The sequence below is a fragment of the Lagenorhynchus albirostris genome, chromosome 6, assembly GCF_949774975.1.
Source record: "Lagenorhynchus albirostris chromosome 6, mLagAlb1.1, whole genome shotgun sequence".
Classification (NCBI taxonomy): Eukaryota; Metazoa; Chordata; class Mammalia; order Artiodactyla; family Delphinidae; genus Lagenorhynchus; species Lagenorhynchus albirostris.
The window spans coordinates 14,806,242-14,950,420 of NC_083100.1; the positions used below are offsets into that span (position 1 = coordinate 14,806,242).

A 144,179-nucleotide genomic window follows, 5' to 3' on the forward strand; every position below is an offset into this window, starting at 1 on the left:
TGTAAAACATTGATGAAAGAAATTAAAGTGCACACAAATATATCGAAAGATACCTCATGGATGGAAGAATTAATATGCTAAAATATCCATATTACCCAAAGAAATCTACAGATTCAGTGCAATCCTATCAAAATTTCACTGGCATTTTTTTGCACAGAAATAGAAAAAGCAATGCTAAAAATTTATATGGAACCACAAGAGACCCCGAATAGCCAAAGCAATATTGAGCAAGAAGAACAGAGCCAGAGGCATCAAACTTCTGACTTCAAAATATATTACAGGGCTTCCCTGGTGGCGCAGTGGTTGAGAGTCCGCCTGCCGATGCAGGGGACGCGGGTTCGTGCCCCGGTCTGGGAAGATCCCACATGCCGTGGAGCGGCTGGGCCCGTGAGCCATGGCTGCTGAGCCTGCGCGCCCGGAGCCTGTGCTCCGCAACGGGAGAGGCCACAGCAGTGAGAGGCCCGCGTACCACAAAAAAAAAAAAAAAAAAAAAAAGTAAAAAATATATTACAAAGATTCAATAATCAAAACAGCATGACATTGGCATAAAACAGATGTAAAGACCAATGAAAGAGAATAGAAAGCTCAGAAATAACCCCATGCATATATAGTCAACTGATCTTTGAAAAGAATGCCAAGAATACATAATGTGGAAATGTTAGTTTCTTCAATAAATGATGTTGGGAAAACTGGATATTCATGCACAAAAGAATGAAATTGGACTGTTATCTCACAGTATACATAACAATCAACTCAAAATGAATTAAATACTGAAACATAAGACTTGAACCTGTAAAACTACTAAAAAAAAGGGGGGGGAAAGCTTCTGGACATTGGTTTTGACAATGATTTCTTGGATATGAGACTAAAATCCCAGGTAACTAAACCAAAAATAGACTTCTACACAGTTAAGGGTAAAAAAAACCTTCTACATAGTAAAAGAAACAAATTAAATGAAAAGGCAATTTATAGCATGGGGAGAAATATTTGCAAACCTTACATGTAATAAAGGGTTAATATTCAAAATATATAAGGAACTCCTACAATTCAATAGCCGGAAAAAAAAATAACCCAATTTTAAAATGGACAAAGAAACTGAATAGACATTTCTCTGAAGAAGGCATGCAAATGGCCAGCAGGTATATGAAAAGGTGCTAAAAACGTCATTAATCGTCAAGGAAATCCAAATCAAAACCGTGTGGTATCACCTCACACCTGTTAGAATGGATTTATCAAAACCCAAAGGATAAATATTGGTCAGGATGTGAAGAAAAGGGAACCCTTGTTCAGTGTTGGTAGGAATGTAAATTGGTGAAGCCATTATAGAGAACAGGAGGTTTTCTTGGAGGTTCCTCAAGAAACTAAAAATAGAACTACCATATGATCCACAAATCCTACTTCTGGGTATAAATCCACAGGAATTGAAATCAGGATCTTGAGGAGACATTTGCATTTCAATGTTCATTGCAGCATTATTTGCAATAGCCAAGACTTAAAAACATTTAGCATGGAAACAACCCAAGTGTCCATTGACTGATGAATGGATAATGAAATGTGGTATACACACACAATCGAATAGTATAAGAGAAATAAGAGAGGACGATTTTATGGAGTTTGTATGACCAGCAAGCATATCACTGAACTTGAAATACTCACTTGTTGACCCCCTTTTTTTTTTTTTGCAGTACGCGGGCCTCTCACTGTTGTGTCCTCTCCTGTTGTGGAGCACAGGGTCCGGACGCACAGGCTCAGCGGCCATGGCTCACGGGCCCAGCCGCTCCACGGCATGTGGGATCTTCCTGGACCGGGGCACGAACCCATGTGCCCTGCATCGGCAGGCGGACTCTCAACCACTGTGCCACCAGGGAAGCCCCTTGTTGACCCCTTTTAATTGTGTATGAAGCTTGAAGAACATGTCCAAAACTGGAAGCTTGAGCACCTGGGCACATGTTGATGGGCAAGAGTTTAAGACAGTAGTTGGCTGGCTGCATATTAAAATCATCTTGGACCTCATTGTTGGAAATTCTGAACGAATTGCTTGGTATGGGGTGAGACACAGTAGTTTTTTTAGACGCTCCCAGGTGATTTGGTATAAAACTGGTCTAAGGATGCTGTTCTCCTTTTGCTTCATCTCCCCCAGGAAGACTTGTGCTATGGGGACATGGTGAGAATTTCTTATTAATAAGGTCTTCTGCCACTTACCTGCGTTCACTGGGTTTCCAGTGTTAATGTTTTTATTTCTTAGCTCTATCAAGAGTTTCTGTATTAATTTAAAAGGGAAGTAAAGCCATAAAACAAATAGCATTAAGTTACCTCTACATTTTTTTAGTACATTTTGGTGTGTAGATTTATTTTGCTTTGGTTTTTCTTTCATTGTTTCTCCTACATTTTATCATCTGTCTTCATTTTAATGCCCCAAGTTTCTTGATTTGAAACTCCTAATTTTTATTATTTATTCATTTCATAGTACTTTTAATGTTTGTTGTGTCTTGTTTTAAATTATTTTACAACCTTCTGGTTTCTTATAATCTAGTTTTTTATTTTCTTTTCATAACTCAAAAGTTGATACTTTCATTATGTGTCTTGGGCCCCTTAATTTTTAATAGCTCTGGTTTTAGCTTCCTACGTCCTTTTCCATTTAAGTTTCATTTTATTCTCAGCCATTTTAAGTGTCAATCTTTATTTTTTCTTACTTTTATTTTTCTTACTTTTCCACCCAAGGAAGGATAGAAAATATCTTCATGGTGGTTATCCCTTCATTTCCCCTTTAAAGATTTCCCACCTGGTCCAATGTTGGCTCTACAAAATATCTTACTCCTCATTTCTCAGGATACTCATGACAAGCCAGTTATTCAGGACAACTGTGATTCTACCCATTTGATGTGTCAAAAAATACTGGAACAGTGCTTTCCTTGACATCTTATATTTACCAGTCTTTTCACAGAGTACTAAATTTTGGAACCAATGGTCTTAACATATGGAACTATTGAACTTAGGAGAAGGCATGCCACCCAAAAGGAGGTGGAAGAGGCTGCAGTTTGATTACATGACAGTAAGAAACCCAAGGCAAAACTTCTCCTGGCTTTCATGAAGATTCCCTGCTGGTACATTTCCCCAAGAGAACAACAGTATCAGCTTCCTAGTATCAGGTTCCTACTCTCTGTTATACATTCACTGGCCTTTACTATATATCTAATTTGGTTATTGTTTTTTTCCTTTATAAAATTATAGGAGAAGTTTTCTGGTTTGTGAGTCTTCTCATTTCCATCCTCCAGTACTGATGTGGTGGGAATGCTTGTCAGAGCTGACATAATTGCCAGCAGGTTGTGGTTTTAGATGGATCCATCTGGACTTTTGCAAAGTGATTCTCATTGTTCCATTTCCTCCTTAGTGGAGATTCCATGACTGATGAGACTGCTGGAGTCCAGGGAGAAGGGAATGATCATCCTGGCCTTTGGCCCTGGGTCTTTTCCTCCTTTGGAAAACATCTCAAGACTTTGGGGAGTGGCTGAGATGGGCTTCTCTTATTTGTTGTCCATCTTCCCACGGTGGAGAAATAGTATTGGGGGAAACATTAAAGTCTTTAAATGTAGACTTAGTCATTCTTCAGGCTTTGGGTCATTATAGCCTGTGTTGTGGAAACCTTATTGCTAACAATACATTGCTTTAGTTCAAGAGGTATGTTACAATCAAGACCACACAACCCAGCAGCCAAAAATAATTTTAAAGTAGCTGAAATCATTTGTTCACACTTAATATAAACCACAAAGGAACACAAAACACATGTTTAACAGCAACACTCTTACTTTCTCCCCTTTTTCATACATATCACATCCCACATCTGCTTGGACCAACTCTCTCTCATGGTTTCAACTTCCTTGCTACCTAATGAGCGTTACCTCCTTGTTACTTAATGAATGAAGATGTTCATTTCTCCCCTCTCCCCCAGCTCCTCATCCCCTTGCTTTTATTATGAGGAAAGGCATAGCCTCCATTTTAAGGAGGTGGTAGCACTAGTCTAGCAATTATGACTCTTCTTGAAAAGTTGAAAGAGGCACAGGAGAGAAAAATTATGAACACTCAACAATGAGTTGTTTTTATCTTGTCACAACACTTTTAATTGGGGAGAGCTTGTTTGTTCTATATTGGCAAATACACGAGTCTGTTTTTTCTTTCCCCTTTGGTGACATTTTCTCCTCAACCGCACAATACAAGGGATGAGATTTCCCACCCTGTCTCATAAAGTGACTCTTTCTCGGTTCCTTCCTCTTGAGGTCCTCACCTGCCCCCTTTCATTTTACAAGGGCAGTCTGTGAGAACTCTCTTCACCTGGCTGACTAACCAAAGAGCCTTGCCCTGTGAAGGTGACTTGATCTAGAACCTACTCCATTTTGAGAAGCTGGTAACTGTGCCATGTGCTAAGATTAATTTGGCCACTCAACTGACAAGGATGGGTGTAGCTTATGCTATGATACAGTGGAATGTATGCTATATTAACTAGAATGTACTAAATCATGAGAAGGCCATGATTGTAATATTTCTGGTCTGATAGATTCTCTGGTGCATCCTTCCCAAGGACCAAGATCTCTCCCCAAATGTGGTTAATTGAACCCTAAATGTACGACGGCTTTTCTTATTTGAGGAAGAGTAAGGGAAGCAAGATATTTCAAATGGAATATCTTGCTGGGTTATCCCAACCACTGAGGTTATTGGAAATGTATTTTTGTCATTTTAATTTTCAGATAAGAATATGGAGGACTAGAGAGACAGAATAACTTGTCAAAGGTTACAAGTTACAGGTAGCAGAGGAGATATTAAAACCTCAGCAGTCTGACTCAGAGGCAACATTCTTACCAACAACCTACACTGAACAGGGTAACAATTCTGATCTCTCAGTCCAAGAGGTTGCCTCCAAGCTCCTAAGCTAGAATCCATTCCATTCCTTCTAACCCTGATTTCTTTCTTAAATTGGATACTATTTTCCTCAATACTCCATATGCACATTCTGTCTCCTTAGGTATACAGTAATATTTCAGGGACATTTTATTCTCCAGGTTGGACTTAATTTCAGTTCTTTCGAGGTAATCAATGAAGTAGAAGTTTCAGGGCAACAAGAGACCTAGAGACCAAGTGGTCTGTTGTCTCTTTATTCTCTATTTAAAACAGCATTACATGACATTTAGTTACCACCTTATAGACTTTAGGACTTGGCTTTCTTTTGAAAAAGTTTTTTCTTACCTGAGAAGAGATGGGACACCACTTCACATCCCAACTTCTAGAGGAGGAACACAAGATTTTGCCCTTAGCTGGGTATTTCATTCCACAGTGGGACATATTCTGGCCCCTTTAATAACCCCAATTCCAGCAGAAATGATTGGCAGTAATGAGACCAAATCACAATTCCATTAGCTCTTTTGAGAAGGGTTCTTTCAGCAGATCCCTCTCTGGTTACTTAGTACCAACATTTTAAAAGCAAGCTGGCATGATTTTTGGATAAAAATTACTCAAAGGAGCTTAAAGTACTGACATTTCATTCATTGAAATAAGAACTCACAGTTCTTGGTGTGAATAAATTGAGAATAGTACCTAACTATAACAATTTGTCTTTTCCATCTCTCTCTCTTTTTTTTTTTTTCTTGAAAGGGAAACTGTAAAAATCATTAAGTATAGGGCAAGTGGCAAGGGGTCTTCATGCCTGTGACTAGAAATTTGATGAGTCCTCTTGGGAAAGTATCATGGTGAAACTACCTCTAGAACCCTGAAACTTAAGATCTTGGCAGATGTTTTGAGGACTAACTTGAAGTACCTACACAATGGATATTTGATTTTCCAGGGAAAATTCCTCCAACAAAGTTATTCAAAGTGCGATCCAATAAACACCCATCTTAGGATCACCTGAAGGTCTGGTTTCAAACATAGATCCTTGGACCCCTGCCCACATCTCTTGAAACACAATCTCTGGGAGTGGATCTTAAGAATCTACTTTTTTAGCAAAAGTTCCTTAGGTGATTCTTCAGCACATTAAAATTTGAGAAACCTTTTCTTTTTTTTTTTTTTTGGAGGGATAGTGGTGTCAACTTAATGGAAAATCCCTCACTGTATGTACTACTAAGGAAAATGTGGTAATGAATGGAAGTGTGTCCAGGGGAAAATCTGGAAGGAACTGTGCTTATTTCTCTAAGCTTCAGCCTAATGTCATAGTCCATGGTTAAGGTAGATATTTTGGCTTAGTTAGAAAGTGATTATTTTCTCTAGACCTTAATTCTTAGTTTAATAGTTGGCAATTGTTAGTATTGATGGTGAGAAGGAGCTGAGAGGAATGAGATACCAAAGTCAGGTTTTTAACTCTACTGATAGATTTCCTGTCTGAGGAAAGTTTTAAACTTGGTACAGTAAGAAAAGATTTCCCCTCTTAGCCATGGATTTTTGTAACATAAAATCATTTTTGTGCATTCCATGTTTGGGCAAATGTGGAGGTCACCTAGTTGATAAGAACTATTGAACAGCTAACATGAAATCTTGGCCAGGTGAAAAACCCTTGCGAATCAAAACTCCAAAGTCCGAATGGGAAATTACCAAATTTAAATCTTATTGTAAACTCACTATTGGGTACTCAAACTCCATTAAGAAAAAATATTGTGGGAGAGCATGTCTTGACTATCAGAACGAGTAATGAGACAAATTCTGAGAGGTGTTTACCCATTTGTGATTCTGGAGAGTGGAGTTTAAGGTTACTTAATGAGAAATCTCTCAAGAATATTATAATAATGCAGAGGTTCCCAAACTTTCTCAGTCCAGCATGCCCTCCGTGTCTCAGTAATTCTTTCATAGTGTTCCTGGGTCCAAAGTAGTACATAACACTTCTGTTTATAAAGTAGTTAGGTCCAGACGACTTGATAATAGCTATCCAACAGCATTTGACAGATGTTGCGGTGTTTCTCTTGAAAATGTAAAAAATCCCTCAGCGTCCCTGTCTATTTGATGCAGCACCTCGGGACCCCCACCTCTGACAGATCTAAGAACCACAAAAATAGTGTTTACAGCATTTATTGTTCTTTTCCTGCCTTTGTGAATAACAGGTGAATATGATCAATTACAGACATTTAACTGATGAGAGTTTATAGGAACTTCTCCTTAAACCCACCCAAAGTAACAAGGTGCATCACACCACTGAACAGTACAGAGTATAAGTGATGACTTCTGGTCCTTCTTCTATCCTACTGACTTAAAATATTTTTAAGTACTATACTCTCATCCCTTTCTCCCTCATCTCAGGAAATTCAACATGTTCAAAACTCTCTTGCTTTTTCTTCTGTATTCCTAATCTTGGTGAATGACACCACCATGCACCTTTGAAGCTGGAAACCCTGTGCTCACCTATGCTTTCCCTTCCCCAACATGTTCTACACTGGTGGACAAGTCTTGTTGATTCATCTTCCTTTAAAATGCTTATATCCATTCTCTCATTTTCACCCTTAGTTTATCACTGTATAAGTTTCCAGTTTTGGTGTCTTCCTGCAGCCAATTTTATCTCTCTACGATATCCTTTTTATAAAAATTGCTAGAATGAAGCTTTCTAAAGACACAAATCCGATTATATCACTCATTCTCTTACTTAAAGCCCTTCAGTAACTCCTTGAATCTATCTCTCTACTGGTTGAGTCTAATTCCCTCAGCATTAGCCATGCCTTCATCTTAGGCCTCATTTCTAAGAAATCTGTGCACTGCCCTTCCTCTCATCACCTCTACTTGTGCAGTGACCCCATTTGAACTCTGCTACCAATTATGCTAATCCACTAACAACTACTGTTAGAGACCAGGCCAAGTAAGCCTCTTGTGTTGCTCATTTTGTCTCTTGGCAAGGTCTTCTTTCCTCCATGTGCTTCCCATTTTGCCACTTATGATTCTTTCTTTTAAATACACATATTTAGTATAAATATTTCTGTAAGTCACTCCTTGTCATCTTGGGAACAAAATTGATTATAAGTAATAAGCATACAAGCTCTAACTTATTACTAATGCTTCCCAGGTACTATGCCAAGAGAAATGGACAGCTGATAGTAGCCATGAATATTGACTAGAAAAAGTAATGCTTCTGAGTTATAAATCAATCAATAGGAAATTCCCATCCTGGGAATTAGGAGGTAGAAGAACAGCTTCACACTGATGCTTCACCCCTGGACCACAGGAGCCTCACTCAGGGTATGTAATCAGATTACGTCTGTTTATCTGTTGAGCCATCCAAGAGGGTAAAATTTTCAATGCAATAAGCATTTACTGAGCACCCGTGCTTTGGCAGGTACTCTGCTAAGCGCTGGCAACACCCATCTAAGATGCTTCTCCTGCCTTGAGCAAAGTCACACGCAGTGGGAAAGAAGATGTGTTCCGGTCAAACCAGCCTCAGCACGGTAGTTGGCAAGGATAGTCAGTACAAAGAGTAAAGTCCTTGAGAAATGGAAAGGTAGCTCAAGACAGTTCAAAAGCACTTTATTGCCCATGAAGAAAACATTCGGCATTTCCTTTGGAAAGCTAAACTTGTTAGTACATTTAAAAATGAATAGCTGGAGAAAGAACATCCATTTGTAGTTCTGTTTTTATAAGCAAATCTCAAATGCAGGTTAACAAAGATTGTAACTTCCTTAACTCAGTTATCTATGCCTTTGGGAGAACTTTCTTTTCAAACCACAAAATCACACATATTCTGGGCCCCAGAGCGTCTAGGAAGAAATTATGTAAAACACAGCCTTGAAAACATACTGCAAAATCACACCAGAGGTCAGAGATCCACAACATCTAGCCTAGCTTCCAATGTTTAACTTGCACCACCCACTTTGGTCTAAACACCGATTGTTATAACAGTAATTCAGAGCATTGTTTCATTAGGATTAGATTTAGAGAGTCAGTGTGATTCAACAATAGGAGGAAGAATTTCATGTACTTTTTTCCTTATCCTTCTATAATCTCTGATAATTCATAATGTGTGACCCATTCCTGGGGCACTGAGCTCTCTCCTCTTGAGGTTCCCCCCCTTTCAGACACCAGTGTGAGTTTTTCATTTTCTTCTATTTAAGGTGAAACCCTGCAGAAAATGAGAGTCACAGGTTTCTAGCCTGAGATACATGAAAACAGAGAAGAGTAGGAGTCACACTGGGAAGAGTTAAAGGACAGATTATCACCAATGGGTGATGGGGGAAAACCAAAGGTCAGCATCTCCTGCCTCATGAGAGGGACTGTGTGTGAGGGTCTCATTTTCATCTGCATTAAAATTCTGACTTCTCCACAGTAAGACTTCTTTCAGGCTTTGAATGAGTGAGAGTTTATATTCTCATAAATAACTGAAGTAGAAAGAAAGAGATATTGATTCTAGCTTCATATCATGAAGTAGAAAAAAACATCAATAAGAGTATCAGGTACATGATCTCTAAAATATTCATTGTTAACAGACCAAAGGGAAGAAGCTGGGATAACCATAGCAACACTGAAACATACAAGCCATAAATTCTGCAAAACAGATAAACCAGCAGCAGCTGATTACAGTGGAGAGCAAAAAAAATGATTCTAAATTATGCTTTTAGCATGAGATTCTGGGGTCAATTATTTTCTCAGCTAAATAACGAGGCTGCAATTAGGAATTAAGAACTCAGTTTAATGAGTTCATCATCTCTGTGTTCTTCCAGATTGGAGAATAAAGGGAAACAAATATTATGGAAAGATTAGAATGAAGAGGAAATTGTAAATATTAAGTTACTTCCATGTGAATCAACTTTCCGTTTTCTATGCTGAAGAAGGTCTTGCTTACTTCTCTGTGCCTTTTGTAATCTTTTACTCTCTTTTGTTGGCAGATATTCTACCTCTCCCATGAAACTTTCCCCAATTCACCAGCCCACCTGAGGTCTCCTCTCTCTAAACACGCATAGTACGCACAGTCCATTCTACCCATGAAACATTAATTATACTATACTTTGGATTGGAGAGGTCTGCAAAGAAATGGAATGAGGGCAACTGATTTCTGGGAGTAAAAGGATTCAGAGGAAATTTCAACCCTCCCACCCCTGATTCTCAGTCGGGCCTACATTCTTCTCCCCACTGCTTTTTCCCCAAGAAAACTATCTTTCCAAATCATTCAGACACTTTCCAACATCTTATATTCTTGGTGAAATTCTGCATCCTGTTTGAAATTAGAAAGTGTCATAGTCTCTTATGCATGATAAGCATAGAGTCATTACATAGAGATGTAATTTCTGACCTTTGCTTGGTCAGGACTATGCATCTAAGATGTTTGTCCTGTGTATTAATGCTAGGTTTTGGGGAGAAAGACATGTCTACTGAATAGGATCATTGGCACCAAGGTGTTGGTGGCAAGTTTGATTGGCTAGAAAACAGATTTTCACTTCTCAGGAGGACTTGAGGTCCCAGATTATATCAACAAAGCCAAAACCAATGTTTCCTTTTCCCTTATGGCAATGGCCTCTGTTGCTTTTTATGGGCTATACATCATTATATAATGGGCAAGGGGAGTTATTGAATTGGAAGGGGAATATGAAGACAGTTATGATAGAGAGAAAATCTTATATGAAAATTCTGAAGTTTATAAATCTTGGAGACTTTGTATACTTCATTACCTTAATCTTGTAACTAGAAGATTACCACTACTGGGTACAGAGCTGGGAATGATGACTCCTGTGGTTAACAGCATTTTTCAGCAACTTATAAATGTTCTTATGTATGATACACCTTCCTATTGTGATCATAAGCTTTAAGGATAGGGATACTATCTCTGTTATTTTAATAAGGTCTTATCTTTAGCAGAGTTCAGGAAATATGGTTAGATGGCCAACAGATGACTGAAGGTGATAAAGAATGGGATGATAACTTCTTAACAACAACAAAATTTTAATCTGATCTTCAAGTTCTCACCTTAAGTTTTTTTATATTCTACAGTACAATTTTGAGAATGTTTAAATTTTGATGTGGACCCATATATAGGAAATGGCCATTGTAGTAGAAAAATCTTCTCCATTGTGGCTCTGGCTTTATCACAGGGAATAGAAGGATCCTTACATGAAGTGAAACTATTAAAATAGAATGATCAACTGGAAAGATAAATATTTAAAGAAGACCTTATCTAAATCATACAATTTCGAAGTTTAAATGCACAGAGTAACTTCATCAGATCTCAGAGGAACAGAATTTGATGATATACTTTCAATAAGTTAGAAAAAAATAGTTTCAGAAAAATATATAGAGAAATATTACTTTGCAGAGTGGATAAATGGAAAGGAGGGTTTGATATTGGTGAAATGCTTCATAAAATTTCTCATTTAATTGCACAACAATCCTAAGAGTGCAGAAATTATTTTTTCCTCTTAGGAATGAGACAACAGAGATTCACAGAGATTAAAAGACTTGTTCAAGCTGGTAGTGAAGAACAATCTTGAACCCTGATTTAGTGATCGCAAGTCTAATTTGTTTTGTGACATGCATGGCTACCAAAAACTCATTATCTCAAAAGATGGTTCACCCTTACAACATAATTGTGTGCAAAGAGGTTTTGGAAAATTTTCTGAAAGATAATTCCAAAATGGATTCTTAAGGAAATTTAGGAATATAGTGTTAATATACACTCTTATGATGTCACAGAGGAAAGCCATAAATTCCCATAAAGCATATGCCTTGGTGCTACTGAGAAAGACTGAGTAGCGTGGTACCACTTGCCCAACACAGGATGACATTTCTAAGGTTCTTAGAAAGGATCTTAAGAATGAGCCTCAGAACTTTTTCTAGATGACGTCAGAAATCACTTCAATATCACCTGAGACAAGTTCCAAGCATAAGTCTAATTATCAGAACAAAGGGCAGGGAGGTGGCAGAGTGAGGAAGGACTTGGAAAGGAAAAAGGCATAAAATTGGAGGGATTCTCTCTGCTAGATGTTCATCGTGTTCGCTCTTCAGGCAACACGGGTGTTATTACTTCTTAATATCTATACTAGGCTCCTAGATTCTGCATTTTTGCTACCATTTCTGTTGTATATTCTAGAGACTCCTGAGGCCATGCAATTTGGAATCATATTATTTCCTATATTTATAGTTTATCTTTAGTGTTTCCTTTATGAAAACTTCTAGTCTTTGTCTTCCAAAACCTTCATTTTTGTTATATTTGGAAAATCCTGACGGATGGCATTATAAAACCTAATGAATATAGTCAATAGATGTTCTATTATTTACTTAAAACTCACAATATTGCACTGGGGTTTCCCTTCCTGTTCAGAGCTAAACCCCACCACCAGCTGCTGCTCAGAGAATGCTCTAGTCAGAAATAGCCTCAGGTTTACTTAGCTTTGAGCCTGGAGGAGGCCCAAGGGCTCCTGCATCAGCCCCAAAATGGAGTCCCACAGGATCCCAAGAGAATAATGCCTCCTAGCCGTGAGCCACTTGGGGTCAGGAAATGCCGTAGCTCATTTAGCGCTATTTTCTGTTAATTTTTTTTTTTATTATAGAAGTAATGCATATTCATGAGAACATTTTGGAAATAGTAAAGATGAAAATAGGAATAAAATTAAAACCATGCATAACCTCACCACCTAGGGATAATTACTGAGAGTTTGTTGATGGATGTTTATATTTTTAGTGCGTATAATATGTAGGTTTTTTTTTCAGAATTGAAATTCACCTCACCTATCATTCAATAGTATTCTTCTGTAAAATGAATTTTAGTGGTATGTAATATTGCACTATACAGGAAACACAAATAGTTCATGTAGCAAAACTACCTTGTGTAAGGCATTGGGCTGGAATGGCAGGATGCCATTTTAACCCCATGACTTTCCCTACAAGGATTTTCCAGATACGAGAAAAAAAGTATCGTGTTTGAGATGACAGTTCAAAAGCCTCCGCCTGGTTATATAGAGTATATGGAAGAAAGATATTGAATGATTACTTGCCAAGCCAGTTTTTACTTTCACTCCTATGCCCTCACCCCTACCTCTCAGCCCACAAAAGCAAAATACTCTTTTAGACCAGAGAAGGATGGGAAGCGTTAGATGCTGGTGAGAGTGGAAAAGGGGCTCTGCCCCCTGCCCCCATCTCACAGCCTGTAGTTAGCCTCAAGCAAGGGAGACAACCGAATCTAGAAAAGTTTGTGAATCTGAGAATTGAGGAGTCTGTGCTCCTCTCTCAGTCTAGAATTTAGAAGTGGCAACCCTAGCGGATGGAATTCCCAGAGCCACTTTGGCTACAGAAAGGCCAGAGGTAGGTATCCTCAGCCTCAGAAACGTAAAGAGACACAGTCAAATCTTCCCTGCGTCCTGAGAAGGGGGTGAAAGACCATTATTTCACAATTTCCGTGTCCTTTTTGATTGTTTTGTTTCCTAATATTATGATCCAAAATCTGGCATGAGGCAAAGGATGACCAGATATCTTTTTAATATCATAGCAAAACATTGAATATCACTTGCTTACGGATTGTTTAATTCTCTAAGGAATTATACCTATGTCTGACTTACTATTTGCTATTGGTTAGGGCTCAGACTCTGTGAAGGTATATGTTAACTTGTAGATGCCTGTCAAATCTTACATTAAAAGCTTAATTCACATATATTTTCTCTTTTGTACTAAAGTTACTGAAAGTAGGCTTTTACCAGATTGCTACCTCAATCATATCTTACAGGTTCTGCTGTGATGGTGCTTTTATTTTTATTGTCGGCAATTGTTCTAAGCAAGTGTCTAGGCTGGGTTTCTCCAATTGCCATGCAGACCCTGGAGTGCTCACTGGTTTACCCAGAAGGTTCTGGGGATGATATCTGCTTCTCTTGCTGCCTCCCATTTTCTTCCAGTTTCAATCTTTCCTTCTCTTCCAGCTTGCCCACTGAAATAACTGTTTCTTCTCTGCAGAATGTCTCAGAAATATTAGCTTATTTACAGAGGAAGCTAAGACTGGCATGAATTCATTAACCATTACTAGGCTCAGGTTACCTGTTCTTATCATATCTCCTATCCTCAGGGAATCTGGATTCTTTCATTAGAATTCTACAGAACCAAGATTCCTTGGGCACATATTTAAAAATAATGATCAAAAGACAGACCAAAGAGAAGGCAATTTATCACCCATCATGTGAGAGCAATCAGTGTTTTGACAAATGGCCATGTGACCAGTGCCTCTGGAATATAAGTAATTCACAAAGCAACCCACAACACTATCCTCGTGTGTAATATTATCTCCAGTGGCAACTTGAAAAGGATATTTCTCTGTGCAACGTTGAGCTGTAGAGTCAGACAGATCTGACTGCAAATTCTGGCCTCACTACTTACTATTTGCTTTTCAAAGGTTCGAATGAAAAGTACATAGCTCAGTATATGGCCCTTTCAGGTGCTAAATAAATAGAAAGTATGATTGTCTTTATTCTAACACTAACCTGTTGGTGGCCTGCATACATAAAATATACCACGGAGAAAGCTAAATTCTGTAGCATAAATGTCCTTTTGAAATGGTCATGTGACTCAAAACTATTTTATAAAAAATGAAAGAAAATTTACTAGTATGTTCTTTCTTCCATTAAATGAAAAATCACATTGAATCAGACTTCAACTCCCTCCCCTTCCAAATTATAATAGAAGATAAGGTGCCTTTCATCTAAACTAGAAAGAACATTGGAAAAATGGATATCCAAGTTGATGGGGCAACATTTCTTTTATCTTGTTCTAAACAGCAGTAGTTATTAGGACCACAAAGTAGCTGCTCATTAGACAGAAAAGAGGATCCTGATCTGAACTGTCACCAAGAACTTGGCTCAAAAATGGGTGCTGAGAAACGTGCCCATGTGGCTGCTTGCAGTTGAGCATAGATCGGCATGATGCTGTGAGAGCGTCTAAGGAACTTTATAACCTTTTCAGATGTCCTGAGAGACTGTTATCTCTATTCACACAAAAAGTTCCAGGGTGGAATCATCATACTTGAGTCAAGAAAGATATCCTAGTCCAGTTTTCTCATTTCATAGATGAAAGAAATAAAAAGTTAAGAAAATTGCCCAAGGTCACATAATTAACTCCAAAATGTCTCCATGATTACCCCCATCAATGTTTGGCAATTCACCTTTAGAGTCTTTCCTTTAGTCCTTATTAAAATGCAGGTATGCCCAGGAGACATGATATCTGCAATTTGCATAACTGAAGAGTGAGTATTCAATGAAACTTCCAGGAAAGAGAATAGGTTGTGTGGAATGAGCCACAGACCATTTGTGGCAAAGGGACATGCAAAACTGGAGAGAATAGTGATGGGGAAAAGAAACAGACAGACAACTGAATGTGGGCAGAAGCACAATCAAGGAAGAAGCCAGAAACCCCATATCTTCTTTGTAAGTTCTCCGGGATGACTGTGAAGATTGATACTGATTTTTCTAAGAACTTCCTAACATTTTTGTATGTCATCTAAAAGTCTGACTGATTTCCTTTTTTCTTAACGCTGGCTAAAGAAAATGCAGAAGCATATCTTTGCTTTTTCTAAAACAGGGTAAAACATAAAATGCACCGTGGTTCAAAAGTGCTGGTATTGCCTGAGCTCAAATTCCACCTATTAGGTATTGTGGTTGCTTTGAAACATGTCTGAAACTTGTTTGATATGTCTCCCATTAAGAGGCAAGGTTTATGCCCCCATCTTGGTCAATCTCTGCTGCCTTCAGTGACTCCTTTGTGAAAAATAGACTGTGGTGGCAATGGCTGTGTGTCACTTCTGCAGCTGGGTCAGAAAATGTTGTTCAGCCTCCATTTGATTCTTTCCAGACACTTGCTTTAAGTGATATCAGCCACTATATAAGAAATCCCTCTTCACCAAGACTAAATACTGAGGAGATCATGTGCAGGTGCCCCAGCTTCCAGCCTACAGCAAGCATCAGTTGCCTGCCACGTGAGTGCACCACTTTGGATGCCCAGCTTAGTGAAGCCTTCAGATGACCACAATGCCAGCTGATATGTAACTCCAACCCCAAGTGAGAACTGCTAAGCTGCATCCTTCCTGCATTCCTGACATACAAAATCATAAACAGAAAAAAACAGTTGTTTACACTACTATGTTTTGTGGTTATTTGTTACATAACAGTAGTAACTGAAACAGATATGTTTCCTTGGGTTGTGTACATTAATGTTCCTAAGTCTCTCTGTCCTTATGAACATAAGAAGGATGATCACTGATCTAGAATATTCCATCCATGTTTTCATCTGCTCCTCTCTTAGACCACCTTTTTTCATTAAAAATAAATTCTCTACATACCACACCTTCCATTCACAATAAAGCAAATGAGGAAATGAAAAAAATCATCAACAGATTGATATAACCAAATTTACTTTGACATTATAATCAAAAGGAAAAACAATTTTCAAAAGAAAGAACCCCGGAAAGACTCTTTAGAATTCCATGACATTTCATGTGATGGTTGGATGTTCTCTAGGTTATGAGGTGAAAACTCTATTGTGGGTACAGATCCCAGGTGATGCTGATGTGCTGGTTCCTGAACCATACATTGAGTGGAAAGGCTAAAACAGCACTGTGCAATTGATTTTCTGCAAAAATAGTAGGAATATTCTTTATCTGCACTGTTCAGTTCAGTAGCCACTGGCCACACTTGGCTATGAGTCCTTAAAATGTGGCCAGGGCAACTGAGGGACTAATCAGTTAATTAAAATTAAAATTTAAATAGCCATATGTGGCAAGTAGCTACTATATTGGTAGCACAATTCTAGAACTTGATTGCTAATCAAGTTCACTGCTTGGTACCTAAAGTGATAAGGAACTTTCTGCCTGACTCAGCTCACTCCACTCACAGCATTATAATTTTAACCCAACTGGTAGTAAATCTGATCTGTAACTACAGAGAACAGGCACAGTAGGCAGAATAATCACTCCTCACCCCTGCAAAATAGCCACTTTCTAAATCCCAAGATGTATCAATATGTTATATTATGCAGCGAAGGGAAATTAAGGTTGAAAATGGAATTAAAATTCCTAATCAGCAGATAAAAAGACTATCCTGGATTATATATGCTGTGCCAATATAATCACAAGGGCCGTTAAAGAGGAGAAAAGAGGAAGAGGATGGTCAGAGGATGGCAGCAGGGACAGAGAAATGCTACATTTCTGACTTTGAAAATGGAGAAAAGGGGACATGAGCCAAGGAATGTGAGCAGCCTTTAGAAACCAGAAAAAAACAAGGAGCATCCAGCTCCTTGGGAAGCGTTAGATGCTGGTGAGAGTGGAAAAGGGGCTCTGCCCCCTGCCCCCAGCATCCAGCGGGAATGCAGCCTGGCTGACACTTTGATTTTAACCCATTAATACCCACGTCAGACTTCTAACGTCCAGCACTGTAAGATAATAAATTTGTATTGTTCTAAGCTGCTAAGTTGTAGGTGATATGTTAGGGCAGCAATGGAAAATGAAGTACATAGTAAATGTGGCCTCTTATCCAGAGGGAAATCTGGACAGCATTATTCTGTTTCCCTGATCGTTTTCTTCTCACTTTAAACCTCCCTGCGTTCTCCAACAACTGCTCAAATGTTATGGATCCATCTCCCCAAACCATTCTGATCGGTGTCCTTTGGACAGAAATCTGCTTGGCTGACATGGCACTTACAGCATGTCACCCAGCATGGGACACAAAGGTCCATCTGTAGGGACTATACACACTACCTGGACCTTATTTCTATCTATAAAGGCTAAGAATCTCTTAGCTTTGGGGGGAGACATGTTATTGAATAAACAGAGCTTTCAGTTAACCAACTCCCTCACCCTCACACACTCTTATTTCACATGTAAAACAATACCTGCCCCAATTCTCTAGTAATATTTTGTCCATCATCTAGTGTGTAAAATGATTATGGGATTTGGATTCCAAGGTATCTGCTCTTTCAACTTTTTGTTTTCTACAAATTTGACTTTTGTCCTATTCATATCCTCATCCAGGTAATTAACAAAGCCCTGGAAGAGGGCAGGCATGAGGACAGGGCTCTGTGACACAACCTTCAGACTCCCTCTGGCTTCATTTACTCATTCCTCGAAATAGAATGAGTACCCGCAGTTGGGTGACCAGTTGTCCCGACTTGCTTGAGGTGGAGGAGTTTTCTGGGATTAGGGACTTTCAGTGTTAAAACTGGGACAATCTTGGGCAAACAGGAGTCCTTGGCCACCTTACATTTCAGTGTGCCTCATTTTGTGTTGGGCACTAGAAAAGGAACCCAAAATAAAGTGCAGTCTCTGCTGTCAAGAATCTCACAAGCTAGAATCCAGTTTTCCCCAAACTTTCTTGAGATTTCCTATTATGTTCTACTTTTCCCTGACAGCCAAGAAGACTGATTTAGTTTTACTCTCTGTAGTTTATGTTAAGAAAAAATAGATATGTTCAGGTTTTTCCTTTTCAAAGTATACCCACTTACCACTTGGGAATTATATTCAGCTCCTAGTTGCAGTAACAAGAAACTTCAAAATAGTGAAAAGTTATCTTTTTCTCATGTAACTAGAAATCTGGAAGAGGCTGCTTAGGGCTCTTATAATAGTTCCATGATGGAATCAGGGGTCCAGACTCTTTCTCTCTTTCAACCCAGCCATCTTTGCTTGTGTTTTTCTTCTCATGGTTATAAAGGGGGTGATCCATGTTTCTGTTTTAGGTAGGAAGACAGAATAGAGCAAGGGACAATTAGAGCATGCCAGCCAAAGAGAGGCTCCTATTAAGGACTTTTTTTTTCTCAATGCCCCACCCAACAAATTTCACTTGCATCTCATTGAGCAGAATTTAGTTGTTTAATGGATTTTACCTGCAAAAAGCCTGGGAGATACCTTTTTTTTTTAGCTGGACACATTGCTATCATCACCACCACCTCTCAATAATTAATTATATCATTGAGAAAGAAGGGGGAATTAGATATTGGGTATTCAGCTATCCAAAGCAGACTGTCTCTCTTAAAACTGTGACCCTGTTCCTCCTCATGAAATCTCTCCTGTCAAATGCCTTTTTGAAATCTATTTTTACAATGTCAATGAGATACTGCTAATCTACTATTGTAATTATAATTCTATCATCAAGATCTGTAGCCAACTCCCAGCTAAACTAATGGAATTGCATGAATTTATAAATGACCAGAAATGGGATGGCTATCACTTAATATTTACAATCTAGAAACTAAAGTAACCAAATTATTTTTCACAGCTCATTTATTTTTTTTACATTCAGAGTTATATTATTTAAGGAAAACTACAGCTATTAAACCAAAGTTATTATTAAGCATGTAAATATTTTAAATTACATATTTAAAGGGAATATAAAGACATTTTATTAGTCTGTTTTGAGTAATGTGTATCATACCATTAAAACAGAAATACTGTTTAAGACACTGCATTTCTTTGAGGTTAAGCTAGCACCATTCCCTTCAAATGTACCCAATAAAACAGGGATATTACCTGACCTTTCTGTGAAAGCTGAGTAATTACTTGGTTATAAAGCATCAAGTAGATTAGCTAAAAGATGCAGTCATGGGCTTGTGCCATTTCAACATTTAACTAAAGATTTTTAAGTAGAGCTGTTTTAACTAAAAAGGTACTTGGTATGTGGAACCCATTGTTAAAATACACTTGTCATGCTTCAGTTGGAATAAAAGTGAAGTTGAGGAAGAGAACAATGAAGTATGGTTCCTGGACCTCTTGTTCCCACAGGTAAACGAACCCCTTATAATCTATACCTAATTTAAGTAATGCATTCAGGTAACGCATTACTGACGCTATCGGTACTAGTGATTATAACCATCTTTCATTTTGATGTGCCACGCATTGTGAGAGGAATGTTAATCCATTATCTCTAACCCACATGGCACATGTATGGCAGAGACATAATCTCCATTTTACAGTTAAGGAAACTAAAATCAGAAAAGTCATGTAACTTGCCCAATGCCATGATTCAAACTTATGTGCATGAGTCTCCAAAGCATAGCCTGTCTTTCCAGGACAGTTTTCTGCCTTATTCACTGGTCCTGTGAGAGGCCTTCAGCGAACAGATTGTCTGAGTATTTGTTGTTTCTCTTTTAGAGGCTTAAAAAAGCACCAGACTTAGAAAAGGAAAAGCCAGTTGAGAATCTTGACTCGATTTGCCTCTTACCAGCTGTGGGCCTGGATTTGTCTTTTCAGTTCTCTGAGCCTCAATGTCCTCAACTGCAAAGTGGTATTATAATATCTAGAAATATCAATAGTAGTATCTACCATATAAAGTTGTTGATAGAATTAAAGAAGATAACATGTTTAAGATAGGGAAAATAGTAGTTACTCAATAAATATTGTTTGAATCACATACTTATCACTGCAGGGGAAAAAGAGAGGTAAAGAGATAGAACCAAAACTTACAGAGTTTATAATTAAATGACTTACATTTATGTAACTTATTAGGAAAGTCAGCACAGTTGGAGGTTAATTTATTTGACTAACTTCTTAACTGTCTTTATGATATCAGTAAGGTCTAAAGGAATGGGATTTTGGAGAAATGAGTTTTATTAGGACAGTGTGGTATAATAGAAAAATCATAACCTTTAGAATTAGTGGGTGGGGGAACCAGGATTTGAACTTAGGATATGAACTTCAGTATGAAGTTCATAGGGTGGTGGGGCACCTGGTGGCAATATAGAAATGGTGACCTGGGATTTAAGGAGAATGTAGTTCTGAAAGACAGTGTAAAGAAATACCAACTTTATAATATTGTTTAGAGGAGACAGACTTAATGGATTAAGGGGCCAATCAAAGCTTGGGATCTCCAGAAGCAGGCATTTAGATGGAGTTTTGGATGCAAGCTATTTATTAGGGATCAACACCAGTGAAAGGAAAAGAGAATAAGCAGAAATGAGCAGAGGATGAAATTAAACTGGGTTCAACTGGGTTCAAAATATTGGCAAATCCAACAAGTATGGCTTGTCAGATTGCCCCACGTGGAGCAGAAATGGCCAGGCCTTTCTACAACCCACAATGTAGAAGCATCCCTAGGAAAATTATATCTCATTTGAGGTGCTTATTTACAGACCCTAAAAAGTTAATCTGCCTGCTATTACAGCAAATCCTTCCTTGGAGTGGGACCTGGGTGGCATAGCTCAGTTTCAACCTCAAGACCATATTTAGTTCTGGACTTATGAGACCAGGAGGCCAAGAGCACTAATTTGGGATCATGAGATTAGATATGAGTTTTAGATGCTTCTCCATCATTCTACAATCTCTGACCTTGAATGTGTCACTTGAAGATGTAATCCTTAACAGTTTCCCTGTCTATAGGGATTTGGCCTCCATGATCTCTGAATTTCATTTAGTCCCTAATATTCTGCAGTTCTATGGTTTTATTCATTTGTTTATTCAACATGCATTTACTGAAGGCTACTATACTGTGCCAGCCACTTCTGGGCATACCAGTGAAGACCATTGACAAAGCTCTGTGCCCTGGTTGAGTGGATACCCTAATGGTTTTAAAGTTCCCTTCATTATGAGAGAAAGCAATGAGGTAGGAACCAAAATTCTTTAGTTAAATCACTATAACATTCCATAATACTGCTTCAAAGCAGAGGAATTTTGTACTGCAGGTGCCAGGGAAAATATATTATATTCTAAAAGTAATTTAACAACTTATTTACTGGGTCATATCGTAGCTTCCACACGCTGTTCAATCAGTAAGATATTCTTTCCACCTTTTTTCTATGAGAGCTAATAAAATTATTGACAATCTTTCCTTGCTGGCAAGGGCCAGGAAGAAAATTAAGGTCCAGAGGGAAGAAAATAAAATACATTTTCAGAAATTTGGACTGAAAACATGTCAATGCTCTTCTCAGTGATTCATCCAGAAAGTTATTAAAACCACAATCATAACACAATATATGGCAACAAGTGAAGAATATTTCACTTTATCTCATGTGTGCCTCAATATTACATTTTTCATTTCTGCTGTTGTGATGGGGGGGGGGTAGAAAACATTCCATGAACCCGTCATTTAACTACTGCATATTCCTTTTAAATTAGACCAACAATCCTATTTGTGCTAGCTAGTTGATTAAAAAGTTAGGTAAAGCCAAGATTATTTTTTGAGGGAAGGGGGGTCTTGATTTACTAGGATTTAATCACTCAACTTAAATGAATGTTAAATTAACAAATGGGTTTTTGACAGCATGATTGTAATGTGTGATTCAACAATAATAAACTCCTTTTTTCAAAAAAAAGATAAAAGCTCATGACCTCAAGTTATGAACCAGATTTAGGAAAATCATTCTAGCATATTTCAACATCTTATTGAGTTTTTGTTTTCCTAGTTGGAGCAGAGGAGACAGCATGAACTCTGCCCAAAGTTGCTGCTGCTTCCTTGGTTCATGTCCCAGTGAAACTCATCTCATCCTCTGGGCCCTGAAGAACTTGATTCTGGCCCAGAAATGTGTCCTTCTCTGGCAGAAGCTCAGCTAGATCTGAGGCTGACTGGGTTTCCAGTCCTGTCCGTGATTAGTGGAATGCATCAAGATCACACATATGGAGGAATCCAATTCTAGAAATGGCAGACTGGGTAATCCACACTGGCTTTCCTGCTGAGAATAACTAGCAAAGTTGAACAACAAAAATCCACTTGAAGGTATTAAACAGCTACTAAAACAGTGAAGAACTACAGAGCCAAGAGCCCAGAGAAGAAGAAAACCCAGAGAGGTGAGCCAGGCAGGAGGCAGCTTGTGCCTAGAAATGTGTGTGAGTCCCTGGGAGACTGAGATGTGGATAAGAGCATCAGGAAGAATCACACAGGGCAGGTGGATCAGAAGTGAATTTCAGGTTCCACATAGGAGTGGAGGCCTGAGAGAAACACCCAGAATTATGGTTGGGACCAAAAAGGGCTATCACCCAAGACAGAACCATAAATAGAAGTCCATAGTCCATAGAGAGTAAAGACCAGCATGGAATGTGTTCCATCTCTGATTGCATGAGGTAATGTGAGAGACTGCCAATGCCTTTCTTCTCCTTCCAGAAACAAACTCATACTACAGAAGACACAGTGCAGGCTTCTATTTATATGAAGTCCCAAACAGGCACCACTCATTTATGGTATAGGAAGTCAGCACAATTGCCTTGGAGGATGAGCAAGGCTGGTGATTGGAAGAGGAATTGAGGCACTTCTGGGGAGCTGATTAGTTTCTATTTCTTAATTTGGATGGTGTTTACATGAGACTAAGAATTTTCTGATAGTTCTCCAAGCTTCCAGATCTCACTGACAATGAGTCTATCCAGTCGAGTAGATGAAGTTCCCTGCAAACTACTCCTACTTAGACTAGCTTTGTGCAGTTTCCACCTTGCTGTCCTGTGAAGATGAGCAGTCTATCTGCCTTGCCCATGAGCTTAGAGCTTCTCAGACTTCCCCTGACACCAAGAGGCGCTATTCCTTTCTCTGTTAGGCAGAGTACAAACCAACTCCCCAAAGCTGTTCCTGTGCCCGTCTCCCAGCTAGGGCTGCTATATTTAGCAACTAAAATTCTAAGATGCACAATTAAATTTCAGATAAACAACTAATAATGCCTTTAGTATAATGTGCGCCAAATTTACATAGGGGACATATCTATGCCCCCCCCCCAAAAATTATTTATCTTAAATTTAACTGGGCATCCTGTATTTTCTCTGATGACCCTACTCCCAGCCCATTTCCTTTGCTCTTTGGATAGAGGGAGGTGAGGCTAAGAGGGAGGAACAATAAAGCATCTGCTAAAGGAAGCACACACCACTTTAACTGTTTTTTTTCTCTTTCTGCTATATTGAATTAAACATTAGTTTTAACGAACATGCAAGAAAATGTGAATACGATTTTAAGATTCAAAACCAGTGACATGTGTTTCCATTAGCATTATGATCCAACATAGCAGAAATTCTCTAACTCCAAAAGTAGAGAGGGCTGCTTATATTTTTCTCCTTTTTTCAAAGACGGGCAAGATCCCCTTGTGGTCTGGCCTGAGTTGTCAAATATAGTAACCACTAGCCACTTGTGGCTATTTAAATTTAAATTAATTAAAGTTCAACTAAATTAAAAAGTCCTTAGTCTCACCAGCTACATTTCAAGCACTCAGTAGCCACATGTGTCTACTGCTACCCTGTTAGACAGTGTTAATTAGAAAACATTTCTATTAATGCAGGACATCCTATTGGACAGCACTGCTCTAGATTATCTATCTTATTAACATCTGATTATGGAGACAGAAGTGACAAGTGGGGTGTCAAGCACTGTGTTTTTGAGGCTGCCAAGGGAAGAGGTCTTCCCATTGAGCAGCACCTAGCTTCACCTGGCATCTTTTCTTGGGGCTTTCTTTTATTGTCTGCAGTGGCAAAACTGTGTCTAGATTTTACACATATTAGAAGCATTTTTCACTGAGGTTTCCTTGGGAACTCACACATATATTACCAAATTACAGTTCTTGGTCTGAGACTTCTGGAGAGGTGGAAAGGTCTCCGGGGTGGGAATCAAGAGGTGAGGGTTCTAGTAGCTTCTCTGCCATTGTCCATCCTGAAACCTGGATCAAGGCACTTCCCTCTCTGGGTTTCATATTTCCTTCCATAAAGGCACATTTTGTTCTCATTAAAATAAAACTCAAAACTGAAACTTGAAAAAACTAATATTATCATCTCCAGAGTGAAATTCAATCTAAGTGATTTTTTTCATTGTGTGATTACCTCTGAAAACACCGAGTCTCTCCCAGTGTGAATTTCCCAAAAGTAAAGCAATATTCACTCCTCGGAAGAGTAATGGCCTCAGAATTCAAAAACTGGGCCTGATACTTCCAGATTTGGATTTTGGTTTATTATTTCAGTCTGGCCTGAGTGTCCTGGAAAAGAGCCTGGAATTGAAATGTGAAGGCATTGATTTAAACCTGACTGTGAAATATTAAATACAATTACTTAACCACTTTAGACTTCAGTTTCCTCTTTAGTAAAACAGAGGTAATAACAGCAGTATCATATATTTATTAAGATGATTAAATTAGGTAACATGGTGAGAATGCTAATGGGAATAAAGCTGTAGAAAATATTAATAAATAGAATATGTTATTGATAATGATTTTTCCTCTTTTTTGTGCAACAGAAAAAAAGATAAAATAGTATTGATTCCATTAATTTCAACTCAGCTATAAGTGCTGCCCAATATCAAGTATTATTTACTATCTAATTAGGAAAACACTTTTATATTTTTAAAATATTGTACTTAATATTGACCAGAAAGGTACACAGTATCTCTTTGTTTATCCACTAATGTACTCTGTTGATGAATATTTGTCACCTTCTAAAAATTTCTCAGATAAATATTTCAGTTATCAATTGCAAAATAAACTATCCACAAACTTAGCAGCTTAAAACAACAACTTATTATTATTTATCACCATTATATATGTTAGTTATCTCAACTGGGAGGTTCCCACTTTGGGTATCTCATTGTGTTGCAGTCAGCTGTGGTTATAGTCAGCTGAAAGTTCAACTGGGTTGAAATGTTATTTAAAAAGACCAGAACCTGATAGTAGTTAAAGAAGTAAAAACAGATTTTTTATTAAGAAACTATTGCAATGGGGAAAAGAAACCTTGGTAGAGAATTAGATTCAATTCCGAACACTACAAGAACAAGTGTGGATTTGTAGTAAATTGTGGGACCTGGGTGAGGGGAAATTACTAGGATGTTACTGGAAAATTACTAAGAGAGGACATCAAGAATAGAAGGAATTCTTGCTAAACTGACCAAACAGGATTCTTTCTGAGGGCAGACCAGAGCGATCAGATATCAAGAGTACAGAATGAGGAATTTGATTAGATATCAAGAGTGATCAGATATCAAGGCAGGGGGAGGAGGATTCTCTCCAAACTGACTTTGCAGTATTCTTGCTAATACTGGGTTATGCAGGTCTGGCAAGGATGAGGCCAAGGCTGAAGGCTGACCTGGAAGAGGACTCTGAAGAGCTTGACTAATGTTTGGTTAAGGAGAGTCTTTGCCAATGTCCCAGATGGGTCACTTGAATGACTGTCAGTTTGTGATGATTGTAGGCTGGGAGTCCAACAGGGGCAGTTAAATCACCAAAAGTGGCTTCTCCAGGTGGCTTGAGCTTCTCACAGCATGCTGTCTGGGTTCTAAGAGAGAGTGTCCAAAGATCAATCATTCCAAGAGACTTGGGCAGAAGCTGCAAGTCTTCTTATGACCTGGCCTCAGAAGTCTTAGAAAGTCATATCCAACGCATGTTACTGGTCAACAAGTCACTAGGATCAGCCTAGATTCAAGAGGAAGGAAATTATCCTCTTCACCTCTTGAAGTGAGGAACAGAGGGAAAGAACTAATGCCAGTCATCTTTGGAGACTATCACGATATCCACACTTCAGCTTGTACACTGTCCAGTGACTTCTACACCCTAGTGTCTGAAACTTCAGAAACAGAAGGCAGAGGAAACTCAAACAGTTCACCTATATCCATACAACTTAACAGGAAGTATTCTAAAAATCATGTTTCTTTTGGTAAATGGGTATGGATGTTCCAATGAGAGCTAAACAAAGTTGAAAATATGATAAAGCTGCTCACTACATCAGAAACATACCTCCCACATCTCTGACCAGAGTTTGAAATATATCTAGTTAGTTCAGAGAAACACCCAAATACATGTCAAAGACATCTCCTTCCTTGCCGCTACATAGAATTAAGCATCAGATGCTTTTATAATTTTAAATGTATGTATCCCTTAGTAACATTGCCAGATAAAATGCACTATGTCCACTTAAATTTGAATTTCAAATAAATAACAAATATTGTTTTAGAATAAGTATATTCCAGTTATTGCATGGAACATGCTTATTTATGCTAAAAATAATTTACTGTTTTTATGAAATTCAAATTTAACTGGGCATCCTGTACTTGTATTTGCTAAATCTGCAACACTATCCCCAAATAATATTATGTTTTTTTCAGACATTTTCCTCAAGTATATCAAGTGAAGAATAACTTTTACATTTAGTTTCAAAATTACAGTATTTTACTTTAATCCTTCCCTGCATCTAGGTAATCTATACCTAACTAAAAATAATCAAGGGCAAATTGATTATGAGCTTTCTGTAGGAATGAGGCCAGGCAGATAGATATCAAGGATACACGGAACGCTTTCTTAAAGACATTGAGATAAATGTTATTTAACGTTTCCCAGTAACTTTAGCATCATGACACATTTGCAGAATTAGTAAAGACTTTTTTCCCCTTGGCAACCATAAATTCCACCTTGTTACAATTAATGTTATTTTCTTCTCTTTTGGGTAGAGATGAAAACAGCTGGTCACCACATGAAAATACTTCATCTATTTAAAGGCAAATGTTATCTCTGAGCTTTCTCTTTTTCGGGCCAAATTTTGTCTGCTCATTTATCTTCTTTGGTTCTAGTTCCAACCCTTTTATCATTTCTGTTTTTCTCTTCTGGCACCCGGTAAATTTTCCACATTTTTAAAACTATACAGATTGAAATGAGATTTTATAATTTAAAAAGACCTTAGTAATAAATATAACCATACATATTGATTTGTTTATATAATTCTGATCTTTAAATATACTATTTTAAATGCATAAATTATACTTAAAATGCATTGACCAAATATAGCTAAAAGCCAATAGATAAACTAAAGTGGAATTCTATAAAAGTCAAATAATACCAAAGAAGTCAGTAAAAGAGAAACAGGGGAACAAAAGACAGAAGTAATGACTGAAAATAAATAATAAGCCACCTAAAATAATAAGATAAAAGAAGGTCTAAATCCAACCATAGCAATAATTACATAAATATTAATATACTAATACTCCAATTAAAAGGTAGAGACACTCAGAATGAATCATAAAGCAAGACTCAACTAGATGATGTCTATAAGAGATACTCTTTAATATAAAGATACCGGTAGGTTGAATAAATGGATGGAAAGTCTATATATAGTCTATACTCTACATGCTATACAGCATGAAAACAGAAAGTATAAGAAGGCTGGAGGGGCTATTTTAATATCGGAAAAAAGACTTCAAGACAAATACATAAGCTATAAAGAGGAATATTTCATAATGATAAAAGGGTAAATTCTTCTCAAGACCTAAAAAATTTAAATGTGTTAGCACTTAAAAACACACTTCCTATATATGAATCAAAAATTGACAAATTAAAGAGATAAGTAGACAATTCTGTGATGATAGTAGGAGACTTCAACACCAATTGTTCAACAATTTATAGGATTAGTAGACCAAAAAAATCCTGTAAAAATAGAGGATCTAAACAACACTGTCAACAATCTTGACCTTATTGATATTTACAGAACACTACACTCAACCATAGAAGAATACACATCCTTTGTACTTTCACCAATGTAGACCATATGCTGGGTCATAAAATCAGTCTCAATAAATTTAAAAGGATTGAAATCATCTGGAGATTATCCTCTGACAACATGATTAAGTTAACATGCATAGACATTGTCTTTCAGAAATTTTGGTTATCATTCACATTTTCCCACTTTTATTAACACAGTTTACATTTTCCTCTGGGTACAACCATCCTGCTTATTTGGGCATTTCTTCAATGAACCCAGGCTCATTAATACTTTCAGGTATCTTCCTATGGGACACTCCCTTCTATTTGAATGTTCTTTATAAATTAAAGAATACAACTTGCTTGATAGTGCACAGTCAATATGCATGAACTGGCGTAAAAGAAACCAACAGTCTCTTAAATTGCAGCTCCAATGTCCTGTCTCGGACCACATCAAACTCTGCAGCATTTGGTACATGGAAGCATCATTTTCTTGGACACTCTTACCCTTGACCATGGCTTTCATAACACAGTGTTACCTATGGTCTCTAACCAACCTTCCCTCTCTACCTCATGGATCCCCACCCCCTGATTCTCTCCTTGGAACTCTTCTCCCTGTGTATTTCCCCAAAAGGATCTCATCATCCCTGTACCTTACACCCTATTTATGCAGATCAATTTCATTTTTACATTTAGTTCCAATCTTCTTCTTGAGCTTCAAGTTCATAATCCCCATGTGGCTGTGTTGTGCATATACACCCTACACTATAATTCCATATGTGGAAGAAATAATTATATTTCTTGATTTCTCTTCGTTAAGTTGCCTGAAGCTTACTCTGAGTACCCAGGCCTGTGGGAAATCAATCTCAGTCGTTATTGCCATTTCTTGCTCCATGAAGATAAGGCACAGTCCCAAATCATCTGGAAGCCTTTCCAGTCATCTCTCGTAAGGCTTTTGAATGCCATTTGAATGTGAGATGCCTTTTGAATGCCCTCTGTCTCAGATCAGAGGTTTCATCAAGTAGAGCTGCATTACTGTTTACAGACTACATACACTTGGGGCGGAATAATATTTAGTAAATCTAGATACCCCACCCCCAGTCTAGGTCCTACTTCCTCAGGCAAATCTTGTCCTCCACCCCAAAGTGCTGACAGATAGCAGCTCTAGATCTCCAACTCTCTGCACAATCCATAAACCTTCAACTTCTTCCAAGTGTGAGGAACAAAATCATTTATCTTCTTTTCCTGACCTCGAAAACACTTAATCCCTCTATTTGTTCTTTCTCTGGGACAGTCAGCATTACCTCTTCAATAAACTTGGGCTTTGTACAATAAAGAACGTGTAACAGTTTTTGAGCAGTATTTGATTTCTGCTGGACAAAAAAAAATTTCTGGGGCAAGGAAATGCTGAAGTTTGCCTGTTTGCTAGAACAAGAAAGTGAGGAAAATACACGGTGGGCACTTATAGATTAAGATCTCAATAAATTATAGAGTGCTTTCTTGATGACTTCTCCTACCATAAGCATTTATAGACAATTCACTTTGTGCCAGATATCTAATTTATTCATCACACCCCTCTTCTGTAACATAGACATACTTCTATCCTTTTACATCATCATTTTTTTCAGCTAACATTTATTGTGCATCTCCTGTGTGTTAAAAATTTTATAAGAAGTAACTAATTTCATGCCTGCAACAACCTTATGTCAGAATTGCTATTATTATCCTTATTTTGAGATGGAGACACTTAAGTTTAGAAAGACTAAGCCACATACACAAGCAGTAAGTAGCAGAGTTAGGATTTTAAATTCAAGATGATTAACACCAGCAACATCTCTCTTAACTCTTAACCACCATGCAATATTGCCCTTCTCCTTCATATGTTACATATATTTTATTTATTTTTTTTAAAACTGTTACATATATTTTAATGTATGTCCAGAATTGACCTGAAAACAATTCTTTTTCCTGTTTCCCTGTTTCTGTTATTGATACCACTAATTCTAGGTTCTTGGAGTTCCCACTCTGAAATTATGTTTGACTTCTCTTGCTCCATCCAGATTCAGTCTTAGAAGTGCTACCTGAACCATATCTCTTCAATTTTTCCTCTTCTCCATTTTTTTCAGATTCTTATGATATTTTTATTCAACTGTTCTAATATCTTCCAAATGCTTTCTGGGTTTCTCATCTCTCCTTTCTCTAGTTCATCCTACATACTGTGCAAAGGAATCCTCACTAAGACACACATCCGGTTACTACCCCATTGTCAACTAAACTTGTTCTACGTGTTTTGTTCTAGATATCAAGTCCCTGCAGTACTTCTGAGCCTGCTTTTCCATTCTGATCTCTTGCATTATCCTCTACCCACTTATTTCATGTCACGGTGAATGTTGGCTATTAACAATTTGCTGAGTAGAATCTTCAGCCCCTCTTCATTCTTTGCTTGTGTACCTGTTATTTTCTCTCTTGGAAATACCCAAATATCCACTCTCTCTCCAAGGATCATATTAAATCCCCGTAATCTACTTCAGAAAAAAGTTTTTGGAAAAGATTGCTGGTGCTCGCCTATGTCCAGTGCTCCTTTCTTTCCTGGACACACAGAAACACCATATTCACCAGGCTTTTGCAGTTAAACAGCCACACGACTAGTTCCAGCCAGCGAAATGTAGGTGGAAATAAGATCCCACATGCTGTGCGGTGCTGCCAAAAAAATGTTTTTAAATAACAATGGAATAAAATAAATTTTTTAAAAAATCAAGGCAGATGTAATGAATCATAATTCTCTTTTAAAAGTCTGACTAAGAGGACTTCCCTGGCGGTCTGTGGTTAAGATTCTGGGCTTTCACTGCCGAGGGCCCAGGTTCGATGCCTGGTCGGGGAACTAAGATCCCACAAGCCATGTGGCCATAAGTAAACACAACTTTCTAAATTCCCCTTTTCCAAGTATAATTTTCTCTCCTTTAAATCCAGAAATTTAAAGTTTTCTCACGGCAAGTCTTATGCCATGTATGATAGTTATTTGTTTAGTTATCTAATCCTCTATATGAATAAGTAAGTCCCTATTGGTCAAAAGGCTGTCTCTTAATCACTTTTTATTGAATTCCTACTATTTGAGAGGCACTAAGCTATGGTGTCAGTGATTCAGTGTCCATTATATGAATAATAGTACACACTTAATGAATGCTTCTTAAATTGAAAATAATATGATATTTGGAATAAGAGAAAGAGGATCCATAATTCATTCAGGTAAAGTCATAATCTCAGCAAATTAGAAGAAACATTGCCTATTTCTCCTTAAGGCTGTTATTTATATTCAACAAAACCAAATTACAGAAGTATCACAATTTTAGATATAAAAATATTTGACACTATAGATTTTGCATACTATCAAACTCCTGGAACTCTACAATGTCAAAATCTTTCTTTTACTCTCTAGAATTTAACTCATAATCCTCAGTATAATTATCATCTCAGGTGGCATGTACATAATTAGATAGCAAAGGCAGAATTAGACAATGAACAAGAGATAATAAAAGGAACAAAATCACCCTCTAGTTTGATTGAGATCTCTATGCGAGCAAAATGTGTATGTGATATTCTCTTAAATGGCTTGAGTGAGATTGATTTCACTCATTTCTGCCTTTTCACAGAGTTAGGTGTATTGGGTATGGTTCAGGGCAGAATCTAATAGAATTTGTGACATGCCAATTCAATCACCTACTGCTGTAGTTGTAAACATTCATCCATTTTGAATTGCCCAGAATTTATTTAGCTGTTAATAAGAGATCAATAAACCAATAAATATTTATTGAGCACTTGCTATGTCAAATCTGTACAGGAACATTGGCTCCGGGCAATTAAAAGGAATTGGTGAATTACTAGTCCTTGAAGAAAAGGCCATAAAGTATTGAAATAACCTGATAGACAATTTTCGAGGGGAAAAGAAAATTCTGTTGAGAGATGAGAACACAGTGTCCATAGAAGTTCATTGAGATATATCTTCTGTTAAGAAAAAAACTCTTCACACTGAAGTGTCAAGATGATCTGTTACCCCAGGAATGAATCAGAAATTAAGGCAAAGACCATAAATAATTAAATATAATGTATGTCTATAAGGCTCTTTAAAAAAAAAAAGAAGTAGAAGTAGAGTGTTTGATTCAGGTCATTGAGAATCAGGAGGCAGGTTGTTTCCACCTGCTGACTCACTGAGGGACACTGGGCAACTCAATTTGCCGATTCTGGGCGTATTATGTTCTCTGTTGAAAGGCATGGAAACAAACTCTGGAGTCTCTTAAGAAAAACAATAAATTTAGTGGAAGGATACTGACTACCTCTAGAATCAAGAAAAATATTGAGCCAACAGGGTTTAAGAGGAAGAGGACTTGGGGGTAACTGCCAGGGTCACAGGAGCAGGAACTCAGGGGCAGTGTCTCTAGAACTCTGACGTGAAAGGGCTTAGTCACAACCAGCTTCCATCCTCCTATCACCCTGGAATGAAGACCCTTTTCAGCCTCACTTGGGTCTAGGTTTGAGCTGGTAAGGTACCCATTTGGCATTCCTCTGGATATTCTGGTTACCAAAGAAGGACAAAAGGGGAATAATATTGGGCTCCCTAAAACCACACTGAGCCCCAATTTTCTCATCTCCTTTAAAGCAATGAGTCTAGACTAGAAGAGCTCTTGGATCCCTTAAAACTTTCATATTATTTGATTTCTTTCATTAAAGACAAAAAGTCCCATACACCTAAGATCTATTTTAGGAGGTACATTAATCAATGGCAATTGAAAGAAATACCCAGATTTGAAAGAACCAAAAAGACACATACTACCCATCGTAATTTGTTTGTCAATAATTAGTTGTGTGATCATGGGTAAACCCCTTAAGAATTTCAGTGTTCAACTAAAGTACAAGTATCCTAAATAGATTGATATGAAGCCCATTACTCATCTAAGATTCTACATCAAATCGATATAGCCTTAACCATAAACACCTGACTTCCTATAGGGTAGTCTAGAATAAACATTTTGCATCCTAAGTTATTTTCTGTTTTGATCCCAGATTTTAAGCACTTCTACTTAAACTACTGGTAAAAACTCTCTAACATTAGACCACTTTTTCTAATAAAATGAGGGATTAATTGCTTCTGCAGGCAAGGGCTATAATCCACACAAGCAGAGGTTTTAAATTCAAATGGTTTTTATGAGAACACAGCTCTAGATAGACCATGCAGCCTTAAGTATGTGACAGCTAAAAATAGCAGTAAGTGCACAAGGGCAGAGGTTTGATGTTTGGAGGTAAAACATCAGAATGTATTTTGAACTGAATAATGCCATCTGTTCTACATCAAACAACCATAAAAGACAACATTTTGATGTTTTTATGCTGTGTTCACTCACCTTTCCTCTTCAGACCATCTCAATTACAATGTTCCTTCCAGAAGCAGGGATTGTTCCTCCCCTCAATTCTGCCAGGCCTATTTTAGGCTCTGTCTTTCAGTGTGAAATTATCTGGCTGCTTGTGTACCCAAGGATCATCTACTGGGTTTGAAATTAGCCTTCAGAATAGTGCTTTATACTTTTATTTTTTTTAAGATAATAGATGATGTTCATTTTTGTGATTGCAAAGCACATACTCATAGGAAATTTGGAAAGTAAGGAAAAACAGATCATCTCCAGGATTAAATACTATTTATAAAGGTATTCCCTTCTACTAGTGGATGTGTATGTGTGTGTGGTGTGTAACATTTAAAAGTTGAATCATACAGAAAGTAGTCTTTATGTTTTTAATGGCTGTATGGTACTCCTCCCTAGGGATTATTTACTAGTTTTCAAACTGTTTTGGAAGACTCTTCTCAACAGTAAAAAATTGATAAAAACAAGCATTATTCCTAAAACATGAGCTGAATACATATTGAAATTAATAAAGCAGCTTATTAAAATCTTTCCATACTCCTCAGTTTTTCAATCTCCACCTAAAAAGACTCAATGTCTTTTCTGCTGATAAAATCTATGCTGAAGATTAGCCAACTCTTACTGTAAAAACCAAAGAAAAGGAAAACATAAGTATTTCTTATAATTTATTTAGTCAACTGCCACTGGATGATAAGTTAACATTTTAAATGGGTTTTATACAATGATCTGGTTAGAACTACAAATGCTGGTATATCTACCATTACACATCAAGCTTAAACTACTTACAGATGCTTATATAAGAGACAAAAAGGAAAAGGAAAAATAATTTCTGATCCTGAGAATTAGGAGAAGGGCACAAACACACACACGCAACACACGCACACACACACATTAGCAACAGAATTAACTCAACAAGACCTTCAAGGAATGAAGATCAATATGTGAGTATTTCTGCCCAGAGGTATATACTAAAGCCATGAGTGATATTTGTATTAACTGACTAATTATTAATCTTTTACTATAGACGTCTTTAAAGTCTTCACCTCCTCCTCCTACTTCTGAAAAGGGTTATCGGTTCCTTTATTTCGCTACAAGGATAAATGAGAGATTTGGGCAGAGTTTTGAAGAAGTGGTTGGAAAACGGGATTTTGGTGAGGTTTTACTTTGGATTGTGTGCCGTAATTTTCTTCTACCTTTGCTTCCCACCTAAACCAGATCTTTAGTAAAGATCTACATTATAACTAAAAGCTTTTGGATTCCGGTAGTTTTTCTTAGGGATGCACTGATGTACTGAATTGACCCTGATGCAAGAGTAAGTGCTCTCTGCCTACAATACTTTTTTGAAATTTGGATGGTTAAGAATTTCCAGTAAATGTGTAATTCTGTCCCTGAGGAATGGTGCAGTAAAGTATAAACAGACAACAGAAGTAAAAATCACAGAATGTGCAGTTAGAAAATTGAAGAGCCAATGTCTTTGGGTACATCACTTAAACTCTTTGCTTCAGATTTACTATCTGTAAAATGGGGGAAATAATCTTTGAAACTTATTTACCCTGATTTTTTTGTGAGTACTCAATGGGAGAATATTTTTAATTGCTTTGTAGACTAGTGAGTGAGTGCCTCATAGTGTAAATGTTTATAACTGTTTATAATGAAGACTATCTGTTATTAGTATTTCCCAGTTGGGATCCCTTTGCTTCTCTGATAGTCTATCACTAATATCTCTTTTAAAGTCTGCTGCTCATAAATTGGACCAGAGATGTCTTGAATAAATATCCTCTGTTGGCAACCCTGTTTCTCCTCATTCACACTCTGTCCATCTCCACCCTACTCCACGCCCAGCGCCCAGGGAGATTGACCCAATTGGACTGTATCAATGGGTTCACTGTCTTCTCTTCAACTCCTCTGCTTTCTGGAGGCACCGGCAGAAGACCAGAGGGTGGAAGGAGAATGAGGGGACAGTATTCATTCCCTGCTTTCCTCTGGCTGGTTATTGTGGGCTGACTGTGTCTCTTCTTCAGAGAACAGGTCCTGTCTGGGGGCCTCTCCATACAGCTGCTCTTCCCAGGGTCCGGTCACTGCTTCTTCCATTTGCCCCTTCAGACCTAGTGGTGTTTGCTGCTCCTCACTTTTACCAGCCCTGAGGCACTTCACTGTCCCTTGTTTCCTTAAATCTTGTCCATGCCTTTGTAAATAGTCCCTTTATTAAATCTCTTCAAATTACTCCATTTAAATGTGCCATCTGTGTTTCTTCCCAAACCCCAATTGGTACAGGTCTCACCACCAAATATATTTATATCTTCACCTGTTTTTCTCCCTTAATCTTTTATCACCAATTCCTCCAACCAGAGTCTATATTGTTTTCCAGCCAGCGTTCCGGTTTTAGTTTCCAAAAAAGACAATTTTATTTTGTAATGGGGAAGTTTATGCTTTTCTTCTGTATTACACAGAAGTATACAAGTGAAAAGCTATAAAGGTAGAGCCTCAAATATGAAACATTACACAAATGCAAGTGATTGAAAGTTTCCCCCAAAACATACAACCATATCCCTCCTATTACTTTACCATATCCACTCTCACTAGTACAAGCACACACACACACACACACACACACACACACACACACATGCACCTGATTCAAAGTAGGTGACAGGCCCGGAACAGTGGCCTCACTAAGTTGCAACCTTGGTTTTTAAGGAGTAGATATGTCTGCTGCCTACCCAACTCTTCCAAATGCTCAAGAAACAAGGAGAAGAACCCTGCCAACCTAGTATGCAAATACACAGTCAGGAGTATGCAGAGAGGAGCGCACAAGATAGGAAGAAAGTGGTGGATACCACTTCTTTGTGGCTATACATGGAACACCTCCCAGAAATTTCCAGAAATAGTTAGACAGAATGATTTTGGTTTTTTAGGGTTCTGGATTGTCTACAAAAGTAGAAGAGCATTAACACTATAAAAATATCACCTTTCCAAAGAACTGGGAAAACAAAAGTTATGTAAGTTTGAGATGGCAGAGGAAAAATAATGAGAACAAAAGAAGCATATCCTGATCCCTCAATACCAATGAACCTTCAGAAAGGAAGTGGGGAAAACTGCTCTGTGATAGTTACTGAAATGGTAAGGACCCTCTCCAGAGTATGATATGGTAGGAGAGAAGGGCACATGTTTTCTCCAAAGCTCGCTAATGAATCATGTTTAGGTTTAGGATACCCTGGTCAGCCTCTCTGGCTGATTTAATGATGAGTCTATTGCTATTTAATGTTTTCATTACATTTTCAAGGAGTACAAAAGTTCATCCTTTTTAAAAGGCCAAGGGTGCACAGAACGCCTACAACACAATTACGAAAAGGACAAAATGGGAATATTTTCAAAGCCATAGAGAGAAAATAAGTTAACAAAGATTTCAAATTGTTCTCCTAAAACTCCAGGACATAATTTTCTCAGTTAACAGATGAATAGAAGACTGATCACCATCAATCTCTCTTCTACCTGGTAAATGGGGAGAAAAAACTGAAACGATGTTCCAACTACCAAAACAGGAAAAAGCCCCAACCAATAAACAGACATCATATAAAATGTCAGGGTGATTGAGAATGAGAACAGGCATCCGCTTCCATACTCAGAATTTAAAGCCAGTTACTAAACTCATCATAACGTTCTCAAAATACTTGAGTTTCTTCAGCCCATGTGCATCCCACGTTGCTTCACTCTATCTACTTGGATACTCTATATTGTGTATTGTACTCTGATGAGAGTTGAATCACCTGTCACTACTTACTGTTGACTTCAGCCAAACATCCTCACCTCTAAGCCCATCTCAACACATCCCTAAATAGAAAGTCTCGGTACCATAAATTCCACCTTCAAGCACTGATACCTTGGGCTAAGGACTGGACCTTCAGGAGTTCTCAATTCAATTGCCCAGTGAAGCCCAGGGCAGCATTTTTTTTTTTTGTGGTACGCAGGCCTCTCACTGTTGTGGCCTCTCCCATTGCGGAGCACAGGCTCTGGACGTGCAGGCTCAGCGGCCATGGCTCACGGGCCCAGCCGCTCCACGGCATGTGGGATCTTCCCGGACCGGGGCACGAACCCGCGTCCCCTGCATCGGCAGGCGGACTCTCAACCCCTGCGCAGGGCAGCATTTTGTTCTACAAAATCGTTGATATAAGTTAATGAAAGAACTGGAGCTCCACGACTTTCTTTCTCTCCAAGCCCTCATCTCTACTGTCTTACCTACTCAGAGCTCCTAGGGCTTACAGCTTGAAAATCACTTCTCTAAGCCACTAAAGTATTGATTTCTCACATTGTCCAAAGACATGAAGCTAAAATACAACAGATAAATGCATTAGGAATTAGAGATAGAGAAATAGGGAGAAATATCCAGAAGAAAATAAAACTCATGTTTTTGCTTTCCTAATACACGCCAGGTATCATGTTACTCACTTTATATACATAATCTCATTTATTCTTACCCTCATCAGGCAGGGATTTTTATCTTCATTTTCCAGGTAAAGGAAACAAACTCAGGAGATTTGGGTAAATAACCCAAAAGGCTACGGCTGGTAACTAAACACAAGAAATTGAGCCCAGGTCTATATCCCAAAGACTCTGTTTTTTCCATAGAGCCCTCCAGTTTCCCAAAGACTTTGCTATTACCTCTGGAGATTTAAAAAAATAAATAAATAAAATACTAGTTTCAGGTCAGAGAATATTCTTATCGATTCATTAAAATAGTTAACTAAAAGCAAAAATTTTTAGTTTAAATTTGTATAAGACTTTATAAAAACAGTTCATTTTGGTTTATAATTAGTTCTTTCAAAAAATAATACTTTAATTTAGAACTCAATGTGTTGGTTGTAGTTTAAGAAACAGGGTGCCAGGTCAAGAGTCAGATCTGGATCCTGGATCTCAGTCTATCATGTGCAGGTTGTATGATATCAGATAAGTAACTAGCTTCCCTAAACCTTAGTTTGGTATATGAAAAATGAGGAGTTGGACCACACTAGAAGAATTTCTTGAAGCTGATTGACCCTGATTCATGGCTGTATGAGAAGTGGGAGCCACAGCACTGCTTCAGAAATCCAGTAAATGACTTTGAAAAAATCCAATGCTTGTTTAGGATAACATCAGAAAGGCCAATGCAATGGTGTATGGACAAGAATTAATTTATCTTGCTAGCCTTTTAAATGTATCTAGTAGAATATAAATCCCATATTAATTTGATGTATAGCATCATCTGTTTTTAAATACATGAAAAAGTTTTTCATTAAAAGGTAGAAATATGGTATGGTCCCTTTATAGCTTTGACTCCTACTCCCATTCTACTTCCCATAAAGAATCGTATCCCAAATAAATATATTTTGTGCTTAGAAATATTTTATTGATCATTATATAAATTTCCTCTGTAATAACAATATGTATATAAGTGAAATTTATTTTTTCCAAAGGTTCTTTCTAAGGTTCTGTGTGTTAAATTTTTTTCTTCTGGATTGAAGTGTCATTACAACTACTAGAAATACACAATTAACCAAAACAACATGATCACATCATAAAATCTGATATTTTTTAAACATAAATTTTTACTCAAAATGCATTTACATGAATGATACATATATATGAGGTTTTTTCCTAATTAGCTCATGTATCTGTGAATGAGAATTGCTTAATTATAGAATAAATTGTAGCCCAGCATCAATATTATTTCTATTTTTCATTTTTAGGAATGCAAGCCCTGAGAAATATTGTTCTCAAAAATATGTAGCTGAGAATGGAAGTTTCATTAGAACAATTTCATCCAACTCTTTAAACCCCATTATAGTTCCATGCTAAAAATCACACAGTGATATCTCATCAAAAATTGCTTTTATGTTCAATTAACTCAGATCCCTCCTTCAAGTTTGTTGAAATAGTTTAAAAATTGGGAACAATCTTACTTACAAAATTATTTGTTATCCATCTTTGGAGTAATTTCTCAGTTTACCACAGAAGGTTTACTAAGCTCTGTAAAATGACTATTAAATGTACTCATGACTAGGAGTGATACCCAAATATTAGCTTATAGTAAGATATGTAGTCAACCAGTCAATTGGACTAGATGCAGGCCTCAGTGCTAGAGCAGGGCCTTACAGACACCTAATTGTGTAGGGTATTAACCTTACGGTTGCTGGATCATGAAGAAATCTTACAGGTCTCAGGTCCCAGGGGAGGGCTGGGGTAGGTCCACTCTAGGATTCAGAGAGGTAAATATTTATCAACCAATTTGAAAGTATGTCAATATTTTAACAAAAGAATGATTCCTGTTATGCTTTCCTTCAAGAACTGTTTATTACAATTTCATAATTGTTTATTACTCAAACAACTGTTTATTACTCAGAAAGGGTGGAGAAAATTGAAATGTTACATTTCACCTTTGCCAGTACAATTTTTTTTTGCAAGATATACCAACTGATTTTAATGTTACAAAATGTTACTTAGTACAGTTTCAGATCCACATTGCAACTTAGCTTTTTTTAAAATTAATTTTTATTGGAGTATAGTTGATTTACAGTGTTGTGTTAGTTTCTGCTGTACAGAAAAGTGAATCAGTTATACATGTACATATATTCACAATTTTTTGGACTCTTTTCCCATATAGGTCATTACAGAGTATTGAGTAGAGTTACCTGTGCTGTACAATAGGTAGTAGGTTCTTATTAGTTATCTATTTTATATAGTGTGTATATTTTTTATAAAACACTTTTGTCTTATTCTGTTTTCGATATTTTCACCATAACTTTGGAGCTGCTGATTTAGCTCAATCACTTTATAGACAATATCCACATCTAATCTTATTGAAAAAGCCAGTCCTAATTTTCAGCAAAACCAGACTAACTTTTCGGCAGGAAAAGTCTAACCTTCTCTTTTCGATTTAAATGACTGCATTGAGATGCCTTCCCATGATGGTCATCTCATTTCCTGACACTAATTTTAACACTAATGGATAAAACATGGCACTTGGCCATGTTGAAATAAGGCACAGTCCCCTTCAGTGCTTTTCACCAATCATCTTTATCTTTGCTTCACTCTAAAGGGAACCCCTCCCCAGAGGGACACATTCTGTAGCAATAGCCAAGGGATGGGAGAAGAGAGGTTATTAGAAGGAAATATCATCATTCCTGCCTTCTCTTTCTTAAGTGTATGTGAATTCTGGCTATGTCCACATGAGTCAAGTTATCCCATATCTAACTCCATGCTTTACACTTAAAAGAATCATGTATAAGATAAGGAAAAACACAGAGCTGGACTTCAGGATTTCAAATTGTCCATTTGTTTTTGGTCTGGAGGTTTGTACATCCAAAAGTACAATGTAATAGTCGAAAACATGCTAGATGAATGGGAGGTATGCTTTTCTTTTGCTAAGTGGCAGGAAGGAGACTGTGAAAAGGGAAGGTAAGAAAGGAGAAACAACCAGATGTTTTGACCACCACAAGCTTGTTCTATTATAGGATACAAGTTAGGGATCTGGAAATTCCTTATTCATTCTTAGGTAACTCTTATGAAGTTTCAGTGTACCTCTTGAGGTACGTGGTCTCCAGTCTGAAGGCTACTAGACTAGATGGTCTTTAGAATTTTCCTTTTGGGGGTCATGTTTTAGACAAGATCTTAATCATTTTCTCTAAGGTAATCATAACCGAAAATTTGAAGCAAAAATCCCATCAAGGACTATGTTGGCCAAAATAGGCTATCCTGCACATAGACACTTGGGCTGCTGCTGTGAACTGCTTTCAGTGGTGGAAACAAGTTTTCCCGTGGGTGATTCCCACTCTCCCTCAGGAACAAATTTGTCAGGTGCTGGTAAAAGGAACCATAGCCTCTGGAATACAACAGAACAAAGCTCTATGGCAACTACAGTAATAAGATGGGCGTTCTGATATTCTGGAACAGACACAAAAACAAGTAGAGGATGCCGTGAGGTTACAAGGCTGTGTACTTAGCCCAGTAGGAGATGTCAGAGAAAGAGACTGTGCTAAGTCTTGAAGGATGAATAAAAGAATTACCCAGGTGACAGAGATGGGGGTGGCTGGAGATAGAAGTGTGTGGGGTGGGGTGGGGGGGAGTAGGTAATAGTATGCAACAATATGCAAATAATCCACATGATATGCTAGATAAGGCCAGGATAGGTCTATTTTATTCCTGGCCTCTCAAATTCAATAAACCTCGATGGAGTCACTAAGGTCCTGGGTCAAAAATCTGAGCCTTGCTTCATCAAAATCATTTCATTTCATGGAATCTAAGAAGCAATTGACTTCAGACATGTTAAGACATGATGAAAAAAAGGAGAAACCATGTATGATTTGGCAGTTCACGTGGGGATGGTTGACTAAGTTCTGGCTGTCTGATTTATAACAACCCATCACATGACTGAGAAATAAATCAGATGGGAAATACGGAGACTGTTCTAGGAATGGCATGTTCATGTCCATGTCCCAGAAGGATCCTCCTTGCTATCTCTCTTGATAAGTAAATGCCTGGGAAACCCTATCAGGCATCTCAAGATTGCTAAGTGATTGAAAATCAGAGCAAAGGAATTCAGTTGATCTTGATCATAGTTTGCATCTTCAACAATGGATAATACAAAGTTTGATGGGTTAGTTTTACTTCACTCCTGGAGACCTCATTCGAACAGCTGGGATGTCTATATCTGACTGATTCATGGTTTTTGATAAATATTAGACACGTATATGTCTTTGGAAAAATGGATGCATTTTTGAACAGGCATATCCATAATTTTCATAAATCGTGTTAGTAAGTTTTTTTCAAAAGCTTGCTAGATGACAACGTAAAATGGTGACGTCACTATGGAAAGGAGTTTGACAGTTCCTCAGTAAGTTAAACAATAATTTGCCTTATGACCCAGAAATTCCACTCCTGGGTCTATACCCAAAAGAATTGAAAACAGGTGTTCAGACAAAAACTTGAGCACAAGTATATATAGCAGCACTATTCACAATAACCAAAGGTGACAACAACCCATATGTCCATCAACTGATTAATGGGTAAACAAAATGTGGTGTACTCATACGATGGAATATTATTCAGTCATGGAGAGGAATAAAGTGCTAGTACAGGCTACAAAATGGATGAACCTTGAGAATGTTACACTAACTGAAAGAAGCTAGGCACAAAAGGTCACATGTTGTATGATTCCATTTACTTGAAATATCCAGACAAGTCCAAAGAGACATAATGCAGGTTGGAGGTTAACAGTGCCTGGGGCAGAGAAGAATGGGAAGTGACTGCTTAATGGACATGGATTTCCTTCGGAGTGATGAAATATTCTGAAACTCAATAGCAGTGATGGTTGCTCAACATTATGAATGTACTAAATGTCACTGAATTTTACACTTTAACCTGGTTAAAATAGTAGATTTTATATTATGTGGAGTTTACCACAATTTTTAAAAATCACACATAAAAAAAACACTTGCTAGATATCTCAATCCTTCTTTCTCCCACTCAGGAACAAATTACCAAACTCTATGTTACTTTTAAAATGCCATTTGTGTTTAAGAGCAGCATTACTTCTTATTTAACAAGGAACAAAACAAAAAGACCTGAATTACCCACGTTTAACCTCTACAGGAGGGACTTCCCTGGCGGTCCAGTGATTAGGACTACGTGCTTCCAGTGCAGAAGGTACAGGTGCCATCCCTGGTCGGGGAACTAAGATCCCACATGCCACGTGGCACAGCCAAAAAACACACACACACATACACACAAGTCTATAGGAAATAACAGAATATCATAAGCTGGATGGATCTATAAATGCCCATTACCAGGGGTTGACAGAATTGGGCTTTCTCCCTCTCAAGGGGATGATGACGTTAGCGAAACTCTTCTGTTAAAAGCAGGATACATAAAGAAGATGTGGCACATATATACAATGGAATATTACTCAGCCATAAAAAGAAACGAAATTGAGCTATTTGTAATGAGGTGAATAGACCTAGAGTCTGTCATACAGAGTGAAGTAAGTCAGAAAGAAAAAGACAAATACCGTATGCTAACACATATATATGGAATTTAAGAAAAAAAAAATGTCATGAAGAACCTAGGGGTAAGGCAGGAATAAAGACACAGTCCTACTGGAGAATGGACTTGAGGATATGGGGAGGGGGAAGGGTGAGCTGTGACAGGCCAAGAGAGAGTCATGGACATATACACACTAACTAACGTAGTAAGGTAGATAGCTAGTGGGAAGCAGCCGCATGGCACAGGGATATTGGCTCGGTGCTTTGTGACAGCCTGGAGGGGTGGGATAGGGAGGGTGGGAGGGAGGGAGACGCAAGAGGGAAGAGATATGGGAACATATGTATATGTATAACTGATTCACTTTGTTATAAAGCAGAAACTAACACACCATTGTAAAGCAATTGTACCCCAATAAAGATGTTAAAAAAAAAAAAGCAGGATACATCGCCCCCTTTTAAACTCTCTCCTCCATATAGCTCCGATTACACTGGTTTCTGATGTGATTCTTTTTTGGGGGTTTCACTTAGATAATATTATTTTGATTTATGTAATTCTTCAACTCTTCAATGTATGTTTTTAATTTGCTTGGCTTTTAGGCAGAGCAGGATCTATCAAGGGAAATGAAAAACAAGATCAACACTTCTCTGTTGCTGTGTAGAGCCTCTTGACGGTGTCCTGCACTATTTGACAGTATTTGGGGATGGTTTGTGGAGCAGGTGAAAAGTGTGTGTACATTACATCAATGTTAGTGCAGGGTTCCAACAAGAGACAGAGAGAAAGTGTGCTGCTTACGTACCAGCAATTTTAAAGGCACGAAGGTCTGAAGAAGACTGAAAACAATACTCTTCAACAGGCAGGTTAGAAACAGGAGCAATTTAGATTGTTGAAGGTAAAGTAACCTTTTGTTCCAAATTATTAATTAAGGATGATTTTTTTTAAAGCTCATGAAATAAGATACAAACCTGACCAGTCTTCAAATAAAAGCAAAACAAAAAATTTCTTGGCCTTATCACAAGCTCTTACTCTTTATTTAATTTCCAATAAAACAGAAAACTGGAACCATTCTGAGTAAAAAGCACATTTTTCTTCTCTTAAAAGAATCAAATGTGTTCTATGGGTTTCTATGAAAACGGCAGTTCAGGTGTCATCTCCTTCCATTTTGCCAGAATTTCTTGAATGGGTTACTTAAATTTACTAATCCTGGTCATAACATGACCAGCTCACTGAGTTATTGTGAGCATAAAATTAAATAACTATAACAATTGCTGACATGTACTGAATGTCCATTATGTGTCAGGCACAGTTCTAAGCACTTCGCATGTATTATTCTTCATATCAACCTCACTAGGTGGACCCTATTAATATCCCGGTTTGAGGGTAAATAATTCACCCAAAACCACACAGCCAGCAAGTGCTTGGACCAGAATTTGGAGCAGACAGTCTGGCTTCAGAATTTGTGCCCTTTGACAGCTCTGCTATGTCTCATGGTGTCCTGCAGACAGGATGTACTTTGGGACATTGGCTCCTTTCCTCCCTATTTGTAGAACTGTGACAGCAGCTTTGCAGATGCCAGTCTTCAGGTGGTGACAACAGCATCTTAAAGAACGAATGTTATTTCACCTCTGATTTTCATAGATCTGAACCCCATTCTGAAGGAAGAGATTTTACTAAGCTATTCTCCACCTGGACAAGGGCTGGAAAAGCAGGAGAAGAGAGCTGGCCAGAATAGCAGTAGCAGGAATAAGCAGCCGTTTCCTGAGGCTGCCCATGCCGACATGGAGCAGACCAGCCGGACGTGCTTCAGGACAGAGCAGAACAGCAGGCCACTGGGAGCACTGAGAAGCTGGGAAACAACAGGAGGTGAAAAGATAGTGCTTTACCAGCCATACTGTAGTTGAGGCAAAAAAAAAAAAAAGAAAAAAATCACTAGCAGTGAACCTCTCTTTATTTAAAATTGTGCTATTTTTGATTTTTAGAAATTTTGCATTAAAATTTTAGTTGTCTTGATCACTGAGTTTTTTGGTGCAATGTGAATACCTCACTTGCCTCACCCTAGTCCCAGCCTTGACACTGCTCTCGCTGCTGGATGACCTGGGTTTCCTGCTGACCCTTCAACATAGCTGCAGGTACTTGAGCAAACTCCTTGACTTGTGTTCTCACCTATGGAACGGACATAAACCCCCTCCACCACAGAAGGCTTTGGTGATAATCAAAGGAGCTGATGTGGCAGAAGTGCTTTGGGCTATATAGATGTGAGTGAGAGGGAAATAATGCAAAAACGTATTATTCCCTGTACAGTTAGACTAGAAATTAGTGGTGCCCCAAATGGACCACTGGTGACAGAGAGGGAGAGGGAAATACTCTGATGAAAAGAGACCAGACCCTCAGGTGAGGAGGGTCTAGAAGGAAGACCTGCTGACCCTTCCATCTGCCCTGGTGAAAGTAGAGACCCTGGAGCAGGGGCTTCTGCTTTAGCAGTTACATATTCCTTCTCTCACTTCCTTATAGCTCTAGTTTATTCTCCAGGGACTTTTCTAGGGCCTCTAATCCCCAGCCTTAAAGGAGTTAGACTGTACCAAGTAAAAATATTGACAAAGATCTAAGTCCTGACCCACTGTCCTTGTGCTGATGCACTAATGGCTGAAAGGGTCACCAGATGTTTCTTCTTACCCATTTCAACCCAGCCTCTCAGGACTGGCCGTGGGGGGCGACCTCAATCTCCTTTTACTACAGGGACTTAACGCAAACCTGGTAAACTACAAAAAGGAGTTTGTGGATGAGGGTGTAAATGAATAAACAAGGTAAAAAATTTTCGGAAGGGTCAAAACAATGTCTACCATCATCATATTGTTTCTAAATTATTCCAAGATGACTTGTGCAAAAAGCACAATTTTAAAAAATCAGATAACACCACATCCATTTTGGTGTATTTGTCCTATTTTTAGTTTTTGAATGAATGTCCCCCAACTTTGAGCAATCTAGTCCCCTTCTCTATAGCTAAGATGCTGAAATGGAGGCCAGAGGAAGGGCTGATGAGTTTCAGATTGTTGGAGAAAATAAGCTTGTGCACAAGAGTCAAGGGTCTCAGAACAAACTGGTGACTTGACGGGTGGCTGAAGGCAGAGTCTACTAAGCCGATCTTTGTTTGGACGCTTGCTTCTGCTGCTACGTTTACAGCCAGTGGAACGACTTGATTGGGTGCTATACATTATTGAGAATGTGTCCTCAGATTAGTCCTTCACCCACTTTATTGTGTCAATTTGTTTAACCATTCAAGACTAAGCCAAGGTTGAAAGAAATCCTAAGTTAGACTTCCAATTGAATTTTCTTTTTTTTTTTCTTGCGGTATGCAGGCCTCTCACTATTGTGGCCTCTCCCGTTGCGGAGCACAGGCTCCGGACGCACAGCCTCAGCGGCCATGGCTCACGGGCCCAGCCGCTCCGCGGCTTGTGGGATCTTCCCGGACCGGGGCACGAACCCATGTCCCCTGCATCAGCAGGCAGACTCTCAACCACTGCACCACCAGGGAAGCCCCTGAATTTTCTTTTTCTTTTTTTCACGTTTTTGTTTACATTGACATTTTAAAAATTTTTTAAATTTAATTTTATTTATTTTTTTATACAGCAGGTTATTAGTCATAAATTTTATACACATCAGTGTATACATGTCGATCCCAATCGCCCAATTCATCACACCACCATCCCCAACCCCCCATGGCTTTCCCCACTTGGTGTTCATACGTTTTTTCTCTACATCTGAGTCTCTACTTCTGCCCTGCGAACCGGTTCATCTATATCATCTTTCTAGGTTTCATATACATGCATTAATATATGATATTTGTTTTTCTTTTTCTGACTTACTTCACTCTGTATGACAGTCTCTAGGTCTATCCACGTCTCAACAAAAGACTCAATTTCGTTCCTTTTTATGGCTGAGGAATACTCCATTGTATATATGTACCACATCTTCTTTACCCATTTGTCTGTCAATGGGCATTTAGGTTGCTTCAATGACCTGGCTATTGTAAATAGTGCTGCAATGAACATTGGGGTGCATGTGTCTTTTTGAATTACGGTTTTCTATGGATATATGCCCAGTAGTGGGATTGTTGGATCATATGGTAATTCTATTTTTAGTTTTTTAAGGAACCTCCATACTGTTCTCCATAGTGGCTGTATCAATTTACATACCCACCAACAGTGCAAAAGGGTTCCCTTTCTCCACATTCTCTCCAGCATTTGTTGTAGATTTTCTGATGATGCCCATTCTAACTGGTGTGAGGTGATACCTCACTGTAGTTTTGATTTGCATTTCTCTAATAATTAGTGATGTTGAGCAGCTTTTCATGTGCTTCTTGGCCATCTGTATGTCTTCTTTGGAGAAATGTCTATTTAGGTCTTATGCCCATTTTTGGATTGGGTTGTTTGTTTCTTTAATATTGAGCTGCATGAGCTGTTTATATATTTTGGAGATTAATCCTTTGTCCGTTGATTTGTTTGCAAATATTTTCTCCCATTCTGAGGGTTGTCTTTTCGTCTTGTTTATGGCTTCCTTTGCTGTGCAAAAGCTTTTAAGCTTCATTAGGTCCCATTTGTTTATTTTTGTTTCTATTTCCATTACTCTAGGAGGTGGATCAAAAAAGATCTTGCTGTGATTTATGTCAAAGAGTGTTCTTCCTATGTTTTCCTCTAAGGGTTTTATAGTGTCCGGTCTTACATTTAGGTCCTGAATTCATTTTGAGTTTATTTTTGTGTATGGTATTAGGGAGTGTTCTAATTTCATTCTTTTACACATAGCTGCCCAGTTTTCCCAGCACCACTTATTGAAGAGGCTGTCTTTTCTCCATTGTATATCCTTGCCTCATTTGTCATAGATTAGTTGACCATAGGTGCATGGGTTTGTCTCTGGGCTTTCTATCTTGTTCCATTGATCTATGTTTCTGTTTTTGTGCCAGTACCATATTGTATTGATGACTATAGCTTTGTAGTATAGTCTGAAGTCAGGGAGTCTGATTCCTCCAGCTCTGTTTTGTTCCCTCAAGACTGCTTTGGCTACTCGGGGTCTTTTGTGTCTCCACACAAATTTTAAGATTTTTTGTTCTAGTTCCGTAAAAAATGCCATTGGTAATTTGATAGGGATTGCATTGAATCTGTAGATTGCTTTTGGCAGTATAGTCATTTTCACAATATTGATTCTTCCAATCCAAGAACATGGTATATCTCTCCATCTGTTGGTATCATCTTTAATTTCTTTCATCAGTGTCATAGTTTTCTGCATACAGGTCTTTTGTCTCCTTAGGTAGGTTTATTCCTAGGTATTTTATTCTTTTTGTTGCAATGGTAAATGGGAGTGTTTCCTTAACTTCTCTTTCACATTTTTCATCATTAGTGTATAGGAATGCAAGAGATTTCTGTGCATTAATTTTGTATCCTGCAACTTTACCAAATTCATTGATTAGCTCTAGTAGTTTTCTGGTAGCATCTTTAGGATTCTCTATGTATAGTATCATGTAATCTGCAAACAGTGACAGTTTTACTTCTTCTTTTCCAATTTGTATTCTTTTCATTTCTTTTTCTTCTCTGCTTGCCATGGCTAGAACTTCCAAAACTATGTTGAATAATAGTGGTGAGAGTGGGCATCCTTGTCTTTTTCCTGATCTTAGAGGAAATGCTTTCAGTTTTTCACCATTGAGAATGATGTTTGCTGTGGGTTTGTCATATATGGCCTTTATTATGTTGAGGCAGGCTCCCTCTATGCTCACTTTCTGGAGAGTTTTTATCATAAATTGGTGTGGAATTTTGTCAAAAGCTTTTTCTGCATCTACTGAGATGATCACATGGTTATTATTCTCCAATTTGTTAATATGGTGTATCACATTGACTGATTTGCATATATTGAAGAATCCTTGCATCCCTGGGATAAATCCCACTTGATCATGGTGTATGATCCTTTTAATGTGTTGTTGGATTCTGTTTGCTAGTATTTTGTTGAGGATTTTTCCATCTATATTCATCAGTGATACTGGTCTGTAATCTTCTGTTTTTGTAGTATCTTTGCCGGTTTTGGTATCAGGATGATGGTGGGCTCATAGAATGAGTTTGGGAGTGTTCCTCCCTCTGCGATTTTGTGGAAGAGTTTGAGAGGGGTGGGTGTTAGCTCTTCTCTAAATGTTTGATAGGATTCACCTGTGAAGCCATCTGGTCCTGGACTCTTGTTTGTTAGAAGATTTTTAATCACAGTTTCAATTTCATTACTTGTGATTGGTCTGTTCATATTTTCTGCTTCTTCCTGGTTCAGTCTTAGAAGGTTATACCTTTCTAAGAATTTGTCCATTTCTTCCAGGTTGTCCATTTTTTTGGCATAGAGTTGCTTGTAGTAGTCTCTTAGGATGCTTTGTATTTCTGCGGTGTCTATTGTAACTTTTCCTGTTTCATTTCCAATTTTATTGATTTGAGCCCTCTCCCTCCTTTTCTTGATGAGTCTGGCTAATGGTTTATCAATTTTGTTTATCTTCTCAAATAACCAGCTTTTAGTTGTATTGATCTTTGCTATTGTTTTCTTTGTTTGTATTTCATTTATTTCTGCTCTGATCTTTATGATTTCTTTCCTTCTGCTAACTTGGGTTTTGTTTGTTCTTCCTTCTCTAGTTCCTTTAGGTGTAAGGTTAGATTGTTTATTTGACATTTTTCTTGTTTCTTGAGGTAGGCTTGTATTCCTATAAACTTCCTTCTTAGAACTGCTTTTGCTGCATCCCATAGGTTTTGGATCATCGTATGTTCATTGTCATTTGTCTCTAGGTATTTTTTGATTTCCTCTTTACTTTCTTCAGTGATCTCTTGGTTATTTAGTAACGTATTGTTTAGCCTCCATGTGTTTGTGTGTTTTACGATTTTTCCCCTGTAATTCATTTCTAATCTCATAGCGTTGTGGTCAGAAAAGATGCTTGATAGGATTTCAATTTTCTTAAATTTACTGAGGCTTGATTTGTGACCCAAGATGTGATCTATCCTGGAGAATGTTCCATGAGCACTTGAGAAGAAAGTGTAATCTGCTGTTTTTGGATGGTATGTCCTATAAATATCATTTAAATCTCTCTGGTCTATTGTGTCATTTAAAGCTTCTGTTTCTTTATTTATTTTCATTTTGGATGATCTGTCCATTGGTGTAACTGAGGTGTTAAAGTCCCCCACTATTATTGTCTTACTGTCAATTTCCTCTTTTATAGCTGTTAGCAGTTGCTTTATGTATTGAGGTGCTCCTATGTTGGGTGCATATATATTTATACTTGTTATATCTTCTTCTTGGATTGACCCCTTGATCATTATGTAGCGTCCTTCCTTGTCTCCTGTAACATTCTTTATTTTAAAGTCTATTTTATCTGATATGAGTATTGCTACTCCAGCCTTCTTTTGATTTCCATTTGCATGGAATATCTTTTCCCATCCCCTCACTTTCACCAACTGAATTTTCATATGCTATATTCCTCTGTTTCAAGGACTGCATTAGTAAATCCTACAGCTGATTTCTGTATTTCAGCTGCATCCCGCAGACCTGACATCGAGTCTGTGCTCCTGTTAGGAATGACACATTTTGTTTCTAACGCACTGATTTTTCATATGGATAGTCAATATACATATTGTTAGAAAAATAAGTCATACCTCTCTCCATCCCCGGAAGTGCTTCAGGATCTGTCTTCACTAATATTATATAGTTAATCACAACAGAAAATGGGGAGGAGGCTAATGAACTTATTCATAACAGGATAAATAAAGATATCAGGTAAACAAGTAAGCAGCTCTGCCCAGGGCCAACTACATGGAGTTTGCAGGGTTCTCCTGGCTACAGAGTTTTTCCTGAAATATGCATACATGAGGACAAACAGAGATTGAGGCAGAAGATTCTAAGCATCTGATTCTAAGCTCCTTGATGAAAAATGTTCTGCTTTAGCATAGGAGAAAGGGATTAAGCAATGGAACATCTTCTAGGATTCCTAAGGTGTCTAAATTTGAACTGCTCTAGCAGCTTGGCTACAGCCAACTACAGTGTTATCCAAACATCTTCAAATCCAGACTTCTCACTGTCATTATGAACCCTCTATCAACTGAACAAAGAATAAGTAAATACCTGTGCCTAGTCTTCTTCATTCATTCATTCCTCGAATACCCATTGAGTGCCTACTTGTGTTAGTAATCTATTGCCCCATAAAAAATGATCCATTTGCAGCCAAGTAAGCCAACCGTGCTCTTTTCTACATGGGGGTCTGGCATGTAATGGCTGCAAAGAACAGTCTCCTCAGTAGTGCCTGTAAGGGTTGCTCTAATGGACCTTGGAAACAGCCCTTTCCGGTAGTCATTTGTGACTGGCATGCTGTCCCCAATCTAGGCTCCAGACAGGTATGCATGGTGCCTTTGGAAAGCCCCAGGGCACAGTGGCCAGGGTCCATATTGGCCAAATCATAATGTGAATCCGCACCAAACTGCAGAACAAGGAGCATGTGATTGAGGCCCTACACAGGGCCAAGGTCAAGTTCCCTGGCCACCAGAAGAGCCACATTTCCAAGAAGTGGGGATTCACTAAGCTTAATATAGACGAATTTGAAAACATTGTGGCAGAAAAGCGGCTCATCCCAGATGGCTGTGGGGTCAAACACATCCCTAATTGTGGCCCCTGGACACATGGCGGGCCCTGCACTGAGAGCCTTGATGCCATCCCCTCCTCATGCATGCCCACCAACAAATCCTACCTTCCTGTCAAAAAAAAAAAAAAATCCAAACCTGGGTGGCTTAAAGCAATAAACATTGATTATCTCACATTTTCTTTAGGTCAGATATCTGGGCACAGCTTACCTGGGTCCTCTGCTCCAGAATCTCTCACAGACTGTAAAGAAGGCATCTGTGGCTATAGTCATCTCAAGGCTTGACCGGGGAAGGACTTACCTCCAAGCTCATGTAGTTTTTGGCATCCCCAAGTTCCTTGTAAGCTGTTGTCGAGAAGCCACCCTCAGTTTCTTGCTCCATGGGCTTCTCCAATATGGCAGCCTGTTCATTGAACATGTAAGCCAAGAAAACAAGAGTGAGAGTCTGCTAGCAAGAGAGGGGTCAAAATCTTTTGTAACGTAATCATAAATGTGACACCCCATTTTTCTGCTATTGTCAGAAGCAAGGGACTAACTAGGTCCTTCCTACATTCAAGGGTAGGGGATTACACAAGGAGGTGACTACTAAGTCAGGGGTATCACTGGAAGCCAGGTCAGAAGTCACCAACCACACTTCTCTAAGGCAGACTCTGTGCTTTGTGATGAAAATAAGGTGATGAACCAGAAAAATAAGGCTGTCTCCCTCCTGAAGCTCACTGTATGGGTTTGAGATACTGAATCATGAAACTCCAGGAGACATCTGTAATGCGGAGACAAGAGAAAAAGCAGGAGGGTAGAGAGATTCAGCCATGCTTTCTTAGAGGTCCTTAGAGGTCAGGTGGATGAATGAGAAGTGGGTCTCTGAAAATTCCTTTAGAACTCACTAGGGCAATTTCCAGTATAGATGGAGTATATGGATGCTAACAGGAAGTAATTAAAAAGGTGCAAAATAACTTCTCTAATAAAACTGCTGCTTAAAATCTCTTTACAAGAAGAGAATGCCTTTCATGTCTTAATTACAAATGTGTTCTAATGCAAATAGTTCTGAAACCGGTCATAGCTTGTCACACGGTCAAACTAAAGTGCAAATACCTGGATGTCAGATTCTCCATGAAAGCAAATTTGGTAGGGGAGGCCCCTGCCATGGTGGGGAATCTCAAGAACAAGGGGAACTTGGTGGGTTGCTATTTCTGTCATTATTTCAGAGAGTAGTCCCTGCTTGCAAAATAGGGGTAACAGTAGTACTTTATGTGACAGGGAGAATAATGACCCCTCCCAAAGATGTGCACACCCTAATCCCCAGACTTCGTGACTATGTTACTTTACATGGCAAAAGGGACTTTTCAGATGTGAGTAAGATTATGAACCTTGAAATGGGACGATTATCCTGGATTATCTTTGTGGATACAATTTAGTCACGGGAGTCCTTAAAGTGGACGAGGAAGGCAGAAGAGCAGGAGAGGGAGATGCAAAGAGAGAAGAGGCAGGAGAAAGTCAAAGCATGAAGATGGAGGAAGAGGGCAAGAATCAAGAAATGTGGGTGGCCTCTGGGAGCTAAGCCATTAGACAACAAGGACATGGAGACCTCAGTCCCACCACTGAAGACACTCAATTCTGCCACAACCCGAATGAGCAGGGAAATGGATTCTCCCCTAGAGCCTCCAGAAGGAATGCAGCCCTGCAGGCACTGATTTTAGCCCCATGAGATCCAACTCAGACTTCTGACCTACAGAACCGTAAGATAATAAATCTGTGTCGTTTTAAGCTAAGTTTGTGGTAATTCATCATGATGGCAAAAGAAAACTAATATCCTTGCTCATTGGATTCTTTTAAGGACTCAAATCATTAATATATATTGAGAGCACTGGAAATGCATCTGGCACAGTTAGCAAGCACTGTGCACATGTTTCCCATTATTGTGACCCTGCAGCCTGGGAGTTCTGAGCTGATAGATGGAAAAATATGGCCCAGCTGGAAAAAAAAAGACAAAAGGCTGAAGGAATGTCTCCACATACTGTCTATTTCCAAATAAATCTCCTTTAATGATCACATGTGTCATGGAATAAGCTGCAGGTTCCTCATGCCCGAGCCTGAAAGGAAGGTGACCAGTGAACAATATTTTTAGTACTACCCAGTAAACTGAATAAAGGGCCACTGGCCTTTCATGATCTATCATTCTCTTTTTTTCATTCTGGTAAAGTAATTTTCTCTGGATTTAGAGTAATACATTTAGCATTGAAATAAGACTTGAACCATCTGTCAAACCTAAAAACAAATCTATTTCATGATGTGTGTTCATCTTATTATTGCCAGAATATATTTTTTCTCCTTTTTTTCTGTTTATTCACCACCTTATTCACCACCATATGCCCAGCACTTACATTGCCAACACCAACCAAAGAGTTGCTAGCTGAATGAGGTAGAATCACTGCCAAAAATATTAGGGTTTTTTTTTTAACCCTACTTATCTTTCAACTCAGCTCCTGTAGTTACTAACAAATCATCAGGATCAAGAATCTTGCAGGTAGAAAGGGAAACCAAGATCTTTAGGACCAGTCCTATCATCAGGGAGTTTATAAACTTGTGGAGAGATTAAAATGCATGCCAAAGAATAACTGGCGATACAGGGAAGTGCATCATAAGATGGTGGTCTCAAGAATCAAGAAAGCCACTTTGCTTTCCATCCTTCTGACTACTTTCAGAAGAAATCCTCACTTTCATGCTAGGGTGCCCTCTGAGTTCTTCTCATACTTGGTTTGTCTCCGTCTATGCCGCCCAGAGAAGAAGCCTCAGGCTGAGAGACCCAGGCTGGCCCAGTATAGCTAAAATTTAATTACATGTTTTGGCTCCTGCTGTATTTATTTCCATAGATACCTTCTGTTTAGGGCAAGTGAAACGCTTTTCTATTTTTAGTAGTGGTATATTCTTTTAAAATTACTTCACTTAAAGTTTTAAAAAGTGAGTCCTATTTCAATTTGTTTAAAGTGAATACTGCCCCAGATGGTTCACTGACATGGCAACAATTAAAAAAGTGTTATAAGAATAACTAAACTTCGGGATAACAAAATGGAGTGTGTGGTAGAGGCATAGGTATAGTATCTGAGAGGAGGGTGTCACTATAGTCAACTTGGTTGGTCAGGTTCTGAGAGGCCATGATGGAAGGAAGTGGAGTCTGGTGCTGGGTTTGCCATGGGTGAGGATATGGTTGTATAGATGCAGGAGTGGGAAGTCTGAACCAAATCAGGAATGGCCTTAGATGGCAGTAAGCAGAGCATTTCCACTAAGGTACAGGTGTGTGGGGGTTAAGTTGTGACAGATGAACCTTAATGAGGTTGTAGAAAACCTTTCATTACAAGCTCTCCTCCATTGCCTCAACTAAAAATTGTTTGCTTCTCTCCAGAAGCTGACCCAGAACTAGCTCCCAGGTGCCCGATGATGGTGCAATGTAAGGAGGCCCCTCCTATGCTTTGGGATCCTGTGTCACTGCACTGCTGTGGTTGATGGAGTTTCTGGTGGCCCTTTCACACACCTCAAACCTTCTGCTGCACAGCCCATCAGCAAAGGCTATAGAGCCCTCTGATGTGTTAATATCAATATTCACTTCATTTAGATACCATCTGGACCATTTGCAATGTGGAGCTAACCAGTATCTCCCTCACTTTCAAGAGTCTGCAACTCTAGGAGATGCCACTGAGTTCAACATGAATACTCATGGTTTGTTTAGAATGTGTGAGCTGAAAAAGTCCTGTTTTATATCTAGGAATCTCCCAATAGCCATTCTAAAATTAATCACGTATGCTCCTCTGCCTGTACTTAATAGTAATGGAAGGGCTGAATTTCCTGGGGTAGAGACATGGACACAGCTGGCAGGTTTAGGATTTTAAATTTCATATATTTTAAATTCCTTTGTTTAAAGAGTACATGTCTTTAAAGTATAAAGAATGCAAGTGTTAGATCTCAGGATTGATATTTTTAGCCTAAAACATTAATGAAGGTACCGTCTCTCTCCACCTGCAAAGACACCTTCAGTCCTCCTGATCACGAGACACGGCTATTTCATTTCTTAATGCTAAGGAGGGGGATGATGAGAATTCCAGTAGGGAAAATGTGGGAGCTCAGCTGGCTTAGTGTCCTGGAAAAGTAAGACCTTGCTGACTGTGTTATGAGAAGGGCAAGAGGAAGTCTTTGAAACCAGAGATTTGGTTTTCCTGACATCACCTATCACTAGGGACGGAAGTCTTCGGATTCAGGCATTATATCTCCACTGTTCGTATCCTCTGAAAAGTATCACAAGGTACAGTGGCATCTTAGCATGAATAATAAACCCCTCAGAGTCATCATGGGGCAAAAGATACATATAAAACTGATAGAAAAGAGGCTTAAGAGAGAATCAGTACATGAGAAAAGCAGTGTTTAATGAGCTTACTTTGAATGCCTGGTGAAGAAGAGGCAGGCGTGATGTACACAGTATTTTACAATAATATAGTATGGGCACTGAAAGGACACCTCAACCTAATCAGAATATGCACAGGCCCTCAACAGCTGGTAGGGCTACAATGGTACATTCTGACTGAGCACCAGTACTAAGAAGGGGGGGGCATCATTTAGGAGGGCACCCCAAGGACATACTCTAAGAGCTCATGTAATATGCACTCATTCAAGATAGAGAATACTTACTGAGTTACTACTGTGTGCAATGTATTGTACCAAGTGTGTGTGTGTGGTGGGGGGACTTTTCAAAAGGACTGCGCTTTATATCTAGGCATTGTGCATTACCATAACAAAAAATGTTTAGGGTGTTCTTGTTTAACTCTATATTCGATAGTGTACTTAGCAATAAAAAAAGCAGTAAAGTGATGTCACTGTAGGAAACTGGCAACAGTACGTGGACCCACTGCACCCTACCTCAGCTCTATGCACGTCTGTGGGCTGTAACAGCAATAACTCATTCTCTCAGGGGTTCTGTTTAGCCTGAGCTGCCTCCCACTGAGCTCATTAGGTCATGAACTTCATGGAGATCCACTAGGAAAAAGACCCATCTGACCCCACATGATGATGAGAAACAAGTGACAACCTGGCCTCCTCAGACAAATTCTTTTGTCTTAAGCTCTGGTCTTTCCATCTATTTAAAGTTGTAAAATTAACAAGCAGCTTCCCTTTTAGGCTGTCATTTGAGGCTAGTGTTTTCAGAAAAGCTGATGTAGAAAAGTGACAAATGACACAGGGGTTAAAAATTACCAACCATGGTAGAATGATACACTAAAATTGTCATTAAAATGTCACATTTCTCCCAGTGGATGATTAAAAGCATGTTGTCTTCCTGAGACACTGGAGAAATGGTGAGACAGGAAATTTTCTGCTCAACTACTGATCAGTCAGCCTAGAGAAAAGTCATTTCAACTGAGCCACCAGGTTGCAGAAGATAGAAGAGGAATCTTTTGGGCCACAAAGTTATATCATGGACATCCACTATTTTTGCATATCTAGCATTTGTTACCTATTCTTTTGGTAAAGGCATCTAATTTTCCTTGGAGACTAAACCTCTCCTACTTTCAAGTCCAAATTTCTCCATCTCTGACTCCAAAGATGGGCATATGACTCAGGCCACGTTCAGCAAAATATTGCATCCGCTTGAACACGGTGACTTCTATAGAGATGGGTACATGAGTCAAGTGAGAGCAATAAGAGTTAATAAGACTCAACCTTGAGTCCTTTTTTTAGAACAGTAGGAGGGGAGTCTTCATTCCACTAGGGTTACTGAGTGGATAGGACATCAGCCTAGCATCACTGGCAAACATTCTGCCACCGTAAGGAGAGCCCAAAGTTTTGGGTGAAATAAAGAAGCTCTAATGGCAACTTCTAAATATCTGGACTGAACACTTGGAGTTAACATAGAACTTGAACTAAACACCCTTTATATTTAAATTAATTTGAAAGGACTTTCTAAACAATTCAGGATATTTTTGCCAGGAGCATTTGTATCTGCTTACTCTAGGTAACAAGTTGAAAGTCTTGGTTAAAAAATTTTAGATTTCAAAATTTGAGAGATGGGAGCATTCCCAATGGCCCTGAACTTCCTCCTTAGGCAACAGCCAATTGTTCTGGTCCTGAATAAGATATGGAGCCGTGAAGGGGTGGACAAGCAGACGAAAATGCCTAAATGCCACCAAGAGTGGTCTACCCTAAAGCAGGAAAGTCTAACTATTGACACAGAGACATCAAGCCTAATTCAGCAAAGTCATCTGTGATTTTTTTTCCAGTCTTTGGAGCAGCACAAAACAGTGAACTATTCTGCAAATCACTCCTTATTATATTCTGTCTTTCTGATTTAATTTTATATCCCATCTTTTCATTGACAAACTCTATCCTGAAGGCCAAGAAATAACACCATCACTGTCTATCAAGGTATCTGGTATTTAGGGAAATCTTTAAAAACATGGAAGAAAATTAGAAATGTGTGATAAAGAATGCATTGTCCTACAGCTGTTAATTATGGGTCTGACAGAAAAGAAAAGATTTCCATATAAATATATTTTTTTAAAGGACTGATTCTTATCAGGAGGATGAGAATAACCATAATGGAATGGAAACATCCATTCTGATGGACTGGAGGACCAACAGTAACAAATCTATATCTTCCTATGTTATCAACTCTCTGCTTGTAGACAAATAAAAGGATATTGGAATGTTTTCTTTTTTTGTTTTCTTCAATTTATCTTGTTTTAGCATTTGATCAACATAGAATTAAAGGTGAGACCACTGGAATCACTGAGGAAGCAGTAAAGTGTGAATTCTGGAGGTAGATTAACTGATCTTGGCTCAGCCAATGACCACTTGTGTGGATTTAGACAAGTGCCTTAACCGTTCTGAGCCTTAGTTTCTTCATTTATGCAATGGGAAACATTACCAGCCACACCAATGTATAGGGGATTTAAATAAATACTACATATAAAACATGGAACTTTTTAAGGGCTCAATAAATATTTCTCATTACTATTCTTACTACTGTTAGCAGCTCGAATCCCTCAGGTAGGAGCTGATATCCCACAGTGGTTTAAGGGTCTTAGCCCAGAATTACTCAGATGAGTTGTGACTGCAGGTCTAGAACTCAGGTTTCTAGATTCAAAGATCTGTGCATTTAATTCCCACCTTCAAAATATTCTATTTGCATCATATTTTTAACTACAGTTGGGAAAATCCAGACATTTCCTTAAAAAAAACAGGTTATGGAGGAGCTTCAAGATGGTGGAGGAGTAAGACGCGGAGATCACCTTCCTCCCCACAAATACATCAGAATTACATCTACATGTGGAAAAGCTCCTACAGAACATCTACTGGCAGAAGACCTCAGACCTCCCAAAAGGCAAGAAACTCCCCACATACCTGGGTAGGGCAAAAGAAAAAACAGAGACAAAAGAAGAGGGACGGGACCTGCACCAGAGGGAGGGAGCTGTGAACGAGGAAAGGTTTCCACGCACTAGAAGCCCCTTCGTGGGCGGAGACTGTGGGTGGCGGAGAGGGGAAGCTTCGGGGCCGCGGAGAAGAGCGCAGCAACACGGGTGCGGAAGGCGAAGCAGAGAGATTCCCGCACAGAGGATCAGGGCCGACCGGCACCCACCAGCCCGAGAAGCTTGTCTGCTCACCCGCCAGGGCGGGCGGGGCTGGGAGCTGAGGCTCGGGCTTCGGTCGGAGCGCAGGGAGAGGACTGCGGTTGGTGGCGTGAACACAGCCTGCAGGGGGTTAGTGCGCCACGGCTGGCCGGGAGGGAGTCCGGGAAAAGGTCTGGAGCTGCCGAAGAGGCAAGAGACTTTGTCTTCCCTCTTTGTTTCCTGGTGCGTGAGGAGAGGGGATTAAGAGCGCTACTTAAAGGAGCTCCAGAGATGGGCCGTGAGCTGTGGCTAACAGCGCGGACCCCAGAGACGGGCATGAGACGCTAAGGCTGCTGCTGCCGCCACCAAGAAGCCTGTGTGAGAGCACAGGTCAGTACCCACACCCCACTTCCGGGAAACCGGTGCAGCCCACCACTGCCAGGGTCCCATGATCCGGGGACAACTTCCCCGGGAGAACGCACGGTGCGCCTCAGGCTGGTGCAACATCATGCTGGCCTCTGCCGGCGCAGTCTCGCCCCACACTCTGTGCCCCTCCCGCCCCCCGGCCTGAGTGAGCCAGAACCCCCGAAGTAGCTGCTCCTTTTTTTTTTTTTTTTTTTTTCTCGTACACGGGCCTCTCACTGTTGTGGCCTCTCCCGTTGCGGAGCACAGGCTCCAGACGTGCAGGCTCAGCGGCCATGGCTCACGGGCCCAGCCGCTCCGTGGCATATGTGGGATCTTCCCGGACCGGGGCACGCATGAACACGTGTCCCCTGCATTGACAGGCAGACTCTCAACCACTGCGCCCACCAGGGAACCCCGAAGCTGCTCCTTTAACCCCGTCCTGTCTGAGCGAAGAACAGACGCCCTCCGGCGACCTACACGCAGAGGCGGGGCCAAATCCAAAGCTGAACCCCGGGAGCTGTGCAAACAAAGAAGAGAAAGGAAATCTCTCCTTGCAGCCTCAGAAGCAGTGGATTAAAGTTCCACAATCAACTTGATGTACCCTGCTTCTGTGGAACACCTGAATAGACAACGAATCATCCCAAATTGAGGAGGTGGACTTTGGGAGCAAAGATATATTATTTTTTCCCCTTTTTCTCTTTTTGTTAGTGTGTATATGTATGCTTCTATGTGTGATTTTGTCTGTATAGCTTTGCTTTTACCATTTGTCCTAGGGTTCTGTATGTCTTTTTTTTTTTATTACTTAAAAAATTTTATTTTTCTTAATAATTATTTATTTTTTTATTTTAATAACCTTATTTTATTTTATTTTATCTTCTTTCTTTCTTTCTTTCTTTTCTCCCTTTTATTCCAAGCCGTGTGGAGGACAGGTTCTTAGTGCTCCAGCCAGGCGTCAGGGCTGTGCCGCTGAGGTGGGAGAGCCAAGTTCAGGACTCTGGTCCACAAGAGACCTCCCAGCTTGACGTAATATCAAACGGTGAAAATCTCCCAGAGATCTCCATCTCAATGCCAAGACCCAGCTCTACTCAATGACCAGCAAGCTACATTGCAGGACACCCTATGCCAAACAACTAGCAAGACAGAAAACAACCCCACCCATTAGCAGAGAGGCTGCCTAAAATCACAGTAAGGCCACAGACACCCCAAAACAGACCACCAGACATGGACCTGCCCACCAGAAAGACAAGATCCAGCTTCACCTACCAGAACACAGGCACTAGTCCCCTCCACGAAGAAGCCTACACAACCCACAGAACCAACCTTAGCCACTGGGAACAGACACCAAAAGCAACAGAAACTACAAACCTGCAGCCTGTGAAAAGGAGACCCCAAACACAGTAAGTTAAGCAAAATGAGAAGACAGAGAAACACACAGCAGATGAAGGAGCAAGTCAAAAACCCACCAGACCTAACAAATGAAGAGGAAATAAGCAGTCTACCTGAAAAAGAATTGAGAATAATGATAGTAAAGATGATCCAAAATCTTGGAAATAGAATAGGCAAAATACAAGAAACGTTTGACAAGGACATAGAAGAACTACAGAGCAAACAAACAGAGATGAACAACACAATAAATGAAATTAAAAATTCTCTAGAAGGGATCAGTAGCAGAATAACTGAGGCAGAAGAACGGATAAGTGACCTGGAAGATAAAATAGTGGAAATAGCTACTGCAGAGCAGAATAAAGAAAAAAGAATTAAAAGAGTTGAGGACCGTCTCAGAGACCTCTAAGACAACATTAAACGCACCAATATTCGAATTATAGGGGTCCCAGAAGAAGAAGAGAAAAACAAAGGGACTAATAAAATATTTGAAGAGATTGTAGTTGAAAACTTCCCTAATATGGGAAAGGAAATAGTTAATCAAGTCCAGGAAGGACAGAGAGTCCCATACAGGACAAATCCAAGGAGAAACACTCCAAGACACATATTAATCAAATGATCAAAAATTAAAAACAAAGAATATTAAAAGCAGCAGGGGAAAAGCAACAAGTAACACATAAGGGAATCCCCATAAGGTTAACAGCTGATCTTTCAGCAGAAGCTCTGCAAGCCAGAAGGGAGTGGCAGGACATATTTAAAGTGATGAAAGAGAAAAACCTACAACCAAGATTACTCTACCCAGCAAGGATCTCATTCAGATTTGACAGAGAAATTAAAAGCTTTAGAGACAAGCAAAAGGTAAGAAAATTCAGCACCAACAAACCAATTTTACAACAAATGCTAAAGGAATTCTCTAGGCAGGAAACACAAGAGAAGGGAAAGACCTACAATAATAAAACCAAAACAATTAAGAAAATGGTAATAGGAACATACATATCGATAATTACCTTAAATGTAAATGGACTAAATGCTCCAACCAAAAGACATAGACTGGCTGAATGGATACAGAAACAAGACCTGTAAATATGCTGTCTACAAGAGACCCACTTCAGACCTAGGGACACATACAGACACAAAGTGAGGGGATGGAAAAAGATATTCCATGCAAATGGAAATCAAAAGAAAGCTGGAGTAGCAATTCTCATATCAGACAAAATAGACATTAAAACAAACACTATTACAAGAGACAAAGAAGGACACTACATAATGATCAAGGTATTGATCCAAGAAGAAGATATAACAATTGTAAATATTTATGCACCCAACATAGGAGCACCTCAATACAAAAGGCAAATACTAACAGCCATAAAGGGGAAATCGGCAGTAACACATTCATAGTAGGGGACTTTAACACCCCACTTTCACCAATGGACAGATCATCCAAAATGAAAATAAATAAGGAAACACAACCTTTAAATGATACATTAAACAAGATGGACTTAATTGATAGTTATAGGACATTCTACCCCAAAACAACAGAATACACATTATTCTCAAGTGCACATGGAACATTGTCCAGGATAGATCATATCTTGGGTCACAAATCAAGCCTTGGTAAATTTAAGAAAATTGAAATCATATCAAGTGTCTTTCCCGACAACAACGCTATGAGACTAGATATCAATTACAGGAAAAAATCCCTAGGAAATACAAACACATGGAGGCTAAACAACACACTACTTAATAACCAATATATCACTGAAGAAATCAAAGAGGAAATCAAAAAATAACTAGAAACAAATGACAATGAAAACACAACGACCCAAAACCTATGGGATGCAGCAAAAGCAGTTCTAAGAGGGAAGTATATAGCTATACAAGCCTACCTTAGGAAACAAGAAACATCTCAAATAAACAACATAACTTTACACCTAAAGCAATTAGAGAAAGAAGAACAAAAATACCCCAAAGTTAGCAGAAGGAAAGAAATCATAAAGATCAGATCAGAAATAAATGAAAAATAAATGAAGGAAATGATAGCAAACATCAATAAAACTAAAAGCTGGTTCTTTGAGAAGATAAACAAAATTGATAAGCCATTATCCAGACTTATCAAGAAAAAAAGGGAGAAGACTCAAATCAATAGAATTAGAAATAAAAAACGAGAAGTAACAACTGACACTGCAGAAATACAAATGATTATGAGACATTAATACAAGGAACTATATGCCAATAAAATGGACAACCTGGAAGAAATGGAAAAATTCTTAGAAATGCACGTTTTGAGACTGAACCAGGAAGAAATAGAAAATATGAAAAGACAATCACAAGCACTGAAATTGAAACTATGATTAAAAATCTTCCAACAGACAATAGCCCAGGACCAGATGGCTTCACAGGCAAATTCTATCAAACATTTAGAGAAGAGCTAACACCTATCCTTCTCAAACTCTCCCAAAATATAGCAGAGGGAGGAACATTCCCAAACTCATTCTACGAGGCCATCATCACTCTGATACCCAAACCAGACAAAGATGTCACAAAGAAAGAAATCTACAGGCCAATATCACTGATGAACATAGATGCAAAAATCCTCAACAAAATACTAGCAAACAGAATCCAACAGCACATTAAGACGATCATACACTATGATCAAGTGTGGTTTATCCCAGGAATGCAAGGATTCTTTAATATATGCAAATCAATCAACGTGATAACCATATTAACAAATTGAAGAATAAAAACCATATGATCATATCAACAGATGCAGAGAAAGCTTTCGACACAATTCAACACACATTTATGATAAAAACCCTGCAGAAAGTATGCATAGAGGGAACTTTCCTCAACATAATAAAGGCCAGTCTCAACACTCTTATTCAACATAGCTTTGGAAGTTTTAGCCACAGCAATCAGAGAAGAAAAGGAAATAAAAGGAATCCAAATCAGAAAAGAAGAAGTAAAGCTGTCACTGTTTGCAGATGACATAATACTATACATAGAAAATCCTAAAGATGCTACCAGAAAACTACTAGAGTTAATCAATGAATTTGGTAAAGTAGCAGGATACAAAATTAATGCACAGAAATCTCTGGCATTCTTATACACTAATGATGAAAAATCTGAAACTGAAATCAAGAAAACACTCCCATTTACCACTGCAACAAAAAGAATAAAATATCTAGGAATAAACCTACCTAAGGAGACAAAAGACCTGTATGCAGAAAATTATAAGACACTGATGAAAGAAATTAAAGGTGATACAAATAGATGGAGGGATATACCATGTTCTTGGAATGGAAGAGTCAACATTGTGAAAATAACTCTACTACCCAAAGCAATCTACAGATTCAATGCAATCCCTATCAAACTACCACTGGCATTTTTCGCAGAACTAGAACAAAAAATTTTACAATTTGCATGGAAACACAAAAGATCCTGAATAGCAAAAGCACGAAAAACGGAGAGAATGAAAAACGGAGCTGGAGGAATCAGGCTCTCTGACTTCAGACGATACTACAAAGGTACAGTAATCAAGACAGTATGGTACTGGCACAAAAACAGAAAGATAGATCAACGGAGCAGGATAGAAAGCCCAGAGATAAACTCATGCACACATGGTCACCTTGTCTTTGATAAAGTAGGCAAGAATATACAGTGGAGAAAAGACAGCCTCTTCAATAAGTGGTGCTGGGAAAACTGGACAGCTACACGTAAAATAATGAAATTAGAACACTCCCTAACACCATACACAAAAATAAACTCAAAATGGATTAAAGACCTAAATGTAAGGCCACACACTATAAAACTCTTAGAGGAAAACATAGGCAGAACACTCTATGACATAAACCACAGCAAGATCCTTTTGACCCACCTCCTAGAGAAATGGAAATAAAAACAAAAATAAACAAATGGGAACTAATGAAACTTAAAAGCTTTGCACAGCAAAGGAAACCTTAAACAAGATGAAAAGACAACCCTCAGAATGGGAGAAAATATTTGCAAACAAAGTAACTGACAAAGGATTAATCTCCCAAACATACAAGCAACTCATGCAGATCAATATCAAAAAAACAAACAACCCAATCCAAAAATGGGCAGAAGACCTAAATATACTTTTATCCAAAGAAGGTATACAGATTGCCTACAGACACATGAAAGAATGCTTAACATCATTAATTATTAGAGAAATGCAAATCAAAACTACGAGATATCATCTCTGATGGTCAGAATGGCCATCATCAAAAAATCTACAAACAATAAATGCTGGAGAGGGTATGGAGAAAAGGGAACCCTTTTGCACTGTTGGTGGGAATGTAAATTGATACAGCCACTATGGAGAACAGTGTGAAGGTTCCTTAAAAAACTAAAAATAGAACTACCATATGACCCAGCAATCCCACTACTGAGCATATACCCTGAGAAAACCATAATTCAGAAAGAGTCATGTACCAAAATGTTCATTGAAGCCCTATTTACAATAGGCAGGACATGGAAGCAACCTAAGTGTCCATCAACAGATGAATGGATAAAGAAGATGTGGCACATATATACAATGGAATATTACTCAGTCATAAAAAGGAACAAAACTGAGTTATTGGTAGTGAGGTGGATAGACCTCGAGACTGTCATACAGAGTGAAGTAAGTCAGGAAGAGAAAAACAAATACCGTATGCTAACACATATATATGGAATCTAAAAAAAAGAAAAGAAAACAAATGATCAGAAGAACCTAGGGACAAGATGAGAATAAAGATGCAGACCTACTAGAGAACTGTCTTGAGGATACGTGGAGGGGGAAGGGTAATCTGGAACCAAGTGAGAGAGTGGCGTGGACATATATACACTACCAAACGTAAGATAGATAGCTAGTGGGAAGCAGGCGCATAGCACAGGGAGATCAGCTCGGTGCCTTGTGACCACCTAGAGGTGTGGGATAGGGAGGGTGGGAGGGAGGGAGAAGCAAGAGGGAAGAGATATGGGAACATATGTATATGTATAACTGATTCACTTTGTTATAAAGCGGAAACTAACACACCATTGTAAAGCAATTATAGTCCAATAAAGATGTTTAAAAAAAAAAGGTTATGGAAAATACTGTTGGAAATAAAAATACAGATAATAATTTAAATCTGTTAAATTGCAAAGAGTCATAAAAGGATAAGAATATTTAAACCTGCAATTAATGTGATAAAAAATTCCATGCCATACACCAAGGAGATAATCAATTATGAATTTCCCCAGAATATTTGGGGAAACTGTCAGGCTGAGTGATAAGAAAACTCCTTTACTAAAATTCTCGAGGCAAATTTCCCTGGAAGAAAGAAATTACAAGAATAGCAAGACAGAGACAGGTAGAAATCTTAATTAAGCCTTCACCTGATGTTACATACGTGTCTTTGTTGCCTAATTTGTTTTCTTGGCTTCTTAGGAGCTCTCCACCAAGGCCTGCCTTCCCCATAAAGAACTTTATTCTCACATTTCAAACTTTTCCTCCTCCTTATTCCTCTCTCCCATTCCTCACACCAAATTTACACATGAGGCATCCCATTTTCTCTGGACTCTGTTGGGTGATAACTGTTCAAGCTGAGGTACTACTCTGGGTTAATTGTGTGACAGGAGCTAAGGGCTCTGCATGCCACCCTCTCAGGACATATCTGCATTGCACATGAGTATTCTAGAAGCTCAAGGTCTTAACCCAAAGGAAGAAAGTTAATGAGAGAAACTTCAGGTAAGTGTGAAGGGAAGGGTAAAGACAGAGTAGCTGATGGCAAAGCTTGTTAACAGTAAAAATCCGTCACTTGGATAACATGGACAGCTGCTTACTGTAACATCTCATGGACATTTTCTGGAAGTTGGGAAAGATAGTTTTACCTTTAGTTAACCCCAGAATTCATTCCTATATCCACATACTGAATTTGATTTGAATCTCGGTCTCTATAAAAATATCCTTACCTGAAGCCTAATTACTCTCAGCAAAATTACACCAAGCTCAGCTGATTGGCTATGAGTATGAATAATATTTTTATTATTTTCCAAAATGAATGCATATTTTCTTTAAAATAGCTCAGATTTCTTTAAAAGTGTTCAGAAGCAGCATTTAATGTTCTCCTTCAACACTGCATTTGAGATTCAGATACCATGAATACATACCAGAAACCAGTCAGCTCTGGACCAGGTGTGTACAGATCCCTAGCCCATCACACTTACTGCTGAACGTTTGTATAAGAGAGGGATAGTTTAATTTGCCTCCTTTTAACATATTTACAAATGTAGAAAATCAAATTCTTCATTTTGGCAAATGTATCTAAGGCTCATATTGGAACAATAATATGGCATGATGGTATTTTTAATGATTCCTTTAATGATCGGATTAGTGAAATAAAATCAGAATTAAGATTTTATTTTAACAGAATTAAGCAGAGATATAAGTTTCCCCTTTCACACCACTGGGATCTTTAATACATAAAAACAGTCTGCTCTGCTAAGATGGGGACAGTGCTGTCTTAAGAAGATACCAATGAATTTTGAAAATATTTTCCATGCCCATGGGAGGGACACATAGAGCAAGACTAATTGATAAAACATAACAGTTATCAACTCACCATGGAACTTTGGCTGTACATTCATTGCCAAGGGAATGCCTTTAGGATGTTGGATCAGAGAAACTACTTTATTCCCCAATGTAACCAGTAGGCATAATAGCTCTAAGACAATCCCTACTCTTCAAAACAAGATGGCAATAAGGAATTAATTGGATTTTGTGAAATCTGTAAGAAATATCCGTTCAAGTTAGTATTTTTGGCCAAAACTCTCAGACTTGGCCAGACAATTATACTTGTTGGAGACAGTTGAAAACTCAAGGTTATTTAAGGGAAATGCTGGTGTCCAAAAGAAGCCTCTTCCCTCTAAGGGCTAGTGGAAAACCTTTTGTTTCTGATAAAATATTTTTCCTGCATGTCTGTTAGAATCTCATAAATAGTTATGATCAATTCCTTTGGTTGTTTAAACATAATGTTAAAGTTTATTTCAGAAATCTAGAACTTTATATGGGTTTGTATAAAAATTCTTGATTAGAGAAGTTTTGATCAAGATATCAAATTTAGTTCCTCAATCCCAATAGTTCTGAAACAGAATTGTAGGAAAGCAAAATTATAATTTAATTTTTCACTCAATTTTGTATGTGCCTAGGTATAAGAAGTAAGAATTCAATCAAATGAAGAGATGTTCCAAATGGTCTTAGTCCTGTTCTGGGCAATCCCTGGGCCTTCAGACCTGGAAAGAATTATAGGGTCAAGCAACAGCATGAATCAGATGGCTTGGAACTTCCAGCTCAGTGTGAACCCATAGGCCCCATTCAGGAGAGAAAATCCAGCCACCCAGTTCAGCATCATCAGCCAGAATAAGACTGGACTCCTTTGGGTTTGATCTGGATTAGAATCACAGGAGTTGGCTCAGAATTTAACCATCCATGTAAGTAAAGCAGAGTTTCAGCTCTTCTGAATGCTCAGTGACAGTTCATACTTCAGGCACTGTGCCTAGCAGACACTTTCTGGCTCTTAATTGTTTAAAATCTCTAGCATTTAAAACATACACAGGGCTACTCAACTGAGGAAACACAGATTCATCCTCAGTGACAACATCAGCTAATCAGCTTTCACACACACCTGTGAATATCTGTGATCATGTGTCTTCAGCCTAGGTGTCAGTAAGACTGTTTTCCCCCATTTATCACTTGCTTAAGATCCAGTCTCTTAAGATCACTTCTTCTTCCTCATTTGGTCTCAAGCAGCTGACCCATATGAGCTGCATCCCTATTCCCTTGCTGTACTGGCTTCCAACTAGGCTTGACCCCCAATGGGATGGAGATGTTAAAGCAAGAGAAAGGGGCTTGGAGTATTCTCCTGCCCCCTGGCCCCGGTTTCAGCACTGTGCTTCTGGTTGGGGTTGTAGAGCTGCTCCTCCTCCATCACTACTGGGCCCCGGTGATACTATTTGCTCCCCTGGACCTCAGGCCTAGGGATGATATTGACCTCCCTCTGTTGCTAGCCTCTGCGAACTTCATCATCCTTTGCTTATTTCCTTAACCTTACCCTCACCTCTTAAATAATACCTGAATGTAAGTCTCTTCAATTGAACTATCTGAATGGAATTATTTTTCCTGCCAGGAATCTTTTATACTTTAAAGTATTCAATAGATTCTTTCATTTCAATGAAGGATCGTTAAATAAAATTACATTGTGGACCAAGCAGGAATTACAATTACGTGAAGTAACCAAAGATAATGTAAAACAATGGTAGGATTTATGAAAATAGTAGAGTATATTCCCTTTAACCCACTCATATTCAATTTTTTTTTCTAGAAGAATATAAAGCTGAGGGGAGCCAGCTTGAGGTCACTGAATCGGGATATGTGAAAGCTACATTAAGAGATTTGCTCTCATATTAATATGGAGTTTTAGAAGCCCAAGATTATTTAAAACGTGGAGTGAGTTAAGGATAGTTTACCATTGAAATCAAATTCTAGCTTAATTAATATTGGCACTTTTTGCACTGTAATTCTTGATATAAAAACATCAGTTAGGGGCTTCCCTGGTGGCACAGTGGTTGAGAGTCCACCTGCCGATGCAGGGGACACAGATTCGTGTCCCGGTCCGGGAGGATCCCACATGCCGCGGAGCGGCTGGGCCCGTGAGCCATGGCCCCTGAGCCTGCGCGTCCGGAGCCTGTGCTCCACAACGGGAGAGGCCACAACAGTGAGAGGCCCACATACCGCAACCCCCCCCCAAAAAAACAAACCAAAAAAACACATCAGTTAATTTTATACTAGGGAAGGAAGACTAGAAAGAGAAATAATGCACTTGGAAGGAATTGAAGTGCCAGTTTGTTATAAGGTGGCCGTCAGCATTGTTTTACCTACCCCATCACCATAAAGATTGTTTCCGGTTTCCAGGAAAAGGGAGACCATTGTTGATAAATTGTAGCTAAATTCACCAAACTAAAAATAATTACTTTTCCAGCAGTAGCATGTATTAAGGAGACATGAAATAATAGAGCACAGCTAATAAATATATTAAAGTTAACTCTTCAAGTCTATGCAGATGGCTATACTTAATTGGTTACATAACAACATGAGGCTCAGTCATAAAATAAATTAGTAGGATATCAAATCTAATTGTAATCCATTCTAGTTGATATCCATCTTTTATTCAGTCAGTTGAACCAAAGGAAGAGTTTCATATAATACAAATATAGCTATGGTATTGAATGAGTTGGACTTCAAAGCTACAGGCAGAAAGAAACTTTATTCTATCTTTATTCTATCTCACCACTGCTACCTTCAGTTTACTCTATGAATCATTCTTTCCCACCCCCTGCAAGAAAACAGAAACAGATCTCATGGATTTTCTGGTCATTTTCCGATATTAAAAAGCTCAACCCAATCTAATAATAAAATTCGTATATCATCTCTAAGTTAACATTTCTCTCTGCTCTTGCTTAGAATTGACTCAGGCTTGAAAACCTGCTCTAGGTTGTGGGTAGGGAGCTGGTTGGCTTCTTCTGTCTTCCTAGTTTCCCTTCCTCTCTAGTCTCTTAGCTGCTGTTCCTCTGGAATCAGGTCCAGAAGTAAAGAAGAATTAGTGGGAAAGAGAACAGTCTTGAGATTTCAATCTGACTTTGAAGGTCCTAGGTACTTCTTTCTCTCATAGGGTGTTTTCTGGGTTCTTTGATGATCTGACCTCTCAGGGGACCTATCCCCAGCCTAGGAAGTACTTATAAACTTCTACTCAGGTCGTGGATTCCAGTGGTCCAGCCATCCACATAGGCCTCTGTGTTAGTCAGTGTTCTCCAGAGAAACAAAACCAATAGGATACATAGAAAAAGATGATACATGAATTCATAGATACATAGACATATAGATATCTGTATTTCTTATAAGGAATTAGTTTGTGCAATTATGAAGGCTGAGAAGTCCCAGGATCTGCAGTCAGCAAGCTGGAGGCCCAGGAGAGCTGAAGGTTTCGTTCCAATCTGAGTGTGAAGGCCTGAGAACTAGGAGAGGCTATGGTATAACTTCCAGTCTGGACTCCAGCATTCTTGAGACCCAAGAAGAGCCAATTTTTCAATTCAAGTCCAAAGGCAGGAAAACAGCAATGTCCAGCTCAGTCAGTCTTCCTCAGCTTTTTTTTTATATTGTTGTTCTATTTAGGTCTTCAATTAATTTGGATGAGGCCCACTTACGTTGGGTAGAGCAAATCTGCTTTACTTCATCTGTTGATTCAAATGGTGATATCACCCAGAAACACCCAGAATAATGTCTGACCAAATGTCTAGGCATCCCATGACACAGTCAAGTTGACACACAAAATTAACCTTCACAGCCTCTTAGGCTGAGACTCCTTTACCATGACAAACGTCTTGCTCTTATCATTGGTCTTTGTGTTTTAAGGAAAACTCCTGTACTTGATTTGCCATTGATGAATGTGTAACTTGCACCCACTGAACCCCTTTCCACATGCCCTGTTTTTGGATCAGTTCCAGACAGCCTCTCATGCTGATGTGTCCAGGAGAGATCAGGCACCTGTGCCTGCATCTACCCCTGGGGACACATGCTTTTCCAAGTAGTTCCACAAATGTAACTTTCCTCTGGGGAGGAGAAAAGAAACGCACAGCATTTCAATAAAAACTCTCTTCAAAGGTGTTTCCACCATCAATTTTCTTGAAATGAATCTTCCACTTACAAAATAGTCCTGGTTCTTGAAGATAGGCTAATGGTTGCAGAACTAGTTTTAGGTGACCCCCCTTGACAAGTGTTGCACTGATGACCTAGTACCTTATTTTAGGATGTAAGTATTAGCTGTTATTGTTATTCTCAGCTTTGGGTCCACAGCTGAACTCTAAGACCAAAAGAGTCTCATTTTAGTGTCCTGTTACAGACGTGGCTTTGCCTTTGGGTAAGGTGTGCCATTCTTATAGAAAGAGAATTGTGAGTTGGAAATTCACTCTAAAAATTTTCTTCTACACATTTCTACTTACATTTCAGGGTTCTTGTGAAGATCTAATGGGATAAATATTGTGAAGAGTATATAACAGAATACACGTTTTAATCTGTTTCAAAACTAGCTTCCAAGTTTTAAAAGGTAAAACTAAGTGACATTGTTCTCTCTGAGCTCTTATACAGAATGCATAGATAGCAGATAAGAGAATAAAAGAGAACAATCTCAACGTCTACTTGCATCACTCCAGAATCCAGGGAGAGGCAGAATGGAAGTTCTCACCACTCCAGGCAGGAAAGACATGAGGTAATGAGGAAGAGTGGATGCTACTAAGTATCAGCCCTGAAGCCTATGGTTTCAACAGAGGCAAGGGCAAGTCAAAGACTGCAACATTAGTTCTATAACTCTGGGTTGCTGCTTGAGTGAGAAGCCAATGTATCTGTTGTGTCTGGGGTAACTGAGTTTAGCCTTCCCTCTTATCAAGGGCAATTATACCTGCATGAGCCAAGAAATGCAGCCCCTTTATTTTATATCACTGTAATCAGCTATACCCTTACAATCCAATTATGACATTTTCATCTATATCCCAGTTAGTGCACTATAACAAAGTTTTATCTTATTCCCGATAATATGAAGTTTGCATGTTTCATGGAAGTTAGGGGACAACCTGGTAACTAAAGGAAGAATGTCTCATTCCAAAGTAGTATTTTCTTAGAGATCTAGAATTCAAAAAAGGAGGATTGTCCAGAGAACCCTACCAAACCAAGGTGTAGGTAGTTTAAATTCCTGCAGTACATTTTTAGAGACTACGTCGTTTTATCTGTGAGTAGCTAATCCTACTTCCTCAGAGTCAGTAGTTCACTGTTTTCAGTGTTTTCCCTCCCTAGGGATAGTAATGGTACTTAATATGAACATTACTTCACCAGATACATACATTTACAATCTCTAAAATGGGTCCTACTGTATTTAATCAAAAAATATTGTTTGAGCAGTTAAAGTGATAGTTCTACGTGAGGAGGATACAAAATTGACAAAGAGATGGTCCCTGCTTTCAAGGAACTCGTGATCATTTGAGGAAACAAATACTCCACGTACTATAACATGATATGCAGGTATATTCATGGGGCACTAGGTTTAAAGTGTGGTGAGGATTCTGAGAGTAGGCATGTTGTGGCCTTCAAATCTGACATTTGAAGAAAAGCAGAATTTCTGCAAACAGATGAGGGAAAAGATATCCTGGGAGAGAAAACATATATACTCAATGGTAAAATTGCTTAGAAATCCAACACTTAAACGTTGATGTCATGAGATAGGATATCAACTGCCTCTTTGTCAGGCACACATTTTACTAATGAGAATTCTCATTTTCACATAATTCAGGGAACTTTATCATCTTCGATTATTGTTTCCCTCTGCCAGAAAAATGAATACATTACTTATTCTCCCTGCTTTACTTGTAGGAAGTCTCACTTTATTTCAGCCACATCTTTTATGTTCCATAGGTTTAACAGTTTAGTAGGTACTTTCCATACTTCCATGTCTTCAAATGTGTTATTCATTTTTCTTGAAATACCCTTTCTTTCACTCATCACATACTTCCTGTTCTTTGTACATTTTGCTTCTATTTATCATTGTAGATTTCCCATAAAGATTCCTATTCTAAGAAGCTTTCCTGTACCACTTCCCTTCCATAAGAAGTTGATGCTTCTCCTGGGTACCCCAGACCACCTTGTACATATAACTTTCATAGCACTTATCACTCTTTACTATTACCAATGGTTTGTCTAACTCCTTTATGCTTGTTCTGCTCAGGTATAATCATCTTCATCTCTGATTCCATAGTGATTATCACAGGGCCCAGCACACAAAAGGTAACTCATGTTTGTTGATGAATAAATTATGTGAAAGAAATGAAATCAAAATCCAACACTTCCCACAAATCCAATGCTCTTTTAGTTCCTTTATGATAAACTATCTCAAAAATTACTTGTTTTCTTAAGTACCAGTGTAATCAAAGTACATCTTGATTATTGAAAGTGTTGTATTTTTTAGTTCCTAGGAATATATGCTCATGCTCTTCAAGTGCTCTTTCTGTAGACTGAACATAGAATCATAATCCAAAAATATCTCAACGGGCTGGAGTAAAGACTGAATGTAAGATGTTGAAACCTGACGGAGATAAATTTAAACTTCTGTAGAGCTACATGACTTGGGAGGGACAAAACTCAGCAGGAGAATAGCTGAAAAAGACTTAAAAGTTAATTTAAAGGTAACTGTGGGCTTTGTATAAATTTGGAGTATGATTTGTCCCATGAAAAAGCTAACATGATCTTCAGTTATATTAATAAAAATATTGTTTCTAAAATGAGGAAGATAAAAATCCTATTCTACTGTATTCTGATTAGACTACACTCTGAAGTAATGGTCCTTAGACTGGAATATAAATTACCTCTGGGAATATACAAAGACTTGAAAGGGAACAAGCACATGAATATTTTAAGTGGAATCAATTTCCAGATCATCACCATCCATATTTATTCTTTTCACAACTAATCTTTCTGAGAAAGTGACTATGGTCAAGATTCCTCTCTGCCCCCACCCCATATCATAATTTTCCTGTGTTATAAAAGAAAGACATAGCTCTCACTCACCCACAGTCTTGTGTTGCTCAAAGGTTTAAAACACTTCAGAGAAAGAAAAAAGAAAGAAAGAAAAAAAGGAATGGGACCTATTTGTTTATTTTTGTTTTTATTTTCATTACTCTAGGAGGTGGATCAAAAAACATCTTGCTGTGATTTATGTCAAAGAATGTTCTGCTTATGTTTTCCTCTAAGAGTTTTATAGTGTCTGGCCCTACATTTAGGTCTTTAATCCATTTCAAGGTTTCTTTTTTGTATGGTGTTAGAGAGTGTTCTAATTTCATTCTTTTACATGTAGCTGTCCAGTTTTCCCAGCACCACTTATTGAAGAGACTGTCTTTTATCCATTGTACATTCTTGCCTCCTTTGTTGTAGATTAGTTGACCATAGGTGAGTTTATTTCTGGGCTTTCTCTCCTAGTCCATTGATCTGTATTTCTGTTTTTGTGCCAGTGCCATACTGTTTTGATGACTGTAGCTTTGTAGTATAGTCTGAAGTCAGGGAGTCTGATTACTCCAGCTCTGTTTTTCTTTCTCAGGTTTGCTTTAGCTATTTAGGGTCTTTTGTGTTTCCATATAAATTTTATGATCTTTTGTTCTAGTTCTGTGAAAAATGCCATTGGTAATTTGATGGAGATTGCATTGAATTTGTAGATTGCCTTGGGCGTATAGTCATTTTAACAATATTGATTCTTCCAGTCCAAGAACATGGTATATCCTTCCATCTGTTTGTGTCATCTCCAATTTCTTTTTTTTTAACATCTTTATTGCAGTATAATTGCTTTACAATGGTGTGTTAGTTTCTGCTTTATAACAAAGTGAATCAGTTATACATACACATATGTTCCCATATCTCTTCCCTCTTGCATCTCCCTCCCTCCCACCCTCTCTATCCCACCCCTCTAGGTGGTCACAAAGCACTGAGCTGATCTCCCTGTGCTATGCGGCTGTTTCCCACTAGCTATCTAGTTTACATTTGGTAGTGTGTATATGTCCATGCCACTCTCTCACTTTGTCCCAAGTTACCTTTCCCACTCCCCATAACCTCAAGTCCATTCTCTAGTAGGTCTGTGTCTTTATTCCCGTCTTACCCCTAGGTTCATCTCCAGTTTCTTTCACCAGCATCTTAGTTTTCAGAGTAGAGGTCTTTTGTCTCCTTAGGTAGGTTTATTCCTAGATATTTTATTTGTTTTGATGCCATGGTAAATGGGTTTGTTTTCTTAACCTCTCTTTCTGATCTATTGTTGTTAGTGTATGGGAATGCAAGAAATTTCTGTGCATTAATTTTGTATCCTTCAACTTTACTGAATTCATTAAGGAGCTCTAGTAGTTTTCTGGTAACATCTTTAGGATTTTCTATGTGTAATATCATGTCATCTGCAAACAGTGACAGTTTTACTTCTTCTTTTCCAATTTGGATTCCTTTCTGGTGAGAATGTAAATTAGTACAACCACTGTGGAGAACAGTATGGAGGTTCCTTAAAAAACTAAACATAGAACTACCATATGATTCAGCAACCCCACTCCTGGGCATATATCTGGAGAAAGACATAATCTGAAAGGATACATGCACCCTAGTGTTCTTGCAGCACTATTTACAATAGCCAAGACATGGAAGCAACCTAAATGTCCATCGACAGAGGAATGGGTAAAGAAGATGTGGTATATATATACAGTGGACTATTACTCAGCCACAAAAAAGAATGAAATAATGCCATTTGCAGCAACATGGATGGACCTAGAGACTATCACACTAAGTGAAGTAAGCCAGACAAAGATAAATATCCTATGATATCACTCATATGTGGGATCTAATTAAAAGAAAAGAAAAGAAAAGGAACAAATGAACTTATTTACAAAACAGAAACAGACTTACAGATATTGAAAACAGACTTACAGTTACCAAAGGGGAAATGTGGGTGGGGGTGGGGGAAGGGATAAATCAGAACCTTGGGATGAACAAATACACTACTATATATTGATATAAGATAGATAACCAACAAGGACCTGTTGTATAGCACAGGGAACTCTATTCATTATTCTGTGATAACCTATATGAGAAAAGAATCTAAAAAAGAATGAATATATGTATGTGTATAACTAAATCACTTTGCTGTACACCTGAAACTAACACAACATTGTAAATCAACTGTACTCCAATTTAAAAAAAAGAATTTAAAAAATACAATTAAAAATCAAAAAAAAATTAGACAAATCCTTCATTCAAGGGTAAGTAATTCATTAAAATATCATCCCCATCTATCTTAAAAAGTACTTACAATAGGGCTTCCCTGATAGCGCAGTGGTTGAGAGTCCGCCTGCCGATGCAGGGGACGCGGGTTCATGCCCCGGTCCGGGAAGATCCCACATGCCGCGGAGCAGCTGGGCTCATGAGCCATGGCTGCTGAGCCTGCGCGTCCAGAGCTTGTGCTCCGCAACGGGAGAGGCCACAACAGTGAGAGGCCTGCGTACCGAATAAAAAAAAAGTACTTACAATAAATATTTACCTTTTTGTTTACTAATCATGTATTAAAATTTGTACTACATTTATGCTTTTACAAGTGGTATACTGACATTATTGTGTTATATACTCAAATAAATTTTTAATACATAAATCCTTATCACAAGAAATAAATAATTAAATAGATTTCATTATTGCAGAGAAGAATTAGTGTCAATAATATATGACATTAAGTAAAAAAGTATATTACATTAGGATAAAATTCTGTGGAGTAAATAAAATAAAATTATGACTTCAAGGAGAAATAAGAGTGAGTCTAAATCATCAACAAAATACAAATGTATGTGTGTATGTTCAAAATGAATAATGGTGGGTATTAAATCACCTTGATGTTTACATTCCTTTTAATACATTAAAAAAATGATGTAACTATTTCATCTTTAAAATCAATGCCTCTAATATACTGGAAATTACATCCACTACAACTATTTATACTTATAATGAAAAAGTTTCAAATGCCTACCTCAAATGCCAACCTAAAAATGTTCAAAGGAGTACATACTTTTTCAAAGTTCTTTTAGGTAGCACACGAGCAAAACTATCCTTTGCCCTGGTGAATCTCATTTAATACTGAGCATAACACTTCAAAGGGATGTAGAAAGAAACTAAAAGATGTTCAAGAATCACAGGGTGGAAAAAGGACTTGAAATCATCGCATATGAGAATTCTTTAAAAAAAAAAAAGGGGGTCAAAACAATGAGTACTTATCTAGGAGAGGAAAAGAATTTATAGGGACATAACAGTGATCTTTAACTTCTTGAGGATCTGTGTTTATAGCTTACAGGGCAGGTGAAGGACTAATGGGTGAAAAATATTTCAGATATTTCAGCTCTTATTTTAATTTCCTTCAGGGTAGAGGGTCTTTCATTTACCACTATATATACAGTGCTGTGGTGCAATCCTTGGCGAATAATAGGCACACAAGTATTTGTTAAAAGAATGAGTGAACGTAGCATGAGAAACAATTTCCTATGATTAAATTTTCCCAAAGATTAGATGGACTGCCACAAGAGTTCACTTCAGGGGAGGTGTTCAATTTTAAGTTTAAAGGGGATTAACACAATAGAGTGCTGTTAGCTGAGATAGATTTATAGGGTCACCTCCAACTTTCCTCTCCTGGGATTCATGATATGATTTCTTTTACATCAGGAAGAACTCTATATTAGGACACAAAATCTTTACCAGAAAAAAAGAATTGCACTTTTTACATACATACTTTTAAGAGATAGAGATTGTTTTCTTTGCCCAACATTAACAAGAATAGTTTTTGTGTTAAATAAAAGTCACTCTAATATTTTTAGGGAATGTTGAGTTTGAGGTGGACATCACTAACTTAATTGGGACAACTTCAATAATTAGAATAAATTATAACCTTAACAAGAGTTGGACAGCTGTGTTAATGGCTTTCTAATCATGTCTGTGACTCACTAATTTGATAATTATGGCCAATATACTGAATTTTCCATCAGGGTTATCTTAACTGGATCCAATTAAGGAAGGCATCTGGATGCCTCTTGAAATAAGCAGCAGAAATTAAATAGAAAGAGGACTGTCTATGCCATTTATTTCCAGAGGACTTAGAAATTCTTTTTTCATTTCTATACTGGAAAATTCTCTTGAACTTTTTGGTAAGAAATTTTTATGTTTTCTCTAGTAAACAACAAAGTGAGATAAATATCTAGATGATATAACTTAAGGTGATAGAATTCCACACAGAAACCCTGACCCTTTGAAACTTCAGATGCCTCTAATCCATCCTGGTCCATCCACTCTGAGTTCTTCCCATCTGTTTTAACCTTGGCTTACTGGGTTCCTGGACCCCTATAACCTGGGGTGGAGAACCTGCATGCAAGTGAAGAGATGTTTATTCATCTGATACCATGGACAGCTCCTCCTCCTTTTCCGAAGTAAAGAATTAACAATAAAATTCATTTTGTTTCTCTCTCTTCTAAAAAGCTTCTAAAAAGTGAGGTTAGGTTTTCAACCAAACCAGGGTGTAAACCCAAACAAACTTCAAGAGTTCTATATCTTTAGTGAACTTTTCTATAGGAATATACAAGAATTCTATAAAAAGCTTTGACAGCTGCAGACCAGTTGGCTCAGGTAACCATCTTTCCAGGTATCTCTCTGAAGACTCCATTTTGAAAGTCAGCACTTCTCACCAGAGTAATACATATCATAATCTCCCTCACTCTATACCATATTATCATTATTTTTTCTTTTAATGAAGAGATGTTATTGGAGCTTTTTCCCAATCTGCCTCTGTAAAAAGAAATGTAAGTGAAACTGGAAGTCTGGGCCCATGATGCCCTAGTTATACTGCTGACAAATTGTGTTTCCCTGACTTTTCTGCACTTTAGTTTTATACATTTTTCATAATAAGAGGATAGCAGCTGCTATGTACTGGCTACACGTGAATATTACATCCCTGATACCTATAATATTATGAATAATATAAGACAAAGTTACAGACAAAGAATGGCCAACTAATTTTATTTTCTTTTTTTTAAATAAATTTATTTATTTATTTATTTATTTTTGGCTGTGTTGGGTCTTCCCTGCTGCACGCAGGCTTTCTCTAGTTGGGACGAGTGGGGGTTACTCTTTGTTGAGGTGCGCGGGCTTCTCAACTCTGTGGCTTCTCTCGTTGCAGAGCATGGGCTCTAGGACCATGGGCTTCACTAGTTGTGGCACATGGGACCAGTAGTTGTGGCTCACGAGAGCACAGGCTCAGTAGTTGTGGCACACGGGCTTAGTTGTTCTGCGGCATGTGGGATCTTCCCAGACCAGGGATCGAACCTGTGTCCCTTGCATTGGCAGGCAGATTTTTAACCACTGCACCATCAGGGATATCCTTAATTTTATTTTCTTGACCTCTCCTCTACTTTTCCTTTCCACTCTTTTCAGGACATCCTACCATTTCATGTTTATACTTAAAATTGTCTCTTCATTTTTTTCTCCACCGGGAATATTAAATATTCAGGGAATAAAAATCTTCATTTTTTTCTCCACAGTGGTCTATAAACTAGTCAATTGTCCCTTCCTTGTAACAGAAAAAAACTATAGAATTCTTTTGTTTTATCCCTTCAAACCAGTGATAATTCCTCTGCCAAAATAATCATCTGTTCTGAGTATCTGCTTTTTCACCTTAGAGCTCCTATTGGTACATTGTACTCCTTTTTGAACTTTTCTGCTACATAAGCACAAAATAAGGCAGGGAACAAAAATGCTGGTGCCCAGGTCTCCATGGCCCCACTTATCAATCTCTGAAAGCACAGAGATGTTACTCTCCGCTTGAAGATTGTCTGGTCTATTTGTCGTTCTCTAATTATTTCATTAGCTTACCTGGACCAAAGTCAGGTTGTTGGAATGAGTGGTCACTTTTCTATCACAATATTGGCTTTACTCTCATCTCTATTCCTTCCCTGTCCCATCTCCCGTAATTCTTTCTTAAAAGGGAGCATGTTGAAGATTAAAGGACACAGACAGTGAAGCCAGAACAACAGTATTTGAATTCTATCTCCACTGCTTGCCTGAGAAGTGACCTTGGACAAGCTATTTACCCTTCTTGAGCTGTTTCCTCACCTGTATAATGATGATAAAACCAGCTAACCAGGGACTTCCCTGGCGGTACAGTGGTTAAGAATCCGCCTGCCAGTGCAGGGGACACAGTTCAATCCCTGGTCTGGGAAGTTCCCACATGCTGCAGAGCAACTAAGCCCGTGCACCACAACTACTGAGCCTGCACTCTAGAGCCCATGTACTACAGCTACTGAGCCCATGTGCCACAACTACTGAAGCCTGTGCACCTAGAGTCCATGCTCCACAACAAGAGACGCACTGTAAGGAAGAACCAATGCAGCCAAAAATAAATAAATAAATATTTTTAAAAAAACAGCTAACTTAAAATAACATGGGTAAAGACATCTTTAGAAACCACAATAAATGACAGTTGACTTTGTACCAAGTATGATTCTGAGTGTTTTCTGGTCAAGTGGAGTGTTATTGAAAAATATAATCTATAGTAAAGATAATCATCTATATTACAGAGGTTATATGATTATAATGTCTCCAAACACTTTCTTTATAAGCAGTATCTTATGGGTAAAACATGAAAGAATGGTACACGGCAACATAATAAGACTAGAGAGTAAATCTGCTAAAACATTTGATGTTATATTATATAATTATGTAATTACATAATTATGTATTCAATAATGTCCTAAAAAAAAGACAAAATGTTTTAAAATAAAATAGTTTTGAAATTCACAGTGAACAATGTCAATGATTTCCCCATAGTTTAAAAAGATATTAATCCTCAGGATGTTTTCTTTTTTTGTTAGCATTTACAAAAATAGATTATCATAGAAGATGTTTTGGACATATTACTACTTAACTATTCTAAGTTAATTGTTAGTATTATCCTTTGAGAAACAAAACAGGATATATATAATCAGACTACAATGCTATCAGTTAATTAAATTTCCCCTTTCTTTATAGACTAGTCAACATTAATAGTATTCAATGATCATTTGCACTGTCACACATTTGTTAATAACACACATTTGTGCATTTTTACAATCAGTATTTTGAGACTTCTGAACATGAGGTATTTACTATTCACTCACTCCCAAGAACATATACAAAATGTTTCTATAGAATGGGGCTTTTTGAAAATTTGCTCCTTTTCAGTAAACCCATTTTCACCATTTAATGTTACTTAACTACAGCTTGAAGTACACCTACAATTCATACACATTTTACAAATAATTGGAATATTAGTATGTAAATATTATATGCAATTCTGGGTGAGGGCAAAAGCAGTTACACAACTGCCACAAGTAAGACAGTATGTTTATGCATGCTTTGAGGATGAATAATGCAGGAGGCAAGTAGATAGATGGGGAAAGGAAACATCTCAAATGGAAGGAGATACAATGTTGAATTTGGATGTCTATATAAACCTATTCTAGCTCTCTACATCAAAATTATACATCCTTATAAAGAGGGTTAATATTACCTTAGAGTAACTTAAAGAGAGAAGAATGAGTTCATTTATCCACAGTGGTATTTGTCATAGACAACTGAGACGCACAACCTTTCAGCAATATCATTCGGTCCTCAAAATACCATGTTGTGGTAAGTTGCAAAAGCATTACAACCTCCAGTTAAATAAATGTACAAAGTAAGAAAATAATTCATCAACATTATTGATAAAAACTTTAACAATAGAGCAGGGAAATTTGCCCACCATATCATGCATCCTGAGTTGCCTCCAAGATAGGTATTTCAGAATTATACAACTCAACATTTTTGAAGAAAAAGGAAAAATTATGGGAAATATTCTGTTCCTCCATTTTTAGTTTAGCTATAGACACTCAGGAAAGTATTTAATAATTTCACTTGGGATTGCTTAGAAAAAATTATTAAAAAATCAATGAGAAATGAGTCAAATCAAAAAAAGTGAAAAGGGTGATAGATAGATAGATAAATAGATAGACAGATATTCTCAACTTGAAAAAAAAGTAGTGGAAACTGGTTCCACGAACTCCATCAGCTCCCTTGTGGATTAAATGAGACTTTTCATTCACAGAATAAATAGATGTAATAATCTGCCTAGAGAAAAATGACACAGTATATCCACCACTGTCTATTAGGAGTCTCCCATAAAAATCTAATGGGATTCCTTCAGCTCTAATAGAGGAGTCCCACTGACTATTCCCTTCTCTGAAATAGACACAACTTTAAAAACAGTAAGAAGATATCTATACCCCCCAGATTGTCCTCAGTTCTCACTTTGTCTCAGCTGCATATACATACTTTCAGAATCATTTTTTCATGCTCATGTTTTCCTATAAAAATTTTAGCCACAGAGTAAAGCACCCCAATTATTCAACTTGATATTTTACTTTTTCTTATTATAAAAATAACACATGTTAATTATGTAGAATGTAGAAATTAGGAAAAGGTCCAAAGATAAATAAAAATCACCCATAATCCTACCATATACTATTAACAATTGATGAGTTTAAAATTATATTTTTCAACCACCTTAGAAGGCAGCCATGATATAATATAAAAAGCTTGACTTGGACTCCAATTTGTCTCACTTCTCCATACAATAAGATACTTTCATAAAGTGGATAAATAAATGAGTCTAATCTATAAGTATAATCAGAGATATATCAAAATGTATGGTGCTGTGGGGAATAAAACAAGTTCAAAAAATATATTTGGTCTGAGACCATTTCTGTACCTTTTAAAACAGGGTATTAATGTCTCTGTATGTCATCTGTGAATACCTAATAGGTAAAAAGAAAAAGACAACCACATAGGAAAGATACTTCAAGATAGTGAGGATCTTTGGGAAAGAGGAGATGAGAATGGAGGGCTGGGGTGTGAACTGTATTGGGAAAATTTCACCTCTTTAAAAAGTGATACAGGCATGTGATGGAAATACTATCTTGGTAGTGGTAAATAGTTCACTGGTGTCTGTGTATACCAAAACTTAACAAATGATACATTTTAAATATACACAGTTATATGTAATATATGTCAACTGTAACTCAATAAAGCCGTTAAAAAGCAAAAGCAGGGCTTCCCTGGTGGCGCAGTGGTTGAGAGTCCGCCTGCCGATGCAGGGGACACGAGCTCGTGCCCCGGTCCGGGAAGATCCCACATGCCGCGGAGCGGCTGGGCCCGTGAGCCATGGCCGCTGAGCCTGCGCGTCCGGAGCCTGTGCTCCGCAACGGGAGAGGCCACAACGGTGAGAGGCCCGCGTACCACAAAAAAAAAAAAAAAAAAAAAAGCAAAAGCAAAATGTGATATAAAGAAAACATGGTAAAAGATAATAATAGATCTGAATTGTGGTACATGGTTGTCTGTAATATCTTTTTCAATACTTCTTGGTATGCCTTAAATATTTTATAAATAAATAGAAAGAAAATGCTATTTTGTCTGGAAAGCAGAAATAAATATAAAATGATAAAAGCTTATTCTTTATATTTTTAATCTAAAGGAAGTACCACTTTACAAAATTTGTATGTGGTGGGTGATGGCAACAAAAGTGCAGCTTCTAGAATTAAAACTGAGACACAACTTCAGGGGAGCCTCAAGAAATGTGGTGTTTGTGCTTCAATGTTATTTGAGGTTCTATTTTACTCTACAGAGGAGAATCTTTGCCTCTTTTTGTCAAGGGCAGGAGGTACATTATATGTTTCTATATACTTTATTTAGCTTGGAAATTTCCCTTGACAGTCAACAAAACTTGTCGATACCACAGTCTTCCTCTAAACTCAGTGGCTTGCTGCCTTTGGCTGTCTTACAGTCTCCTGCCTCAGTATCCTTTCCTCGGCATCTTTACCCCATCTGATCTTTTATGTGTATCCCCATCAGAGAAATCTCCCTGCAGGTTCCTATTTCCCATCCATGAAACTGGATATTGCAAGTAACTATTACTAGAACTGTTATATGATTAAATAAATGAACACACATGAAGCAGTGAAAGCAATGCCCAGGACATAGTAGGCACATGAGAAACGCTATTTACATATTATTACTTTGTTTAAAAATATTATGTATAAAATATATCTAAACATATAAAAATATTATTATTTTGTTACATTAGTAACACTCTTCTTCACTCTGAAGAAACGTCTAGAAGTTGCTCATGGTTTCCAGCATCAAGTCTAACCTTCTGATTCCTCCATCCAAAGCTCCATTAAAGTTCCATCACTGCTTTAATGATTTTTACCACTTTTTTGGGCAAAAATTGCTATAGCCAAGTCTATACTATTTTCATTCTGATTAGGTATGCATTTTTTTTACTCTTTCCTCATCGAACTTTTCTGAAACCTCCTCCATAAAATTCTCAGGCCTGAAAATCACTTTATTCTCTACTTTAAAACCTACTTGCTTCTAGTATCTGAACATGTTGACCTTTGGAACACACACATAAGAGAAGCAAAATAAGGTGGTATAATGTGTTTTCCCAGTTACAATGTAAGTTCTTTAAGAGAAAACACTCTCTTTCTGCATTTTAGGATTCCATGTTTGACACAAAACTCAACAGGTAGTGGGGACTAATGATGGCTAAAAATCCTGGTGGGGAAATGATTGTTTGAAAAGTGAGGATTATCTCATTCAAACTAGTTTAGGTTACATTTGGAGTCACTACTTAGCTCATCATTTCTAATCCTGTTTACTTCTTTATTTCAAGATCAAATTTCTGAACTTTTCTCCAAGTTAAGTAACTTGCCCAGGGACTGACCTCTATGATACAACACAGAGCCAGGGTTCAAAGCCAGGATTGTTTCGCTATAGAACTCACTGTGCAACTGCCTCTTTTTGCAGCCCCCTGCGTGGAGCATGTTCCACTTTTCCTAAGGGAACGGTGGATTCTGTAAATGCTCATCATTTTCAGTCCTCTGCTTTCTCATTTCAAGGTCAAGATTCTGAATTTTTCTCTAAGACTGCCTCTTGGTCTGGAGTGAAATCAGTCAGTCTTACTGGTCTGGGTGAAGCCAAGTTGCTTACACTCCCAAGAGAATATGTGAAGGGGAAGCTGAGAGATGGAATGTACTAGAACATGTTTGAGTTCAGTCTTCACTTCTACAGACTGTTTCAGTCCAGTCCCCAGAACCCTCACTATAGGCAGACAGACACATAGATACCAAAAATACTTTAAAAGGTTATCAAGCCAAACTATGTCCTCTACACAGCAATTTTAAATTCAGTCTTAGAAAATTATCATTTTTCAGTGTTGTTCTCAAAAGTTTGCATATTGCCGTGAGTGGAAATTATCTTTTTCTAAAGCAACTTGTCAGATTCTTTGGGCTTAGATATTTCACTGCTATGTATGCAATGGAAACCCTGAGTTCCTGACAGCTAGCAGAAGAGGCAGCTGAAGTCATTATCTCCTCCTTACACCTCTGAGGGCTATGAGGTGAGCTCCTGGGATTAGGTTCACAAGCCTAGAGAGCCTATGGATTCTCTATTGCCGCCTGGTTGTTTATGTGCAATTAAACAGCTGTGCTTCCAAAACGGGGTGCATTTTGCCAAATTCTCTTAGGCGCCCAGCAGAGGGGCTCTGTGGAGTTGAGAAGAGTATACTTTCCATCTCAATTATGCTTTAAAAAAACAAATGCTGAACCTAAACAAATATACCTAAATATTTAACAGTGGCACTGAGGATGCTTAAGAAGGCAATACTTAGCGATCTAGATCCGTGGTTCTCAAAACCACAACAATAGCCACAAAAAATAAAATTAAACTGCACAATAGAATCATCTGGAAGTTTTATAAAAACGTCAGTGCTTGGGACCCATATGTACACCTTCTCATTTCTAGATACTATAAGAAAAATAAATTAAACCCTGAGCTTACCTATAGTAACTTTACTACCAGTCTCGTCAGTTAAAAATCATAGTTTAAAAGACCCCTGGCTTTTTGTAGAATTAACCACACCCAGAATTTCTTAATCTGGAATTGTAATGGCTGCAGAGTGTGTCAGTACTTCTGGCCATTTTGGCAACACAAGCATTGCCCATGGCCTCTCTGGCCAGCATCTTCTTAGCTACTGAGGTTTTATCTATTAATCATGCCAGACTAAGAAGAAAAATTGGTGTGCTAGAACAAAGGCGTCGCTTCTCTATAAGCTCCGAGAGTGAAAGAGTGTTTGTGATGGACAAAGTAAAAAGAAGAATAGGTTATACTTACACACTCTGGACATGTCCCAAGTCTGAAACAATAAAACACTTTTTTCCCAATTATTAGGAAACTAATAACCACCGAATGTTTACCATGTGCCATGCAATGACATATATATAAAATCTTAAATAATCTTCAAAAAAGCTATGTGAGGGTTACATATTAAGATATTATATATTAAGAATATAATACATTTCTTTTTTTAACATCTTTATTGCAGTATAACTGCTTTACAGTTGTGTGTTAGTTTCTGCTTTATAACAAAGTGAATCAGTTACACATATACATATATCCCCATATCTCTTCCCTCTTGCATCTCCCTCTGTCCCACCCTCCCTATCCCACCCCTCTGCATGGTCACAAAGCACCAAGCTGATCTCACTGTGCTATGCGGCTGCTTCCCACTAGCTATCTATTTTACATTTGGTAGTGTATATATGTCCATGCCACTGTCTCACTTTGTCCCATGTTACCCTTCCCCCTCCCTGTATCCTCAAGTCCATTCTCTAGTAGGTCTGCCTCTTTATTCCCTTCTGGCCCCTAGGTTATTCATGACAATTTTCTTTTTGTTTTTTAGATTCCATATATATGTGTTAGCATACGGTATTTGTTTTTCTCTTGCTGACTTACTTCACTCTGTATGACAGACAGTTTATTTTTGTGTATGGTGTTAGGGAGTGTTCTAATTTCATTCTTTTACATGTAGCTGTCCAGTTTTCCCAGCACCACTTATTGAAGAGGCTGTCTTTTCTCCATTGTATAAAGAATATCATATATTCTTAATTCCCACCTTATGAATGAAAGAAAATTGAAAATCAGAGAATTTATCACTCCTTCAAGGTTCCATACTTAGAGATTGGTAGAGTAAGAAAGCAAAAGAGTACTGCTTGATTTAGATATTTCTTCTTTTTCTATAACACTGTTTTCTCCCCAAACAAGAAATGTTTTTTCCCCTTAATTATTCCCTGGAAGCCTAGGCTTATGTCTAGGATGGATTTTACACTTAGTATTTTCTGTGTACCATCCATTCTTTATGAAATCCAGAAAGCAGTTACCACCTGCGATATCATGGACACGTGAAGCTCAGACATTTCAAGAAACCCTACCGTTGGGAGGGCGTGTTGTTAACTGAGCCCCAGCTGCCACTCAACTGTATCCACCAGTTGCTTTGCACCAAGACCATGCTTCCCCGAAGCTGCACCCAGCCAATGACTGAACGTGATGGAGATATTAGTGCCGACCCATTCCTGCCTGAAGTGGGACTCTTCCAATGGGCAATGTTTGCTCAGGGACCACATGTCAGCATGACCAAAACTTCTTCAAACCTGTGCTGCAGTCTGGAGCTCCTCCCACCTCATCCTCTCTTCTCCCCTTTCACAGAACTTCACCACCGTCTGCCTATTCCTGATCCTTCACCCTCTATCCCATTTGTTAGTCATTTCTCCCAACAAATCCCTTGGCATTTAATCCCATCATAGAGGCTGCTTCTCAGAGGACCTGAACCAATACTTTTTCTCTCTCAATATCTGTCTCTCGATCTCTCTCTCCTCCTCAACCCCCCTTTTGACCTCCCTTTCCCTCTCTCCCTGTCCCATTTCCTGCCCTTCCCCATTGCCCTCCCCCCTCTTCATTTCTTCGACTGATTGAGCTCTAAGTCTTTCGATTCAACTGTGTTATTCTTCATAACTCCATTTCAATTGCTCCTGATGAGACTGCACCATCGTAATAGACCTGCCTGGTCTTTGGCCACTGTGTCCCTCCTGTCTGGCCAGTTACCTTTTTCAGATGAAAAACTGATTCTATTACAATAATTTGTAAGCCCCTTTGGTGACTTCTCATCTTCTGCAGGATAAGACTAAAGACCTTGAATGACATCCTAGTCCCCTTTTCACCCGGCCCTGCCCCCCTCACCACTGTTGGCATCTAAACTCCAGTCAGACTGAAGTACTGTTTCCTGTCGTTTCATGCCTCTGGACATGGAATGTGGGTTCTCTCCTACCTAAAATCCCCACATCCATCCACTTGTCAGAGAATATAAGAACATTTTTAATTAGTGAGAGTAAGTGATTTTGTCATAACCTTCCGTGAGTTTGTTTTTGTAAAGTTTGCATAGTAAGTCTAAAAAATTATTTTTCTAATTCATATGATTTGATCCAATGATCCTTTAAGAAATTTATCCCGTAGACACAATAAAAAATGTACAAGAAGATTTGTACATAAGGCCCACTCATCACAGTGTTAATTGTAATAACAAAATTGTGGAATAATCTAAAGGTTCAATAAAAGTAGATTGATTAAATAAATAAATAACCGGCCAATGACGAAGTAGAAATATATGTAGCCAACAAATATGAAACTTAAAAAGGATAATATCTTAGAAAACTGTTTATATTAAATAAAAAAATAAAATTTAAACACCCCATGCCTTAGGTGGCTCAATTTTAAAGTACCTAGGTATCCATATCTATGAATATACATATATAAACAACAACTGAAAAGATTTACATCTTCCTGGGAAAGTAGAAAGCATGGGTGTCCCTACTTTATTTTTTCTATTTTCCAATTTTTCTCCCATAAACTTATTCTAGTTTACAATCAGAAAAAGTAGCCAAGCTAAATATTATTTTCAAAACCTCTTAATAAAACTTTCTGCTAGTGATCACAACAACATGCCAGTAATAGCATTCACCATAAACCTTAGCAAAGTTCATTTTTATAGAGAGGAGAATATTCTCTTCAATAAGAAAAGGAAACAATATCGAAAAACATTCTCAGACTAAAGAAGACTATGATAGCAGCTAAAGTTTTGGAGGTGTGGAGTAGAGGAAGAGACTTCTTTTAGGTTTTATAACACCAGCAAATTCAAAAAAGACTCACAGACTAAAGAATAAATGTTTAATCATACCTGAAGAATGACAAAAATATTGCCTTATAAATTAAAAGCAAGTCTTTGAGTTTAACCTTATACAACAGTGTTTGACATTAATAATACATAATAAATCGTTATTCACAGGTAAGAACATTTAATTTTTAAGTGTGTATTTATTGAGAAAATTAGTATTTGCTCATATGACCAATTGCTAGTCTTTCTCCTTTTGAGAAAAAAATAACAACAACAAAAAAAACACATTGCTAACTGATAACAAAACTTACTTAAAAAGTTATTTTCATTTTCTTTTCATTGTGGGTTATTTTCCTTACTCTGAGCAAACTAAAGCAACTGTTTGGATTTTGTTTCCCTTTCTTTCACATGATTGACAAAAGCATGATTTTCCATTTTCAAAGTAATAAAACAGGATCAATAAAGTAAACCTTCTCACAGCCCAGTAATCTCTCTAAGACGTGAAGAGCTTTTTTACCTGTCTGGATCCAATTTAATTCCAACAACTAGCCAAAGTGCATTTTGCAGAATCTCAAAAATAAAGGTATGGTTAAAAAGAAGTGGAGGCAAGAATATACAGTGGAGAAAAGACAGCCTCTTCAATAAGTGGTGCTGGGAAAACTGGACAGCTACATGTAAAAGAATGAAATTAGAACACTCCCTAACACCATACACAAAAATAAACTCAAAATGGATTAAAGACCTAAATGTAAGGTCAGACACTATCAAACTCTTAGAGGAAACCATAGACAGGACACTCTATGACATAAATCACAGCAAGATCCTTTTTGACCCATCTCCTAGAGAAATGGAAATAAAAACAAAAACAAACAAATGGGACCTAATGAAACTTAAAAGCTTTTGCACAGCAAAGGAAACCATAAACAAGACAAAAAGATAGCCCTCAGAATGAGAGAAAATATTTGCAAATGAAGCAACTGACAAAGGATTAATCTCCAAAATATACAAGCATCTCATACAGCTCAATATCAAAAAAACAAACAACCCAATCCAAAAATGGGCAGAAGACCTAAATAGACATTTCTCCACCGAGGATATACAGATTGCCAACAAACACATGAAAGGATGCTCAACATCACTAATCATTAGAGAAATGCAAATCAAAACTACAATGAGGTTTCAACTCACACCAGTCAGAATGGTCATCATCAAAAAATCTACAAACATTAAATGCTGGAGAGGGTGTGGAGAAAAGGGAACCCTCTTGCACTGTTGGTGGGAATGTAAATTGATACAGCCACTACAGTATGGAGGTTCCCTAAAAAACTAAAAATAGAACTACCATATGACCCAGCAATCCCACTACTGGCCATATACCCTGAGAAAACCATAATTCAAAAAGAGTCATGTACCACAATGTTCATTGCAGCCCTGTTTACAATAGCCAGGACATGGAAGCAACCTAAGTGTCCATTGACAGACGAACGGATAAAGAAGATGTGGCACATATATACAACAGAATATTACTCAGCCATAAAAAGAAACAAAATTGAGTTATTTGTAATGAGGTGGATGGACCTAGAGTCTGTCGTACAGAGTGAAGTAAGTCAGAAAGAGAAAAACAAATACCGTATGCTTATACATATATATGGAATTAAAAGAAAAAAAGGTTCTGAAGAACCTAGGGGCAGGACAGGGATAAAGACACAGGTGTAGAGAATGCACTTGAGGACACGGGGAAGGGGAAGGATAAGCTGGGACGAAGTGAGAGAGTGGCATGGACATATATACACTGCCAAATGTAAGACAGATAGCTAGTAGGAAGCAGCCACATAGTAAAGGGAGATCAGCTCGGTGCTTTGTGACCACCTAGAGGGGTGGGATAGGGAGGGTGGGAGAGAGACACAAGAGGGAGGGGATATGAGGATATATATATCCCCTGATTTCACATTTGCTTGCAGTTTGTCAACTCTTCAAAATAGGAGCAGAAGATGGAAGGAGTGGACAGAGGAATTTTATATGCTCTGGAGTTCCGGGATTTCAGAGGAATATTGAAGGACCTTTCACACTTTTCTTTGGAAAATAAAGCATTTTCTACTTCACTGAATATAAATAAAGAAGTAAAGACAATTAAATGGGTGGTATTTGAAAACTGGGTGTCTCCTAGGCTATTATTTAAATGTAATAGAACACTATTGTCAAGTCTTTATCAGTGAGGTATTTACATTAATCCTTTTAATAAAATAAAGACAAAATCATGTGTAGATATATTTACAAAGTGTATATACAAAGTTATATATATATATATTTACACACACACACACACACACACACACACACATCATTTTACTAAGCCTGATCATAGTTTGCAAAGAGTAAACTTCAGATGTCCAGTGTTCTCAGTTATCTTCCTATAATGTTATGTCAGGATGGTTTCAGATATCTGTTATTATATAGTAAAGCACCCCCAGAATTCAGCAGCACAAAATTACAGCTGTGTTATTTGGTGACGATCATGTGCATCAGACATTTGGGCAGGGCTCTGCAAGGAAGCTTACGTGTATTACACAGTCCCTGGCCTCCCCCGGCATGCCTATGATGGCTAAGAGCTGGCGGGCACAGCTGCACCTCTCTTTTCTTGTGATACTGGCTGGGGTGACTTAACTGGGGCTGGAGGACTCACGACAGTTGCCCTCACAGATGCACAGGTGCCTGGGTGTTGACTGTCACATGAGATAATTCAGTTCTCTTCCACATGCTCTCTCCTTTTGTGGACAGTCATCATTCAATAATCTAGCCTAAACTTTTGTACATGGTGTCTGGCTTCTAAGAGGACAAAATGGAAGTTTGCACAAGGTCTCTTAAGGCCTAGATCTGGAACTGGTAGTATATCATATGCATCATAATCTATTGGCCAAATGAGTCACAAGATCAGCCAAGTTTGAGGGATTCAAGGCACTATTGGTGGTCGTCTTTGGAGACTACCCACCCCCAAGATCTTACTAGCATGACATTTTTCTCCCAAGGAGCTAAAATTTATCTGCCATATCAGGGTTGATAATTCTAAGGAAAATACAAAATGATTCAAGAAATTTTCCAGTAGCATAAAACCTCAATGAATTTGGAGAATGATATTTTCTATTCAGTTGACCTTTCTTGTTAACTGAAAGCTGACTGAACTTATTTCTGTTATCTGTTGTTCAGGTTGTGTATTATTAGCTTCTCAGTCCTCTTCCGTTCACCATTATTCATATATTCATGCAACAAAAGTTTATTGAGCATCTTTTCAGTGCTAAGTAGGAACTGTTCCAAATGCTGGAGATGCAACAGTAAAAAAACAGACAAACACTCTACCCTCAAGGGTCTTATATGCTGGAGGAGAAGTAAAATAATAAACCAGTAATTAGATATATATATGATACGTCAAGTAGCAATAAGTACCACGAAGAAAGATATACGGGGTAAGGGGATAGGAAAAGACTATTTTTAGGAAGAATGATTAGGGAAAATCTCTCCTGAAAAGCTGCATCTGAGCAGAAACCATAAAAGAAGTGAGAGAATGATCCCTGTGTGTTTGTTGGGAGATTGGAATAATTTGAGGCAGATGAAATAGCAGGTGTAAAGGTCTTAAGGCAGGAGCCTGCAAGGAAGCTAGTGTGGCTGGAGCAGTGTATGAAGGGAGAGGGATGGGGCCAAAGAGGTATCAGAGGGCCAGACCATGTAGGCCTTGCAGGACAGGGCAAAGACAGGATTTTACTCTGAGTGAAGTAGGGGGCCACTGCAGGTCTTGAGAAGAGGTGTATAATGATCTGACTTACATTTTAAAAGGATCGTGTTGGCTGCTGTGTGGAGAATAGCAGGTCAAGGGGGCAGTGGGGGATCTGTTGGGAGGATACTGCAGCAGTACAAGTGAGACATGATAGGGACTGGGTGTGGGGATTTACTATTACAGGTAAGAAGACATGGTTAGATTCCAAGTCTATTTTGAAGGTAGATCCAATGGGATAGGCTAATGGATTGAATGTGGAGTGCATGAAAAAGAGAGAAAGTAAGCATGTCTCCAGAGTTGTCAGTCTGAGAAACGGAGCAGGTGATGTGCGATTTACTGAGATGGGCACCATCTTTAATTTCACCTTTTTTGAAAAATACCTCCCTAAAATGTACTACACTTCATTACTACTTTATTAACTATGAGTACAGAGAAAATGTCAATCTCTGCTGTTTACCTGATGCTACAAGAGGCTCAGGACCATTATTTTAAATACATATCACCAATGTATACAGAATGTGATGTCTTGTGAGTTATTCTTGAGTCTGTACTGACAACATAGCAGACATCAAGAGTGGCTTTAAAGAGAATTCTAAAAAATAATAAGCTTTTGCAAGCTTGTTTGGAGGTCATTATTTTTTCCCCTTGAAATAGAGAACAGAGAAAAAAAATTAATGTGTGGTTCTGTTGAGTTATAATTTGTTGTTTTATTTAATGATACTTAGCTTATCACTGACCAATTCATTAATGTGTAAAATAAATCTTGATATATGACCAGGATAAAACAAAGGGGACTCTAATCTAGAAGTCACTAGGGTAACACTCTTCTGAAAATTAACATTGCTTCTTTCGAGTCAGTGATTTCAACCACCTCATTTTTTGTTTTGTGAGATTTGCATTCCTTCACCAAATTTAATATGATAAGATGCTATTAAAATAACAGGAGACAAAAATTATTAGCAGGAGAAAAGACCAGGAAAGTAGCACTAAAGGCACCTGATCACCTTGGTCTCATTTCATAAGGCTACAGCATATTACCTGTAGTCCTTGAGAAAGAATTGAGGGAGGAAAATTGGCAAGAGTTCCTATAAGGCTCTCATGGAGGTAATAACATATTATCCCTTTCTTCCAGTATTCCTCAGCTGCTGAGAAATATCCTGGTAAACCTTGGCGAAGGCTCAGCACTGTCATTTTCACAGTGGGAACAACATTGCTTGCTTTCTTGGATATCAGCAGTGGTCACTCCCCCGAGGAGATGCTGGCTACTTCACAGGTCTGCTTTTAAGCCCTGTACTCTCTCACTGTAGAAAGTTCTCCCATTATAATTTTTACCACCTGCTTCTAATATTCAGGCTGAGACTGTCTCAGTGGGGGGCCTGGCACAATATTTGAATAGATCAGCCAAACTGCCCCCACATGCCTTGCTGACCCCGACATGCTTTTCTTCCATCCTAAAAACAAAATCTATTCTCCCAACTCAGCACTCAGTGAAAGAAGTACCCAGGACATAAGGATAACTATGAAATTTGACTAGTTTAACAGACATACATTTTCTCTAAGGTCAGACGTGTATATTTTTATTGATAGCATTAATTCAAACAAAATGGAGAACCAGGCAATTCATTTAGAAGAAAGGGAGGATTTAAATTCAGATTACCAAACATGTTTATTTTATTTTGAGACCTACCAATGCACAAAAACATAGATTGGTAGAATTTCTATTTTACTAAAACAGCTTTAAGATCTATACTTTGCAATATTATAAAATCATTTATACAGCAAATGCTTTGTACAGAGAGATGTACCTGACATTATGTGGGTAGATTTATGCAGCCTAGTGAGGGAGTGTATTAATTTTCTATTGCTGCTATAACAAATTACCATAAATATAGTGGCTCAAAACAATTTGAATTTATTATTCTACAACTCTGGAAATCAGAACACAGGTCTTGCTGGGCTAAAATAAAAATGTCATCAGGAGGACTATGCTGCTTTCTGGATGCTCTAGAAAAAATCTGTTCTCTTGCCTTTTCCAGCTCCTAGAGGCTGCCTACACTCCTTGGCTCTGAGCCCTCTTCCTTTATCTTCAAAGTCAGCAATATTGCATATCCCTCTTCCTTAGTTATATAGCCCTTTGACCTCAGCTAGAAAATCCATTTTAAGGATTTATGTGATTAGGTTGAACTCACCTGAATAATCCAAGGTACTCTCCCCATTTCAAGGTCCTTAACTTTAATCACACCTACAAACTCCCTTTTGCCACATAAGATACCTTATTCTCAGGTTCCCATAATTAGGGTGTAGACATCTCTAGAGGGTCACTATTCTGCTTTCAACAGAGAAGCATAATAGTGAGACTAGAGGTTAATCTTCATATGAAATAGGCTAAGTCCTCAAGTTTCTTTGAAATTATTAACATTTAATGGGAATGAAAAAGAAAATGCACAAACATTTTCTTGCCACAATTTGGTTAGAATTTTGAAACCTGGAAGAAATGGACAAATTCTTAGAAAAGCACAACCTTCTGAGACTGAACCAGGAAGAAATAGAAAATATAAACAGACCAATCACAAGCACTGAAATTGAAACTGTGATTAAAAATCTTCCAACAAACAAAAGTCCAGGACCACATGGCTTCACAGGCAAGTTTTATCAAATATTTAGAGAACAGTTAACACAAATTCTTCTCAAAATCTTCCAAAATATAGCAGAGGGAGGGACACTCCCAAACTCACTCTACAAGGCCACCATTACCCTGATACCAAAACCAGACAAAGATGTTACCAAAAAAAGAAAACTACAGACCAATACCTCTGATGAACATAGATTCAAAAATCCTCAACAAAATGGCAGCAAACAGAATCCAACAGCACATTAAAAGGATCATACACCATGATCAAGTGGGGTTTATTCCAAGAATGCAAGGATTCTTCAATATACACAAATCAATCAACGTGATACACCATATTAACAAATTGAAGGATAAAACCATATGATCATCTCAATAGATGCAGAAAAAGCTTCTGACAAAATTCAACACCATTTATGATAAAACCTCTCCAGAAAGTAAGCATAGAGGGAACTTATCTCAACATAATAAAGGCCATATATACCCACAGCCAACATTGTTATCAAAGGTGAAAAACTGAAACCATTTCCACTAATATCAGGAACAAGACAAGGTTGCCCACTCTCATCACTATTATTCAACACAGTTTTGGAAGTTTTAGCCACAGCAATCAGAGAAGAAGAAGAAATAAAAGGAATCCAAATCAGAAAAGAAGAAGTAAAACTGTCACTGTCTGCACATAACAATGATACTATACATAGAGAATCTTAAAGATACTACCAGAAAACTGCTGGAACTAATCAATGAATTTGGTAAAGTAGCAGGGTACAAAATTAATGCACAGAAGTCTCTTGCATTCCTATACACGAATGATGAAAAATCTGAAAGTGAAATTAAGGAAACACTCCCATTTACCATTGCAACAAAAAGAATAAAATACCTAGGAATAAACCTACCTAAGGAGACAAAATACCTGTATGAAGAAAACTATAAGAAACTGATGAAAGAAATTAAAGATGATACAAACAGATGGAGGGATATACCATGTTATTGGATTGGAAAAGTCAACATTGTGAAAATGACTATACTACCCAAAACAATCTACAGATTCAATGCAATCCCTATCAAACTGCCAACGGCATTTTTCACAGAACTAGAACAACAAATTTCACAGTTTGTATGGAAACACAAAAGACCCCGAATAGCCAAAGCAATCTTGAGAAAGAAAAATGGAGCTGGAGGAAACAGGCTCCCTGTCTTTGGACTGTACTACAAAGCTACAGTAATCAAGACAGTATGGTACTGGCACAAAAACAGAAATATAGATCAACGGAGCAGGATAGAAAGCCCAGAGATAAACCCACGCACATATGGTCACCTTATCTTTGATAAAGTAGGCAAGAATATACAATGGAGAAAAGACAGCCTCTTCCATAAGTGGTGCTGGGAAAACTGGACAGCTACATGTAAAAGAATGAAATTAGAACACTTCCTAACACCATACATAAAAATAAACTCAAAATGGATTAAGGACCTAAATGTAAGGCCAGACATTATGAAACTCTTAGAGGAAAACATAGGCAGACTACTCTATGACATAAATCACAGCAAGAGCCTTTTTGACCCACCTCCTAGAGAAATGGAAATAAAACAAAAATAAACAAATGGGACCTAATGAAACTTAAAAGCTTTTGTACAGTAAAGAAAACTATAAGCAAGATGAAAAGACAACCTTCAGAGTGGGAGAAAATATTTGCAAATGAAGCAACTGACAAAGGAGTAATCTCCAAAATATACAAGCAGTTCATGCAGCTCAATATCAAAAAAACAAACAACCCAGTCCAAAAATGGGCAGATGATCTAAATAGACATTTCTCCAAAGACATACAGATTGCCAACAAACACATGAAAAGATCCTCAATATCACTAATCATTAGAGAAATGCAAATCAAAACTACAATGAGGTATCACCTCACACCGGTCAGAATGGCCATTATCAAGAAATCTACAAACAATAAATGCTGGGGAGGGTGTGGAGAAAAGGGAACCCTCTTGCACTATTGGTGGGAATGTAAATTGATACAGCCACTATGGAGAATAGTATGGAGGTTCCTTAAACAACTAAAAATAGAACTACCAAATGACACAGCAATCCCACTACTGGGCATATACCCTGAGAAAACCATAATTCAAAAAGAGTCATGTACCACAATGTTCATTGAAGCACTATTTACAATAGCCAGGACATGGCAACAACCTAAGTGTCCATCAACAGATGAATGGGTAAAGAAGATGTGGCACATATATACAATGGAATATTACTCAGCCATAAAAAGAAATGATACTGAGTTATTTGTAGTGAGGTGGGTGGACCTAGAGGCTGTCATACAGAGTGAAGTAAGTCAGAAAGAGAAAAACAAATATTGTATGCTAACACATATATATGGAATCTAAAAAAAAAGTTCTGAAGAACCTAGGGGCAGGACAGGAATAAAGACACAGACGTAGAGAATGCACTTGAGGACACGGGGAGGGGGATGGGTAAGCTGAGACGAAGTGAGAGAGTGGCATGGACATATATCCACTACCAAATGTAAAATAGGTAGCTAGTGGGAAGCAGCTGCATTGCCCAGAGAGATCAGCTCGGTGCTTTGTGACCACCTAGAGGGGTGGAATAGGGAGTGAGGGAAGGAGACGCAAGAGGGAGGGGATATGGGGATATATGTATATGTATAGCTGACTCACTTTGTTATACAGCAGCAACTAACACAACAATGTAAAGCAATTATACTCCAATAAAGATGTTAAAAAAAAAACTTGGGAAGAATATAAAAAGATATCTACAATACATTTGAAATTCATGGACAATAAGTACTAGAAAAGAACTCTGAGGAAAGAGAAATAATTGAAGGCTGATGGGACTTGCAAAGGTGGATTGACCTATATTTTAAAAGACAGATAGGATGGAGTCAGAAAAATGAAAGGATAGTAGAATGAAAGCATGAAGGTGGAAATGCACATGGCAGGTTCAGGGACAATGAGAAATCAGACTGGCTGCAGCAGTGAGTTTGGGGAAAGAAAAGGCCTTAGGACCGTATTGGACAAAAGACTGGGCTGAAACCTGTTATTCAAGGCCAAGATGTTTAAATTTTATCTATAGGGCTAGGGATATCCTAAAGACTTTCAGCCTTGTTTAGTGGTAGAAAGAATAAAATAATCAGATGTTTTATTAAAAAAAAATTTGATGTATCTGACAAATGAGGAAAATCTGGAGTCAAATAGCCTATGTAAGTGTCCTCAACACTTAAGCTCATGGTGATAAGCATGTTTTAATGGAGGGTATAGGTATGAAAATGAATTGATGAATGAGTAGCAGCTTGAGGAAGAAAACTGCTTGGAATACTCTGGGTGAACAAAACAAATTCAAGAAGAAAAAAGTTTTTTAATGAGCCCATGGTTTAGAACCTGTAGGGCTGAGAGATTAAGAACACCACTGACAGAAGAAAAGAAAGACAGAGAGGAAAACTGATGGAGAATAGAGAAAGTTTATTTTTAGATACATTTAATGACAAAGCACTCAAATGAAAATGCCCACCAGACACACAGGGCTGTGGGAACAGATGTCAAGACAGGTTGGGATTAGAGATGTCATTCTTAGAGAGCATGAGGGACAGATGCTATGGTGAGGGGGGAAGAGGTCAGTCTCTGAGTAGGGAGAAAACCATAGAATAACCAAGAGGAGAAGTACAAGTGTGAAATGTGCTGAGAAATCAAGGCTGAGGGTCCTCAGTTGAGCCATCCATATGTCTGGTATGCTTTGCAAAGACAGCTTTAATAGGGGGTGTAGCCATCAGAGCAAAACAGGAAGGAATGGGCTGATGGAGGAAGGGCAGAGGGGAGCTGACATCTCCTCTGGCTCCCAGCCTTGTAAAAATTTTTAATGTCATTGAAGTAAAAGAAATAGAGCAAAGATCAGACCTACTACATTTTAACTGGGTCAGCTTAATTGCCAACAAAAACTTTAAAAGCAAATGAAAGCTGAATAAGAGAATAGTGGTGAATTTGAGTCACAAATGGAGAATCCTAGAGAGATGGAAAGGTCTTTTTATCTTTTCTTTTGGGTGTTCTGATTATTTTTTAGATACAGCATATGTGGATTGATTTAAATAGTCATCTGTAAACCCACTATGTTAAAATAATTTTTTAATTCCTTTAGAATAATATTCAATTACTGATAAATTCTCAAACAGGTTATAAAGAAGCTATAGAGAGCATGTCTGATTTTTTGTGATGTATTAAAAGTAAGTATTAACAAACAAGTCTCATGGTACAGTCTGAGCTGCCCTTTCATTCAATAAATAATTACTGAGAGCTTGCTGTGTACCAGGCACTGGGGTTATAATACTGAACTACTGAATAAAACACAGCTCTTACTCTAGTGAGATTTGGACTCAAGGCAGGGGTGGAGGCAGCTGTGGATAAATAACAACAAACAATAAACAAATAACATGATTACTACTATGAATCATGATTACTACTATGAAAAGTAGTCATGATTACTACTATGAAAAAGACTGAGTGAAGGAGACAGAGAGTGAAAGGGGCTGTTTTTATAGGGGAATCAGAGAAAGCCTCAGGTGACATTTCAGCAAAGACAGAAGGAGAGTGAAGAGGTGGGCAAACCATGCAAAACATTCCAGGCAGAAGACGTATCTGGTACAAAAGCCCTGAGATGATGAGAGAGACGCCAGTGTAGCTGTATGTGTGGGAATCAGGGCAGAGGTGGGGTCAGGGGAATGGTAGAGAATGAGCTGAGTGACACTGGGAAGTGGCAGATCATGGGGAAGTTGGCAGAATCTTTGGATTTAACTGTCAGTGAGACAGACATCCAACCCATAAAGAATTTTGAGCGGAGGAGTGGCTTGACTCAGTTTTAAAAGGATAACCCTGGCTGCTACATGAAGAATCCACTCTGTAAAAGGGAGGGCCAAAGGTGGAACTAGGAAGACCAGCTAGCGGGCTGCTGCTGAGATGGGCAAAGGATGAAGGTGTCCTGGACCAGGGCTATAGTAGTGGTGGTGGTGAGAAGTAGTTGAATTTGTTATAGTTGGAAGGTAAAACCAACAGGATTAGCTAATAAACTAGATTTTAAATGTGAGATTAAAAGACAAGTCATGGATGCCTTCAACATTTTGAGAACGGAGTTATCGTTGACTTGAATTTGGAAGACTGAGGAATGACAGGTTTTGGAAGAGGTGGTGTATTAGTTTCCTGTGACGATCATAACAAATTGTCACAAACTAGGTGTCTTTTAAAACATCAGAAGTTTGTTCTTTCACAGCTTTGGGGGCCAGCAGTCTGAAATCGAAGCGTTGGTAAGGCCACATTCCCTCCAAAGACTCTAGGGGAAAATACATCTTGGCTTCTTCCAGCTTCTGATGGCTCCGCTTGATCCTTGACTAGTGGCAGCATAATTCTGATGTCTTCTCTCATCTTCCCATGGCCTTTTTCCTTGTGTCTCTGTATTCTTCTCTTCTGTCTCCAAGGACGTTTGTCATTGGCTGCAGGGTCCACCCTAATCCAGGGTGATCTCGTCTTGAAGTCTTTACCTTAAATATATTTTCAAAGTCTTTTATTTCAAATGAGGTCACCTACTGAGATGCTAGGTAGATGTAACTTTAGGGGAAACATCATTAAACTCCTACAGGTAAGAAACAAAGAGTTCTACTTGGGCATGCAACATTTAAGATACCTCTTAGATATTCTAGTAGAGATGCCAGGTGGGCTGTTGAATTTCATTTCCAGTTCAAAGGGGTATGTTTCTATTATGATAGTTACCAAAATATCTAAAACATATATTTTTCAGACTGAAACATAAGTCAGAAATCCATTTTTCTAACTTCTCAATATAAAAATATTTTCTTAGAAAGGGCCTGAAGAATAGAAGCAAAGCAAATTCATAATAAATAAGATACACAATATTTAAAAACCTCTGTACTCGAGGATAACACTTTGTGCAACTAGAATCTTTGTCTTTTCTGCAGCCATTAAACAAGGAAAAGGACAATGTAAAATCAGCAGTGTACACACTCCTGTGCCAGGAATTGCATATTATAAAGCACAATAAATTCGCTGATATTCCACTGCCATAAAGTTTTGTTCTAGATTCATATTGTTCACATTTCATCTCCTGTACACTGAACTCTAAAGAGAAACAAATTAAAGCTGAGAGAGTCTCAAATCTCAGCCCTTCAGGCACGAAAATTGTCTCTACTAGGAATATCTAAGAAGTTGAAAAACAAAACCTCTCTTCAATAGGAAAACAGTCACAGAATAAAAGAGGAAAAACAAATTTGTATGAGAAGTAAAATAAACACAATTATTATCAGCTTGAAGTATAACATGCTGAATTTTGCAAAATGTGAAACTTTTATAATGTAATTCATAAAAATACTTTAAAATATATTCTATGCTATATATAAGGTTTAGAATAACTCCACTTGACCTAACATAGAAATAACCAGTAAACTCTTTCAACGAGTCTTGTCAACTATTCTGATTAATAGAATAATCTGTTTTTTTATCATGTTACTATGGAAATCATGCATGAGTTTACATTTCAAAGTATCTGAATAGAATAAAGTCAGACAACACTAAAGCTTAGGCTGTGTGTAATTTGACTTTCTTTAGTAATGTTTCATTCCTTTAGTATCTTATAGTGGCTCAAGTGTTACCACTGTGAATATGTTATTGCGTTCATAAAATATGGAAACAGATAATGATTATAATTCAGAGGATGCCAACCCAACAGACCTTTCTGCACATTGTGTAAGATACACATCATGATCTTAAAATGAATCCTCTCACTGAAAGAGTTTGCTTTTTGTTTTCGTTTTTGTTTCTTTCCTAAAACAGATTCTAGAAAGAGCAGATGACTACTTCCCATGCTTCTTTAGCCTAACTCCAGCTCCAACTCATCCACCTCTCCTGCAGAGGCCCACAGATAGATGGGGTCTAAGGGTACCAGTAACAGAGCTATTGCAGGAGTCTTTCCTCCGTGGGCTAGGTGGGAACCTGATGGAAGAAACTGAAGAGGCTCCAACGATCTGAATGCCATGGTATTTAAAGAATTTGGCTCTAGAAGATCCCTGTACTCTGCAGAAGAGGTGAACATTCACAGGATAAGGGTACCAGGTCTTTCTATCTATTAAAAAACTGGTCTGAATTTTCTATATTCCCAGTAGTGGGAAAGGGAGAGGAGCCTGGGAAGCAGAGAAAACAGGCTCTCTTTGGTGCCTCTACAGGGACAGCTGGCTGCCACTCTAGAGACATCTCTTTTCTGACACATGATACATGGAGTCTTTTTAGTTAGAAGTGAACCTGGATGACCAAGTAAGAGTAATTCACATAACGGGGGTTGGCAGCTGTGAAGAAGAACAAAGAGAATGCCTGGATTTGGCCCTAATGAAACAGAGTTGCTGGTGGAGACAGAAAATAACTTGAATAACAACATAATAAGAATGCTCAGTGCAAATCAAGATAAGAAAAAGAGGTTTTCTGGAATAAAAAAAACAAAAAAATAGTGAATTTGGAATTTTTAAAAACTATTAGTAAATAAATTAAGGTAGATGATAACTGTTAAGATCTGAATTTTTTGTCTCAAAAATCAGCAATCCCATTACTGGTCATATACCCTGAGAAAACCATAATTCAAAAAGAGTCATGTACCACAATGTTCATTACAGCACTATTTACAATAGCCCGGTCATGGAAGCAACCTAAGTGTCCATCGACAGATGAATGGATAAAGAAGATGTGGCAAATGTATACCATGGAATATTACTCGGCTATAAGAAGAAACAAAATTGAGTTACTTAAAGTGAGGTGGATGGGCCTAGAGTCTGTCATACAGAGTGAAGTAAGTCAGAAAGAGAAAAACAAATACCGTATGCTAACACATATATATGGAATCTAAAAAAAAAAAAATAGTTCTGATGAAGCTAGGGGCAGGACAGGAATAAAGACGCAGACGTAGAGAATGGTCTTGAAGACATGCGGAGGGGGAAGGGTAAGGTGGGACGAAGTGAGAGAGTAGCATTGACATATATACACTACCAAATGTAAAACAGATAGGTAGTGGGAAGCAGTTGCACAGCACAGGGAGATCAGCTCGGTGCTTTGTGATCATCTAGCGGGGTGGGATTGGGACAGTGGGAGGGAGACGCAAGAGGGAGGGGATATGGGGATATATGTCTACGTAGAGCTGATTCACTTTGTTATACAGCAGAAACTAACACACAATTGTAAAGCAATTATACTCCAATAAAGATGTTAAAAAATAAATAAATAAAATAAATAAAAAATAAATAAAGATGTTAAATAAATAAAGGGGTATAACTCTGGGGACAATAAAATATCAACGTTTCTGGGAGGGTGGGGAGATAAACAAGTATAGCACAGAGGATTTTTAGGGCAATGCAAATATGCTGTATAACTTTATAATTATGGATATATGCCATTATACAGTGATCCCGACCCATAGAATGTATAACACCAAGAGTGAACCAACTCTAAGGTAAACTATGGGCTTTGGGTGATTATGATGCATCAGTGTAGGTTCATCCTTGCTTACAAAATATAATGTTCTGAAGAGTGACGCTGGTAATGGGGAAGGCTCTTCACATGGGAGGCAAGGCAGCGGGTATAGTAGAAATCTGTGTACCGTCCTCTCAATTTTGTTTTAAACCTAAAATTGCTTTTAAAAAGTTGTCTGTAAAAGAAAATCAAATTAAAGAAAGACACAGGTAGAAATAATTAAGGAAGATTTAAGAGACCTGAAGGAGAGATCCAAGACACCTAAGCAACACAAATATCAGAAGGAGAAAGAGAAACAGAGGAAGAACAATAATTTATAATAGAAGCACATTCTCACATCTGAAGAAAGACACAATTTCTTTCATTTTCTCATACATGAAATGATCCTGGTCTTCAGCACAACTTGCAGGTTTTAAAACAGGAGCTCTTAAATGGAAACTAGCAGTGCAGGTGCTAAGTTCTGGACATACATTAATTATTTATGAGACACGGTGGAACCATCTTCCACAGAGGTAATTCACACACAACACACAGACCACATGTACATTCCTAAAACTTCTGGGAAATTAAGAATTCTACATAGATAACCTGCTTCTGAGCAACTCTATATGGCATTCTTTATCTGGATATGGTCTCAGATGGCTTTAAAGTTGCCCACTCTCTGATTCACCAAAAAATTAAAATTTTTTAAAACCTCAAAAATCAAGGCAGTGATTTTAGTTCTGAGTTAACCTCTAAGGAGGCTATGGCCAATAGTCTTCCCCCAAGAAACTACTGAAGTCAGGATGTTGATAATATGCATTCATTAGGTTTGGTGAAAATCCAAGGGCACCTGATCTGAAGATCAGAAAGAAGCCCAGGCCCCATCCTAACAATGACCTCAAAGTTTCTCAATGGTCCAAAAAAGGCGAAGCCAACGAGAGCCAACTTCTTATAAGGATTCTGCAGTATTAAGTTAGCCAAATTTGAAAGAAAAAGTGTGGTATTCACGTTCAAAGTTTATGTAGTTCTCTGTGTTCACTCTTCCAGTGTTTGGGTACTACACAGCTGCAACTGATTATGATGTTAAATTTATAAAAGCAATGTATTTTAGCTATTTTGTATTGTTTACAGCATACATGTCTTATCTAATATAGTTTTTTAAATAAAATTGTTGAAATACATAGAGAAAATAGAGTTTATCTTTTTCTATAAAGCAGTTTAAAGTATATTGTTTGACCTGGCTACATCTAAAAAAAACCTTAGTGTATTGGTGCTGCATAAAGATTAAACAAGTGGATTATTTTTCTTGAGTGAACACTGCTCTGGTTTTCGAGGGAGTGTTTCTTTTCTCTGTGTTCTGTATTATAGTGGAAAGAGACTTTTTCAAGATAAACAGGGTTTCATGAAACTTTCCATCTATGGAAAGAAAAAGACTTCCAAAATGCTTTTGGAAACTAACGTTATGGAAACTAAACCACATGTTTCAACAAAATAAATCTTTACTAACCCTTTAAACAGGAAGAAAATACATTTTTTAAAATTTAGAAACTGCCCTATGAATCAGAGCTTAGAATTAGTACTAGTTAAAGGTTCCCGGACCTAGTGAATTTTTCAGCACAATTAATGTTTCCTTACCTGGTTTTGAAAGGCAACTATTCCAGATTACCTCTATACTTTTCCTTATCACCCAAGGAAAACATTCCAAAGCTCCACTTTCAGTCAAACTAGGTATACCAGTGACCACGGTAGTTTCTTCTGCATCCCCAGGGAGGCACCCCACGACACAATTCAGCACTAAAGCTGCAGAATTCATGATGGAGAATCTGGGGGCTGGGGATCCTATCACCATGGCTGGACTACAAGTAAGAAAGCCCTCTCCAACTCCCCAATGTATTTTTGGAAGAAATACTTATCATCAAAATTTCACTTCTGTTTTAAATTTTTTTTTTAATTACATTTAAACCACTCCTTTCAGAAGATTTGAAAATACTTAAAAGCACAAAGAAGAAAATGTATATGATTTATAATCCTATTCTCCAAGGACAATCACTTTTAACATGTTACTAATATATACCTCTAGTATTTTTATACAGACTTCTACAGTTTTATTAACAAAATTGAGCTCACACTGTATATATTATCCTATAATCTTGTTTTTCTTATTTGGCAATAAATCTTAAACATGCTTCCATGTCATTAATTTTTCAAGAACACAGCATTGTAATTTCCTATAAGAACTTAAAGGAGCATAATTTTTGGCTAATTTTCAGAGTAACTCTCTACAGAGCATATTTTTTAAGCAACTCTATTTTGCTATTATAAATAAGACTAAAATGAACGTCCTTATAGGTATATTTCATGGTATATTCATGAATAACTCTGTGTTATTTGACAAAACCACTTTCCCTTTCAGTCCCTCTACATGGTCTTCACATCACACATTCCTCAGTTTCTTTGATGTTCATGCCATCAGATTGTACCACACCATTGTCTGTCAGGACTCTTAGCTGAAAGAGAGGGAGTAAATTCTGGCTAATTTATGCCAAAAAGTGAACTTACAGGTAGTTTACAGAACCCCTAGGAAGACTAGAGGATTCACGGGAGGCACAATTCTGGCCCCATGAACCTACTTCTGTCCCCACTGCTATACAGATTATCCACAGCTTCCACCCCGGTCTCACTGAGACTGGATACTGGAGACTGGATAATGGTGCTGCTGGAGGCCAAAAGGAGCTGCTGCCATCATCATTTCTAGAATGGATGCAGCAGCCCCACGTTTCTTCATTTCCCCAACTTATACTGCAAACTCTAGCAGGTGTGTCTGATTATCAGAGCACAGGCTATGGTATCATATTCATAGCCATGATGTATCTTGGAGATAGACCTACCTTATAAGGTCAGAGAACCCTCAGGAAAACAAGGGAATCATATTTCACACAGTCTTCTTTTCCATTTCTTTTCCTGTCAGTAGTTTGATGTTATTAGCATCTGTGTGGATCTAACACCTTGACTTCTAGGTTTCCTGGTCTTCTAACTTCCAAAGATCTATTCCTTCACCTCACCTTAGCCACCATCTCTGTAGTCATCTCCTTGACCTTGTCATTAGTGTTATCTGCACCATCCCTGAAATCTTGACTTCAAGTACCATGACCACCATTTCCTGTCTTTATCTGCTCTAGTATAACCATTCCACCTGTTCTTTAGCTCCCCTCAAGTTCTCTGAGTCATTCATTATGTCATGTACCAGTTATCTAATGCTGCACAACAAATCACTCCAAAATTTAATGGCTTAAAACAGAAAAGGTTTGTTATGTCATAGTTTCTGTGGGTAAGGAACCTGGACGTGGCTTAGCTGGGACCTCCAGGTTAGGCTTTTCACAAAGGCCTCAATCAAGAGGTTGGTCACAGCCATGGTCTCATCTAAAGGCTTGACTGGTGGAGGATCTGCTTCTAAATTGTTGGCAGAATTCACTTCCTTGAAGGCTATTGGACTGAGGACCTCAGTTTCTCACTGGCTGTTGGTGAGAGGCCAGTCTAAGTTCCTGGCCATGTGGACCTCTCCATAGGGCATCTCACAGCAGGGCAGCTTACCTTATCAGAGCAGGAAAATGAGAAGAGAGACGGTACTACTAAGACAGAAATCACAGTCTTCTGTAACCTAATCTCAGAAATGACACTCAATCTTCTTAGCTATACTCTATTTATGAGGAGAAAGTCCCTAGGTTCAGTCTACACACAAGGTAAGGGAATTGCACAAGGGTGTAAATACCAGGAAGTTTGTTTAATTAGAAGCCATTACAGAAGGTGCTTACCACATAAAATCATCAGCCATTTCTTCTGAGGCTTCACACGGATAAGCTTGCACTGCTCCATCCTTCTTGTCATTGCCTGCCACTTTCTTCCAGCACTGGAACGCTAAGGAAAGCCCCAAGCTTGTTTAGACCCAGCTATATATCTGTGATGCACCCAAGTAGCTGATCATTGGTGAGAAAATTACACAACAGTGCTGTTATTCCTTATAATTTATGACCATAAACCTCAAAAGATCAACCAACACAGCCCAACAATCATATTATACTGCTTTAGTTCATTTACTCTCTCACTCACTCAAACTATTTCACATCTTATACTCCCTTCTCCAACACCTGCACTCTGTCCAACCATCTTACTCACAGCCAATAGCCTTGCCTCATACTCTATTGATTTAAAGAAAAGAAAAAGCAGTGCCTTCATCTTCCCACCAGCAAAATTCATCATCTCACATCTTTTCTCATAATTTCTCCTGTTACATCGAACAAAATGTCACTGCTCTCAACAATGGCCCACACCTCCTGTAATGCTCGGAATACCATCTTTCTCCACATTTCCAAAAATTCACCTTCTGTAATTACTCCTTCTCTCTCTTATATCTTCAATGGCTGCCCCACTACTGAATCATTACTATCAACATTAAAAATTGGCTGCGGTCTTAGTCAGTTTAGTTTGCTATAACAAATTACCATATATTGGTGGCTTAAACAGCAAACATTTCTCACAGTTTGGAAGGCTGGGAAGTTCAAGATCAAGGTGCTAGCAGATTCAATGTCTGGTTAGAGCCCTCTTCATTGTTCATAGATGACCCTCTTCTCTCTGTATCTTTACATGGTCGAAGAGATGATGGAGCTCTCTGGAGTCTCTTACAAAAGCACTAATCCCAACTATGAGGGCTTGGCCTCGTGACCTAATCACCTTCCAAAGGCCCCACCTCCAGATACCATCACGTTAGGGATAAGGTTTCAACATAGAATGTTGAGTGCTGAACACAAACATTTAGTCTATAGAACCAATTAACTTAAAAAAATAAAACCTGTCTCCAAGGATCTGACCCTGTCACTTTCCTTTCTTCTATATACATATTATACATTTCTTTGTAGATATGTAAAAAAGAGATATTTTGTTAATATCTTTAACATTTATATAGCAATGATATCCAACTTTTTATCTTCGGGCCTGGTTTCTTCCTATAATTCTTGCGTCATATATTCAACTGTCTCTTCAATGCATGTATGTCTAATAGGCATCGCAAATGTAACAGGGCCAAAGTAAAACTCTTAATCCCCTCCCTGCTGCCCCTGCAACCCACTCTTCTTCTGGAATTGCCATCAGACAGCTGCTCAAGTTAAATACTTAAGTGTTGTCCTAAATTCCTTTAAGTTTCCTCATGTCAAATCCATCAGCATGTCATGTCTACCCAAATTTGAAATATAACCTGTATCCATTTTTTTTCTATTTTCATTGCCCCCCACACTTGTCTAGGTCATCATCACCTTTCCACTGGACTCTGTAATAGCTTCCTAATTGGTGTCTCTACTGCCTCTTGCTCCCTGTTTAAGGCATTCTTCATACAACATCACAAATAGGACTTTAAAAGTGAAAGCCAGATAATGTCATTTCCATGTTTAAAAATTACCAATGGTTTTCTAATGTATTTTTAATAAACTTCCAGCTTCTGACCTTGGTTTATAAAGCCTTACATGATCCGGGCCCTACCTACCTCCCCACACTCATTTAACGACTCTCTTCTCCTTGTTCACCACACGTTGACCATTCTTATTCCTATATTTGAGCCTTTTTATTAGCTGTTCCTCCTCCTGAAATGCTCCTTCCATATGTGCAAAAGGCCCGTGCCCTCTGTTCATTCAGATGTCTGCTTTCAGCTGAGGCATTATGGATGTGATCTCATCCAAAAGGATTCCCTGATATATCCCATCTAAAGTAACCTCTTAGCAGCCCCTTCCAACCAAACTATTTACATTACTGCATAGCATGGATCATTATCTGAGTTTTTTTCTTTTTTGCTGATTTATTTTGCCTTATTTTTTGTCCCTGTGGAATATAAGCACCATGAGAGGAAGCCCTTGCTTGTCTTGCTTACCATTCTGTCCCCAGTGCCCAGAGCAGTACCTGGCACAGAAAGAGGATTCAATAAGTATCTACTGAATAAATGATCATCTTCGCAAGAAACTTTCTCAAGAAAGAGAATTACAAGGTCAAATAATACAACAATGCCTCTTTAGAAACCTTTATTTCAGAGAATCTGGTCACTTTCAGCAAATCAGAACTTTGTCTGAACTTCCAACTGCAGTGTTGGGCAACACAAAGCAGGAAGATGATGATGCCTGTCCCTGACACACAAAATACTACCATGGCATCCCGTTACCTGAGCACAAGCTCTTTCACTTCTAATCCCTAAACCTGACTTTTGTCTAGAAGATTGATGGGACCCAAAACACTTGCTTTAAAATGTCTAGAGAAGTTCCTTCCATCTTGCTCTTCAGTATCCTTTTCCATGGCCCTTCAGTTCCTGCATTAAACTCAATGCTTTGCTCCCTCGTAAGCACAGAAAATGAAAGTAAACATAAGAAGTTAGAAGTACTCTTAATTTTTTTTTTTAATTTTGAAAGGAAAGGAGAAAAATTCTACCACATTCTTTCATTCATTCAACTAACATTTTTGAGAACCTACTCTGTGTCAGGCACTGGTCTATAACTTGACAGTGAAGAAAACTGGATTTTGACAAATCATGCATTTTCAAGTTAAATTATGTAGTTCCTTCCAACAGAAAAGGACTTCCTCTTCCCATAGTTGATAACACTTGTCCTACTGAGTCAACAAGACCTAAAGCTGTCATTGACTCCCTACTTTACTCATTAGACATGCACTGTGGGTTAAGAAATGAGAACGAAAGATTTAATTACTTTAAAAAGGCTTTTGTTTCATTTCCTGAGGACAAGGATACTTCTCATACTCTACTATATTCTGTACAGCACAGCCTAGTGTCATGTGGAGTCGCTTAACCCATTTGTGCTGAATTGTTAGATGCATATTTTAAAAACACATTAGTATCGTTATGAGGAATATATCTCTTCAAATTGAGGGTGTCTTATAACTATAAATTGTTTTTCCTTTCTTAGTGGCACATGAAAGAAATAGTGCATCTTACAACCAATAATGTCTTAGATTCAACAAAATGCTATAATAATGCTGAGTGATTCGCATTTCAAAAGTATAACCCAGATGTTAATAGAGTGAGTAGATGATACCCTTGGGGTAAGGAGAAGGAAAGTGTGCATGAGACATCTCTCTCGGTATGGTTAGTTCTGCTCTCTGCACTTGAATGTGGACATAAAGTATTCCAACAGGCTTCCTTAGCTTTTCTGCTTTCTTCTGTGAAACAACACATCTGGATGAGTCCAAGCTCTGGGTCGATACTAGCACCATGACCTTAGAAAGTCTTTTAACTTTATCGTTCTTTTTTTTTTCCTGTTATATAAATTATGGAAACTCCTTCACAGAGTTGTACTTAAAGTTAAATGAATTAAGCCATGTAAAGTACTTTGAACAGTTCCTGGCAGAGGAAACCATCAATAAGTATTTTTTTCCTCCCTTTTTCTTTCTGGAGCATATCAAGTTCTTCCCTCACCTTTTCCACTTCCCAGGACCCACACAAGCGGGAAGAGATATGGGAACATATGTATATATATAACTGATTCATTTTGTTGTGAAGCAGAAACTAACACACCATTGTAAAGCAATTATACTCCAATAAAGATGTTAAAAAAAAAAAAGGAAATAGAAGATATACTGGGAGGAACCATCTTTTCCACACCATATAGTGGGAAGGCTGGTCTCCAAAGGCAGAGAAACTGTATCCTGGTAAAGGCTCTAGTGTAGGGTTTCTCATCCTTGGCAATATTGACATTTGGGGCCAGTTACTTTTTTGCTGTGTGGGGGACTATGTTGACATTGCAGAAGTTTTAGCAGCATCCCTGGCCTCTACCCACAAGATGCCAGTAGCACCACCCCCGAAGCTGTGGCAATCAACTATGTCTCCATAATTCCCAAATGTCTCTTGGGAGCAAAATTGCTCCCTTCCCCCATTGGCAACCACTGAGTTGGTGTTTGCCAGCTGGTCACTTGGGCATTTTCTCTATCTTTAAAATAAGGATGATGGGGGCTTCCCTGGTGGTGCAGTGGTTGAAAATCTGGCTGCCAATGCAGGGGACACGGGTTCGAGCCCTGGTCCAGGAAGATCCCACTTGCCTCGGAGAAACTAAGCCCGTGTGCCACAACTACTGAGCCTGCGCTCTAGAGCCTGTGAGCCACAACTACTGAGTCTGTGAGCCACAACTACAGAAGCCCATGCACCTAGAGCCCATGCCCTGCAACAAGAGAAGACGCCATAATGAGAAGCCCATGCACCGCAACGAAGAGTAGCCCCCGCTTGCCACAACTAGAGAAAGCCCGCGCACAGCAAGGAAGACCCAACACAGCCAAAAAATAAAAATTAGTTAATTAATTAATTAAGAATGATAATGTTACATCAAACAGTTCTGAGGATGAGCCACTGTGCGGGGAAATCTATTTCCGTACTCTAAGGTCTCTGTGATCCAAATGGAGATTCTGTTTCTTATTTTCTAGCTACAAGTGTAGCTTTACTGTGTATGTTGAGGGATAGTTGGTGCTCTCATGAAGCTGAAATGAGGCATAGCTAAAAAGAATTATCACACTACAGACAGCTAGAAACAAGTTGTCGTTAACGAGGAGTGTGGAGTTTTCTAACAGATATAGAGTAATCCAGTAAGCAAAGCCAACGTCTCCTGAAGGCCAGGCTCAGAGCCAAACCAGCATGGGATTATGTTGAGGGCAGATCTTAAAAACTATAAGCCCGAAATAAGCCACCTCCAAGGTTACAAAATGGCAGTACTGAAGAACAGTTATAGAAGGGTAATCTTTGTCATATTTACCTCTTTATGTATACAATGTGTGTGTGTGTGTATGTGTATATATATTCATTTTATATATATATATATATAATGTATAAAGAGGTGCAAACAGGACTGATTTGGGCAAAAAGGTGGTCATCAACTTTCTCCTATCACCCCTCCTAGTACCCTTCTCCCCACTGGGATGCTTCATCCCTACCTCTGGAACCCAGTGTCCCTGCCCACCATGACTCAGAATCCCCCTCTCTCTCTCCATACTTCACCACAGCATTTCCTTGCAGTAATTCCATTAAATCAACTTCCTGACTCAAATGGATCTGATGAGAACTCAGTAAGTTATACTCCTCCTTTCCCGAAGTAGTACATTCCTTCTAAAATCACACTGTTATCTAACCAACAGAAAAAAGCTTTTCTTATATAATTTGCTCCGTAGTGGAAAGGCAATCACTTTGAAAAATCAAAAGAGCTGGATTTACCAATATTTTTTTTCTGATTCTTGTGTTTACTCTGTAAAGGTTCTTCTGGTGCAAAAAAGTCAAATTCCTCCTGAAAGTGTTATGCCATTACCAGAGTTATGATTAACTCTTATCTCTGAATTCAAACACACACACACACACACACACACACACACACACAATATGGGGATTCATTTTTAAATGACAACATTATTTTTAATCCAGCTATGTTGTCTGGTTAAAGTAGAGGAATATCAATAAATCTATGTCTTCTAGACCAAACGGCTGAAAGGATGAACATTTCCAGTATTTCTCTGAATGTTATTGACATCAGAACAACTCTGACTTCATATGTAATGATACTCATTGGACTCATTCACCAAGCACTCACCTCTATCACAGACTAAGTGCTTAAAATGTATTGTCTCACTTAATTAGCTTTTGACTCCAAATGCCACTGATTGACATCCTTTACAAAGAAGCTATTGTACTTATATTTGTATCTAAATTTTAGAGTTTGTTTTTGCGCTGACATTACTTTTATCAAATCGTTCATTTATTGTACTGTATAAAAACAAAGAGTAGATAATTTGATGAACACCGATTAGTTTAAAGAATGCTTCGATAATATCTTCCCATAAACTTTTCTCTTGCTGATGTTTTGTGACACACAGCCTTTGCAGATGTTGCAATCACCATGTACTGCTTTTCACTGAGACTTGTTTTGGGAAAAAAGAAGAATTTAACAGGATATATTTTTGCTAGAATTAGAAAATAAAAGATTGAGACTTAAATCTGGCTTTGTCACGTTTCTTTTTTTTTTTTTTTTTTTTGCGGTACGCGGGCCTCTCTGCTGTGGCCTCTCCCGTTGCGGAGCACAGGCTCCAGACGCTCAGGCCCAGCAGCCATGGCTCACGGGCCCAGCCGCTCCACGGCTGGTGGGATCTTCCCGGACCGGGGCACGAACCTGTGTCCTCTGCATCGGCAGGCGGACTCTCAACCACTGCGCCACCAGGGAAGCCCCTGTCACGTTTCTTTAAGTGCTTTTGCTCCAAGGGGTTTAAAGAGTTTGACAATCTGTCAATGTCCTAAGATAGTAAATGAGTAATGTACCCCAGACCAGTCTTAGAAGAAATGAAAGTGGGAGAGAACAGATGAGGAAAAGCAAAAAGAAGGTTCCCCACCCCACATGAAAATATTGTCATATACCCATCAGGGGCTTAAATTCCCCCATTAAAATGCAATTTCCCTAACAGGAGCAGAAACATATTGTAGCCATTTTAGGATACTTTTATATTTTCCCATTTCTAAAATCTGAATGTATTTTACAATCAATGTCAATGTGTACATTTTACTTAGGAATAATCCCTCTGCCCCCAACAAAAGCTATAAAATCGGGGACATTGCTTATAATTAATGACATCTTAGTATCAAAGAAATATAAAATTTAAAATAGCTTTGAAATTAGTTTAACAGAGAGAGAGGAGGAGCTTCCAGAAGGTTTATGAACCAAGAAACACGCATAAATAGGTTTTTAAATTTTTTCTTTCTATTATTTTGGAAATTATCTTCATAGGCCAGAGAACTTACTGTCACTTTTTGCAATTACGTTATTATAAGAAGTGAAATGTGATATATGATGCTACTGTACAGAATGAGGAAATGTATAGTTTCCATCAGTTCCATAACAGCATTGATCAGAGTAGGAATTGAAAGAACTTTTTAAAAACCTCCTCATTTTGATTACAGCATGTGTCTGTTTGCCTCAAGATTCTTATGCTAGAAAATGTAAAAGAAAAAGGAGTACTACAAAGCTTGTGCATACTAAGGTTCTACTTTCATTCTGAAAAGTCATGAGTGTTTTCTCTTTGTGGAAAGGGTCTTACCTTCCTAGAATACATAAAGCCAGCAAAGCCAAAGCAATACCATGTGTCTTCCAACCTGGAAATACATCTGACAATGTGGCTCTTTCTTGAGAGAAGACACTTGAAAAAGGCAAGGACTTCAGCAAAAGTTGGAGATGTCCCAACCCAAGAGCTTTGTATATTCAGCATGGAAGTAGGGGCTGGTGGTGAAAGCCAGACTGTCCTTCTATCCAAGTGCCCACTCAGGGAGAGAAGTTTGGAGACAAAAAACTTTCTAATGGTGGAGCAAGAGCCTGTGCAGGCTGCAGTCAAAGGGCTGTAGAGAGGTGCAGACATGCAGAAAACCAAAGGTTCTTGAAGGTCCTGTAGTTCAGACCTCAGTAAATGTGTCATAAGGATTCACAATCTTTTCCCAGCTGACATGGATTCAAGAATGAGGACTCTGCAGAAATAACCTCACAGACTTCGGGACAAAGGAAATCTATTCATCTATTCAAATGTTTAATGACTATTTCTTGTGTGCCGGGTACCAGCCTAAGCACTGGGGATACAGCACTGAACAAAGCAGTCAGGATGCCTGTCTATAGCACTTGCATTTACTAGGAAAAGTGATGTGATGAAGAATCTTTACATTTGTATTGTTCTTCCCTCTCTGCTCTCTCCTGACAAGGCAGACTCTGGGGGCTTCAATTCCTTTTCTTGATTTTCATAGAAACGGAACCATTTAGTACATACTCTAGCATCTTTCATTCATCATTTGACAGTCATCTGATGAATGTTACAATAGTTTGCTCTTTTTAGTGCTGTGTAGTTTCTTATTGTGTGAATACACAACAATTTATCTACTGTACTATTATGGACATTTGGGTTGTTTCCAATTTTCTGCTTTAAGGAATTAGTCTACGATGAACATTTTTTTGCATCTCACTAGAATTTAATAATAATGTTGTGGTTTCATTTTATTCTTTATCGTTACTTTTTATTAAGGAAAGTAATACTAGTTTTCTGTTTGAAATAGTAATAAACTTTTCCTGTTAAATTTAATCTGAAAAAAGACTTAATCTATAGAAAAATATTACATAAATATTTATAGATTAAGGAATATATTTGTTCAAGTTCACAAAGGAAACAGCCAAAAGACCGATGTTTGAAGAAGTGTTCCAGGACAATAATAATTGGTAGCTAGAAATGAAAAGGTTTAGAGAATAAATACTATGGGAATTTAGCAAACAAAAGGATTACAAGGGGCTCGAGCAAATGCAAAGCCTTTGGATTTCATTGGATTGTGAATACCTTGAAGGAGAGAATGATATCTCATTCACATTCACATGTCCATCACCTGAAAAAAGTACCTGACTCCAAAACTTGTTCCATGAACATGGGCTATGTCTGTACCTGAGGAACAGAATTCTCTAAGGAGAAATCACAGGGTAGACTCCTGGCAGGGGAAACAATGTGATAAAAAGAAAAGACAGCCAAGAAGAAGTAATGTTCACAAAATGAAGAGAACAAACTGACTCAAGAAGATCCTTATAGGGTAGCAGAAAAGGATAAAAGTGAGAAGGGAGGGGTGAGGCCAGACGTGGGGCTAAGGAGGCGTAAAGTTGAGTTACGGATCCCATCTTCATGGACTGTAGTCAGACAGTTAATTTTGTAGACTACACACTTGAATGTTTTCCTCACTATGGGAACTCGAAAAACATGAAGTACTTTATCAGTGGACAGCAGCTCAAAGGAAGCCTCTGAAAGTTCCATAGCAAGTGGGGGCCTAGTCAGCTTATCACCTTCCCCTTTATCGGAAGAGCTCTCTGCAAAGTCTCAGACGCTGATTGCAGTTTGCACTCTTGTTCTTCATTAGAGGGAATGTTTTCAAAATGAAGTACACACTGCTGCTGCCTGACTCACATGTTCCAGGAACTTTGCTTCCAGACAAGAAATTTAGTCTTTGTGTTCCCTTTTTTTACAGTCCATGAACATCTCATATTTCATCCAAATGGGGAAGTTCTCCAAGAAGAGTTCCCCTCCCGTAACGCAGCTGACATTGATTTAGAAGGGACTAATTAAGTTTAAAGCTAGTCAGAAATATATGAGGCTTTAGACCGTGAAATATCTTCTCATCAAATGTGCATTTTGCAAATTTTGCAGACATGCTGCAAAATTCTGCATCTCTTGTTAGGAGTGTGCTTCATGGTGTAAACAGATATCTTAATCTCCCCGCAATAATTATTCTTATGGGCTCTACGAGTCATAATCATCTTTGTCATCTCCATGAAGTGCAAACTTAAAAATATAACAAATAAGGACAGTACTAAACCCTGTGTGCTGGCAATAACACATCTCATCAATGCATCGGTGTAGCACTGATTTGGGGTACACACAGAGCAAACTGCTGTCTCACACACAGGCTGTGGATTAGAACCAGGGCCCAGAGCAGCCCCAGGTAATGACTAGAAGGCAGTGCCTGCAGACTTTAGACTTAGGAACTCTGGGCTTTTCCCACTCTGAATTATATGACCTGAGGCAAGATGTTTCACTTACCTGCAACCTTCATTGTACAGGTAAGGAACTGAGATGCTCCAAAGAACGTTTCACCTCTAGTATTTCAGTCTAGACCTTCTGGTACAGTGAGGAGGTGGACATCTCGTGGGTCGCCCCTTGTACTCAGCTAGCGTAAATCTTGCCGAGATGTTTTTGAGTCAGTAGAATTATCATCCTCATCTCATATTTCATGCAGGATGATGATGTTTCTGACACATTAGCAAAACATGCATTTGGAGCTGCTTTTCCCAACAGTGCATAAAAGGTTTGCATGGTCCAGCCTTATTCTTTGCCACCATTCACCTGGGAATAAATGTAAAGGGGTGAAAAAATGACCATGTGATAAAAATGCTTGGGGAAACGTGCGTATTATTTTCTGCTTATTATTCATATAGTAAAAGCTCTCAAAAATGCTACAGTAAAGAAATCCTCAAATTCCACTTCCCTCAATTTCTTTTACCAGGAGCCTTCCCTCTCTTCTGCCATAGCCCTGCCCCACCCTCAGAACATTATTTTTCTGTCACATTTTGAGAGATGCTACTGCTTTCTGCTCTATTAAAAGATTGAAAGAGAAGAGGTCAATGCAGGTTGGAAAAATTAACAGCATATAAAAGAATTTGTTTTGGTGGGTTTTAGAATCCCAGTCATTTTTCTAAGGATTAGACAAGAAAGAAAAGGTTTAAATGAGGTGAAAAGAAGAGAGTTGGGGAAAACTCCAGATTGAATCACATAGCCAAAAGTAGTCTGGATTCTCCCCTAGAATTGGGAAGTAACTAAATGGGGAAGTCGCAAGAGAACAAATGCAAAGCACTGATAATTGTATGAAAATGTATTCTTCCTCACTAGTACTCTGAGTAGCGCATATTAACATAATATTGAGACACCATTATTTATTCTTTCAGATTGGCAAAGGTTTAAAAGAGTGCTAAGGATCATGATTAAGGAGAGTGTAAACAGGTATCACCTCAATGACGGGGAACTCGGACATACAACTAAATGCCTGCAAAAATGCATGTTTCACTTAATGTAGAAATTCCACTTTGGGGGAACGTATCCTAAGGAATTAATCAGGCAAATGCACAAAGATGTGTATAAAGTTGTTTACCGCAGTATAATTTATGAGTGAAAAACGGAAATGCTGAAAAATGGAAAGCCATTTAAATGTTCATTTAAAGGTGACTGATGACATGGACCTTATTTCCATTAAAAGTTACTGTGGAAAGATATATTTACTCGATGGAAAGTGTTTAGGATGCATTATTAAATAACAGGAAGCGGATTTACAATATAATGAGTGCTTTGATAAGGTATTTATAAACGTGTGTGATGATATACAGTCTACTGTTAACAGGGATTATTTCTGGGGGCTAGAGTTACAGCCACCTCCTGTTTATATTATAGGATTCTTCTAATTTTTCTAAAACAAAACGTATTACTTAAAAAATAAATTCAGTTTTTTAAAAAGAAAGCAAATTCCGATTTGGAAGTAGGAGCAGCACAAAAGATTCTATAACAACTTTTCAGCCCCCAAATGTTGAGGATTGTCTGAGGCCCCCTCAAATGTACCACACAGAATACGAGCAGCAAAAATAAATCCTCATGTTTCATTACAAGTCTCATGAGATGTCTTCTGAAAATGAATCTCATTACAAAATAAATTAAAGAAGCTTTTTAAAAACTAGCTAGAGCTTAAAAATTTTTTAGCCTGACTCTGATTTTACAGATGTGAGGAGAAGGCTCCATGACCTTGAAACGATCACAGAGCTAGTTAAACAATCACAAACCTGAAGCTGGTTCCAGTCTTGACTGGGGTCGAAACTGTCCAAGTTCTTTCAACCAGAGCCCTACAGACGAAAGCAGTTCATGTATATGTTTAACAAAATAGAGCCAATGTTAAAAGAAATATTCATTTGAGAACTATTCAGAACAATGGAATAGGTATGCAATGAAAAAGCAGTTAAGTTGTCATTAACAACATCAGTTTCTGCTCACCTCTATGTCATTTTAGCTATATATATTATTTTTGTTTTATTTTTAAAAATAACTTTTTTTCAGGAATAAAAGGTAAGTCACAAAAAGAATATATGCTCGCTATATAGGGTTTAGAAAATACAGCTAGACCCCAAAACGAACTTGCCCCTCCACTGACAGCAGTGATACCCAGAAAGCGCCTGTCACAGCTCGTCCCTCCGAGTCAAAGGAAAAAACAGCAACCCTTGGGGAGAGGACCTTCACCTGCTGCAGTCCAGGTGACCACTTTAAAACTGTTCGTGGGGCTTCCCTGGTGGCGCAGTGGTTGGGAGTCCACCTGCCGATACAGGGGACACGGGTTCGGGAAGATCCCACATGCCGCGGAGCGGCTGGGCCTGTGAGCCATGGCCGCTGAGCCTGCGCATCCGGAGCCTGTGCTCCGCAACGGGAGAGGCCACAGCAGTGAGAGGCCCGCGTAACGCCAAAAACAAACAAAAAAAACTGTTCATGGCATCAAAGATTTGGAATGCCATCTAAGAATCCACACAGAAGCTGGAGAGGGTGTAGATTAGGCTGTGATGACAGTGTCCATCTCAGTGGCCACTGAAGCCTGCTCTGCTCACCCCTGTGTTCGCAGAGTCAGTGGCAGCTCCGCTCCTTGTGGCCTTCTCTCCAGGACCCGGCTGGTGGCGCGGCCTGTCTGGGATACACCAGATAAAGGCGTTCTTGACCTTTTTTCCTGCTGTGGACTCCTGGCAATTTTGTGAAGCTTACGGACCTTTCCCAGAGCAATATTTTTAAACATAATAAAATCACATTCATTTTCTCTGATTCAGGATCAGTGGTCAGTGGCCCTCTGTCAGCACGGGGTTTCAGCTCTAGCCAAGTGAATTTCATTTCCCCAAATGTAAATGTTTTGCTGCCCCATCTGGACCTGATTCTTGGACTTCAGACAAATATCAGTCAAGGCCATGCCTGCCTTGTGAGGAGGTGTGACAGTGGATGACAGGACTGGCCAGAGAGAAGGCAAAGGCTTTTCTCCCAAAACACAGGGGATAACTGGGTGGGGGAGTGCTATGGGGACGAGCTGGCGTATTAGGGGGGCACTCACTTGCTTATGACACTTTCTGGTTCAAAATAACGTAGCTGCCTTAATGTTATAAAAACAAAACAAAAATGCAAAACAAACAAACATGAAAATCACCCAAGATCCCATTTGAGCTTTTTGTTCTATGTATTAAAGTATACATATTTATTTTAGAAAAACAGGATTATGTTCCATCTACTTTTTTTTTTTTTTTTTTTTTTGTAGTAAGCAGGCCTCTCACTGTTGTGGTCTCTCCCATTGTGGAGCACAGGCTCCAGACGCACAGGCTCAGCGGCCATGGCTCATGGGCCCAGCCGCTCTGCGACATGTGGGATCCTCCTGGACCGGGGCATGAACCCGTGTCCCCTGCATCGGCAGGTGGACTCTCAACCACTGCACCACCAGGGAAGCCCTCCATCTACTTTTAACTTTGGCAATTCTACTATTGAGAAGTTCACCTTTTTTGGTTTTAATTTATAAGAGCTCTTTACATCTAATGAGAGTCACTCTTGTTCATGCTGCAAACGTTTTTCCCAATTTGCTGTTTAGCTTCTTATTTTGTTTATGGTCTTTGCTTTATTTTTATGTAGTAAAATATCTCATTATTTTCCTTTAAGGTTTCTGCCTGTTTTCTCAGGGCCATTTACTCTTAGAAAAAGTGTCAATCTACTTCACATTCAACTCTATGCTTCTTTTTATTTTCTGATATTATCGTTAATGCCAATCAGAATCCCTCGGACAATCTGAAGTTCAGATGTAGCAATGGCCTTGATCTTAAAATGGGAATGATCAATAGTTTTGCAACTATAAAGTAAAAACTTGCCAGTCTAGTGATTGTGGGGGGATTGGAGACTGAAAGCCAGGAATGAAGTAAGCTGGAGTTAAGAAATACAAAGGCCAGAAAATGAGTGAAAAATAACTGATGTACAATTACATGCTGTATCACGTGTGATACCAAGCATCAAGAGTGATGCTAAAACATTTAGTTAAAAACCCTAATATTTGCAACTATTCGAATGTTATTTTCAATATATTTAGATGTTTAATTGTTTTCTATTTTATTCTGCCTCTTGGCACTTTATCAACATTGTAGGTTATGTCCACTAACTTCAAATTATTTATCTGTGATCCACATGTAAATTGGGCCTGAGTTTATTTATCAATCCTCAACTCACAGTTAGACTAAGCTATATCTGTACCACAGGAAGTTTAACTGAAATGTTTAAAATATATGTTCAGCATTTAGGGAAGGAGATTGAGTGATGTTTCAGGTAAGGGCAGAGAAAGAGAATCACAGGAGGCAGCTCTGCTTTTCCCACCCTCCTCTACCATCCAGAGCAATTCCAATCTAGCCCCATGCTTGCATAAACCAGAGCAGTTAACCGTATCCAGCCTCTCTGGATAGAATTTATTCCATTTGCCCTCTGGGGAGTCAAGTAGGTAAACTACTCTGTCTGAGAGAAGTTCTCCTAAACACTATTTTCTCTGGGGACTTTTGAACCCCTTTATAAATCAAAGCTATTTGATTGACCCACCATTTAATTTAGTTCTATTTCAAGCTTAAACAATATTTCAATTTGTTACTTATGGAAAATGATAGTACAGTCATTAGGAACGGTTTGCATTTCATGGCCTGTTTTCTGTTTCCAACGGGGACGGTGGGTAACAGGTTTTAGAGACCCTTTTGTTCCTAACACTTTAAACACCTCCTGAGTTGTACCAAGTCCTAAAAGAGTCAGTTAACTAGATGCATATGTTTAAAAAGGGGAAGGAAAAAACATTTTCAGGGACACTCATTTGCTGAACGTTGATAGGCATTTATTGGGTTGGCCAAAAAGTTCGTTCAGGTTTCTCTGTACTATCTTATATAATATTTTTCAGGCTTGGTTGCTTCCCTTGTATATTTATGTCCCCTATGGAAGGGAAATGAGGGGTAAGTGCAGGGCTCTTTCCTCTTTGCCTCCGTTTAGTATCCAGAGCTGCTTTCTGATTCAGCTTTCTCCAAAGACAGAAAATCATTCCTCTCGCTCAAAGTTACACAAATTTTTCTTAAGCTCACTTTCTCTCTCAGCAATATTCAGACATGGTTATTCCAGCTGTGTCTTAGGTAGTTACAAAAAAAAGTGCTCCCAGTGCGTTTGTAGAGAACAGTTTCAATAACAAAGGAAGTGTTTTCTCTTACTCTGAATATGGTTTTCATCATCTCATGGTGTGGCCCTTAAGGAGAAAATGAGCTTGGTGACTCAGAACCAGTGAGTGTGCCCTCCTGTGTTGGTCAAGTCTGACTCACTAATCTCACAATGGTCTGTCACCAGATCTTCATACTTATTCACACTTTCTACGTCATGCAGAGTCTCCAAAACACTATTTGCATTGTTGCAGTAGTTGACCCATTGGAAAGCAATTAACATTTTCCAAATAGAGTTATGCACATGTCTGTCGCTGGATTTGCCTAGCCTATGACATATCTCTGTCCCATATTAACTCCAAAAACTGAAAAAGAAAACTTATAGAGACACACGGGCATTCTAACAAAACCAAAACACAGAAGAAAAGTAAAGTAGAGATATTCTAGGGAAGAATGTCCTGGTTACTGAAACTTTCTTGCTGGTTTTCTTGAGGAAAAATTTCATAACTCTTTACGATAAGAATAATTTAACCACATCCTGACTGATCCCTTATTTCTCAGGGCTAAGTTCAACTTTGCCCTCCCATTTATGAAGACCGTGGGATTCTTTAGAAATTTAATCCAAAAAAATAATCAGTCAAGGAAAGAGAAAACATTCAGCCAAAGGAGATAATGCCAAGGATCAGTTTTCAGGCTAGATTTGTCCAAAAAGAAAGTAATTAAAAACTGAATTAAAATAATTAATCTTTACTCCGAAAGAAAAAAAGGAATTTTAAACCTTCCAAAATTAGATTTAATGTGTAACAGAAAGACTATGAGTTTGCAAGTTAGCAGAACTGTGTCCCCTCAGTTTTTTAGATGTAGGACCTGCATCAAGAAATTCAACCTTTCTGGGTCTCAGTTTTCTTCTTTGTAAAAGAGGAAAATTAATAACTACTCCACAGGGTTAGTATAAGTATTAAATAAGAATTAGTATTTACTCCCTATACCAGTTTTCTATCACTATATAACAAATCATCCTAACACCATTTCTCACAAGTCTTCGGGATGGCTGGATGGTCTCACGTGGGTTTGCTCCTATGGCTGTATCCATCTAGTGGGTCCACTAGAGCCAGAGAGTCTGTGATGTCCTCACCCTCATGTCCAAGGCTTGATGGGTGTGGCTGGAAGGCTGGGACCTCTCTCTTCACATGGTCTCTCATCATTCAGTAGATTAGCCCATTTTTATTTACATGGCTTCTACGACCCAAGAAAGTGAAGGCAGAAGCTTCAAAGCATCTTGAAGTTTATGCTCTAGAACTTATCAGCCACATTCTATTGGTCAAAGCAAGTTACAAGGCCAGCTAAGGTTTAAGGCAGAGAAAAGGATCTACCTCTAGAAGGGAAGAATGGTAGGATCACACTGCCAAGAGTGTGAACATAGGGAAGTGTTATTCATTGGAGCCATTATTATAACGACCTCCCTTCTGCCTTGTAGTCTAGAAGCCCTGATTTCAAATTGTGTAAAGTTTAGCGGAGGCTTTTATAATCCTGTTGACTGGAAACTGTGGTAAATTATTACCGTAATGGCACCCAGTGTATCACACCTCTCTGTACCCATGCCTTTGTATATCCCCTTTCCACACTGACTCTGGACTTGGCCATGAGACTTGCTTTGGCCCGTGGGACATCAGCAAGTAGAACACAGCAGAAGCTTGATAAAAGCTTGTGCATTGAGTCTTGTTCTCTTGGAACTCCACCTTGAGACTGTCATGCCATAAAGAAACCTGGAATCAAAGAACAAGTAGCAAGAAGATTTCGCCTGAACCCCAGCTGCAGAAGCTTCATCAGCTGGAAGCAGCTGCATGAGTAAGTCAAGATAAGACAAGCAGAAGGACCACCCAGTCAACCCATGGAATCATAAAACTAATAAAATATACTTCTTTTAAGCCACTGAGTTTGGGTATATCTTGTAACACAACAACAGATAAATGAAACAGAGTCCACAAATATTCTAGCCAAAGGGTAACCTATAATCACTAGTAAATACCAGCCTCACTGTCAAATCACTAACTCATTTCATGATTTTAAACATATCACAGAATCACATAATTTTAGCACTTGAAAAATTCAGAGATAATATAATCTAGTGGTCTTCAAAATATCTTTTAGCTATAGAACTCTTTTTAAAAACTTCTTACTTGTGTATTTTAAAAAAAAGAGATACCTTGTTAGGATAAATTCATTTTTTTTGGTCCAGATTTATAGCATTTGCTTATAAAGTCATTTAATAAAAACACAATTTCCTTTTTTAATACAAAACTGTAAACCCAGGCTCTTAGATGGCAATGAAACAACTCTTGCAGTTTAAGATTACAATTAATCAATATATTTTCTTTTGGCAAAATGATATAATGGAAATCCTTATTCAAGACAGACAAGTAGTTGTAGATATTAAAGGTTATTTCACTATTTGCCTTGAAATCTCAGGATACCAAGTGGTCAGGAGAAGTATTATAATTTATTTCTACTCAGAAAAATACGAACCCATGAGTACAAGCAAATAATTGATTGTTAGCCTCCATAAGTTTATATTTAAAATATATGACATTTGGTGATGTAAAAATTACTATCTTGAAAGAGTATAAAACCTATGTAAAAGTAAAATTTAAATCAAATGTTTGTGAAGCTTTTGTAAAACCTCTATGGCACTCTGCTATTCTTTGGAATTCATTTTTGAAACGACTGAACACACAGAAACTGGTTTCTCTTTGTTTTTGATTTTGTTCAAAACTGAAGGAGGCTGACTGGACATTTAAAAAAAATGATTTCTTCCGGGTTTCAGGTGTCAGTGCATCCTCAAAACGATTTGTTGGGCTATTTAAAGAATGTTCCTGTTATTTCCTTTTTCATTTGTCAAGAATTTTAAAAAAAGATATTTAAAAATTGGGAAAGGAACTACTTAGCAAAAGAAACAACACTATTAAAGTCGAATGGTATTTTTTGACTCATTTGTGTAAATTAGCAACATACTTGAAGTTTCAGCAGGGTGTCTGGATTTCGTCAGCTCAGCCAGTGAGAACGTGCTCTCTTGAAAGCTTGGTTTTACCTTCACCTCTGTTTTTGGTTTTTTTTGTTTTTTTTTTTTTTAGCCTGGGTGCAGTGTACTTTATTGGTGGTACATGACAAGGTAGGGCTCCCTAAGCCCCTCCTCCTCCCCTTCCTCAGGGGGTCTGGGATGGAAACCGCATGGAGGTCGGGAGATTCTCAAGTGTGTTGGAGGACGGAGTTGGGGCAAGGACTCCCCAGCAGCGGAGGTTCACCTCTGTTTTTTCCAGGGCTGAGGGTTTAGCGACAGGAGGCTGTATGCTCTTCATCCAGTTTTAATGAACCCTTTGCTTCCAAAGGGGAAGCCTGACAAAAGACAAGTCTTTAAGTAAGCCAGGTAATTCAGCCATTTGATTGGCTTTTAGAAGGAGTGAAAGGGTTCTGCTAAGGGCATGGAATGATCAATGTGGCTATTTCTGTGCTGTTACAGTGCAAGGCTCAGCAGCACAACCGGAAGAAACAATTGATTTCCATTCCAAGACATCAGCAGTGAGACGTAACAACATCAACAAAAATGTAGAAGAAATATGTATCTAGAATCTAAGAAATCTGAAATTTTTAAATTACTGTTGCCTGAGTAGAAGGGAGGGTAGAAGGAAAGTCATAATGGGAAATGTCAGGAATTATTCATTCATTCAAAAATATTTACTGAGCTTCTATCTATGTGCAGCCACTGGGTTCACCACTTAGGATACAGCAATATATAAGACAGACATGGTCCCTACCCTCTTTATGTACACAAAAGGACACAAGAGTGAGAAAGCAAGAGGAAAACACCTAGAAGAGAATTTTCAAAACTCTGACACTAGCTGTGGATGATATATGGACCTGACTGTTTAGGACACATTTCTAATTCCCCTATAACCCTTTACACATATTTACCGTGTATTGAAGGGTGAATGGAAGTAATGAGGTGAGGTCATGATGTTCTTGAGTATAGCTCTCTGGCCTTTTGGACATGAACCCCACCCCAAGACACACTCTGAGACGGAAATCTGTCTCTAACGACAGGTCACAAGGCTGGTGTACAAACCAGGATACCAATTTATTAATTTACACTAAGAAATATAACTGGGCTTTCCTGGTGGCACAGTGGTTGAGAGGCCGCCTGCCGATGCAGGGGACATGGGTTCGTGCCCCGGTCTGGGAAGATTCCCACATGCCGCGGAGCGGCTGGGCCCGTGAGCCATGGCCGCTGAGCCTGCGCGTCTGGAGCCTGTGCTCCGCGGCGGGAGGGGCCACAACAGTGAGAGGCCCGCGTACCGCAAAAAAAAAAAAAAAAAAAAAAGGAAATATAACTGTTAGATAAGCCAACACAAATAAAGTATTATCTTGCAGCAGGTAGAGCCACATGAGAAACCAAACTATGAACAAAAAGGTGATTTTTAGGCAGTATTCTCCATTAAGATAGCATGCACCCAACTTCCTTACTACAAGGCCACTCTTGCCTGTGAGATTATGTGGTAGCTCTTGGTTTGGGTCATCACTGATGCTTCTGCAATTAGCCCATCTCCACTCTTGTGACAGAAAACACTGCCCTGTCATAAGGATGGGCATAACCATGCATAGCTAATCAGGGCACTTCCATCCCCTGAGCCAAAGGAATCAGTTTAGGGGTGGGCACATGACCCGAATCTAGCCAATCAGTGTTCATTTCCAGGATGTCCTCACCAAGGCTAGGAGCAAAGACCTCTCTGTCTTCTTGGGAATATTAATTGTTGCTCTCCTCACTTCCTCCCCACTCTGAGTCATCCTTAAAATCTTTTAATATTTTAGCATTAAGGAACATGGTTCTTCAGAAACACTTGGTAATATCCTTTACACCTCTGTACTGTTTTTTTGTTGTTCTTTTTGTGAAGGATTCCTTAAGAAACAGCAGGAATCTAGTCCCTGTTGCAGAATATTTTGCACAGTCATCTGAGTAAAAAAATTCTGGGGCTTCCCTGGTGGCGCAGTGGTTGAGAGTCCGCCTGCCGATGCAGGGGACGCGGGTTCGTGCCCCAGTCCGGGAAGATCCCACATGCCGCAGAGCGGCTATGCCCGTGAGCCATGGCCGCTGAGCCTGCGCGTCTGGAGCCTGTGCTCCACAACGGGAGAGGCCACAGCAGTGAGAGGCCAGCGTACCACAAAGAAAAGAAAAAATTCTGAAAGCATTCTATTATGGAGTACCCGCTATGCTCCAGGCAGGGTATAGACCTGCAATTTAGGGCTAAGCAAACACACATACACACAGAGAAGTGCGAAAACGTCCCTGCCCTTTCTGACCATAAGGTCCAGTGGAAAGATAAACTTTATTTTTTTAATTTTATAAAAATAAATACGTACTTATAAACACTAAGGAGCATAAAGAAAAGAAAATTTATAAAGAAAAGCTTCATGGTGTAATAAAAATGTGTAAACAAAGTTGCCATGGTTTCTTGACTAAGTTACTGAACTCCCTTTGCCTTGGCTTCCTCATTTGTAAAATCGAACACTAGAATATACCTCAGAATGTGGCTGTGGAGATTAAATATGAAGTGCTTCGAAGAGAGCCCTGGTTGGTGGTCAGTCAATTTTAGTCATGACTAATACTATCATCAACAACAACAACGTCATTATTTGTGGAAGGGAAACAGGCCTGGCCTGGAGGTGGGGAAGCCTTCCCTGAGGAAGAAACTTTTGAGTTAAATTGTGAAGGACTGGCAAGAGTTTATTTAGCGGAAGGGTGGAGAAATAGCAGCATAGCTGTAGGAAAAGCCCAACGGATAGCACATATGGAACTTAGAGAAAATGAGAGAAGGCCAGTGAGTTCAGAGCATAGCATAGGAGAGGGTATCGAGGCTGGAGAGGGGCCTGTCCATGGGTCATATAGGATAGTGAGGTGAAAAGCAAATGATATAATCAAATTTGCACTTTAAATATCACCGTTATGGACTGGATGTCTGTGACCCCCCAAAAGTCCTCTGATGCAGTTCTAACCCTCAGTGGAATAGTATTAGGAGGTGGGGTCTTTGGAAAGTAATTAGATTTAGATGAGGTCACAAGGTGCCCCCCCCATCATGGGGGGCTTCTTATCAGAAAAGGAAGAGACACCAGAGCTCTCTCTCCACTGTGTGAGGCCACTGCGAGAAGTCACCTTGACCTTTGGCTTCTCAGCCTCCAGAACTGCGAGAAATAAATGTTGCTTAAATGATCCAGTCTGTGGTATTTGTTATAGCAGCCTGGGTTGGGCCAGCACGGGTATGGAAAATCTTTTAACACGACATAATCGTCACCTGCATAGGGCAGTGGCAGTGGGTATGAAAGAGAGAGATCCAAGAGCTAGTTGGGGGTCAAAACCTTGGGACTTGAGGAGGGTTGGCTATGGGAGCCAAGAGTGAGGGATGTCAGGGGCTTCTAGGTTACAGGTTTCTTGATGGAATCGGGTGGAGAGTGATGCCATTGACTGAGAGGAAACTGGAAGAGGACTGGGTGGAGGAAGGAAAGGGGAGCCAGAGAAGTATCTGGTAAAGGGACAAGAGACTCATGGTGGTTGAGAGTACAGACTCCAGAAGACAGAAATAATGGAGTTTCTCAAGGTCACTGAAACCCTGCTCCTGATAAAACATCACAGATGAACTCAAGGTTTGTCATGACCCTTCCTAGAGACCAGCTTTGGGTCCTCAAAGTAACCTCCTGTGAAGAATGCTTCCTGTCTCTGCCTCCCTGTGGTTTCCCTTACATAACAAGGCATTCCTTCAAGAAAACTGGTGTCCCAGATTCCACGGAGCAGCGGGAGGCTGTGTGAAATGTCCTGCCCCCAGGAAAATAATATCAGAACAAGAAGCTGTTGACCCCAGGGGAGCTTTCACTGGCCAAGCCCACAGTTGACCCATCCACGTTCTCCCAGCAGCCTTTATCACCCAATGCCTCTGAAAGTAGAGTCCGACACCCCTACTTCTGACTCGTGGGCAAAACTGACGCCACCCTGGATTACTAAGATGCCTGAACATAAGATATTCCTTGAAGAAATGCCATGTTATTGTGTTTAAGTATAAAGCATTTATTGTTTTACAAGAATAAGTTAACAAAATATTTCATGGTGGAGTCCCAGAAAGAAAGCTTTAAGGAGTGAAAAAATAATCACTTGAAATCAGCATGTCAAGGTTTTAATGAAATGAAAATTATATATGGCATCAGTCTCAAACTGGCATCCTTAGATAAGTTTGCCCCCAAAGTGTTTTTTTTTAATAACTTGAATTAGTTGCCAACATTTAAAAATTCATAAATTCCAGGTGAATATCAGGGCTTTCAGCTTTTCTTTAAAATGGAAAGTCCTGGCAAAGCTGGGCTCACTCTCACACATGACAATGAGCTAAAGCTCCTAAGCATGAATGTCAGTTCCCTGGTCCATCCCAGTGCTCAGCACTCCTTGGGGTGTCCCACATACTAAGGCTGAGTAGCTCTGCTCTTTTTATCATGTTAGCACTGTTATTTTTCTTAAACAACATGAAAGTGTATATTTCTTCTACCTATGTCTCTACCATAAGTGGAAAAATTAAAACTACTGAAAGCTCAACATGACCAATCTGGCCTCAAATACTTTTATGGTCTGTTTATCACTACCAGTTTGGGAAATCAAAAGTTCGAAGGAAACAGTATCCCTAGAAAGAAGTCAAAGTCAGCCACTGCCATGAAAAGAAAAACTTGGATTCAGGCATCTTTTCCTTTCAAGTCTCCTGACTTGAGTTTCCAATCAAAGACCTAAACAGTCGTGGATCACCTCCCCCCACCACCATGAGGCCCACCCCACTGATCCCTCTGGATTAAGAAAACAGCTGAAGATTCCATTTTTTCTACATATACCCTGGTAAGAAAAATGCCCCGTGAAAGTTTGGCTAAATAATTTTTTCTACTTTTTTATTATAGAATTGGCTCTGTAGCAAAGAAAGTAAGTTTTCTGACTTCATGAGGAAACAAATAATATCGGTTTTCAGGGAAGAAAAAAAGCTTGTTTGGTTGTCTTTAATGATAAACTCATATATATTATAAGTAAGATATTGTTTTAACGAGTTCTACCACAGTGGGCTGGTTCAGAAGTGATTGGCAATAAAGAAATAAGTGTAAATAGAGAAAATGAGCTTTTATTTGTCTATAATTTATAGAGTATTATTAGAAAAAATAAGCAAAGAATATCTGAAAGAAAAAAAATCTGGGATAATTATTAAATCTAAAAACCTCAGATGGTGGCAAAAATTCAAATTCTACACCTCTCCTTCTCATCCCCAATGCTGAGTGTGAGAAAAAAATCGGGGGAACTAGGTAGTTAAATTTTGACAATTCTCAGGGTGCTTCAAAATAAATCTTCCTCTGGGAAATTGATAATCCCTTAAATTTTTAAAAAGTAAACTATAACATACATTCAGAAAAAATACACGTCATAAGTCTACAACTCAATAAATTACTACACAGTCAACATACCCATGTAACCACCACATGGACCAAGAAATAGAACACTGACTCCTTCCTGCTCCCCAAAAGTAACTATTTACCTGACTTGTAACTCCTTAGATTTCTCTTGCCTGGTTTTTGAAGTTCAAATGAAGTCACATAGAATGTGTTCCTTTGTGAATTGCTTCTTTTGCTTAATATCATCTTTGACAGATTTGTCTGTATTGTTATGTGTACCCGTGTATTAATGTTCACTACTGTATAGTACACCATTGTGTGACTATACCACAGCTTTGTTATTCATTTTAATATTGATGGACCTTTGGACTTTTCCCAGTTTGGGGATGTTATGAAATAATACTATAACGAACATCCTTAGGCAAGTCTCCTGCTTCACATGTACATGAGTATGTATCTGTTGAGAGTAGGTTTGCTTTGTCATAACGTGTATTTGTTCAGCGACAATAGACAATGCTCAGTTTTCCAGTGTGGTTCTACGAGAAGTGTGAGAGTGTTCCATTTTTTCACTCTTGGTCTAGTCATTCTGATTAATTTTACCTATTCTGGTAGTTATACAAAGGTATCTCATCATGATTGCCATTGTATTTTCCTGATTATTTATGACATTGAGCACCTTTTCAAATGGGTTTTGGCCATTTTGACATCCCCCTTTGTGAAGTAACTTTTCGCATCTATCACCAGGCCCTCCTTTTTAAACTCAGGTTGTCTCTTTTTTATGAATTTGTAGGAAGTCTTTACACATTCTCTATAAAAGCCCATTGTCAGTTTTATGTGTAGCAATTATCTTTTCCCACACTGTAGTTTACCTTCTCACTCTCTCAATTTTTAAAAGAATAAACATCATCTTAATTTTAAAGTAAATTAATTTATTAAATTTTTCTTTATATTAGTGGTTTTATATCCTGTTTAAGAAATCTTTTCCTCTCTAAAAATTATGAAAATATTCTCCTATATTATCCTTTACAATCATTATTGGTTTTTTCTTGCATAATTAGATTTAAATGCATCTGGAATTGATTTTGTATGTGAAGAGTTCAAATTTTCTTCTTTTACGTAAGGATATCCAATTAACGCAGTAGAATTTATTGAAAAGACCATCGTTTTCCCACCATTCTGAAGTGCCACATTTGTCATAAATTAAATGTGGATTAGTCTTAGTTATTCGAGCTTATATTAAGTCAAGTTCAGTAGAATATGTCCTCTCAATTTTTTCTTCTTCAAGTTTATCTTATATTCTTGGTTCTTTCAATTTCCATGTAGGTATATAAACATATATGCACACGTTACAAACATACATACATACCATCTGTTGGGATTTTGATTCTGATTGCACTGACTATATAGATTTAGAGAGAATTGACATTTTTATGATTGATGTTTATATTCTATTGCACATAGTTTTTAAAATTTTACTTTCTTTTGGTGACTAGTATATATAAATATAACATTGTATTATTCTTATATCCAAAAAATTGTTAAAATCACTTATTAACTCTAATAATTTATCTGTAGAGTCTTTTAGATGTTCTACTTACACAATCATTCAGTATGCAAACTCTGATGGTCGTACTTCTTTTTTTCCACTTCTATGACTTTTGTTTCATTTTCTTGCCTTATTGACCTGTCTTGGACCTTCAGGACAATGTTAAATAGAAGTGTTGATAGTGATCATCTATTCCTCATTACTGTCTCAGAAGGAAAGTTATCAATATTTCAACAGTAAATATGATGTCTGCTTTTTTTTTTTTGGTAGATATTCTTTATCAGAATAGGGAATATTCTTTCATTACTGGTTCTCAGAGGGTGTTTTTTTAAATAACAAATGGGTGTTGAATTTTTTTCAAATGCTTTTTCTATACTTATTGAACAAAGATAGTTATGATAGTTATTTTATTCTGAAAATGTAGTGAAATACATTGATTACTGTTTGAATGACAAAATAATTTGTGTTCTTGGAATAAACAACAGTTGGTTGCAATGTAATTTTTTATATCATGGAATTTGGATGGCTAAATTATGGGATAGTCATAATCTATATTAGTGAGAGATATTGGTTTATAATTTTCCTCTCTTAACCATGGCTTTATCACGTACTAGTCTCAGTTATATTGGTCTCACAAAACACGTTGAGAAGTATTTGTTTTCTGGTCTCTATAAGAGTTCATGTAAAATCGATGTTATTTGTTTTTGTGCCTGGAGTTTTCTTTGTGGGCAAGTTTCTAAGTACAAATGCTATAATAAATTGAGTTTCCTTTTTGCCTGTGTCCGCTTTGGTTAAGTGGTGTTTTCTAGGATTTATCAATTTCATCTAAAATTTTGATATACTAGCATAAAGTTGGTTATAATATCCTCTTAAGTCTTTTAAATGTCTGTAGAATTTGAAGTGATGCCCCCCAATTAATTCCTAAGTTGGTTTTCTGTACCTTCTCTCATTTTACTTATCAGTCTCATCAGATATTAATCAATTTATTCTTTTGAAAGAATTGACTCAGTGCTTTGTTGATCTTCTCTCTTATATGATTGTTTTAAAATTCATTAAATTCTGATATCATTATTATTTCCTTCCTTTTCTTTACTATTGGTTTAATTTGCTGGTGTTTTCTTAGTTCATGCAATGGAAGTTTTGTTTTGTTTTGTTTACCCTTTAGCAGAAATATATCTTCATTTCCTCTGATTTCTTTTGAGATTTTCTCTTTAAAGCTGGTTAAAAGCAGTTTTACTGAAAAGTGCTTATGTGAGGATTTCTTCTTACTTCCTTTTTGGAGAGTGCTTTTTGAATATGTCTTGATATTTTTTATCAGTTAATGCTCTCAACTATTATCTCTTCAAAAATTTATTTTGCTCTATTCTCTTTCTCATCTCCTTTTTACAATTTTAGTTATGCATATATTAGATGTTTTCACTATAGTCCATATGTCTCTTCCTTGGTATTCTATATTTTCTATCCCTTTGTCTCTCTATACTGCAGTCTACGTATTATATTTTGATTTATCTTCTAGTTCACTCATTCACTTTTCAGCTGTGATTAATCTGCTATTAAATCCATCCATTGAATTATTAATGTTTCATATTTTTTGGTTCTAAGACTTTCATTTTATTCTTTTTTACATACAGTTTCCTGTCCTCTGTCAAGATTCTCTATCTTTTATATCCTTGACACATTAAACATAGCTATTTTAAAGTTTGTGTATGTGTCCATTATCTGAATGTCCTGTGCGCCATTTTCTGCTACTTATTGTTTCCTGTGATTTCAGAGCCCATTTTATTTTCTGTTCATATGATTGGTTATTTTTACTTGTATAGTTGATGTTACGTATGAAAAATTGAAGAGATAATTTGAGGCTCTAGATGTTATTGTCCACCAGAGTTATAAATTATTAGAAATTCCAAATCTCCTTCATCTAATCAGAGGTTAGGATGATGTAAAACATACTCCAGCCACTATGAAAACTGGTTTATGTCCAGCTCATTCTTACCCTCAGCATATATCCCTTTAAAGCCCCAACAAAACTTTGGAAATTTGTTAGGGATTTTTCTCCTTGTCAGGCCCTGGACTTCAATTTTTGCCCTTCATTCTTTTGAATATTTCAAAAGTAATTCTTAGTTTCCCAATTTTTCTATCATCTTCATTGGATTTGTCAGGTACCTTTAGGAAGAAAAAATTAAGCTCTTTGTCTCACCTCTCTGGGATTTCTTACTTTCTCACATCTTGGCTCTTCACTTCCTTGGACCATCTCCTGTACTTTCAACCAGATACTTTAAAGAAATATTTTGTTTTGTTCTACTTCTCTAGCCAATAGCCTGTTTGCAAATGCAAATTTAACATTTTATATAAATATATATGTCCAATCCACTATTGCTCAAAAATAGGTCCTCAATGATCTCCTTTATCAATCAGACCTTAAACTCCTCTCTTAATATTAATAAGGCATGGAGCCTTGGGGTAAGAGGTGGGACATATAGATTCAGACGATTACATTATGGCTATAAAAATTCATATTTGGACTATTACATAGGTAGCATGTCATGACGTAATTACAATATAAAACAAGACATGTAGATATTATTTATGTGTATATTCTTCATCTATGTTTTCCTACATGGATAGAACATGTACCTTGTCAGTCTTGTTTACCACTCTATTCCCAACACCCTTTAGGTACACAACAAATATCTGTTTAATTAATGAATTAAAAAAATAGCCTATATGTCTTCTATTATGTTACATAGCCAAGAATTAAGTATAATCTTTTTAAGACATGTATTGATAATGCTTCCTATGAGATATCAAAGATGGTCAGCAATGAGAAATATAGCTGTTGCTACCTAATAGCAAATTAGCTATGGTAAGGAAAACAAACCAACCCCACCTTTCTGTTTTCACAGCCGCTGCATTATTTCCAACTCTCTTTATCTCTTACCTGGATTATTGCAATATTCTCCAATTAACTTGTCTCTATGCCTATAGTCTTGCTTCTCTCCAAATCTATCCACCAGAGTTCTTCCGAGTCCATTTTCTATTACACAGATAGGATCGGGTCACTGTTTTTGGACTTTAGCTTGAAAGCAATGGGAATATCCTTCAAATGCTCAGCAGGGCACTCAAGACCCTCATAAACTGTGATAGGAATGTGGCTGATAGGAGGAATTCGATACATATTCGTTGAACGACTAGCTTCAGCTCGCCTTCCTCATCTCTCCTACTACACCCTGCCACGTACCATCATTGCAAGAAAACTCATTCTTCTCTAAACAATTCATGCATTTTCATGTACGTTTTTGTTACTCATACCCAGAAAGTCCTAACCTAACCTAGCATTTCCAACTACTCAGTCTTCAAGGCTACACTGTATGGTCCACCAATTCATCCCCAGTTCCCCTGTAGAGATTAACCATTGCTTTACTATTTAAACTCTCTTTGGACTCTTAAACTAACCTATGTTATTATATCACATCTTATGTTACCCTTATTTGTTCAATATTTCTCCATTTTATTTCCAAGCTATTTCAGAATTTTTACCTTAGAATTGCTAGAATATTTAGAATTTATGTATACATTCCTTATGTTACCAACTCTGTATATACCCATAGTAGGCACTTAATGAATGGTCACTGAATAAATAACTCAAAGGAAGGCCTACAATCATGATAAATTGAAATTATTAGCTTGAGATCCATGAGTAAAAGCAGCAGAGATACTTAAAGGGGTAAATTATGATAGAAAATGTTAATGGAGAAAATTTTTTCCAGTAACTTCATCTTTCTCTGGTCAGGAAGTGGCTCCAATCCTTAGTGTCAAAATTAGGATACCCAGGTTCCATGTCCCAAGGGGCCATAGATTGAGAGTCACAGGTCTCACCTGTATGACTTCTGTGACTGCTGCCATTCTGAAGTGAGGGAAAATGTTGGTAAGTTGAGAGATTTAGCGTCCACACAAACCTACAAGATAAATAAATCTCAGGGAATGGCCACACTCTCAGAAGAGTTGTCTTTTTTTTTCTTTACTGGCCTTTAGGCTTCAAACACTTTAATGCCACTACACATCACCATGAACAACCTATCAGATCATATCAAATCAACACAGGCCAGTAAAGGTCTTTGAAAACTGAAGTATTTAACATTTTTAATAAATCATTTTTAACTCTGAAGACAAAAGGAAAGTGGCCCTGACATAGACCAGAGAAGCACAAATACTGTAAATCTGCTTCAAATATCTGCTCATCTTCACTTTCACCACTATAAAAGTGACTTCCAGGAATAGCCAGTTTAGTTGAGCATCGTGGAATGAAAGCTTAATAGTGTCAGGTCAAACAACTACCCTAGGATCCTCTCTTCATTTCTAGGGCCTTTCCTTCAGGATGTACTACGAGGCTCAAGTCCAAACTCAGAGCCAAGAGGGTCACAGATCCACACATACATTGGGCATTTAGTTGGAGGCAGGACCACAGGAATGAATAGACTCAAAGTTGGAACTGATTTTATGAGAATTTCCAATCAACTCTTATCAGATGTATCAAAATCCAACCTCTATTCAAATAGTCCCAATAAGGACATCATCACATCCTGAAACCTGCATTTTTGAAGGACTCTAAATGGCAGGATATTCTTTAATTTTACACCAATATTTGTCCACATTAACCTCCAATCGTTAGTCTCTGTACTTATGCAGATTGTTCCACCAGTCTCTCTTTCTGATGACTGGCTGGTGGCTTGACTCATTCATCTTGGTCGGAGTCAGTGCCTGATTTATTAGCAATCACTTACTAAATGTTCCTGAATGAATGAAGAGACAAATAAATGAATTTCAAAGACCTTTTCTCTCTTGGATAATTAGTCCATCTCTCTACCAAAGCCTTTAGCTGTCATCCATCTGGGCATGAAGCAAGTTAGGATCTTTAATTTTCAAAACATAGACCCATGAGGGCAGGAATCTTTGTCTATTTTGTTCACTGATGTATCCCAAATATCTAGAATGGTACCAGACATCTTATAGGTACTCAGTAAACACTTTTCATAAATAAATAACAAAATGCCCTTTGTCCCCATGCCTATCCTTTGTTTACTAATAGCACAATATACAAAACTCTCCATACTTTGCAGAGACTTTAATCTAAAATTGTTATTCAGTTCCTTCCAAAAACCTCATTGAGATAATTTATTTTTGAATGCTAAAGGACGTAATAACCATTTATTTCTTCTCTGAAATTCCTTAGTTCTCTCCCAGTATAAATTGAACACCAGAAAGCTACTAGACTACATTATTTTTTACATACCATATAAATGTCTTCCAGAACAAAAATTAACCTAATACCATATGCTTCTAAGTAGATTAAGAATATGAAGTAGTCATAGGAAAAATGCATGTAAAACTTGTGTAAAATTGCCATTGAAGAGATTTTCAATTAAGTTCCTAATTGTAAACAAACCCACAAAATAAATTTCTCTCAGAATAATGTGCTAAAAATTTTTTGACTTGCCTAGAAAATGGCATGCTTCATTTATCAGACAATAAAAGTTATACAAGCCATTATGTTTTGTTTTGTTTTCTTGCTTCTTATTTCATTGAGGAAACAGATGATCTCAGAAAAGAATGACAACATGTGACCACCAAGTCTAGCCATCCACTGCATCAGCACCCTCGCTCTTGCCTCTCCTTCCTGTTAAAGTTATGAAATGATCGCCTTCTGCTCTAAGACACCCACTTACTCTACCTTGAACACCACACTCTTGTTTACTCAAAGACTTTTTGTCTGTCATTATTACCTTCTCTTATGCATTACCACTGTTTTTCTCTCTCTCTCCACTGGATACTTCCATATCCATACAAACAAGCTGAAATATCTCCCATGTTAAATATATATATTTTTAAACCCTTCACAATTCTCTTTCAATCCTGCTCCATTTCTCTGATTTTTCTATCAGAACTCCTTAAACAGTTATCTACACTTGATTTATCTTTTTCTTTTTACCTTTTATTCTCTCCTTAATCCTGTTCAATCAGACTTTTGTCCCAATTACTCCCGATCGATCGTCAGATTCAATGAATCTCATCTTTCTAGACCTCTCAGCAGCATCTATATATCTGATATCCTCCTTTTTGAAACAAGTTAGTCCTTTGGCTTTAGGAAGGCTATACTCTCTTGATGTGTTCCTATAATTTGACCATTCCTTCTCCATCTCCTCTTTTGGATCTTCCTTCTTCTCTCAGCTGTAAATGTTGAAGGGCCCCTAGACTCAGCCCCAGTCTTCTTTGTCCCTCATCTACATGCTCTCCTTAAATGATCTCATCCTGCCCCACAGTTTTAAATATGATCTACATGCTGATAACTCCAGAACTTTATATCTGAGCTACCACTTCTCTAAACTTCAGAGTAACATATCCTACTGATCACTAGCCATCTCTTCTTGGATGTCTAATAGACAAGCTTAACATGTCAACCGAACTCTTTTTAGATATATGATTCATAACCGGAGATGATTTTCCGGTATCCAAAGACTAAGCTTGTTCACAATGTCAGTGGAGTTAAGGAAACACCAGAGTTTCAGAAACAGTGAAGTCTGTTAAGCCAACACAGATTCCAGTATTTATTCTTTATATGCCAACATTAAAACATGATTTGCTTCACAGAGCAACTGAGACTTAAAATGGACTTTTACAAATAACAGAGCTGCTGTGAGCTGTTGGCTTAATACACAAATGCCCTCAAACAAAGCTTGGAAAACATGCTTAAAATCAGAGCTGGCTAGAGGTCCAGAGGCTTTATAATCCAGTAATCCAACTTGTAATTTTGTTTCAGGCAAAGTGGTGTAGTACATGTAGTGACTTTCTTGTTCTACCTTCATCTTTCCTCTGGGACATTGTACCATCACACCCGCCATCCCTAAAGCACGGCTGACCTTGCCTATGTTCCAGTTGTCTCTCTATTGAAAATACCACCATGGAACACCCTCCTCAGGGTCGGTCTGCACAGGTGGCCAGGAGGTCACCAAAGGCTGCTTGTCTCTTGCTTTCCTGCCCCATCACTGACTCCTATCACTGCGGTGCACCTCTGTGCCTCTCCAAGCCATAAACAAGGTGATCATCTCCGTAGGGTTCATGGGAAAAAACAGATTCCTGAAATTTTCTCTGTGCTTCCAGATTGTACTTTTGACCATGGCCTTCTGGAGACAATGTTCCTCACCTTTCCTGCCTAACTCAGGGAAAGGCCCTGAGAGTGGGCAGCCACGGGGTCAGGCACATAACACCAGTTAGGATAATCACTCAGTCTGGCAGGGTATCATTAACTCTCTCGGGCAAAGAGAGTCTACATAGGCCTCCAGCCTGATGTTTAAAGAAAGCAGAAATGCCAAGAAGGATTTTAATCCATGACCACAATCAAAAGTGAAGACTAAGATAGACATATTGGCATCAAGTCCACTGGAAACAATGTACTCTAGAAGTCACTGCAAGTGCTAGGGGTTTCACTGACTTTGAAATACCTATACAACCAGAGTCTAAAGGACTTACCAGCACGGATTTTGCACACTCCAAAGAATCACTGTCTTACACCTACATAAACAGAGTCATAAAACTACAGAGTTCCTGAATCCTGAATGCCCTATCTGAATTGTTATCTGCAGACTATATCAACCACCCAAGCACAGAATAATAAATCTTAAGATTTTTCCAGAGGTCAGAATGAGGGGAACATGAATTTAAGAGCAATTTTTTTTTGCTGCTTAGAATTTCTCAAAACTACTATAAATTACCTAAGTCTCCTATAATTAATAGGCTTTCTCAGAGTTTTATGAGCTCTCAACATGGCCTTTTCAGTTCCTATTAAAGAAGAGTTAACTTCTGAGAGACAATAAATTAATTAAAAGTCTTTAAAAGTGTGGTAACTTAAGGATTTCTTTGTGTTTCCATAGATTCTTGAAGAGCGATAATAGCTAATTAAAAATACTCAACAGAAATTTTTGCTTCACAGATTTGATCATTATTTTAGGGAGCAAATCCTGACAACAGTTTTAACATAAAGAATAAGAAAGTTATTTAAGTGAGTCTGTTGAATTATACCTATCCTTATTATACTTGCCCCTCCCCAGTGCCAAGATTTATAAGTTATTGTTATTATTTTTTGTTGTGTTGCTCTTGTTTCATTGTTACTGTTACTGTTTCTGTTGTTGTTGCTGCTTTGTCACAGCTCTGTAACTTGGGGAATTGCCTCTGGGAATAGTTGCCACCAAATCTAGAGACATACAAACGATGGGAAAAATATTTTAGGGAGTAAGTATAATCCCTTCACTCAAATGGCCTATAAAAGTTACCAGTAATTCTTGGCCCATCTAAAATATTTACACAGGAGATCCTAGGAGACATGGGAAAATGCATCATTTAATAATATCCAAAAAGTATGTAAAATGTTCATGTAGAAAGTCTTAAGAGTCTGCTAGGGAAATATAAGGAGACCCTTGTGTAAATAATTTTGCTTGGAAATCCAGAGGTGCTATGGATGGAAAAATATGGGTGGAATTCTAGGAATTCTCTCAGCACTACTGTACATTCAAGCTCATATTGTACATTCGTCTGAAGGATTTATATTTACACTGAATGTCAATATAAACCAAAACAAGTTTTTTCCTGGCAACCCAGATATGAAAAGTTTTCTCTACCAAGGGCCCCCAGGAAGGTTAAATTCATTGAATTACAGATGTGTTCTTCTTTCAAATGCTTCATCCCTCAGACTGAGCAAGACCCAGTCAATCCCCTGTTCCACGTGGTGTTCCGGGTGTGGTGAAGGAGCAATAGGCCAGTGATCTGTGCTTAAAACTCAAATAATTACTGAATTGAAAGCTAAGTTAACTCCTCACACTTTGTCCTCCAAGCAGATGATTTTAGAGTTGTGCAAATGATTCAGGGAGAGGCTTGCCAAGCAAGACTTGATTAGCTCATTTAAGGCACTGATCATTCGGGAGATGTTTATAAAATCCAGAGATTTGCTCATCTGTCCTTTGCCCAGAATCTCATTGCACCTGATGTTTCAGTAGATTTAAAAGCCTTGAGGGAGACTGAATGCTTACTCTAGCTGATATTTACTTTCAAAAAGTCATAGCTGTGTTTATGCTCCCTTATTGCTGCACACTAAATAATAGCCTTGTGAAAAGCAGTGAAATCAGATAGGAAAATATGACAGTCAGTGTTGTATCAGGGACCCAGCAGCCCAGCGAGCTCCCAAAACACATCTGCTTTTCTTTGTGGTATATGGCAGGCCGAAGGGAGGTGCCAATTTTCTGGGTTCATCTCCTGGTGTTAGAGCCAAGTCCATACAGGTCTGATGATGGCCGTGACCACCTGGGATGGGTCGATGGCACTTAGGTCCTGCCACATGCAGGAAGCTTATTACCACGGGCTCTGGAATCAAATGAACTGGGCTTTGGATCCTGGCTCTAACACTTGCAGCTTTGTGACCCTGAAAAAGTGACTTAACCTTTCTAAGCCTCTATTTTTTTCATTCAAAGGAATATCAGTGCTTACCTGTAGAATTATCATGAAAGCTACATGAGGAAATATGTGCACAAAAGAAATATCAAAAATGTTTATTACTGTGTTTCAAATAAAAATGAATCTAAAAGTTTTATATAAAGTTAAAGAGGTGAAACAGTATATAAAGAGGCGAAACAGTAGCACTTCCTTGGACTTTTGAGGTCCAAGCCATAGAGATGAATCAGTTCACTTAGTCTCGCAGAGACAAAACATTCTGCTTAATGGCCTGTGGGTCTGAAATGTTGCATTATAAAAATATTTTCATTTATGTTTGCTTTTCCATAAGGAAAAAAATCCCACCTAAATGAATGGGAAGTATAGCACTATATTTGAGATTAATCAAGGGAACATGAGTAGATAGCACTGCAGTCCAGAGATCAGGTCCTTGGTCAGTTGCTCTCATCATTAATGCTGGTTTACAGGCACTGCATGGAGTTGAAAGGACATCCATT

General features: G+C 38.3%; 1 pseudogene; it reads left to right on the plus strand.

The window, feature by feature from the left end:
• Positions 1-51,962: 51,962 nt before the first annotated feature.
• Positions 51,963-52,083, plus strand: LOC132522493 (small nucleolar RNA SNORA70; annotated as a pseudogene).
• The last annotated feature ends 92,096 nt before the right edge of the window (positions 52,084-144,179 follow it).